This window comes from Acipenser ruthenus, chromosome 8 (assembly GCF_902713425.1).
Source record: "Acipenser ruthenus chromosome 8, fAciRut3.2 maternal haplotype, whole genome shotgun sequence".
NCBI classification, from domain to species: Eukaryota; Metazoa; Chordata; class Actinopteri; order Acipenseriformes; family Acipenseridae; genus Acipenser; species Acipenser ruthenus.
In genome coordinates, this window is record NC_081196.1 from 42,066,896 (window position 1) to 42,210,592 (window position 143,697).

The window sequence follows — 143,697 nt, forward strand, 5'->3', positions numbered from 1 at the left end:
CATCATCCTAGACCGCGAAAGCACGCTGACACAACTGTTCACGTGAAGCGCACCAGGTCTGTGACCTGAGAGCACCTGAGAGGGGAAAGAACTGTATGTGGGGTGGGGGGGCTGTGGTTGGCTGAGGGCCAATAACAAATCTGTTCATGTTTATCTGTCTAATCTATCTGTTTAACTCCATCAAACAGGGGAGTCATTAGTGTCTCTTAATTATAGTACAAAATGTGTTATTTGTATATTTTGTTTAACAGATGATTTTTGCTTAATTATCCTTCAAGCTTTCGCAGTTTTGCTGTTTATATCCTGTGAAAAGTGTAACGCTTCTTTTCAATAGCTGACTTATCTAGTTTAAAAAAACACCCACGTTCCTGATCAGACAACTGCAGTCTAACTCCAATCACATTTGAATCACGTTTAAAATAACAATCCATAATAAGAATCACACCAGTTACTCATTTAACAATTAACACAGTTCTCAATTATTTTTAATTGAGAAACCAAAACATAGGGAAGAAAAATCAGAACAAAGGAGAAAAAATGGGAGGCAAGGGGCGATAGCATTTTAAACAGTGTAATTTGTCTCTTTACCTTGGGCAATTAAATAATCAGTAATAAATATTGACAGCGGACTGCTCTAAAAACTTCTGTATTATTGATGGCAATGGTCATAAGATCAGTTCATCCAATGAAAGACTGCACGGTTTTATAAGCAGATGAGCCATCGCAGTCCTGCTGTCATGGGAAATTGGCCCTCCCCTCTAGTCCCAAACGAGTCACATGCCGATTTCGTATTGCGATTCAGAGTGAACAGAGTAAAAACAACACAATATATTTATGCATTTTTTATTTGTTGTTTATCATCTCTGGATGCTTTACATTACATTGATCTGCGTCTCCTGACTTTCATAAGTGGGGAGGTTAAACAACAAAACCTACTTTTATTGTTTATATATACTGAATATAACAAACACATTGTGGACCTACTTGATTGATGAATCCTGAGTGATGTAATTTGTAGAAAACTATTTTTATAGCCCTTTGGAAGATTTTTTAAATCGCTGTAACCCAAAGAAATCCACAGGGAAGATGAAGAGCTGGTTTGAAAAACCAAACTGTGAATACTCAGCAGTCAACCATTTTGTTTTTCCGTACCATGAGCGATTAAAAAGGCAATTTTGTTTTGTTCCTCCCTGTTGAGTAAGGTCCAATTTAGGTCCAATATAGGCTTTGGACGGCCTTTATTGTAATGTTTTATTGTTATTTTTTCATCAATTGAAAGCGAGTAAAGTAGTGTATGAATTTTAAAAAATCTACAACGTTATAAAAAATATACTACGTACTGTATACGGAAATCGGAACTGTTCTTTTGTAAAACAAGATGGCGGCCAGACCAACATTTTCTTCTTAAATTTAAAACTGCTTCAGTTGAAAAAATTGTTTATTTGATTAACTCCAAAGTTGACAAGCATCATCCCTGTGTCAATACAGTTGACTTTTTCAAAAATGGTGTTTGTGCGTAAACCAATATGGCCACCAGACTCATTTCTTTAAAAACCTTTCAAAATCTTTGGTCAAATGTAAAACTAGCTTATAACTCCTTACCAAGTGCAGATAGGTTAATGGTTACTATGGAACACAGATAGGAACCCATATATGCTCTATCCAAAAATCACCTTGCCTGTGACCTTTGACCTTTGACCTCTCTAAGGTCAAATGTAAAACTAGCTTCTAACTCCTTGCAGTGAACCTAGGGTTATGGTTACTATACAACAAATTTAGGAACCCATATATGCTCTTTAAAAAAATTACCTTGACCGTGACCTTTGACCTCTCCTTAAGGTTGAATGTAAAATTAGCTTATAACTCCTTACAGTGTGTAAATATGTATTATATTATTGTCCTCATTCATTTTGTATAACACGCACATCTGTAAAGCTGAGTAAGGGTATTTATATATATTTTTTTCAGTTACGTTTCAGTCGGACTTGCCTAGCCCCCCCACCCCCCCAAATGTCATGCTGGGTGCGCCACTGTTGTAGCTTTACACTACCCAATGTATGTTGTACATGTTTCTTATATGCTGAAGTATTTAAAGTTTTGTTCGTGAACATTTACTGGTTTGTGATTGTTTTGTCAGAGAAACAGGCATGAAATGTAAATCAGAGAATTAAATGTAGATTTTAGTACAGAAACCAGACTTGAAACCTGGGATTATCTAAAGTAGTTCAAACAATGAACTCTGAATCATTGAAACAATACATAGCTCCCAGAGCTTATCCCATTGTGTAAACTAGTGTTTAATTTTAATGAACATTTAAATGAACATCCCATAGATTTCATTGACAGTAATAATAAAACAAATTACAGAATATTAGTATGTATATACTGTAACAGTGCGTTTTCATTTTAGATAGATCTTCTGAAGGGAAGAAATGTCTGCAAATTTTACAAAACCAATAAGAAACAACAGTAATGCTTTATATTGTGCGGCATAAATTAATATTAAATAGATATGCAATTGCATATTAAATTCATGTTAAATTAATATTTAATAGATATGCAATTGATATTAAATTTAATTTCAATTATTCCTTGTTACTTTCCATTAATATTTAAGTCAGATTAACTGTATTTTCAATTAAAACATGTAAACAGTGGGAAATTATTTCATATTTTCAAGGGTAACAAAACGTAATATAAATGGACGTGATATGCAATTACATTTTCAGTCGATATTTGGTTAACATTTAGCAAGAAAGCAGCTATTGCATATTTATTAAATATTAATTTAACATCAATTTAATATGCAATTGCATATCTATTTAATATTAATTTATGCCACGCAATATAAAGCGTTACCAAAACAACTTATGTGCAGTGGCCTGCCAGGTTCTATGAAGACACTAAGCTGGTTCTTGGTTTCAAAAAGGTTGAGAGAAACTGCGATAGACCATACCAACAGCTGTTTCATTGCCCTTGTTAACTTCCTAGCACCCCTAATATAAAGCAGTCACTGGAAGAAATCCTTCAAAATACAGATTTTGCTCACACATATGACATTGTTAAAAGACCCAGTAAGACACTGCATCAGAGAATGTGTTTTCTGAGTCCATTCTCACATTGAAATTCTAAAATAAACCTGACATCTACTGCACAGGCCTCTGGTTATTTAGGATTTCACAGATGAGTCATTAGTAGGATATGTTTTTTTTTTCATGTATTGTGCTTTGCATGTCTTTCCAGCACTTTCTCTTTCTGTCATCTAATTTTAGCATCACATAGCTCTGTGGGACTTGACAGTAAATATTAAAATTGAGAGTAGATCAGGCTCATAAATATGCAGTAGAAATGTGCAATCACTGTTCCCTATAATTCCATCAGGTGGTAAGTGCTGATATTAAGTTCAATTAGAAGTGATTATTTCTGGTATCTACCTTGTGATTAAACCATTATTTCCTTAGTGTTCAGTTCAAGTTTCATCTTTAAGAGGCTTTATAATTCCCAAACCACATACAGCAAATGTCAGCAACAAATATAATCCACCAACTTCTTGGCTTTTCAGTAGTCTGGCTCCTGGGCATTCAGAACCAACATAAAAAATCTATCCAAGAAAGAGCTAATGCAAAAAAACAAACACTGGTTATTGTTAGGTGCTGCATTTATGCCCAGCAATTTTCAACAAAACCATTAAACAGATGTATAAGGTGTGTGGGATCCACTAACAAAACAGAAAAAAACAACAACAGCAAAAACACTAACATCCACGCATCTGAGAATAAGCAGTGCCAATCAGATGCCGCCATTCCTTGCATTATCACGGCTCAGGCTGGGCGCCGTCTAGCTGTTTCCTGCAGCTGACTTGAATGTGCCTGAAAAGTCAATCCTGTGACCTTCTCCCTATCACACAGATTTAAGCCCACTTTCACATGGGGTAGTGCAAACGCTATGATGATGTTGTTTGTGTAACGTACTGGATTCTAGTTTATTCTTAACAACAGAAAAAAGTTAGAGTTGTGGGAATAGGCCCATTATTTCTGTCCTCTGTTGCTTTCTGCTTGTTATCAGGGTGTTCAAAAATAATACAGGAATTCAGGCAGAATGGATTTCACATTCTTGGTACAGCATCAGGCGTCTGGCTTTACTCCTTAATTATCATAGTTTCCATTCTCTTCTGGGAAGAGCAGCTTTGGGATATATTCAAAACATTAAAAATATCACTATATGTTTGATCAGAAATGGGGTCTTCAATTATTTTGAAAATAATAATTTGGGAGATTTGTGCTGTGTGTGGGTATTATGCAGGAGTCCAGAGACAAAGTAGGAATGAAGAGACCAAAAAAGGAATAATATACTCAATGTACCCTAAACCCTCCATGTGACAGGCGTGAATAAATATCTCTATATTTACTCCAATTGGTCTGACAAACATGTTGCTGTTTTTACATAACCCGCTTTATGATGTCCAATACACCACATGTTAGCTCTGACCTGTACTGGGGTGTGGCACGTCATTTTCCCAGCTGCTGCACGTGACATCAGGGAGACAGCCACAGAACTCAACTAGGGACAAGAATGCAGTTCACTGGAAATGAACATTTTACTATTTACTTTGACCTGCAGAAGTCTTTTGCATGGATTTTTGATTTTATGGAATATAAATTTGCGAATTGCAAAATTCCAATGTAGGATTCTCACATACTTTCTTTCTTGTTACTAAATTGGAATATGACACTAAACAATTAAAACATATTTAGAGTAACATTTCATTGATGTATTTATATAGATAAAGAAAGCTTTTTAGATTTTCTACCTTTCATACAGAATGCAGTCATTCTGAAAGTTGTTCAAATATATATTTTTAAATTGACAACAGTTTAACAAATAATGCAATTGAACATGAATTGTTATGACATTAAAGAGAAGAACAATATAATTTAATAAAACAAAGAATGCTATTAAGACCCCTGCCAGGAAACAAAATAGCTTTGTTTTGTGTTTTTAATACGCACAGAGATAAAGACTGAGGCTGCAGAATCCATTATTATTTATTTCTTAGCAGACACCCTTATCCAGGGCGACTTACAATTGTTACAAGATATCACACTGTTTTTACATACAGTTACCCATTTATACAGTTGGGTTTTTACTGGAGCAATCTAGGTAAAGTATCTTGCTCAAGGGTACAGCAACAGTGTCCTCCACCTGGGATTGAACCCATGACCCTCTGGTCAAGTCCAGAGCCCTAACCACTACTCCACACTGCTGCCCATTGAATCCATCTTCCTACGGCAGTGATATGAGATGACACAGACCTTTACCACTGCTGCAATATGTGTTGAATGTTGTCAGACAGCAATAAAGGAGACTGATGCTAATATAAGTGTGCTCTTTTTTTATTTTACTGTGTCCCAGTTTCAACCTAGGTACAGTTTGGTGCAAGATGTGTTTCTCTGCATCTCACCGTAGATACACAGTAAAGTCAGAAAGCAGGATGCTTTAACAATCAGTGGTTTCAAAATCCATTACATTTCTCTCACCTTTTTAAAAATGTTTGTCACAGAATTCTTTCACCCAGGTGAGGTCAGTGTCTGTGGAACTAAGAATGCACAATCTAGTGTACAGCTGTGTATTGCAACAATGCAGAAACAAATTTCAACCCTAATACCTGTTGATGATGCTGGCTCTTACTTCTAGGATAATTTATAGAAAATGGCTGATTCAGTCTGGATTACATATCTCTGTGACAGGTTCTGTAAGTAGAAAATAAAAACAGCTCCTGGAACCTAATTTAAAAAAAAAACAATATTTGAGTCATTGCAATTAAAAAAACTCTCAAATGGTTGGAAAATGGGGGGAGGGGGGTGCAGGGGGTGCTCCCATAAAGACATTCCGACACAACCCCACATGTGAGCATTCTAATAATACAGTAATTATTGTAATAACAAAAATCAATATACAACGTCTAAATATTAAATTTACAACATTTTTATTTTATCTATGATACCGGTACTTAATAAAACAGAAACCCAATCACGGGCAATTTGGTATGTAAGAATCCGTGACAGTTCTGTTCCCATGGCGTTGTTGGTCAGTAGATGAAATGGATTGGTTTGTGGTGCGTGAACAAAGCAATTGCCGTTAGACAGTTTTATTATCCCTGTTTCTAAGTATTTCTAAAACAATCATAATAGCAATAATAGTTTGTGAGCGAAATGCAAATGTATGTATATTTCTATATATAGCAGCGTGCAAATGTATTAGATACCTCAAGATTTGTCATTTATATCCTTTATATACCAACCTGCATGAAACCCTCTGGGTGTGAGAATTTCAATTTCCTGTCAGTAATCTGTGATATAGAAACTGGTGTTGAAATGTTGGACCATTTGTGCTTTAATTAGGCATTTTAAACAACAAGGCTATTTTACCAGGACATGCTGTGGCTCATTGCAAGATCTTTAAAAATTCGGTCCTTGGTCAGAGTGAAAGCGGGAAGGGCTCCCGAATGGCTGAATAACATATTGCCAAAGGATTTTTGCTGTGGTAAGTGCAGTTTGGTTCTGGGTCGGCACAGCCCATGCAAACTAAGTAAAACGGTCGAAAACATTTAAAAATGGCTTTTCTGCCTGGCCTACAGTTAAAAAGTCCACGGCTACTAACTCCAAGGAATAAGAGGTATGTAGTGAAACTAAGGGGGCTTTGTCAGTACAGGGTGGCAATTTTCTCAAAACACATCTCTAACACTAAGTGCCAACCCCAATGTCCTGCTTTTGCATGATACAGTTCCATGCCTCCCTTGGGGCCAGCAACTGATACACCAACCTCTGTTCCTTATGATCTTGGAATGTCCTGAACAGTACTCCATTTCAAACACTTAACCTGTCCCACGAAATTCAATAACTTCTTTAGATTCTTGTGCCTACTCTGCTGCACTGGGAGTACAATTTCTCTGATGAAGAAAAATTACTTGATTAAGTACATTGTCCCGGCTCTGCATCTCGGCTCATTGAGTCAACGTTTTTCCAGGCAGTAGTTCACAACCCAAGAATTGGCCATTCTTCCACTGACCTCTGCAACAAGTGTCTTCTTCTGACACTAGATGTCCCAAATAAGTGACTTGTTTTTACAGAAAGTTACACTTCTTAAGTTTTAACTTTAGTCCATACTGCTTAAACCTGCTAAAGACAAAATCTAAGTGTTGTAAGTGAGAGGCAAAGTCGGAAGAATATACAAATTTGTCATCCAAGTAAGACAAGCAAACATTCCAAATTCTGGTCCCCCAAACAAAGTTGCATCAGGCGCTGGAATGTTGCTGGTGCATTGCATAATCCAAAGGGCATCCTGTTAACTCAAATAACCCCATTGGGGTGGTAAAGGCCATTTTCTCCAAAATCTTCAGCTACCTTGACTTGTCAGTACCCACTAGCTAAATCTAATGAAGAAAACCACTATGCTTGTTGCAAGTTAGTCAAAGACTCTTCTATCTGTAGCAATGGAAAGGCATCTTTATGCATAACCTCCATTGACCATTCATTTTCTGGGCCAGCACAATAGGAGCTGCACAAGGGCTGCTACTTTTTCAAACTACTCCAGCCTCCAGCATACCCTGTAAAAGAGACTTCACTTCTTTATATAACTTGGGTGGAATTTTCCGATGCCTCTCTCTACTCAGGGCTGCATTTGCAGTCGGGCTCTGGTGCTGAACAGCTTATGTGTACCCATAATCTTCATCATGAGTAGAAAATACACTTTGGTGCCTATCTAGCAATTCCTTCAATTGCGCACTTTGTTCCTGAGTTAGATCAACATTACTTACATCAACTGGAATGGGGAGGGTAGAGGCATCCATTGCACTCACTTCTGCTACCCCACATTGCAGATGCAGTTCAACTATCCCCTCCTCCACATGCTCCATATTCAGCCCTTGGTCAGGTGCCTCCTCTGATTAGTCCCATACCTTGAGATAAACAGGGAGAGACTACGGAAGCGTCCTAGTGGCAATTAAAAAAAAAAAGAAAAAATATCTCCTATGTAGGACTTTATATCTCCTATGTATGACTTTTAATAAAAAGTCCTACATAAGAGTTAGAAAGTCCTACATAGGAGATATAAAGTCCTATTTATATTTTTAATTGGTACTAGGACTCTTCCGTAAGAGACAAAGTGCCTATTCTCCAGCACAAACACTGCACCATTTTTAAATATCCATCATTGCAAATTTGTAGGGGGCATTTTGATTGGGAGTTTCTTGATTGCTCTCACTTGGCAATCATCTCCCAATCAGACTGTTTGTCACTAATGTCCTTGGAATTCGTAGACATTCCACACATGTATAATAAAGAAACAAAACAGTACTCAATTACAAAATATTACAAATCAAACTAAGTGAAACACAAACATTTCATAAAATATAAATAAACAGCGATATATGATTTAATCAGAAAAACAAACCATTTAGTGAAAAAACTAAAACAAAACCAAGTAACCCTGTTACATATTTTTTTGTTTTCTATTCTGTAGATGGGTAAAGCATCCAACATTTAACATTTTGAATGATAAAACTAAAGGCTTTCCTTTGCTTGAAGAACTCCAGTGGGTGTAGCAACACAAAAGCTTTCCGTCCCTAAAATGGGGTCACATACCATCTAGGCTTGTATTTCCAACTTGGACCCCCTGGGAAAGGCATTATCCTGCTTTCCCAGGCTTAATTCATTTTAAAGTGATGGTATAGGATGTTACAATTAGAAGTTTATCAGGTGAAAGACAAAATACTATATCCACTTTGAATACATACTATAACCTTATTCGTTTTGCCGCAAGAGACATGCTTACATGCTTTAACTTTTTGGGAGTTTGGTTACATTGTTATATTTAAAATCCATCTTGTGATTCGTTTAAACCCCATCACATGATATATTATAGATCAGTACTCGGCTCTGGCCCTTCAGATCCTTTCCAGTCCTGGGGCCTGTTTCTATATACACATACGAATGCGTATCTGGCAGATACAATATCGTAAGCTGCAACTACGAAAAAAGTTGCGTTTCCATATACCAACACTCACACCACTCGTTCATAAAACCATTCGTAATTTATCACCACCAAATTTGTCATCGTATAAATACGAAAGGTCAGTCTCACCTAGTTTTCTCGCGTTTCTTACGTATGGTTGCTAAACAAATGGCTTCTCTGATGCATGCTGTATATTTATAACACAGAGCGAGAGAATTACAGATTTAGAACATCAGCGCAGATAAATTACAGTAACAGGCAGGTGCGTAAAATCTTTGACAAGCTATCTGATGAGGAAATAATTGCAAAGTACTGTTTAAAGAGGGAGGACATCCAGGAACGTTTTATCTCGTTTGAGCCGCATGTAAGAAGACAAACAAAGAGACATCATGCCCTGTCTTTAGAAGTGCAAGTGTTGGTTACACTACGCTTTCTTGCCAGCGGTTCCTTCCAGAATGTATTGGGTGATACCTTAACACTGCTCTGACAAATCACGCATCCGACTACATTACTTGGCCCACTGTACGGGAATTATAGTCAATCAAGGAAGGTTTTCATTCCATCTGTGGTTTCCCCAATGTGATTGGAGCTGTGGATGGCACACACATTCAAATAAAAGCACCAAGTGTGGATGAATATCATTATGTGTCGGAAACGGTACCACTCTATGACTGTGCAGATTATATGGGACAGTGATCTCATTATAAGACATGTTGTTGCTAAATGGCTGGGCTGTACGCATGATGCATTGATATGAACAAACTGTGCTGCTAAAACCATTGGAGAGGAAGGTGGAGCCTCCACCTGTTTTGTCGCACTCACGTCTCCACTGTACGTATTTTCTTCTTGTGCGGCTGTTATAATCAGCCCATTTTTTCTTAGCCTATTCCCAGGATATGGCCCTCCCATCACTCGCTGCACTCATTTTGGCAGCAATTTCAGTCCATTGAACCCTCTTTGCAGTAGACGTTACCCGGCCACCAAGTTTTGCGAACAGTAGGTCCTTGTGGTGTTCCACTTCTTCGAGTAAAACAAATAAACTTGCTTTGCCATAGTGCTTTCTCTTAGACGACGCCTTAGCCATTGTTCACCAACAACCACTGATTCTCTTACTTCAACCCACAATGGCCCTTAATTATTGGCATCCTCATATAATGTCTTGGGGGTGTGGAAGTTGTTGCCTGTCATTGCAGTCAATTCATTGATAGTTTAATTAATAAATAGTTTTAAGTTTAGCAATCTATAATAAGAAACACTCTACTCAAGTAATCGACCTTTATTATACCTTTGGTAAAATTCTACTATGTGAATTATAAATTATTTGTATGCAAAATGCAAATCAAATGGTTCAAATAGTTCAATTATAATATAGTGCAATATATATTGCAATTATAATAATGAAAAGATAATTAAGCAATTCCCTATACAATGCTTTTTACAGTATATTCTTACCATTTTGCCCATTCATTTTCACGTATCCGAGGCTACCTTTCGTATTTCAATTTGAAAGCAAATTCGATTCGTATGGAATATAGAAACACGTGAGTGATAAGTGTTCGTAATTGGAGGTGATAACTTGTCGTAAAACCTTTCGTATTTCCACTTACACATTTGGGATATAGAAACAGGCCCCTGGTCTATTCCAACCAGGTTCTAAATTAGTTAATTGCCTCTTAGCAGCTTCAATGAACTACATTAGAACCTGCATGGAGTAAAAACCTGGACTGGACTGGATCTCAAGGGCCAGAGTTGAGTACCACTGTTATAGATTGTACTATAACCTCAGAGGTCCTTAACACCTGTATTCATAGCAACGATATCACAATGGTACGTATACATAGCAACCCTTCCTGGTCCTGGAGGGCCGGTGTCCCTCCTTTGTTTTTGTTCCAACTGTACCCTAAATTACTTAATTGGACCAATTAAGTGCTTATTAGAAGCTTAATTGGTCCAATTAATTAATTTAGGGTACAGTTGGAACAAAAACAAAGGAGGGACATCGGCCCTCCAGGACCAGGATTGGAGACCCCTGCTTTATACCCTTTAGACGGGATGTTTATTGTAATATGGATATAGTTGATTTTTTTTTTCATACAGTTTTGTATGTTATCACTCTGGATTGTTTTTTTTTATTATATGTATTTATTATGAACAATTTAGAAGCGCCAATAGCTAAAAAATGCAGGACTACTAAATGTTTCATGGATTGTACAGCATTGTGTATGATGTTCCAAACAGGTCTGTTTTTATATTTCCTTGTAATAACATCACTACTCTTTTCTCCTTAATTATACTTTTTTTTACTTAATGTTAACTTTGAATGACTATTTATATTTGGCTTTATACAGTACATATATGAGATATATAGATTTACTGCAAAGTCATTTTAAAGATACTTTTTTACAATAAAAAAACAACTACTCATTTCCTGCACCTTTCATAACCCAACCACATGACTATAGTTTAGAGCAGGGGTGGCCAAAGTGGTCCATTCCACTCCTGGTCTTTGTTCCAACCCTGTTCTAAATTGTTTAATTGAACCAATTAAACCTCCAGCCAGACCCTGAAATAGGCAATTAGATCATTGTACCTGTTAAACCTGGAGTGGAATGGCCCTCCAGGACTGTGATTGGACACCCCAGGCTTAGAGAGGTTATATATGTGTTCAGCAAGAAATAATGGGTGCTATTTAATTTAGTAAGTTCAACAAATATACTATAATTACCATTTATTTCATATTTTCTGTCTACTTTTAAATTGCGTATCCCTTGATGTTGTACCTAATGAAGGGCCATTTTCAACACAACTTAATAAGGGGAAGTGTAAAAACCAGACTAATGAGAACTTAAAATCAAGAAGCAATTGGTGCTTTATTATTATTATTGACAGAACAACTCTCATACAGTTAAAGAACACTCTAAAGCTCAAAAAATTAAGAAAATATGTACCGCTTACTTTTCCCACTTTTGCTGCCTTATGTATTATCTCTAAATGTTATGATTGTTTTTTTTTGTTTTATCAATGTGTGTTGTCTCTAAATAATATGATTGTGTTTCTTTGTTTTATCAATGTGTGTTTTATCTCTAAACAGTATGATTGTGTTGCTTTGTTTTATCAATGTGTGTTTTATGTATTATCTCTAAACAGTATGATTGTGTTGCTTTGTTTTATCAATGTGTGTTTTATGTATTATCTCTAAACGGTATGATTGTGTTGCTTTGTTTTATCAATGTCTGTTTTGTGTATTGTCTCTAAATGGTATGATTGTGTGTCTTTGTTTTATCAATGTCTGTTTTGTGTATTGTCTCTAAATGGTATGATTGTGTGTCTTTGTTTTATCAATGTCTGTTTTGTGTATTGTCTCTAAATGGTATGATTGTGTGTCTTTGTTTTATCAATGTGTGTTTTGTTCAAGCTTTTTCAAGGACTTCTAACAGCATCAGTACAAAGTGGCCGATTGATCTCCCCGGCTCTGGGTGCACATTGAAGAACAGAGCTGGCACAGCTCATATTTATTGCACACTTCTTTGGATCATTGCTTTTTGTTTTTGCCTTTAGGACCCATATGGTTTTGCTTAAAAGAGTTTATAGGTCATCTATACCAAAATGGGATTGAAATCAAAACCAATATGCCCTACCTGGGATTTACTGTGATTATACCAAGTCAGTTTGTCTTCAGGGGCCAGAATCTAAATGTGATACTTTTCACTCGTCACACGTGTGTGTGTGTGTGCATGTGTGTGTGTGTGTGAACACTGCGTTGTACACTTTTAGGGAATGGTTAGTTGTAACTAAACATTGAGGCAATCAGTAGGAGACAATGACCTTGCTTGGACCTGAAACTGCACAATTAAAATGAGAAGTCTTGTATTAAAATAATAAAAATGTCAGTAGAGTTAATATATCTGATATCCTTGTTCTCTGTCCTTTATCCTAGCTCTGCAGGCCCTTGTCCTGAGGATTAAGATAACAATTTTTTTAAAGGCTCCTCATTGATTAAACTAAGCATTATCTGGTATTGTTGGCATCCATTGTCTCAGTTAATTTGAAAGTGCTTAAAAAAAACTATCTCACTTTCTTATATTCTCACCAGTTTTCTTGTGATGATTCTTGTGATTGTGATGGCAATTTGATGATGATTTATGGGCACAGCTGAACTAGAAATATCTCTTATCAGTTGTTGTGTGATACCTGATGCTTTGTTTCTATCTGCAAGGCTGCGAAAAGCCTTGGCATGCAGAACAATGAACGAGAGTTGGTTGAAATGCTAGTGATACGTGCATGTTGTTTCCTTTTAAAAATGATAATTAAAGTGCAGAAATGATTTGGTGTGGTGGATATATATATAGAGTGCATTGCGTAAGTATTCACCCCCCTTGGACTAATAAAGGGGGGTGAATACTTTGCAATATATATATATATATATATATATATATATATATATATATATATATATATATATATATATTGCAAATTTGAATAAAATGTATAACGTGCAGTTATGCTTGTGTATACAAACACCTGTTTTGTATTTTAATAATAAAGGAAAGGGGTTTAACAATCTCTTCTTACAAATACATCAGTTGACAAGATGATCCAGTACCATGAAGTCCCAGTCCCAGGGATGAAATTCATAACAAAAAAGTGCATGTACTCATATGCATAGCCTGATGAAGCAGACCTTTTTTTCTACATGTAAACATTACAAAAAATGAGACAAGGAAGCTTTGTACCTTCTGCATGTATCACTCACTTATATGCTGTAATATAACACTTACGTTAAACCTTAAATGATACACTATGCAGTAACTGCTTTAGATTTTGTTTCCAGATATCCTAAAAAAGGGGTGATGTTATTTAAGAAAATATTGAAAAAAACAACTGTGCAAAGAAACAATTACAATTCACATTTTGAATGTAACAGGGACTACTCTTAAAAAAATTAATGTACTTGACTTGGCCATTTTAATCTCCATAGTATTCTCTGAAATCAATCCCATACTTTCCAGACCCTGGGTACTCACCTACAAGAGGACCCGGCCATGCTACATTGATACAATAATATATTCTGTGTGCTTCTGTTGTGTTTCTGTACAATAATTACTGTGAACTATTTCAGAAAAAAATGCTTCTCAAAGCTGAACAAGAGGAAATGTGATGGAATTATGTCAGTGTTACATAGACACCATTTTCAACTGATTTTTCATCATAGTGTGATTTTCTTCCCTCTCACACTATTTGGCAATCAGCTTTGAAATGTCTTTTCAGAATTTCTTAAAATAGATTTGCACGGCAAATACTTACATTATTTAGAAACCTGAAAGTTTTTTTTTATCAAGCTATTTTCAGATTTTCCCAATCTAAATGCTAGTGGAATGAGTAAGAGTTAGAAAGAAGCCTCGTCATGGCAACTAAACAATCATTAAAATATTCTCAAAATGAACCAATGGATGACCTAATGACCTTAGTTTTTGGCAGTTCATAAGGAGAAGTTATTTGACAGCTTTGGGATTACAAGGTGTACTAACTTTAGTCCAATCAAGTGGACTAAATCTGTTTAATCCAATAGTTAGACACATGAAGTACACTAAATTTGGTACGCTGCAATTGACCCACAGTGTCCAAGAAATGGGTTTCAGAAAAACATAACAGAAAAAAAGACTAGAAAACAGATATAAGCCTCTCGTTTATCTAGTTTGCAAAAAGATGTTCACCCAGTCTAAAGTATTTCATTGAGCAGTGTTTCGTTTTGGAGAAAATTTGCATTTATTTCTGACTACTTGTGGTGGGACCAGGGGAATACATGCATCCCAGGGTGCTTTACAATAAAAACAATCAAATAAAAAGGAAGCCAATGGCCTAGCAATCCAGGTCAAAAATAAGCAAACGCAAACAGATATGTTTTTAAAATTGATTTAAAAATGTGAACTGTGCCAGCATTCCTGATCTGGAATAGTTCCAAAGGAAGGGAACATAACTACTAAAGGCCGACTTGCTCCTCCAGGGTACGACTAGGGGCATAAGGTACTACCAGTTCTTGCAAATACAAAGGCCCTAGACCATGAAGTGCCATATAAGTAGTAAGAATTTTAAAATCAATCCTGAACTTAACAGGGAGCCAATGTAGTATTTTTAGAACCGGGGGTAATGTGTTGTGAGTCTTAATTAATCATTATTTTATAAAGGTTGCAACCCTTCTTTTTTAATTTCAAAAAATAATTGAGCAAGTGCTGTATGTATATGAAGATCGTGACCAGGGGTCACAGTAACATATGATCTGTGTTTGGCAGCAGCAAGGAAATGCAGAATTTCTCTTTCTTTTATTCAAACAACGCTCCATTAATTTAACACCTTTGGTGTTAAACCAACTTGACAGCACCAAAATACGCCTGATGCTGCCACTTTGACGCAATGTGCTTGGTGTGAAAATACCTGAGAGTGGATGGAATGCATGTGCGTTGGATGAAAAGCAAATAAAATAAGTATCTCATCTTTAAAATAAGCACTGTTGCTAAGTACCGGCAGAATTTCACCCCATGCCCAGTCCCTTGACTACACCTGCAATATGCCACAGCCATAACAGTAGGAATTTATAACTACAGATTGGTGTCTCCTTCTGTGGGTATTCCAGCGCTGCAGAGACCCAGCCCTCATCTTCCATCACCACATGCTGGTCCAATAACTAAGAGACCACAATTATAGGTCAAACAGAATGAAGCTAATGCACCACAGGGGATAATAAAAAACAGACTGGAGTCCCTTGGAGACATTGCTCAGAGTTTAAACTCCATGGTTTCAATCATGGAAAATAAAGATGCACAATTCAACCCTAACGGCTCATTGACACTTCTTTCCATCCTGCCAGTCAACCCTCTGGTGGATGTTCCTCTCAGTCCTATACCACTCACAGCAGGACCACTACAGGGAAGATGCAGAATTTAATGGAACAGACATTATTGCTTTTGGTACTTTTTTTTATCATACGTAAGCCTGGTGTTTGTCTGTGTGTGTGTGTGTGTGTGTGTGTGTGTGTGTGTGTGTGTGTGTGTGTGTGTGTGTGTCTGTGTGTGTGTGTGTGTGTGTGTGTGTGTGTCTGTGTGTGTGTGTGTGTGTGTGTGTGTGTGTGTGTGTGTGTGTGTTTGTCTGTGTGTGTGTGTGTGTGTGTGTGTGTGTGTGTGTGTGTGTGTGTGTGTGTCTGTGTGTGTGTGTGTGTGTGTGTGTGTCTGTGTGTGTGTGTGTGTGAGTGTGTGTGTGTGTGTGTGTGTGTGTGTGTGTGTGTGTGTGTGTGTGTTTCATGGACTGAAAGTAAATACAGTGTGCTTATTGACAGTTTTCCACTTTCTAATGCTGCTTAAAAAAAAACAAAAAAAAAACCTCTTCAGTACAGAGCAATGACACCAATTTGCGACATGCACCACGGAAGAGCTTTGCAAAGCTGATCCTTTTGCCTGAAGCAACTGTATTTGTTTTCTTGACACTTTCTGAACCTTAACAGGTTTTGTGAAATATTACCTGAATTACAAAACTGTAATTTTTTTTTTTTTTTTAAAAAGAAAAAAACTGTCATAATGATAAAATAAATGTGCACATGACTTTCTCATTTCAAATCTATATGTACTGGAGATAGAATAGAAAACCTGCTGTTTTGATCTTTAGTAGTAACGTGACTCCAGCAAGCTTGTATTTTCCAAAAAGTACAGTTTCTTCCTTTGGAGAGTTGTTAGAATATGTAATGAAACAAAGTAAGTTGATGAAAATGAATACATGAATTCAACAATCTTTGAGGTTGATAACAAGTTTCAGGAATGAAAAGGAATGGATGGCTAAGGCAAGTGATGGAAGAAGTTAACATCAATGAAAAGGAATGGTTTGCTAAGATAAGTAAACTAGGCTAGGTTGGGCGGCAGGTGGAGGGGAGTGGTGCTAGGACGTAGGCATCACTGTCAAGCCTTCCTGTGGTACCTTGGGCTGGTCAACGAAACACAGAAGATGGGAGGTGCCCACCTGACGACCCCTGCGAAATGCCCCCACCCAACCCATTCCGGACGGTTGCCATACTGAGGTGCTAGGAAGGAGGCACTGTGGTTGACCCCTAGAGCCAGCATCGTCGCCGTTGTGGACAATTCCAGCAGTAGTCTTCCCCAAAATCAGTTTTAGATGAAATAGCAAGACTTGTACAACTTAAAAGGATGGAATAGATTTCAGTAGCTTACAAAATAATTGTTGAAAGACAGCTTATCCTCCTATGAATCTATAAGTCTTAACACTAGAACTGCCGTGGTTATACTCATACCTAAAACTGCCACCGGCAGCCATTATGACATCAAACAACATCAATATTAAAATGAAAGACAAACTATCAGATACAACTCAAAAGTTGTATTCAAGCACATCATAGCAAACATCTGCACAGCTGAAACGCTGTATTTAAATGAACAATTAAACATAAAAGGGTTTATTTTCTAACTTACCACATATAAAGCACTACTTCAAAAAATGAAAAACTATAATAAAATAAACATTTCAAAAGAAACTAGTGTGTAAACCAGTGTAAACAGGTATATGTAAATACCAAACTGTAAAAATGAAAGTAGTTTTTAATTTAAAATGAAAGTAACATGTTTTCTCTTGCATGTGTCACTCACAGAATCCAGGTTGAGCTGCTGCAGCCTGCTGCTTTACAGTTTTCTGATCAAAATGATTCTGCTGAAGCGCTGTGGCTAGCTTCAAGATGAAATCTCTCCTACTGATATTTTCCCCGGTGCATTCCTTGTACAAAATGAAGGAATTGATGGCTACCAGGTCCAGTAGAGATAACAACAGGCTTGTATATAAAAATAAAATAGAATATTATAGGTTATATTCAAAATAAAAACATGTATTGTAAAAGGCAGTCAAAATTATGGTTTTGGCAGTTCTAGGTGGGCGGGATTATAACTTCCTTATTTTCGTGATGCTGCCTTTCAAACGCCGTCAGGGTATTTAATACATGTATTTAGCAAATGTCATGAATGGACAACTGCATACTTAAGTAATTTAAATCTGAAAACCTCAAACCATCAAAATGACTGTCGGCAGTTCTAGTGCTAATCAATTTTCTTAATATTACCTCGAACAACACATATAACAAAACAATTTCCCTGCTTTACATTCATTTTCATGTTGCATGTCAAATATCCATATTGAGTGTTTCCACGGATAGTCCAATGTTTAATACTTTAACCGCCGAAATTTCTGACTAGTTACAAGAGCCGCAGCAGTTCATTTGGCGTCTATATTTTAAAACAGCTTCGATGTGAAAACGAAAAACAAACAATCAGATACAACTTAATAGTTTTATTTATGAACATCATATATAACATTTGTACAGCAAAAACACCGTATATACATTGAACATTTAAACCTTTTTATTTATTTATTTATTTTTCAAAAAGAGCATAGATGAATGTAGCCTGGTGTGATTACTGTCACTTTAAATAAGACACAGAAAAAAAAAGAATGTTGGTGTGCAGCGAATCAGAACGAAGTAAAGTGTGGAGAGGTGGGGCTGAGGTCTAGCGCGAGAGTGTGAGGGGCTGAGGTGATCGTCTGAGAGAAAAAAAAAAAATAGCTAAAAAAAATAAATGGGTCTTATTCCTAGTATAGCCTACCCGGTTATACATTCTAAATTATTATTTTTATTTCCCTGTATATCGCCCTTGTTAAGAACCCCTTGTTTTAGTGTATATAGTATTTATTTTTGTTGTCACGTCGTCTGTGAAGAACCAACTGTATAGGTTAGCGCTCGGGGCGACCGGCAAGCTCCGAGTTCCTCCGATACCAACTGACTGCACCCCAGAATAAAAAGAAAACTACCGATAGCCCTCTATTCCGTCGCTGCGTCTCTTGGGCCGACTGTACCTTTGAATACACCTTAGACGTCTGGTAGTGTACTATACAGTACTAGGATTGTTTTTTTTTTAGTGGGCAGGAGGTAGTGGACAGTACTAGACTGCCTGAAGGGGATTTATTACATTTGTTTTTACCCCACTACGCACCCAAACACCGCTCGGGCCCGCAACGTTTAATTATTTATTGGTTCTTAATGTATTGTGTTTTTTAGTTATCTGTCTACCAGGGTGATAGTTAATTTATCTCCCCTATGGAGATTAATACTGGCCAGTGGTATAGTTTAAAATTGCCTGTGTTACCTTGTAGTTATTTCATTGTCTATCTTGTATATATATTCTAGCATAAGTATACTATACGTGCTACTGTTATTTTATTATACGGGTTGCCTATCAACCACGTCGTTATTTAAGTGACATATTATTATAATTGTATTATAATTATTATTATATATTCATAATATTATCCCTGCATTAGCTATGCTGTACTATTCATGATTTGCACATACGTCACCAAATCATGTGACTTAAGTGTGGTCGGCCATTTTGGACGTCAAAAAGCTTTGGACGTCCTGTTGACAACCTGCGAAGATGTAGAACTTTTTTTAAAAACACTTTTTTTTCAACTCGTGCAGTACTACATCCCTGCCACCGGCCAAGATCTCAAGGCACACAAAAGCCTTGATGCATACCTGTATTTCGTATCAGGATGGGTGACATATAATATAGCCAAAGGAAATATAGACCAGAATTACAAAGAAGAATTCGGAGGTTTTTGTTGTTGTAGTTTTGTTATGTTTTTAAGTTATACGAATTATAGGGTGATATTGTTGTGTAAAAATCCCGCCTTTGAGGGTGTGCGCTTTATTTAAAATACAAATGAAAATAATATTGGTTACTGATAGGGTTGCCACCTGGCCCCACAATCCCGGGACACTTGACAGAACAGGATTTTAAAAAGACTACTTAACTGAGAGAAAAGAACGTGTTAATTAGCTCAGATACCTTCGATTAAATTAATGATGGTGCTTAATTACCATGCACGGCAAACAGTTGTATAATTATAATAATAATTTATACAATATATTACTTTTCATGTATTTCATTATTATTAATTTTAATCATAATATTTAATTTATTTATTTGCAGTCACTAATATGTAAAAGTCGCTTACTTTCTGTTTGTTAATAATAAATCGCTAAAACGTACAATTACTCACCCAATCAGTAACATTGCCCAGCTGTTCGGAGGCAGTATGTTGAACTGATTAGAATGACTTGTTTGTTGCGCACAGCAATTCAGCAATAGGATTCATTTTAGAAAAGGTGTCGGGCTAATTAACATGTTAATTTATTTCAATTTAGCATCAAGTTTAAAATCCCGTTCTGTCTCAAAGTGTCCCGGGATTGTGGGGCCAGGTGACAACCCTACTTACTGATAGCAAGTCTGCCTATTTCCTTGCGTTAAAGTGCTTAAAGATTCAGGACCACCAGACTCAAGTGAAAGCTAATAAGTGTAATTTAGCTTGGGCAATTCATTATTTATGTATTTATTTATTTGCTCCTTAACTTGAATTAACCTTTTTGTTATTGATGTGGCTGCACAACACAACGGCCTCCAGATCACGTTTTAACAAGGTTATTTTCCACATCGACAAGGAAATTATTAAACTATTTAATTCATTTATCTGTGTAAAGCATGTTTTACATTTATACATACATACTACAACGTCTTTTTTCTATTTTAGTTTTTTAAAACTGGTAAACAGGCTGTCAATATGCCGTCTGGAGGTTTTTGATGTCCAAAATGGCTGACAAGCTGCTGGCACGTGACTTGTGACATCAGGTGCAAATCATGAATAGTCCTGCAGTTGTATGTGTCTCTACTGTTTACTGGTCCACCAAGTAACTATTTTTGTGACACGGCACTTAAAAGTATTATAATAATTAGTTACATTATTTGATTTTTATTTAAAACCCCTAAACCTATAGTAAACACGTTGGGTTTACTAAAATGTTATATGTGTGGTCTCTTGTGTTATTGAAGACAGCATTTTAGTATATGTATGTATTTTATTGTCCGTGGTTTTTGCAACACTTGACCTAATCGACACAACCATCAGGTGGAGGCAATGTGCGCTTTCTCAGGTAGTCAGTTAGCCCATGGTTTGTCGTAGATGTGTCCTGAAGATATCTATATTCAAACCCCTGTGAAAACCGAACTCAGGACTTTAAAGCCCAGGTTTTGAGAGGTAAGAAGCACCGCATTACACCTGTCCATCCAAGTGCAATACTATTAGGCTGAAAGGGTCGTTGCATACATAAATATGAAAAACTGTGATAAACATTACACAATAAACTACTGTGTAAACAGGTGTATAAAGCTGTATGCACATACAAAATTATAAAAAAATAAATAACTAGTTATAAAAATAGCATAAAACTAAAATATAACATAACATATGCAACGTAAATGCGCTTTGAGGGAAAGAGTTCAAAGGCACATCTATTACAGCTGTCTAATTAGTACAATCCACACAAAAAACACTCTGTTTAACTTTACCTGTGCATGTACCAGGGACTGCCTTTTCACAAAGGGAGCAGACATCCAAAGTTCTGTTTCTGTTGCATTTGCAAGCCAGCTTGCGCTTCTCTGATCAAAATGGTTCGGCCGTAGCTCCAGGGCTAGCTGCAAAATGAAGTCACTCCGGGAGATTGTGTTCCCGGTGCACTCCTTGTACAAAACAAAAGTCAGGTCCAAAACATTATAAAAAACATCCACAGGCCACCTGCGATAACCACCTTTGACAGAATACTGCTGTGCCATTTGATCAAGTACATCCACCCCATACTTTGTTGCGTTGTAAAATGCAAGTCTTTGGCTTTCGTTTAGCATCAGACCCGATGGTCACTGATCTGTGCAGAGAGCTTAGAATAATAATAATATATGGTGTGTAGAATGACTTTCATCAGTGTTTCAAGCACTCAGCAGGATTATAATATGTTCTTCACAATGACTTTGATTGTATTACAAAGGCCAGACTAAATTGTCTGCTGTATTTTATTGATTTCAATATGTGGTTTAAAAAGCTGCTGTGGCGTTTTAAGGAGTAAGTGCTTATAACTTATTCATTTTTACGATTCTGCTGCTGAAACACTGTATGGATATTTAATTCAAATATTTAGTAACACTTAAGAATGGACATGCGTGAGAAATTCACAAACGGAAAGAAATTTTAATTTTAATTACTAAAACGGTTCAAAAGACTGTCATGGCAGTTCTAGTGTTAAAATGATTATAATAATAGTATTAGTTAAATGATCCCTGATTTCCTTTATGATGTGATGAAGATCTTTCTGTTTTTTTCTTTCTTTTTTTTTTTTAACTAATTAGTTATATATATTTTTAAAGTACAAGTTGAAGTGCAGCAATTTTTTTGGGAAACATTTTTTTTTTGGATCAATTTTGTATTCTCTGCTTGGGCTGTACAGGCAGTAGGGGTAGCTGACTCGTAATGAAGTGACTTTTCCCCTGCATATTGATCCACTTGACCCCGTGGGAGTGCAAAGGTAATGCAGTGCTCCCCGTGGATATCCGTAAAAGATTAACCCTTGATTGCATGACTCACCCTGCACTCCACAGCTCACTCACATGGCTGCAGCCCAGATTATGGGAGTGATACTGACCTACAAGACCATCATATGTTATATGTTTACAACAGAAATAGCTTATAGAAGACTTTTCTTGCTTTTTTAAAACAAGCGCTCACAAGATGGTATCACCAACTGTAGCAAAGAGAGTAATACCTGGAAGAATAACATCTTTCTACACTATATTCATAGCTAAGACAGCAAGGTCAATTCAAATGATCTAAAAACTGTTTAAATACAGCAGCTGATTAAATACTGCAAATAAAATAGATATTTTCCTTACTCAACTGAATAAGCCCCCAGTCCAGATGCCTTGATACCAAAATACATTTTTTTGTCAGGCAGTTGTGATCCATCCATTCTAATAGAGAAATTACTCACCTTATCTGCTGTATCATTCTTGTTCCTTTGTCTAATGGAGTTATCACTGTTGTGCTGTGCTAGAGTATGTGACAGGAAATAATATCCATATTGATGTTAGCCTTAAGGTTTTTTTTCCTTTGCAGGGCCATTTTCTGAGAAACTAGAGACTTGTCAGGCATCTGCTGTGGAAAAAAAAAAAAAAACCTAAACTGTGTGATTCCTTCATCAAATAGATGCAATATACAGTACATGTAAATTAACTTTGCGATATGCAAGCACTGTAATACTGTAGTATAATGAACTCTGACCACATTTTAAAAATAACAGCTTTACAATAAAGCCCATTTTTAGAAAGGCTGACCTGGAGTCCTGAACCATTTGTGAAAATCATGGTTTTGTCCTGGTTTCAAATGTTCATCCCAGGCGCTGGCTGGGCTGATGGAACTATCTTACCGGTGGAGTAATGTTGTTTTTCGCTGCTCTTTTCTGCGATTTCAAACAAAAAATACAATTCTATAAAAATGTAACTTTAAAACTAAATAAACAAGCCTGCTGTGTAATTTAAACTTGTCTTACATTTCAACAAAATACATCCAAACAAAAGTTTTTTTTTTTATTATTATTCATAACAGCTTTTTTTAAACAATTCACAAAACAATCATTCTTTTGAGCCTTGACAAAGTCTACCATAGTCTTTTGTTTCAGTGAGACCACTAAGCCTTTCACTAAGCAACTGCCTCAGGAGAACTAATTTTACAGAATCCTTCAGCTGTTCATACCAAGACATGAATCCTCACATCTGTACCACTGCTGTCCTGGTGTCAACGCCACAGGTCAAACTCATCAGGGAGCTACGGGTAATTGAAGTTGTGGATGAACGGGGTGCGGATAAATGAGGTTCTAATATATACTGTGTGTATATATATATATATATATATATATATATATATATATATATATACAGTCACCTCCAAAATTATTGGCACCCTTGATAAAGATGAGCAAAAAAGACTAAAATAAATAATACCAGTACTGAGCTATATTGTAATTTTCCAACATGTGGAATATATTTGACTTTATTAATGATTCAATTGAATCAACCAAAATTACACATTTCTCAAATGATACATTTATTTCCCAAAAAAATTAAGTGTCACAATTATTGGCACCCTTGTTTTCAGTACTTTGTGCACCCTCCCCTTACAAGGATAACGGCACTGAATCTTTTTCTATAATGTTTAATGAGATTGGAGAACACATTGGGAGGGATCTTAGACCATTCCTCCATACAGAATCTTTCCAGATCCTTGGTATCCTTCGGTCTGCGCTTATGGACTGCCCTCTTCAATTGAGTTCATGATGCCGTTGACCTTAACAAGGGCCCCAGGACCAGTGGAAGCAAAACAGCCCCATAACATGAAAGATCCACCACCATATTTTACAGTAGGTATGAGGTTCCTTTCTGCACAAGCATCCTTCTTTCGACACCAAACCCACCGCCGGTGTGCGTGGCCAAAGAGCTCTATTTTCGTCTCATCTGACCATAGCGCCCGGTTCCAATCGAAGTGCCAATGCCGTTTAGCAAACTCCAGACGCTTACGTTTGTTGGTCGCTCTCAATAAAGGCTTTTTTCTGGCAACCCTTCCAAATAGCCTATTGGCATGGAGGTGGCGTCTAATTGTAGATTTGGAGACTTGGTGACCCCCAAGATGCAACCAAGTTCTGTAATTCTCCAACTGTGGCCCTTGGATTTCCCTTTGCCTCCCGAACCATCTGCCTCACTGTGCGTGGGGGCAAGATACTTGCATCCTCTACCAGGCAAGTTTACCACTGTTCCAGTGGTTTTGAACTTCTTAATTATTGCCCCAATAGTGGTAAGTGGTAAATTTCATTTTTTAGCTATTGTTTTGTACCCATTGCCTGATTTATAAAGGTCAACAACCATGTGTCTATTTTCATTTGTGAGTTCTTTGCCTTTCCCATGGTGATGGATGACAAATGGATTTCATATGCGTGTTACCTCATTTTTATGCCCCAGTGAAACAGGGAGCCATGGAAGGCCACAATACAGTTCCTTAAGACTGAGATGAACTTAAAGAAGTAGAATGTTAATGCAGATTTAATTTTGTTTGATTTTATTTATAAGAATCTTTAGGGGTGCCAATAATTCTGACACCTATCTTTTTGAGAATGTTTTTATTACTTGTTAAAAAACTTTTTCTCTGAGCAATTGTATTAGAATAAAAGAATATGGCTTTTCCATATATTTGAGCATAAAATATACCTCATTACCTGTGTTGTTTATTTTATACAGCCTTTTTTTCTTATCTTTATCAAGGGTGCCAATAATATATATACAAGACATTTGAATCGACTGTGTTCACCAAAACTGCATTATCATATTGAAATTTCTAGCACCTAGTAGTTAATACTATCATAGCATCTAAGGGTATGAGTACTTTTGAATGAGCATTTTTGGAGTTTTGCAAAAAAAATTGTTGAAATAAATAATTGTATACATTTATTTCTTGTAGCTTTTTTTGCTACAAAAGATTTTTCCTATAATTATTTGTTTTTGAGAAATTTCTAGAAATTATAAATTTCCATTGGGGTAAGTAAACTTTTCTTTGTTCTCTCTCTCTCTCTCTCTCTCTCTCTCTCTCTCTCTCTCTCTCTCTCTCTCTCTCTCTCTCTCTATACAGGTTATTTTACAGCAGTAATATATCTCAAGTGCTTGGAGATGAAACATGATCTGACTGGGCTTGTCACACTGATACACATTCTTAATAAATATCCCTTTTACAGCACTCATTACGTTTTGCAATCTGTATCTGTTTTTTTTTTTTTTTTTAGTCACCGATATACTGCAGCTCTCAGCCAATGTAATATGTTTGGATTTAATACATGCTCCACATGTCGACCTTTTCCTATCCAGTTTTAAATAACTTTAGCATAACAGAGGCAGAAGTGTTAAAGGGACTAGGAGCTCTTAAAATAAACAAATCCCCTGGGCCGGATGAGATCCTCCCAATAGTACTCAAAGAAATGTAAGAAGTTATTTACAAACCGCTAACCAAGGGGTTGTACCGACAGACTGGAGAATTGCAAACGTAATACCGATCCACAAAAAGGGAGACAAAACCGAACCAGGTAACTACAGACTAATAAGCCTGACTACTGTTATATGTAAACTTATGGAAACTATAATAAGATCCAAAATGGAAAATTACCTATATGGTAACAGTATCCTGGGAGACAGTCAACATGGTTTTAGGAAAGGGAGATTGCGTCTAACTAACCTGCTTGATTTTGGATAATTGCAAAGCATATGACATGGTTTATTTAGATTTCCAGAAAGCTTTTGACAAAGTCCCGCATAAAAGATTAATTCTCAAACTGAACGCAGTAGGGATTCAAAGAAATGCATTCATATGGATTAGGAAGTGGTTAGCATGTAGAAAACAGAAAGTACTGATTAGAGAAACCTCAAAATGGAGCAAGGTAACCAGTGGTGTACCACATGGATCAGTATTAGGTCCTCTGCTATTCCTAATCTACATTAAAGATTTAGATTCTGGTACAGTAAGCAAACTTGTTAAATTTGCAGATGACACAAAAATAGGAGGAGTGGCAAACACCGTTGCAGCAGCAAAGGTCATTCAAAATGATCTAGACAGCATTCAGAACTGGGCAGACACATGGCAAATGACATTTAATAGAGAAAAGTGTAAGGTACTGCACGCAGGCAATAAAAATGTGCATTATAACTATCATATGGGAGATACTGAAATTGAAGAAAAAATCTATGAAAAAGACCTAGGAGTTGCTTGGATATATTGTGAAAAGTGTTGAATTTAAATCAAGGGAAGTAATGTTAAAACTTTACAATGCATTGGTAAGCCCTCACCTAGAATATTGTGTTCAGTTCTGGTCACCTCATTACAAAAAGGATATTGCTGACCTAGAAAGAGTGCAAAGAAAAGCGACCAGAATTATCCCGGGTTTAAAAAGCATGTCGTATGCAGACAGGTTAATAGAATTGAATCTATTCAGTCTTGAACAAAGAAGACTATGCGGTGATCTGATTCAAACATTCAAAATTCTAAAAGGTATTGACAATGTCGACCCAGGGGACATTTTCAACCTGAAAAAAGAAACAAGGACCAGGGGTCACAAATGGAGATTAGATAAAGGGGCATTCAGAACAGAAAATAGGATGCACTTTTTTACACAGATGCATTTATAAATAATCTTACACTGAGTATCAAGCATTCAGTTGGGAAATCTGTAGTTAATAACAGTAAAGTAATATGTGCATATATCTAAACACTTGATTGTATAATTTGAGTACAACTGAGTGCTTCCAGTTATGGCTGAATTACACATACCATTGAATTACAGCTCAATACAATAAATAAACTGCCACGCTTTTGACAAAATGTTTTTCTACTAGGCTAAGAAGTCTTCTTATTTATACTCTAAATTGTATGTGGATGACATCCTGTCACAGATTAGAAAAGTGATTGGGAAGTCTTCTATATTATATTTGAATAATAAAGATACATTTTGATTTGCTTCTGTAGAAAGCTGCAGTTTGCAACAGCAATAATACCAATAATGACATATTTGATATGCCTTGATAAGGTCTTGTGAGGTCACTATATTTAGCTTTGTACTGTATTCAACACTTGTAATCAGATTGCAATGGTTAAAATATATCCACCTGGTATTTAGATCTACAAGCTTATACCACAATTTTTAAATCCCTTGGTCTCAAGTTCAGTGTTCACTAGGAAATGGTGAAATACATTTTGTCATGCTTTGTGTACAGGAAACGATCAGAGGACATAGTTTGAAATTAACATACATACTTAGGACAGAGGGTAGCGAACACTTCTTTACACAGTGCTTAATAAAAGCTGTTCTTATGCACATTCAACCTGTGCTGGAGCAAGCAAGTAGGACAAATAAACCAATCAAAATGCTGAACTTTGAGAGAGGAGTCAGGAACCAATTAAATGAGATTTTAGCATCCAACTTTACAAATTCAGAAAACATTTTGATGACAAGACCAGCAGCATAACCATTAGTAAAAATGGATTTATGACCAGCAATATGTTAATACAAATATAAAAACAATGTTGAAAAAGATTTGGGAAGAATACATACAACAAAGCAGGAAACTATGGAAAGTAATGTGTTGTGTTTTAAACCATTCGGTAATACTTTAATGGTACAAATGTGAGCGCAGCACAGGAAGCAGGAGCAGAGGACATAGTTGGAAATTAACTGGAGACAGGCTTAGGAGACAATGTAGGGGACACTTCCTCACACAGAACTAAATGCTCGGGATGTTTTAAGACCTAGCTTGAGAAAGTTCTGAGATCCCCAGCTACTTTTCACCACAAAAATATTCAATTTACAGTAGTTACGTGGTTGTTACACATAAGTAACTGTTTAATGTTAATGTTTTAGAATGTCCAAAAACAACTCAGATGAAGAATTTTAGGTTAACAGAAATACATTTAGAAAAAAAGGTGCTACAAATTATGCAGCAAATGCTCCAACCTCATTATACTGTAGGCACATCTGCTTTAGATGATTCAGTATTGTTCAGCGACTGCAAGCTGCAGTGAACCTCAAAATAAGCCCATATATTTAAAAGCACTGTACAACACACATAACACTTATATAACAACTACAGAAATGAGCAACCGGTGTAATATAATTTGTTGCCTTGAAACAATTTAAATCTTGACCACATAAAATAAAAAAGTATTTTGTCATGTAATTGTTTGATCGTTTTCTGAGCCCACTTTGATGACAACACGTAAATATATGTAAGCAATAAGACCTGACACAGAGGGCATTACTAGGCATTATACGACGTTTGGGTGATGTGGCTCGAGACGAAGTCGAGGACGCTACTACAACCAAACGGTCGTATAATGCCTGGTAATGCCCAACGTGGAGGGTCTCATTGCTTATATACTTCAATGTTACATCACAATTATATATATATATATATATATATATATATATATATATATATATATTTTTTTTTTTATTGATTTTAACTGAATTTATTTAGGTTTACCTTTTTTTTTTTAAACATATCTTTCCACGTAAGCACTCTAAAATTTACGTTCTATAAATATAGTCCTCCATAACAACGATCTTCTCTATAAAATGTGTATGTAGCGTGCACGGGGGAAGGCAGCAGTAGGGCTGGTAGGTGACGTAATCACACACAGAGCCCGATATACGCTCCTTGCAAAGTAGCCGGCTCTGTTGTACAGCGGTATCGGCGCTATGCTTCAGTGCGAGAAGTCCCGGGTTCGCGCCCGCTCTCCGCCTGTGTGTGGATTTCCTCGCCCTGTGTGATGCGCCTGCCTGCGGGAACCGAGAACGCTACATGTACAAAAAAGCGTTTTTAAAACTGTATACTTTTATTTGAATAAAGAGAGAACAAAAGAACAAAAGATTGTGAAAAAATCTATTATTATTATTATTATTATTATTATTATTATTATTATTATTATTATTATTATTATTATTATTATTATTAGTCTTTTCCTTGGTAATTGCTTTGAATATTTCAGCCCTCAAAGAAAGATACTCGATATACCGTACTGTTGCCTTAATATTATTGACGGTTGCATAAAATTCTCTGAAATATTCATTTAAACTCTGCAAGTGTTTTCCTCCAAATTTGTGTTTTTATTCTTTTCATTTAACCAGTCTCGAAAAACATGAATTGCCCAAGCTGTTTGTTTTCATTTCTTTCTATTTCAATTAAATCAAGTCGCTGTTGGGTAACTCTCCCATGTCCAGCACTAGTAATAGTAGTACTGACGGCAGGTTTTTCAGTTTGTCCGACAGTACTTCTCTCTGTACTACTTACAGCGACTGTAGACATCTCAGAGGTGCTCGTATTTTCCGCGATTTTTTGATTTAGCCATTCCTCAGTTTACATCTTATTAAAAAGTTTGAAATTTACTTTAAACGACATTTTGTTAATCGCTGAGGGAGTGATCTTGTTTGATTTGTTTTTGTGATGCGGTTACAAAGATTCTAAGGGATAATATCAGGGATTATATCCCTCTAGCCCAACCGTATTTAGAATGCATGGAATCTTTCCTTTGAAGTATAGTATAATCGACTGGGATTACAAAAATAAACCATAGCAAGGCAGTATTGGCAGACTGTCAATCAAAACACAAATTTGCAAATCAGAGCTCACAGATTGTCTGTCTGGAGGCGGGACGCTCTAGCAATAATTGTTGTTAAGGTCATGTAATTGCTCAGCTGGCAGATGTGATACTAACAACGGATGGTAAATGAATGTTTTTTGTTTGCTTATGAGTTGTATTGAATGAATTTGTACTATTGGCTACGTTTTGAGATGCAGACATGTGTTTCTTTTATAGAAACATTTTCATGTTCATAGTCATCACTAACGTTAGAATGTTAAGAAAAAAATACGTTTTTGACGATTCAAATTTTGATGGTCATGTATTTATTTTCAAAATGGTTTCTTGGGGTGTGGGGGTATACTTCACAGTCTTGCACTAGGGTCCAGTAAATCCTAACGCCAGCACTGTCTGAAGAAATGCACAAAGAAAGTTTTCTCCTACATGGCTGCTGTTATTTATTTATTTATTTTTTTTTTTATGAAATCAGAAACTTACCAACACATTTCTGTGTGTACATATCTTGGAACTTCTGATTTATTATACACTTCCTCATTCCACTAATTCACTCTACATGGCTACTCAGATTATGTAAGTTATTCCTGTATCTCATCTAACATTATCAATAAGACTGTAAAACATAGTGTTATGATACAGTCAGCACTCGGGTATCTATTACCCAGACACACGTCAGTCGCATTTTACCGCCCTTGTATTAAGAATAAAATCAATCCCCATTGAATACTGACTTTGGATACTGTATTAATTGTGGAAACTGTTTTTTTTTTTTTTTTTTTAGTAATCTTTTGCTAAGTTGCATTGCCTTTTATGTTTTACGCAGTTCTGTGCGGGTAACATTTTGATTTCATTTTGCTGTTGGGTCGTTAATGGGAAATTTTACATAATGCTACAATACTTACCGGATTTAAAAGTATGTGCTGTATTGCAGTTCACGTGTCCACAGTCATCTTTTTTGGCAAGTGATATTTTCACGATCATATCGTTCTGAATTAAAATACTTCTGTTGAAAATATAATACTGTACCAACAAAACCAATACAGTACATCTAAATGGAAGCCTGCTTATTTTAAAACACATTCCTTTCAGACATGTATTTTTGATATTGTATCTTTTTTGTGTTCCCTGAAAAATGGACATGGGTTGGAACTGGGTAAAATGAAATAATCAGATATCCGTCACACGCATTTAACCGTCACAGAAGTCAAGATTTTATAGGGTCGGATATGTGAGTGCTGACTGTAACGCTGATGTGTCTAAGTATTACTCAAATAAAAGGGACTGCTGTTTGAATCCTGGATCCTGACATTTTCAAGATGAGGAAGAGCAAGACAAAGTATATGTTCTGATAATTTGGAAAATGATCTAGATTTTCACATTTGTATTTAATTTGAATTTTCCTGCTCTTTGATAACAATGGGACTGTTTTTTCCATAGCTTTTCACTCCAAAGTGTAATTTTTTTCCCCAGAAAGTACCAAAACAACCTTTAAAGTTATAAAATGAGAACTAAACTGTGAGTGTGGGCAGCATTATTATTTGTGGCCAGGAGTACTGCTGGACTGTTGGCGCTAAAGTCACACACCAGGCTCCCTTAGTTCACGTGCAGCATGTAACACAGTGCACCCGGCAATGCAGGGAACTGGTTGTGGTTGGGTGGGATATGTTTAATGTAATACTTTGTATTTACTGTAAAGGGCAATGTTTTATGCTTGTGCTGTTTTACTTGTATCTTGTTATGACCTTGTATGGGAGTATAAATATGAGTGTCTGTGGTAGTGCGGGGGTTGAAAAAGTGAGAGCTATCTGTCACTACTGTAATTTGCTATAATAAACCGAGAATTTGTGAATTGCATTACGGTCTGTGGAGTCTTACTTTCACTGTTTGTTACAATAATTTAACTGCCTTGAAATACCTGTTAAATTTACTGCTAGTTTTGTAACATTTACAAGTGTTTTTCTCCTTTTGAAAACATTTTGCAATTTACCTTTTGAAGTAGAGTCTTGAAAATCAAGCCCAATATCTTTTTTTTTAGAATCTTTGTGTATATATAACCATGTTGAAATATGGGATGTACATTTTGTATTCTGTTTTTTGTTTTTTTCGTTCCTTAATTAACACGCTTTCATTTCTGGAAAACATTGGCCCAAGTAATCACAATTCTCCAAATTCCTCATGAAACAGAGATAATCAAGAACTATTAGCCCAAGTTGGATTTCAATGGAAACTATCAAATACGTTCAACTCATGATCAGTGATATAAATACATTGACATTTGAAGGACAGTTTGCAAAGTTAACACATGATGTAATTTAAGTTTCTACTTACATGCAGTTTGCAAAACTGGGCGTAAATAAAAAGCTGATCTCTGGAATGTCATGTGAATATCTATTTGTTACTACAATAATGAGAGTTTGATTCAATAAAAAACAGCAAAGCTCCATTGGACCACCAACTAATGTGATTTAAGTGCAATACATTTTCCATAAACCCCCAGCAGCAATGTTCTTCACCTGCTGTGCTTGTCGACCTCTGCTTTGCTTCATTGCATTGCAAAACTGACCTAATGTGTATCAAGGCCATACAATCGGATTGTAGGCTTCTGCACCCTCTGCAGATCCAATTCTCTATTCACACTGCCTGAATAATGCACATTCAATGCATTCAGAAAATGGGATTCTTGTGATTTTAATGTAAGTTTATCACATGTTATTTAGGTAGTGACGATAGTAGCTTACAATAAGAAGCAATTTGTGAGGTAAATCATAAATCATTACTTTGTTCCTGTAAGTTATGCATTTCCACACTCATTGGTTATTATATTGGCTACCTAAAAGGGGTTTAATCTAATTTTCATATTTCCTGTTTCAGTAAACCGCATCTCCTTCAGCTATCACAGCAACGGCACCGAAGCCTTTCCAAAAATGATGGGGGGGCCCAGGGGGGGTGGGGGGGTGGGGGGGTGGGGGGGTGGTAGCAATGGTTTTCAGGAATAAATGAAAATATTATTTTAAGAATGCACTTTTATTTCAAACAAACAACTGACATGTAAAACTGTAAAATAAATAACCAGATTACAAAATGAAGCCATAGCATAATATTACACATTCATTTCACAAAAAAGACAGAACTTACACTTATTGACACCGTAGTTCTAAACAACATCGAGGAGGTGAATGTTTTCCCCAGATAAGAGCCTTCAATCAAAATTAGTTTCCCCCCCAATATCTTTATAAGAAAAAACAGCATTGAAATGTTTTGAGAAAACAGTTCACCTTGGAGCGTTGCTTTGCTCTTAAAACAACTGACTTTGCTGTTCAGACACAAACACAATTGGTTGTTACAGACAAAGGCACAAGCTATTAGTAAGCTGCAGTTTACAGGATTTGACAATGCCACAAAAGTTACTTAAATCATTTATACGATCTATAGAATCAGTCAGATGTTTCTAAATATGGAGGAAGAGGAGGTGGTTTAAACACTGTTCAGTTAAGGATAGGTCGATATTTTTTTCCAAGACCAACAAATGTGAATTATCCAGAGGGTCTGCAAGGCTAATGGCATCATAACATCCTGGAGTTTTTAGGATAGAATAGAACTTTTGAGGCTGACATGCCATTTACACAGTGTAAATGTCTCTTATCAGGAGTAGTTAGGCTATGTCCAGACCCATTGGAGTCCAACAGGCTAATTAACCTATTTGTGTCACTCATGACACGGTCCAAATCCTGAGACCCACAGAATGTCCTCTGTGTAACCTTGAATTGGATGGTTGAATTGGATGATTCAAATGAAGACATACCTGTCCTCTGTGTAAACATTATAATGTGATGTAAGGATTTTGTTTTGCACTTAGGCAATTACTGACACTTCAAAAACTTTACACCTCTTCTTAAAAGGTGCAAAGCAAATGTTAAATTGCTATTTATTCTATTACCCTAGCTATGTGGTACTTCAATGCTTCAATGATTGTTGATATTACTGTTGTGAGCCCAAACTTTATTTTTAAAGTAATTATTGTAATAGTTACTGTTTGTATCTCTTTATTGTTAAATACTGTGTTCTCAGAATATGCGAAACACAGTAGGTTGGCAGTACAAATCTTATATTTACTGTAATTTACTTCAGTTCTGTGCCAGTCATACTTCAGAATTAGTGCATTGTTAAACAATATTTTTAAAAGCAACAGCTTTCAACTTAATCAATCAGACCATCTTGAAATGGTTTGCTGGCTATAGGTTGACAACGTGTTTTAACTCTACAGTGAGACATGAATTCACCATCATTGTGCAGGGCAACAACTATGGTCTCCATAGGCATAATTTACATGGGGGACATGTCCCGCTCACTTTTTCAATGACAGGGGACATGTCCCGCTCACTTTTTCAATGACTGGGGACATGTCCCACTCAGATTACAGCAGTACTACAACTTTTATTTCTCAATATTTATTTGCATGATCACTATTGTAGTTTCCACTAGGACCCAGCGGAAATGGCAATTAACTGAGGCAGCCTTGGCACGCAATGCGTTGTGGGTGGTCTCAGCAGAGATGAGAAAGCAGATTTTGTTTTTCTTTTTGTTATGAAATGTCTTGATCGTGATACCATTTCCAATGTCTATGGTCTGTCTCAATACTATAAAATATTTTTTTATTTGAACATTGGGGTCTTATTGCTGTAGAGTGGATGTGAAATGCCCCCTCCTGTCCACTGAAGAGGGTGTTCATGACCACAAAGGTAAACTAAGTGCTAAACTGAATGAAATGAACATTTATTTTAAATTCTATTGCTATATGTCCCAGTTACAGAAACTGTCGCCATCCACTTTTGAAACCAAAGTTATGTCACTGAAGGTCTTTCTTACAGAACTACGGTTCTGTGAAACTTGAACTATGGCACTGCACTTGAAATCCATTTCTGCTTTGATGGGTGGTGATGATGTCCTCAAAACAATTGGTCTTAGAAAGTCACAGGCTAAGACAAATTAACTATAGCATGAAGAGTTCTGGAAATAGTGTAACTCCTCTTAATCCATGATACATTAGTTGAACTGCAGTATTTGAAAACATACAACAGTTAACTATTGTAAACTGTTATACAAACAGTTTTTTTAATATATATCTAGTACTGTTTGAAAGAGCAACGTTTTTACTAAAGTTTACTGCTGTACATTTTAAAATACTACAGTAAATTACAGTAATGTGGTAAATACTACAGAATACTATAACCACCTTTTTACAGCACACAGCTTATTATTATTGTTATTATTTATTTCTTAGCAGACGACCTTATCCAGGGTGACTTACAATTGTTACAAGATATCACATTATTTTTTTACATACAATTACATAATTTTACAATTACCCATTTATACAGTTTTTTTTTTTTTTTTTAAAGGAGCAATCTAGGTAAAGTACCTTGCTCAAGGGTACAGCAGCAGTGTCCCCCACCTGGGACTGAACCCATGACCCTCCGGTCAAGTCCAGTGCCCTAACCACTACTCCACACACTGCTGCCTGTGTGCAACATTGTACTGCAGGTTACTGTGGTTTATTGCAGTTTAGTTCACTTAACTGATGTATTTGGTTAAATACAGTAGTACCTAATAACGCTCACCAACTGTGTTTTTAGTTTCAAACAACACAACAATGAACAATGGTTCATTAAAAGCAATGAACCGTGCTTTATTAAAACAAAAAACATAATCATTTCAACAGCATACATTTTCTCAACATTTAGAAGTGGAATTAGCTATACTCCTATACATGTACAAACAAGATTACAGATGGAATATTTTATCTGCCAATTGTATTGGTTCAGTCTGTCTTGTACTCTGTAAACCAGGTGAAGCTTACAGTGTCTTTTTGTTGAAGGAAAGTCATTCAATAAAGGTACAATTTTTGGGATAGAGATTATACTTTTAGGTAAATGGGCTGTCTCACACATACAATTCACACCTCATGCAAACAGCATCCTTGAAATGTAACCTACAATATACAATACCCCTTCCTCTGATTAAAAAAAAAAAAAAAAACTATTTCCATCACGGAATATAAAGGTTATCATTTGCTCTTAAACGTCATTATACCTCTTACAAAAGACTATAACCACTTGTGCATGGATCAGAATAACAAAGCACGAACTACTTAATATTTGACGTCATTTATAAAGTGGGTGGTTGTGCTTTTAGTAATAGTACAAAAATACTTCAAAATGTCGTCTACTGGTTGCTTTGAATTTTTCAGTATGTTTAGTCCAATGCCTACAACAACTAAAGTAAAATGTAAAATAAAATACGTTGGACATAATCATTTTCTATATAATATATGTGCGAAAATGGGTTTCCAAATACCACGTATGTTGGACAGGGTTCTCTTTAATGACAAACAAAATGCAGAATGATATTGGCTGTTAGGTGTAACATATCTTGCAGTTCAGTACAATATCGCAAACAAAAACATCTTTAAAAATAAAAAAAATAAAACAACACACAACCCCAGGTTATTCAAATATTCGGCGTAATTAAAATGCGCGTAATAATATAACGCACACGTCACAAACATACCTGTTTACGAAAATGCAGCGTTTTGTAGCTTCCTGCATAAAGGTGGTGGATATTGTTAATCGGTATAATAGTGATGGAGCGGAATGCAGCAATCTATTGGTTGCCGGCTTTGTAAATTTTAATTCAGTTTGGTCCAATAGCAAAGGGAGATAGAGTGGCTGGTATAGCTTGGGTCTCTCTCCCTCAATCTCTCTTTGCAGACCAGCCTCGCTGTCTCTCTATGAAGGCAGACAGAGCCCTTACAACTTGCAATTCCCCTGCAGTGAATTAATGAATTTACTACATGAATGTAGATAATTTACAAGCAAAAAGCAGCTATTCTTCTCAGAAACAGAGTCTTGGGTGTAATTGCATTCTCTTGGACTGGGAGATTGTATTGGATTTTAGAGGACAAGAGACGGAGTTTTAGATTTTCGTTGTGATATTCGCTTTTTTTGATCTGGAGTCCCGGGCTGTAAAGAGAACGAGTTTAGATGTTGCAGATACACTGAGGTGAGTTGCGAAATCTGATTTTGGCTTGCTTTCAGTGCTTTGGTTGAAGGTGCATTTGTAGAAAATTGTAACATGTTTCCTTCGCTTAATGATACAGAATTATTTATGTATCTTTATTTTTGCTTTTATCGTTGATGCAGACATTTTTCCATGGTGCCAGATGTTTATATATATATATATATATATATATATATATATATATATATATATATATATATATATATATATATATATATATAAAACGTGTGTGTGTGCTAGAATGTCAACTGATGTACCTATGTCATGTCATTTTTTTACTTGTCAGAATTTGGTATTTTAAATTAGTATCCTGTATTTTAGACATGACCTACTGCAGACGTGATATAAAATGCCATTTGTTAAGCATTCTGGTTAGTGAATAGGTAATGTACGAGGGCTGCTGGGTGAACATTCTAGTTCAAAGCTGTGTAGAATCAATTTGTAAGGTATCTGTAATGTATCTTAGTATGTTTTCTACAAGGAGATTCTGATAAAAACAACAATTCGTATGTCTGTCAATTTCTTGCCAAAACGAGAATTTGGCTATTTTTCTGTGAATACTTACTTAAGGGTATACAAAAAACATGTAAGGTGTTTGCGTTTTTCTGTAGCAACCAAGATTTCTACTGTTTTAAATTAAATAACACACATCGCAGTAATTATTTTTGGTTTTACTGTTTAACCTACTGCTTGTCCACATTTTATTATTATTATTTAATTATTATGCATTTTTTTATTGCCCTAGTAAAATGAAGGCAGGGTTGTTCTTTTTAATAATTATATATATATATATATATATATATATATATATATATATATATATATATATTTAAATATTTCCCTTCATGAAGTAGATCACATGACCACAATTAAGTAATAGATGTAGCTCTAACTGCAACATGTTCCAGGACAGTACACAATCTACAGATGCTTAAACTTGAGACAGACATCACTTGTGCCATTTGTATTCCGTTTGCATATTTCTGAGGTCAAAACAACCTGCTTCAAGACCCAGCATGCTGTAACAAATAAAACACATCCCTGCACTGTGGATATACTGTAACAGTTACATGCAGTGTTCGGCATATTAATCAAGACTTTATTGCATTTACACGCATCATCATAATCGGATATCTAGTTATAATATATCATACCGTACGTTTACTAATACTATCTTCATGTGGTATTTAGTTATTTAAGGGTCATGGAGTGGGCATACAGTAATACAGTAAAAAGATGGTTGCACTGCAATGACCAACAAAACAGGAGTGTTTCAGGTTGGCTCTGCAGCATGGTTAAATGAAATGTAGTCATGTAAAACAAAATGCAACGTATCCTAACGCTGTCTTTTTTTCACATAAGCAACATACGGATAATTTTAGAGGTTTTAAAACACTTTTATAATGTATTCAACACCAGCAAGTTCACAATAGAGCCACAAGGTGGTAGTGTGTGCACCTATTTAAGCTCCTTGTAAGTTTTGTAAACTGGTTAAATTGTTGCGTTGCAGAACATTGGACATTTTCTTCATGAAGAATGCAGTGTGAGGAATTACCCATATAACCCAACACAGAAACAGTTGTTTTAGTGGACTCGACACATTATGCATGAGTAATCCCTACCCACCCACATCACCATCCTTAAGATAATAATAATAATAATAATAGGGAAAAAGCACATTTCATCAATCTATTTAAGATGGACAACTAATATGTAACCAGTAATCCATCCTTGATGTCTTGTGAATGCATTACAGCTGATGCACAACTTTCTCTTTTTAACGACTGGTGCAAGTTACAGAATTCTACTATATCCAGATATGAATATTGGCTATTTATAGGTGTAAGGTGGTATACTTCTGTTGTAACCATATACATGCTACATTGCTACACTACTTCATTGTCCTTATATTGTTTTAAGCAAAATTGAATATCTGAATATCTAAATTGTTCTGGGCAAATACTGTATGACCTACTTAGATTAAAAAAAATAAATAAATAAAAATTCTTAAATGGAGTAGAAATCAAGATACATAAAAAAAAGACCCTCATGTTGACTGCTTATATGACTGGTGCTGAATTTTAATGAGGTCCACCTGGAAATCTTTATTTTGGAGTGCTATTACTATTAGCAAAGCCTGTTTGCAAACATAAATAATCAGCAAATTGCTTTTTTGTAAGGGGATTATTTATTCAGAGCATCCGGGAGAATTGTACCTGGTTAAATAGCGCTATCCTATTCAGAGGTGGCTCTTTAAACAGAGTATGCCTCTTCCAGAACCATGTTGTAGGTTGGTCAGCTTACCTACATAACTGGTCTACATAAAGTGGTGACTTGAGAAGCAAGATGGGAAGTAGGGCTTGTTTTTCTGAGAATTAGTCAGGGAACAGGCCAGATTTTAATTGCTTGTGATTGGGACTAACAGTCAGTTGTCTTTTAATAAACAATGGCTACATTTAGAACGAAAATAGAGGTAGCACACTATCATTGTTACACTATTGTTCTTTAAAAAAAAATCACTTGATCCTGTCCTTTTTTTATTTTGACAAGGGTTTACAACAAACTTCCAAGTGCCACACCAGTGGGTGTCATTTTATGGTAATTAAGGAGGGGCTATGCTAATATTTCATGTTACACGCATCAGAAGAATGTTCCAATTTTACTTACCTAATCCTTGCCATCAGGGTTTACAACACATGTAACTGGAGCATCTACTGGTCATCTCTGTTGTTTTTTTTTTTGATCTCCAAGGATGGTTAAATGTAATTATTTGTTAAATGTTTGGGCCAATTAAATTAAGTTTATTTTTTTAATTGCAGTAATATGACCAATCTTTAATTTGCCCCTTGAATTTGATACATTTGGAACGATGTTAATTGTATCAAACTGTCACTGGCCAAGTCCGTCCATACAGTACCCCCCCCCCCCCCCCCCCCCCCCCCCCCAACCAACCACCCACCCACCCAATCACTCAACCACCATTAGTGTGCATTACCAAAATGTAGAAAACTATAGTACAATGACGGTATGATGACTTTAAAATTCTAGAAAAATTATTTGTCAGTGGAAATGTTGATGTAGTAAACTGTACCTCTGTTTACTGATTCATCAATGGCATCTATTACAACACAGTGCTCCCTAACACCATGCTGGGGCTTAAGTTGAGCCATGCAGCAGAGAACAGTGCCCCATACTGAGCCAGCAACACACACCACTAACTGAAACACCTGATTTTCCTTGGAACCCCGCATCTAAGTACTAAGCAGGCTCAGCCATTATTATCTTTTGATATGTAATGAGAACTGTGCACTCCCTATTCCACCGTTTGCACTTTGATATCTACAGTGCTCTACAATGCCTACACGAAGGGTTGACAACCATCACATATGGACCTTTTAAGTATTTTTTTCTATCTGTTCTTTTGAGTGTTGTATCTATAGACTGGCACTGGTGGTTTTAATGCAGTTACTGTTCATATTGATTGCATACAATACACATTTTTATGCGTACATGTTTAAGTTATGACCACACTGGATAAAAAACTACAAGTCAGCCAAGAAGAGTCTCACGTGTTACTGTAGTTGTTTAATGGTAATAACATACATACACTGCACCTGGCTGGTAGAAATGCATTCCAGATCAATTTAAAAAGCAGTGCAGTTTGTCTATCCAAGTCTTGCAACTTTTACACGAATGCAGCTAAACACTATCATGGGACTGAATTCTATAGGGACCTGATGTTAGGTTCTGCACTTATTGCAGACCAGACAGGTAGTTTAAAGGATAGTAGACAGCAAAGCACAAACAAACTGGTTCTAGGCCACATGGATCAATATCATTCTCCCATTTCAGATTGCAGCTATTCTTATGTCACAGATCAGCTCAGGTGCTCTCAAGCAATGTTTGTAAAGCATTTATGCTCTGAGCCATTTCAATCCCCACATCTGACAGGGTTATGTACTCAATCCAGACACCTTATTATAGACGTTTGAATGTTTGCTTTAATTCCCCCAGACCATAATCACCCAAACTGACTGACATTCTCAATGCTGAAAATAAAAGGCGTTGTTTAGCAGTTCTGTATAATCTGTAACGTATTTACTTTTCTAAATTGATAAGTTATTGATGCATCCCATATTAATATGTAAAGAAAAAGTATGCTGTAAAATGAAAACACTTTGTATCAGTACCAGTGACGGTCTCTTAACCATAACGCATCCAACTTGAAGACCAGCGTCAGTGCAGCACCATGACATGAAATCTGATTATGTCTTTATTTAGTCTGATTAGAGTTAATTGAACTAGGCCAATGGATTGGGAATTGTATATATATATATATATATATATATATATATATATATATATATATATATATATATTTTGCCCTTCGACAGGGCGTCCCAACACTATACAGGATCATTCATAAATGGGTTCCAATCAGGAGCATTTTCACAATCATTGCTGTAAATCCAAGTCTATTCAACAATAAATGAAAGTCTGTGATATCATTATTCAAATATATACATAATTAAACTCTGCTGTCTTCACAGCAGTGAGATCATTGATTGGATTAGATGGATTACCTTTGAAAATACCAAAATTCTGGCATAAATCAAACTTTTGAGCAAACTGTTTTATTAATGAGGTATTGTGTGTGTGTGTGTGTGTGATACAGTTTCTTTATTCCAATTAATGTTCCAAAACTTTTAAAAAGAAAATTTGACCCAAAGAAGCAAGCAAAAATAATTAGAAACTGTTGGAGAGACATTTTTACATTTAAACATATTGAATACTTACAAAATAAAAAAGTCATTTTATAAGGCTTTGTCTGACTTGCCTGGCATCTGCAACCTCCACCAAGGGGGCTTCAAGTTCAGTATCTGCTTCCCTCAAACCCTGTTATCTTTTCTCTGTAAGTTCAACATCGCATCCATTACGGAGAGCTATGTTATGTAAAACACAACCAGCCAGGATGATATTGCTGAGGAGTGTACTGCAGTGTTCCCCCAGAGACATCCTGTCATCGGAATCACATTTTGAGGATTCCAAATGTTCGCTAAATTACAGTATGGCACATTTAAAGGTATGGTTATACCTCTGTTCAGCAGGAGTTGTGGGGTTGAGCAACAATGTCAGTAGCCACCGCTTCAGTGGATACCCATTGTCCCCTATCAACCAGCCTCTCAGACTGTCATCTCGCTGAAACGCAGCTGCCACCTGCAAATTAGCAAGGATAAATGAGTCATGAGCGGAGCCAGGATGGTTTGCATACACATTTGTTTTGTAGTTGTTGGCATCACACACTACTTGCATGTTGACAGAATAGGTCCCCTTACGATTTATGTAGAGGTGCCTATTCTGTGTTGGTGCGTGCAGCTGCACATGTGTGCAATCGATGGCTCCCAGGATACCAGGAAACCCATACCTCCCAAGAAAACCCTGCTATTTTGTTGCAAATCGTGAGAGACAGGGAAATGGAAGAATTATCCTGTCCGCTTTACTAAAGCTGCAGGTACATCTCGCACTGCACAGCTGACTGTCTCATCTCTGCAGTATAAATATTTGCAAGCCTTTTATTATGTGTTTTTCACGTATAAAAAATTGCAAATATTTTTGGCATGAAATCATATTTCACTAACAATACATACTTAGTATATTGCAACAGGTAGCCAACGTTTCTGGAGTAAAATAGGTTTTATCGGTGTGATTCGACAAATATTTTTGTTGCAAATATTTATGGCTTTACAGTAACCCACAGTATGTTGGAACGAGCCAGTAGCATAAAATGTTAGTGCAGCGGATACCCTCAGTGCTACAGGCAAAGTGTGCTCTCTGTCTCCTTCAAGGTCAGCCTGACACAGTTGGCAGATGTCAGTGATTGTTTGTGTAGAGGCAAAATTGCTGCATACATTCAGACAGGCTCAGAAAAGACAGATGACTTCTAAATATTTGGGGACGTCTCCTCCTCCTCCTCTCTCTCTTTGTCTGGCCACGTAGAAATTGAGTGCACACTCCATATTTATTTTATTTATCTTTTTTTCTCTCTCTTTTACCTGCTACCTTGGTAGTTTCACCAGCATTTATTGTCGACCATGTAATTTGCGCAGTTTAGGCTAACACTGTTGATGGTTCAGTTCAGCCCATGTCCAGCGCTAACACTGACTTGCAGGGTGGGCAATAAAACAAGGTTGCTAAGTCACATAAATAAGTCTGTTTGCCCACACATGTGCATGATTTTGGTACAATAACTGTCCACAAAAGTGTTTTGCGATTGCCTTAGGGGTTTATGAATGTTGCTAAATAGGGCCATATGTGAGTAAAATATATTTTAGGTGGAAAATGCAACATTACCTTGAAGTCATGAGTACTTTCAATAAATACTGTAATACTTTAGTGCTCACTTATGGGGTATGCATTAACTACAGCCTTACATTTTAACTGTAATGTTACTTTGAACAACAACTTTACAATCGTTCTACATGTAGACACTGGCTTTCCTTGTTTTACATGTGACACAAATCAAGCAATGTCTATTTCGCAGCCATTTAATCCTGCTTTAATAACATTATAGTCCATCAAATTGCTATTCTCAATGTAGTTAGCTAGTTAGTCTCCTCTCACTAGTACTAGGCTATTACACTTTTTATAGTTGCCTTTATCAGTTTCTTGCACTCCCCCTTTCCAAGTCGACAGACACGCTCCCTAAAAATAAAATAAAAATAAAAAATGTCAACAAATATTTTAAAACTATACCGATACTGCTCTAATGCAAATAAAGAAATGATAATACTGTATTCCTTATTGACTATAGCAATATAAAGCATCCAAACACAGAATATTGTATTTATTATATAAATTTACCTTCCAAAAATGTGGTTGACAGATAAGTAAATTGGTAGGTTAAGTGCCACAATCATTGTAGTGTACATTTAAAATGCTGCCATAAACTGATTTAATTCAGGCCCAGTACTTAATTATTTAATTCTACGTTATATGGAAGGAATTGATATAATGGATATACCTTTATAATGTAAACCAGACTCTACAAAATAATCACTGCAATTGGGGTCTTGATCCCTAGTTTCAGAATCCCTGCTCTAAACAAATATGAAAGACTATAAAATGTTATACATTATTATTGGTATCATTCTAGAACTAGGTGTAATGCCATCCATATAATTTATTCTGATTTTCGGTTTTAACAGATAAAAACCGATAAATCGCCCCCAATACAAAAAAAAAACCAAAAAAAAAAAAAAAAACATTTACCAGAGCAGCTTGGGCAATGTCCCTCCTTCCTGATTTGAATCTATCATTGATTCATTCTGAACACTTTAAACCCACCCCAACACAATGTTGTAATTGAGTCACACAAATTGGGACGCGATTCAAGTTGAGTCTTTTACATGCCAAGCTCGAGTCGAGTCACCTGTCTGGCTCAAGTCAATTTGAGTCATTAGTTCTGACAGTTTGAGACAGTTTGATTTAACCAGATTCATTTTACAGCAGATTAGCAATCTACAAGTAAAAAGAAAAGAACATTATATAACATATATTTTAAACAGCATCAATATTGAAATGAAAGACAAACTATTGGATACAACTCAAACGTTTTATTCAAGCACATCATATCAAACATCTGCACAGCTGAAACACTGTATTTAAATGAACAATTAAACATAAAAGGGTTTATTTTTGAACTTGCCATTTATAAAGCACTACTTTTTGAAAAACTATAATAAAATAAACATTTCAAAATAAACTAGTGTGTAAACAGGTATATGTACATACAAAACTGTAAAAATGAAAGTAGTTTTTAATTTAAAACGAAAGTAACATATGTTTTCTCTTGCGTGTGTCACTTGTGCAGCACAGAATCCAGGTTGAGCTGCTTTGCAGTTTTCTGATCAAAATGTTTCTGCCGAAGTGCAGTGGCTAGCTTCAATGCATTCCTTGTACAAAACGCCAGGTCCAGCAGAGATAGCAACAGGCTTGTATTTAAAAATAAAATAGAATATCGTAGGTTATATTCAAAACATGTATTGTAAAAGGCAGTCAAAATGACTGCTTTGATGGTTCTAGGAAGAGGGGATTATAACTTTTGTTTTGCCTTTCAAACGCCATCAGGGTATCTATACTCGGTTGGGTTGGATGTACAGTGATGGATACCACAAAACAAAAGAATGCATTTAACCATTTATTTACAATTTTACTGATGGCAGCCTGAGTGTTTTTAATTTTTTCTCAACAGTGAAACTACCTGATAGATTTTTTTCAGATACATTAACCATATGAAAGGAACTTTTGTGGCATTTAATTTGATATTTGATATAGAGAGCTTTCTAGGCCTTAAAACATAGCAGTTACAAAGGAAAACAGGCCCAAGTAATGCAACTGAGGTGAAGTCAGAGTTTTAAAACTACTGGATACTTGCACATACAGGCTCCAGTTCAAAATCAATAAATTCAACTTAATTTGAGATTAATATTAAGAGGTCAATTGTATTTTGAACAACCCTACTAACGTAAAAGACTGGTATTTGTAGCTGCTGTTTCATAAACACATGCAAAATACCCCCAGGAGCATAAACGAACACATTTTTCTGTTTCTGGTGTAATAATTGACCTATTCACCCACCATGACAAAATCCAGACCACTTCTTAAAAATTCCTTTGTAGGTCCAATCACCACGGGACAACACCCTGTGGGCTACAGCGAAAATGACGTGTCGTGTGATAAAGTGATCTAAAGGTTGCTATTGCAGAAAGTAAACTGGTTCTGGCTTGATTGGTTTATGTTTTGTATTTGTTCTTTTGTGTTCTCACACTATACCCAAACTATGCTATCTTGGTGTGTTCTTTTGTGTTTTCACACTATACCTAAACTATGCATATCGATCCCTCCAGTGCTAGGTGATTGTAGTTTCTTCAGCTGCTAAACTGCCGCTGTTGTTTTATGCACAGACTTGTGGGTTCGGCTGATTTCTGCCATCAGCACTTATTTCATGCAATCTTACACTTATCAGTTTCTTATACCTTCTCTGCCACTTTTTCTGCAAAACTAACAGAGTGCACAAAACTGTAAATACTTACATCTTATATTGCGTTAATTCTTTGTTTTCCATGTTCAACACAAACTAACTGTAAAACATCTATCCAGCATGCAAATCCTTTAATTAATCAAACACATCTAGAGCTGATTAACTCAATTCAGGAATTCTGGAAAACAAAGATGACCGTGCAACAGCTTCATTGGGCATCTGTACTGTATGCAGCCAGTGGATGTAGAAGGCTATGGGAATATAAAAAAAATAAATACAATTATTAAAGCTCCAGAGGGTTGTTTGTGTGTTCATTTCTTGTACAGGGCATTCATTATTATTATTTTTTTTTATTTTATTTTTTATTTGGAATCAGCAATTTATTTTCTCCCCAATTTTTCTCCCAATTTGGAATGCCCAATTATTCAATCCGTCTCATCACTGCAACCCCTGCACTAACGACTCCTCTGAAAAGCATCCTCTGAAACGTGTGCCGTCATCCATCTGCTTATTTTCACACTGCAAGCCCGCCGTGAAGCCATTACAGAACAACAGCATTGGAGGACCACGCAGTTCTGAGTTTCACGCAGTTCTGAGTTTCACACAGGCAGGCCAGGAGGTGCCTGGCCAGCCACAGGGGTCGCTGATGTGCGTTGAGCCAAGGACTTCCCAGCCGACCTAAACAGTCCCCACCCGGGCAGTGCTCGGCCAATTGTGCGCCACCCACTGGGAACTCCTGGCCACAGTCGGCAGTGACATAGCCTGGATTCGACCTCCAAGCTATAGGGCATATCCTTTACTGGATGCACCATTCGGGAGCCCCCTCAGTGCATTCATTATTACATTAAATTTTGTATGCAAAACTTTTATATATATATATTAACATAGTATAACTTTAGATCAATATACATTAAACCAGACAACAAACACTAAACCCCTATTTTTTCTACCACATTTAAGGTTTAAGCTTACTTAAATAAAATCTATTGATTGACCCACTAAATAAGTAATTTCTTATCTCTGTCTGTCTTGTGTTCCTCTCACTCATAAAGAGGCAGGGCTTGTATGCATCAGAAGAAGGGCTGGGGTTATTGAAACTGATCGTGTAATTTATGACTCGAGTCGAGTGGAGACTTTTGGGCCGGGAGTCGAGTCAAGTCGAGTCTTTTCTTGCAGGGACTCGAGTCAAGTCATTTGACAATGACTTGAGTTGAGTCATCAAATATTGCCCCAACTACTGAGTGGCAGCACCATAACACATTCCTACATTTCTATTGCAGACTCTGCTTGCCAGATTTAAAATGAATTGAGGTTTTTTCGTGGGATTTAAAGCTGTATTACAGTTAAGATACATAGGATTTAAAACATAATTGCAAATTGTGGTGAAATATAAAAAAAATGCCTTCACACAAAAACCCCAGAAGAATGTGCTCGTAACCATAAGGATTTCGTTGTTGAAGTCAGTAAAGGAAATAAGGTAAAACTTAAATGTGCAAGTACTGTCGAGTTACTACTACACATATTTTTACAGAAAAAAATGGCCAAGCATTTTGGAAAGTAACCGAAAACAATAATGTCATACAGTATATAAAAAGCAAAAGCCCTGGAAAAAAAACAATTTACATAAAACTCAAAAATAGCTAAAAATAAGCACAGAAAAATTAAATTAATAAAAATAGAAAAACAGAATCCCTAAACATACAGTATATTACCACACAGAGATACTATACATACTGTAGGTTGATGTTCTATAAATCAATACCAGAAGATGAGAGCCAGTTAAAAGCTCCTATCTCCAGAATAATTATGACAACTCTGTTAATGGAGGTGCATGCTAATAAATGACTGCGATCATTATTTTAATGGCTGAAATACCAAGAGGTCCAGGCGTGAGACAATGATGTCCTAGATTAAAGGAGCCCATTTTCTTTTTCTTAACATATGCTGTTAAATGTGCAGAGTCAAACCATTCAGTACATTTCTAGAATTTAATATTGAATGGTAGCACAGATAGTCGCAGTAAAGAACAATCTGATTCAAGAATAAACACAAATGCATATAATACCAGAATTTAAAAAAAAATGTATACTTTTATGTGAGCTTCTCCCATTAAATGAACATGGGAGAAGTTAATATGTTGTGTATAAACAGTAGAACCCAAGCAACTACATTAAGTGGGCATTTGTTAGGATAACAAAATGTGTGTGTTTTAGCACATTGAATCCTAGAAAGTACAAAGGATGACTACTAATCTGTTAAAAACGTGTGGCTAACCTACTTAATATCAGATCTGTATAAGCTAGTACCATCATATCGTGTCATTTTCTCAAGTAACTATTTATAAAAATGATCTTCATTTACTGTGACATTATAGGGTTAAGAAATAAATTATACTTTCAGGAAAACACAGTAATTAGGTTTGCTGAAGCAGCACCAAACTGTTTCTGAGAAACTGCATTTGATCAGATTACATGAGCAAATGGTCCCATTGGTGCAAAGCAAGCAGATATTACTGTTCAGAAGCAGTGTGTTTCATTAGATGGAAATGTAAACAACTTCAGTAAGAAACCTTGTTAATCCCTCAGTCCAAGGGTTCTCAATCTTTTTGAATCACGCTCATCGTAGCATTTTTTTTCACTTGCAATCCCTCACCCAGCCCCGCCACAATAGCGAGAATTATAAATCACACAATCACAGTGAACTGTTAACCAAAATTTCAGTACATCTTATCCTGTGTACAGATGTCATCCCTTGCATAGAATGCCACACCTGATTCCAACGTTCAAACTTCAAAACAAAACAAAAAAAAACACATACCTCATACCGTTTCTAAAATGGATTATCCTATTAAGTTCACTCTTTCTTGCAGTTGATGAATTTTCTGAAGAAAATATTACAGAAATGCCACACATTTTTAGAGACATACGTTTCTCCAGAAGTCCATTAGCTACCCAAATACCAATAGAAATGACAATATATGTTCTGAAGTAAGCTTTTTGTCATACAGTGTTTGTATAGATAACCACATTGCCTTCACTTCTATATGTCTGTCTGTTAGAAATTTACCAATGAGTACTGTTTAATTGGCTTGGTAATACAAATCAATATATCCTTTAATAATATTACCTTGTAAAAAAACAAAATCAACAGATACTGACATCACAAAGTCTCAAAGCAAAATGCTAACTGAGTATAACTTACATTGCAGGTACACTAGGACTATTCCAAATCTAGCATTTAGTTATCAAATGGTGTATCACTTGTGTTTTGGAACATTCTTAATATATTTGGTTCTTATGGACTTTGCAAATTGAATTGCCTAAAAACAAAACTCAGTTAAAGTAGGGCTTCCACATTTACAACTAAACTTTGTTTACATATATCAATTGATTCTAAAAGAAGCCACACAATCTAGGGACTGTGTCATTGAGTAAACTGTACATTTGTAAAAAAAAAAAAAAAGTAGTGCTCAGATTACAACGTACTACAATATACCAGTGATAAAGCAAATTAATAGCATACGTAAGCAATAAGGCACGACAGTGTGTGTGATATACTTTAATATCGTGGTGATATTAGAGTATATCACATACCCTGAAGTACCTTATTGCACTCATAAAATGGGCTAACTAACTCAATTGAAAAAAAAAAGTAAAAAAGATTTATAGATGTTGAATTGAACATTGCCATTGAAAGTGCAGTTTTTCTTTATTTGATTTGTTGTACTTCTTGTAGTTCTTGGCTTACTAATTACATTTTAAAGTAAAATATTACTGGCCATTTTCATTATGACACAGCATAATGAGTCTGCCTTTAAATGACGCAGACCCTTCCTCACAAGACCTGCAACAATATTAGGTGTAGTTATTTATTTATTTATTTATTTATTTTTAATTGTCCTTTGTTATCCAGGGTGACAGGAGGTATCCATACCAGATTTGTGCTACCACTGCACAGTTGCGAGAAAGATGTTATTTGAATTTATGGAATACCTGGTTACTTATCAAACTAAGTTTATGGCTGGACAACATGGAAAACTACTGGGCCAGTGTTAAGAAAAAATTTAAAACAATGCAGGGCACATCAGAAGAGATGATACCATAGTATCTGGACAAATTTATGTGGAGAGAAAGATATGGCATTAGATCATACAGCTGCGCAGGGCAGAAGACGCACCCGACCAGAGGAGAAGGGCAGAGGAAACATCCATTTAACTACCAAAGTCTCTTTTAAGAGCGATCCAAATCTTTTTTAAAAAGCTGAAAGTTTAAGATAATTTTTTAAACTATTTATTTTCAAAATGGGATAGGGAAACGCAGTAGTTCAGGGAGAAGGAGCAGAGCAATCAGAGTGGCGAGTTTTGAATTGATTTGAATAGTGTTGTTTTTTTTTTCAATACTTTAATGAATCATTGGTGTCCGATTCAGACTCATTCAATATCTCATGTACACTTCCCAAAGGCTCAACATTTACATACATCTTTTTTTTTTAAAGGCTAATGACGTATGATATCTTTTTTAAAAGAACTGCCAACCCATGGTGATATGCTGTAATATCCCCTGTGTGCTGTTTTGACCAATCGGGATAGAGTATTTAAAAAAAAAAAAAATTTTTATGGATGATATCTGAGTTCAGTGTAAACTCTTTTTTTAATGGGCTATACACTTAAGCCCCTTTCACACTGGCATGCTCTGTGTCATGTAGGTCGGCTACGAGATTTCACACTGCTTTTGATAAAGCAGGGTTGACCTGACTGACAGACGCAAGTAAACAATACGCATATCAGTGCCCCGGAAGCAGCTTGTTACGGACGCTTCCATCGTAACAAAATTAGAGCAAATGTTTCTTCGTCCATGCTGCAATATGTCTCATGTTGTGTCTCAAGCAACAAAAATATGACTAAACAAATGTTCCTTGCGGAAGTGAAACCGTAACGCAGGCGTGGCTGTTCAGTGCTCAAAGTAAGCTTTTTATTTTAGGCACCAGCAGGCTCCTATTTTTTTCTTTATGGTTGCCAGAAAAAGAAAATGGTTGCCCATAACTGCATTGAAATGTATTAAATATAAATACAACTATTGTTCAAAATAATATAATATTAATGTATACATTATTTACTTAAACAATAGTGTTAATCTCTAAGTATGTTTTATTTCCATATATATGCAATACTTTTGCAGATTTTTTTTTCTGTGCGGAAAAACGAAATATATATATATATTTTAAAAAAGCAGTCCAAAACAAACTTTAGAATAGGTAATAGTGAACAGTAAATTCGTTACTATGCTTGCTTACAATAACTGCAGTACATTACCCCAGATTCGTTATCTAATCAGTTGAACTGTTGGCACCGTGATGGCTGAAATCTCATGTGAACTTTTGGTTGAACACATTCAGAACACGAAAACTCCAAAGTCGTGGGGTTAAAATTGGTTTTTCTGCAATTTCTGACTCATTCGCTTAGTTTGTATTGTTGTTGCTTAGAGATATTGGTGCAACTTTCTTTGTCTTTGAAATGAAAGACAGTATTTTCTTGCTGTATGTTTGACAACATTTTATTAATCTTCTAATAGGTGTGCGTGGACCTCTGGGTAAGTTGGCGCGCACACACATAGCCTCGGAGCCGCTGAAAACAAACAGCTGTCAGACAGCGTTTCCATTTGTAATTGACGTGCTTTGTTTTAATTGTAACTACCGTACACTGTTTAAGTCATCTTCCCAAAATGACAAGGAGTTGTGTGGTTGTGGGATGCCACTGCCACGACTGTTTGAAAGACAAGCGGCTGTCATTTTTTTTAACTTTAAGCCTAGATAGACGAGAAAAGTAATAATAATAATAATAATAATAATAATAATAATAATAATAATAATAATAATAATAAGGCTGGGATTTTGTCACGGTAGTCACGGATACTGTTTTTTTTTAATGCCTGTGACTTGCAATATATGTGATTTTTGTTGACGTGTCTGTGATTTTTCAAGCACTCAACTTTACCAACCTCTCAATGTACAACATGCTGTATCAGAATTAATATGTAAATAAAAAACAAACAAAAAAAAACTTCTACGAGGACAGAAGAAAAAAGATGAATTGTTCTTAAACTTTGTTTTCAAAAGGTATGCAAAATCTGCATTTTTTTAAATTTATTTTTATTTTATTATCTTTCATTTTGTTTGTGCTGTCCTGTAATGCCGGGACAAAAACATGCTGAAAGTAAAGCAAACTTTTCTGATTGTACAGTAGTTGTAGCTGTGAAGCTTACCTATTTACATAATTAAATACTTGCACATTAAGTGATAAGTTTGCCACTTCCATTTAGATTGATGTAGTGAAAATCATAATACAAATATTTAGATGCATTTTTCTATTATGTGTCTAGAGATTCCGCATACAGTAACATAACAATCTGTATGGACAGATGCGCCTGTGACGTAGGCACTAAAAAGCCGTATTATGTTTAACATGGGTCTAAAGGTATTTTAATAATAATAAAAAAATACAAATTGTTATTAAGTATTAGAACATAAGAAGAACATAAGAAAGTTTACAAACGAGAGGAGGCTGTTCGGCCCATCTTGTTCGTTTGGTTGTTAGTTGATCCCAGAATCTCATCAAGCAGCTTCTTGAAGGATCCCAGGGTGTCAGCTTCAACAACATGTCAACAACATTTTACATATGAACTATTGAGAAAAGTTCATATGTAAAAAAATACAACACAAAGTAGTCGCCTGTAGGCGACTAAAATAATATTTACCGTCGCCAAAAGAAAAAAAAAAAACAGTCGCCATGGTGACTAAAATGGTCACTACTTCAAGCACTGCTGTTTGTTATTGCGTCTGCTCACGAACGGCCGTCAAGCATTTTGTCTCGCTCAACCCGGGTCAAAGCGTGTAGACCCACATCCTGAGGTGGGTTGCTGGGACCCGGGTTAACCCAGGTCCGACCCGGGTAGGTGGTTTCACACTATGCAGGATTGTGACCTGGTTAGCCAGGACCCAGGTCCGGACCCGGGTAGGAGTGCCAGTGTTAAAGGGGCTTTAGTAGTAGTAAACTAAACTAAAACAGTTACATGTTTAAACTTGACACCCCATATATCCCGTGACAACCCTTTCAATGAAATTATGTTTTGATGACTTAAATTTAAATACATAAAAATGGATGGACCATTACATTGCCTTGTTTGTTTAATTAATGTGGAGTTTAGTTTTTTAGCTTCAGGAAAAACAACAAATCATTCTTTCATCCAGTGACAGTTCAAGCAATCATGCTAAAAAAAAAATATATATATATATGGTAGAATAGGTAGAATAACTTTTTTTTTTTTCAAGCCTTACACTTCAATTACACTTCAGTAATTGCAGTGTTAGCTCTTCGAGGGTTAGAGATCATGCTAATGTTAATAATAAAGTGGGTTGTTTTTTTAGAAATTGAATTATAGGTAAAGAGGGCAAGACAAATCATTTTATAATTTCCCTGGCCACATGCTGTTCTCTAGCTTCCAAAAAAAAATACATATGCCTCCAAGACACACACTGTCTCTGTATATTTACATCAAACAAGTTGCTTGTGGGACTAAAAACATGATTATGATGCTAGAGACTCCAACTGAGATGCTTGTGATGCATCTTACTCGTGGTGATTATTGAGGTATCTGTATCTATCAGTGATGCAGTGCGAAACTTAACTATGCATCCCCAGTAAGTCATTAATTTAAATTGTGTGCTTTCTCTCACCCGCAGGCTGATCGATCTGGCTTTTAATCAATTCTGGGAAGTAATTGCACTTGTGTGACTTCTATCTTCAGTATGAAATCCATGCACTGGGATGGCTTCCACTGCTGAAGAAGCTGGTTTTATCCATGGGTGCTGTTTATGGCAATCATTAAACACTGCTAAGTTATAGCTTAAACAAGAGAATTATTTTGGCTGTGGAAGACCATAACCTACAAATGCTATTTTAGACAATGTCTAGGTCAAAGGGAATTATATGGCTACCTTTCTCTTTCACACCTTTCTGTGTGATGGTGAATGTAAACTTGATTTTTTGGATAACCACTCTGGCTGTGAGATTTACTTCTATCAACTGCCAAGCACAGTATTCAATAATAACAACACATTATGGAAAATTGCGGGGTTTAAAAACACCCTTACCCAATGAGATCCTTGGTCCAGTGGAACAATATCTTGGAGTTCCTTACGCCTCTCCACCAACTGGGGAAAGAAGGTTCCAGCCTCCTGAGCCCCCTTCTTCATGGACTGGCATCAGAAATGCCACTCAGTTTGCAGCCGTCTGTCCCCAGTACCTGGAAGACCGTTTTTTACTTAATGACATGTTGCCAGTCTGGTTTACAGCCAGTTTGGATACTGTGGTAAACTATGTGCAAGACCAAAATGAAGACTGCCTTTACTTAAACATCTATGTCCCCACTGAAGATGGTGAGTCATATTTTCGTTTTTTCCCTTGTTTTTATTTTCTCTCATTGTTAATGTTTTGGGAAAAGTTCCTGTGTTTTGGTTGTTCAGTAAACAGACATATTGCATCACCTGTGTACAGTTTAACCAATGTACAAAATAATTTTTTGAAAATGGGAAATTTTACACACACAAATATAGTGTATGATAAATGAATAAAAAAACGGAATTACATTGTGTTGAAAGTAGAGATATGACAAATATATATGGTTTTAGATAACAATCCTTTTCTGTGAGGTTGCACTGAAAGTCAACCACTAGCAGCAGTGCACCACCTCTGCATAAACCTTTGGCCACTTGATCATCAGCTGCCACCTTACCAGTCCATGAATTCCACCGTGTGTGAAAATTTACTGCAGTACAAAACAACTGCTCTAATCCAATCTTCACACTGGTCTGTTGATAAGGTAAGATGTGAGAACAAATAAATAATGACAAAAAATGGTGTCACATTAAAAAATATCTCTACATTTGTATTTTTATTTAAGAGCATTGCAGAAAGATGATCAGTGAGGAGCAGTGTAGGGTTCATATTATATACGGGATGGTATATCTGTACCATCGGCAAATTACCTCTATGTAGCATTTCTTGATCATTTGAAAAATTGTACTGAAAATACGATCTGAGAATAAGAATGGTTGATCATTCAATTATCTGTTGTGGCAGGTATTCTTATACAAACTGTGCTTACATTGCAAATAGTGCTTACATTCCATCAAGCTTTGTGACTAAAAAAGCTGCAAAGACAATGATTTAAGAATGACAACAGCCAAATTTAGTGAGTGGGATATCGGTATAAGCCCACCTGGTTTCGTAAAAAAAAAAAAAAAAAAAAAACATTTGCAAGTTAAACATTTAACACAATGCACAATCTTCATTTAGTAATATTAGCGGGCTAAAAGACACTAGAAATAAACACCAACAATATGTTCCAATATATAGCAATACTAAACCTGGTCCATCCTTTACTACTGTCCCGTACACTACAAATGTAGAAATAAAGATTTCATATTACTGTATAGCTTAATTGCAATTAATTATCATGGAATGATACAGCACTGCAAGTACGTGACTAACAGTCTTTAGTTCACAAAGCCATTTTATGCTCTATATTGAGTGATGTAGGGGCAGAATAAGAAAGTAAATGCTTATGTGATAAATTCTGAACAAGCCTGCTACAATAATTATTTCAAAGTACAGTGGCAACCTAGGCCAGCTGTTCCAGTGATGGCAAATGATGCACTATAAATGGTTTAATAGTTGAATCTACCTTTTTTTATTTATTTTTTTTTTTACCAGAAAGGCAGTTTTAGTTTAGGAGACACATACTCTCTTCTGCTTTAAAACCTGCCTACCACTATTTTACTGAGAAAAAAGACATTTGCAGGACCTTATTACATGAAATGTAGGATTTTTAAGTAGCAACCTTTTTAAATGTCTACTATTTAAACCCCTAAGGGACAGACGGCAATTTTCTTAGGTCCGTGAGGAATATATATATATATATATATATATATATATATATATATATATATATATATTGGGGTTCCTTGATAAATGCAGCTTCAATCTAAATATAGGTTTAACTGTGGAAAGAATACTAGATTAAACAGGAGAAAGAAAGATAATCTGATGAGCTAAATCCTGATGTGGCAGCTTTGCCAAATTCTGATGAAGTGTACTGCTCCCTGAGAATACCTTTGTATTTTTTTAAAATATTATTTCTGGAAAATAGAATATTAATTAGGTAGGCCATTGTATATTGTTATTTTCTTTGTGCAGTTTTATATTATTTATTTAATGTATTTTGATGTGCTGCACATCAAACTCGGATTGTCTGTGTTTTGCTTGTTTTGTTTTTACTACTCCTGGTAGAGTGTGGTTAAGATTCTTGTCATTCCCTTTTCTCTATAAAAAATATTTTTAAAACCCTAACAGTGTCAGGTACTGGTGAAACTATGTGACCTTTTCAAATCCAATGGGTTCACAATTTGATGACAACGTAAATGGTAAAGTCAGGATAGTTTTTCTTCAGGGTCTTGGAAAGGGTAACATGCTTTGGGTGGGGATAACATGCTTTTACCAAAACAGTGTCATGTTTTGTAACCCTAAAACGGAGACAGAAGTGCAAGACATTAATCACTCCTCATACAAAACTCATATAATGGAATGAAAGACTCAACCTCAATCCACCATCTTACCCTCAATTCAAATGTACTGTACATGCACATGTTCAGTATTACTTTAAAAAATCATACAAACAACAGCACACAGCTATAATAAATAAAACAATGAACACTGAGTCAGAAAAGCCAAATTACTTCACAGTATATTATAACATTGTTTATTCTTTCATAACATGGCACAATGTAATGTGAATGTGGAACGATTTATTTTTGTTTGGCCAAAGTGATCATTTTATCTAAATAGTGTAGTGTTTCCATTCCAGATTAAATTGCTATCTCCAATCACCTACATGCTGGGTTCAAGAGAACATGCTTGGAGTTGTTTACTGATTTGGTCTTTGAGGTTGATGTCAGTTTTCAGGACCATGGACAGTGCATTTGGGAAATGTACTACACCAATTTACAAGCTGAAACAGAAATCCAGCTCCCTAACAGGATTTACTGATGGACTATTTGAAAAAAAATAAAAGTTGGCATTAAAGCAACAAAGATAAATATGTTATGTGGGAAGAATATATTACTTTTATTCCACCATATTACGTGTCCAATGAACATTCTAATACGCTAAACATACAGTGGTGAAGAACTCCCCTCCATAATGAATGCGGCACTGCAGAAACAAGCAGAAACAAGCACTGCAGAAGCATTCTGCATTGGTTGTAACTGAGTCGTCTTTGGGGTACCACAGCAAAATGTATGTGTGTGTGTGTGCGTGCGTGCGTGCGTGCGTGCGTGCGTGCGTGCGTGCGTGCGTGCGTATATATATATATATATATATATATATATATATACAGTGCCTTGCAAAAGTATTCAGACCCCTGACCAATTCTCTCATATTACTGAATTACAAATGGTACATTGAAATTTCGTTCTGTTTGATATTTTATTTTAAAACACTGAAACTCAAAATCCATTATTGTAAGGTGACATTGGTTTTATGTTGAGAAATATTTTTAAGAAAAATAAAAAACTGAAATATCTTGCTTGCATAAGTATTCAACCCCTGTGCTGTGGAAGCTCCCAGTTTACACCGATGAAAGAAATTGCCTAACGAGGACTCAATTACCTTACCATTGGCCTCCACCTGTGAACCATTAAAGTTGCTGTCACATTTTCTGGATAAAAAACCCCACTGTTGAAGAATCATTGGTCAGGCTGTGAATCTAAAGGAAAATGAAGACCAAAGAGCATTCTACAGAAGTTAGAGATAAAGTAATACAAATGCATAGATTAGGGAAAGGGTACAAAATAATATCCAAGTCTTTGGATATCCCAGTGAGCACAGTTGGATCAATAATCAGGAAGTGGAAGCTGCATCACACCACCCAGGCACTGCCAAGAAAAGGCCGTCCCTCAAAACTCAGCGCTCAAACAAGAAGGAGACTTGTGAGAGAAGCCACAGAGAGGCCAACAATCACTTTGAAGGAGCTACAGAGTTCAGTGGCTGGGAGTGGAGTAATGGTGCACCAGTCAACCATATCAAGAGCTCTGCATAACACTGGCCTCTATGGGAGGGTGGCAAGAAAGAAGCCGTTACTCAAAAAGTACCATCTGAAAGCACGTCTGGAGTTTGCCAGAAAGCATGAGAGTGACCCAGCTGCGATGTGGGAAAAGGTTTTGTGGTCAGATGAGACCAGGATAGAGCTTTTTGGCCAAAACTCAAAGCGCTATGTGTGGCGCAAACCTAACACTGCCCAGGCCTCAAGACACACCATCCCTACAGTGAAGTATGGTGGTGGCAGCATCATGCTGTGGGGATGCTTCTCATCAGCAGGGACTGGGCATCTTGTTAAAATTGAAGGAAGAATGGATGGAGCAAAATACAGGGAAATACTGCAAGAGAACCTGCTTCAGTCCGCTAAAAAACTGAAGCTTGGGAGGAAATTCACCTTTCAGCAGGACAATGATCCCAAGCACAAGGCCAAAGCAATATTGGAGTGGCTCAAGAACAAAAAGGTGAATGTCCTACAGTAGCCCAGTCAAAGTCCTGATCTCAATCCCATTGAGAATCTGTGGCACTATTTGAAAATTGCGGTCCACAAGCGTCGTCCAACCAACCTGAACAACCTGGAGCAAATCTGCCAAGAAGAATGGGCCAAAATCACTCCGACACTGTGTGCAAAGCTGGTACATACTTATCCCAAAAGACTTAAAGCTGTTATTGCAGCGAAAGGTGGCTCTACCAAATATTAATGTGTGGGGGTTTAATACTTATGCAAGCAAGATATTTCAGTTTTTTTATTTTTTTTAAATATTTCCCAACATAAAACCAATGTCACCTTACAATAACTGATTTTGAGTTTCAGTGTTTTAAAATAAAATATCAAACGGAACGAAATTTCAATGTACCATTTGCAATTCAGTAATATGAGAGAATTGGTCAGGGGTCTGAATACCTTTGCAAGGCACTGTATATATATATATATATATATATATATATATATATATATATATATATATATATATATATATGTGTGTGTGTGTATATAATGTTAGTTATAAATTAGATTTTCTAGGTGTTATAGCTCAGAAAATCTTCCTAATATGTAGAAGATACACTGTTTACAATGACTGTTGGCACCCAGTGTGGGAGTTTGTTTTCTCCTTTTTTTCTAGATTTCTAAAGTCATCATCCTGTCATCATACTAAACCTTTCTAGATTTTGGAAATACCTGTTCTAAGCATTGAACACCTGGAGGGGGTTTGCCGATGCTAGTTTGATTCGATTGCCATCGTTCCATGGGTCAAAATGCATCAGATTCAAGTGACAAATTGAAGAATCATCATCTTACTGAGACAGACATACACTTTCTTATTTTCTTTAATCTTGTTGCCAATCTCTTTAAGAAAATGTTATCGCACAACTTCAGAACAAATAATGCAAGGGCCAATTAATCAGTTTGACAATGATAAATGTGTCTAACTGCCATGCCTTGCTGGTCTGGACAGGTTTCCCCAGTGCTGGTAAATTATCTATCTGCTATTACCTATCTTGCACATTTACACAACTCTGCTTGTGTTATGAATATAAAAGTCCCTTAAATTCAAAAGGGTTGTGTTAATATTGCTAATATTGCTATGCTCCAGGTACGAATACATTTTAAATTCATTTTTAAGAATATATGACTTTTTGGGTTCCTGTGGCATTATGTTATTCCACACCCATATGGTAATCACCTGGATCTGAAAGTGATTTCATTGAATGTTTCGATACAATCTAATCATATGCATCTGAATGTCAATTTATGTCTGGATCATAATTTCAAAGACTACAGGGATCAGCTTGGGAACAAGAAAAATGTGTTTATGTATCTACAACCTAAATGCTGTTGAAATGTTGTCCTCTACTACTAAGACTCTCATACTGATGTCTTTAATGGTGCTTTTAAATAGTATTTGCAAATTTGTTAAGTGAAGAAAATCACATGCAATTAAGTCATCCTCAACACTGGGATTTGCAGAAAAAAAAAAGAAAAGCATATTTTTTGAAAATCTTGTGTAGCTGGACCTGTACAGTTATTTGTATTGCTTCAAGGAAGACAAAATACTATTTTTTTCCACTGCAACTACCCTTTTGAATATCTGGTCCTTTGTTTTTTAAAAACTTGAAGTAAACAAAGTTAATTAAATCTAATTGTGTTATATCATTCACAGTTAGCTGGTAGGTCACTTGTTTTTATCCTCTTGCAACTTAAAAAAAAAATATATGAACATTCATTGTTTTTTTTAGATGCCAAGACTTCTTAACATCTTCTTTTTTCTTTTTTGATACAACTCCAATTATCAAGTTCCTTCCTTCCTTTTAAAGAAAGCCACGCAAGTTCACTAGTTTACGTTGCATCTTTGTTTTGCAGACAAAACATTTTTTTCTGAATCATATTTTTTAAATTTGAAAACTTTTTTTTTTTAACAGATGTTCTTCTTTTTTTGCGGGGGGAGAAAACCGGCTGTTTTTGAAATCTCTTTTTTTCCCTTTACTCTTCTCCTGTTGACCTTAGGAGCCAACACAAAGAAACAAGCAGATGATATAACCAGTAATGACCGTGGTGAAGATGAAGGTATTTTTTCTTTAAAAAAAAAAAATAATAAAGAAAGAAAAGCTTGATTCTGGTGCATGATAATATACCTTTTGATTTTTTGTGAATTCTTTTTTTTGCGCGTACTTACGTGCACCTCCTGATTTCTTTATTTTATTATAATTTTTCAAGCCACTTTTTTCTTGCAACAAATTAGCATATAGATGACTGCAGTTCCCTTGTGAGATAATTTAAAGGTTATGTCTAAGTGTGTGAAGTGAGCAACATAATACATTGTATTTACAATTGAATTCCCTTTGCAGCGCAAGAAAGTGAAAAAAGGGAATTTAATCTATGCATGTGTTTTAAATTGTTTTTCCCTTTAAGAAAAGAAACAGTTTAAGCCCTTTTTCTTTTTACTTACCCCAGTGAAGCATGACACGTAACCCTTGTTTTAACAATAGGGATATATGTTATTTTGTATTATAGTAATATCAAGAGCTTGCCCCTTTGCATGAGAAACTAGATGTTCCTTGTTGATTGCAATGTGATTACAACTCATGAAAGTAATTTCAGATATGATCTCATGGTAACTGAAAGGACAGTGGAATTGTGTCAAAACAAAATGGAGGAAGATTGTGAAGGAGCATTTGCCAGCACATTGGCTGACCTATTTTTCTTCATCTCATTTTATAACACTTTTTTCAGAGACAGTATTCTGTTCACAGTAGGCCGTTTCTGAATCTGTTACGAAGGAGCCCCCTTTACGCCCATTCTTTTTTTAATATTTGAAAAGCAGTTTAGTTGGTTTGCTGTTGACAAGGTGCAGAGCAATATAAACTATAAAATGCACATAGTCTATCAGGGAGTTTAGGTAGTGGTGATTAAAAGCACGCCCCCAGAGGCTTTGGGCTGGGATGAAGTTTGTTTATAATACAATATTAACTAGGATATTGCTAATTGAAACTCAAAAGTAAAATTTTTAGTAAAGTCCCAACACCATTAAAAAAAATAATGGGCTACTCTGAAGCCATACTGGTTCATGTGACAGTTTACAGAAAATTATATCTTCCTTATATTCATTTTGGAACTAGATTACTTAAACAATTTGTAAGAGTGTTAAAGAAATGAACAAACATTCACAAATTTAGATAGCTGAATTGTCACACTTGTTTATTCAGCACATCGGCATGCTTCTGTCTCTGTGTTTTGATAAAGCTGACATTTACAACAATTAGGGCAAAGGAATCCTCAGCTTACATGACTTTTGTCCAGGCATTTTCTACTACTGGGCGGTAGTTCCCATTTGCCTAAAAATTGCCAAACTGATTAGTTTTTTTTCTTTTCTTTCTTGAGAATAAAGAGAAGCATTAGCAAATAAATGCAGAAGCAGCTGAGCTAACCTGCTCCGGCATCTGACTGGAGTGGTTATGCTGTTAAATTGTCTGCTGAATCCACGTCAAAGGTTCTTCATCACAAGGAAACATAGATCAATTTATATAATTGATCAACAAAATGGGTATCTTTTTTCCTAAAGAAAAATTTCAAAGAGAAGCCTGGAAAAAATAAATAGGTTTAAGATTTGTATTAGCATTCTTACACAAATCAGGCAATTAGCCAAATTAGAAAAGCAAATTTAATTTAACAATGGAAGTTGTCAATTAGGAATAATAAATGAACAAGGAACCAAATTCAAGGGAGCTTTTAAGCAAAATGAATGAAAAGTCTTGGCGCCTCTCTCTCTCTGATATCATGTCTATCCCTAGCCCTACTGTCTGTGGAAACTATGTATAGGCTCTGGGGCACTGCTCAACAAGAACACATGTGAGTATGCACCTGAGAAAGGCACTGTTCGTCTTCGCACCATAGGGAAACTTGGGAACAAATTCACCTAACTCCAACATTAACTAAACCTATCACCAGCCTAAATCCATATGGAGTTTCAATAAATAGTTTATTTTTTTTCTAAACTCAAAAAGTAACTAATTTATAAGTGAAGTAATAATTACTGCGTTGCAAGTTCTGGACTAGTTATTTATTGTGAATGCAACAAGGAGCGTAAATGGTGGCACAGAATAAAACAGATGCACAGGTTTTGCAGGGAACGAAGACACGGTTTATTTTTCATTTACAGGAAAACTGAACCAAAAATAACAAAATAAATCAAAACAGGCCCGATGCAGTCCAGAGAGTTAATGTCTCAGGGAGAGGCCTTATTAGGGAGTTTCTCCCAAAGTCCTTGCCCCCCTTGTTTCTAGTCCTTCGTTCCTCTGTTCCCAGCTCACTGGTATCGCCAGGAATGAGCATCTGTGGTGAGATATAAAAAAGGAAACAGTCTGCTGAACTCCAGTTAAAAATAAAAGCAGTGTTGTCTTGTTGTCTTTCATTACCACAGCCAATTTTAAACCAAAAAGAGTCCCCAGTTAAGATTCTGCATAAAAGATTAAGCAGACAACAATGACAAATGATCACAAAAATACTAAAGACTATCCTGAAATAATCTCAGAATGCACTAACAAGACTGACGGGTAGCTGGTAAGCCTACTTTTCAAATTGTCCTGAATTCCAAAAGCTACTGAGGTACTTGGAAATCCCTGGATGAATCCCTGGTTTAAAAGTGCCTTCAGAAATATTGTACTGTATGACAGGATTGCAATATCTTTGATGGGCTGTCAAGGATATAGAAAAATATATATAGTTAGAGATGTAACAATAGCATTTCAAATCATGAATGTAAATGATACTTGATAAACTTGATCGACCTGAACCCTTTTTAATAAATGTAACATTCATTGTGGAAATGGCTTCTCTTCAAAAACTTGAATAACGGGACCTTGCTTTATCTTAGAAGTTTATTATTCTGCAAATTCATATGTTATATCACCTGTGCTATTCTATTTTAGAAATCGGAGCAAACACTCTGGGCTATTGGGGCTGACAGTGAGCATTTCCAGCAGCGAATTACAGTGAACAGAAGATGCATTCAGTGTATGAGGCATCATATGCTGCATGGACACTTACTGTCATCAGCATCTGAAATACTAACACATTTGTTTGTTCATGTTAGTCACAAATTGGAAACCGGATAAAATAACAGTGTTACACAATTAATAATGTCAAACAGATTAATTGTTGTTGTGTTAATTAGGTAGTAGTATAATATACAGCTTACAAAGGACCATTAAAAACAACATTTTCATTAAATCATCGACACACTTGCACATACGTTTATTTCTACAAAATACATTAAATATGTTTATGAAACACATTAACTGAAATAACAAAAAATGTTTTTTGCATTGCTGTTGAGTTAAAATTATTATTATTATTATTTTTTTCTTCTCAGATATCCATGATGAAAATGGCTTAAAGCCAGTCATGGTGTACATTCATGGGGGGTCCTACATGGAAGGCACTGGAAACATGATTGATGGAAGCATTCTTGCAAGTTATGGAAATGTCATTGTGATAACCCTGAACTACAGGCTTGGTGTTTTAGGTAAGTTGTTGTACCTATTTTTTAATGTGCTGCAATTGTAAATGTAGGCATTTTTTATGCGTGCTCCAATGCGTATTTATGGGTGTTGCAAAGATTGTTGCAGTGAAGTCAAAATTTCACCAAGCTTTAAATTCAGAGCTTCCCACAGCAAAGTAAGTTGTTAATTTAGCATAAAATAAACATAAAACACAATGGATAATACAAAACAAGTTTTAAGATTCTAGAAACTACTGTAGGAAAACGACTGCTCTGTGCAGAACCTGATTCTTCTAGCTGTTCTTTTCTATGAAAGCACATCCAAATTAAACAAATGTAGGGGTTATTCACTAATTTAACATTCGGAGTATTTTTAAGCAGGCTGTACAATGAGCTTGTACTAGTAGTTTTGCAAATAATTATTGTAAATGTTTAAACCACCTGCACTAAACTGAATGGAATGTTTAAAATGGACAGGACCTTATAAAGCAAAATGAATAAATAAACTATTATCTTTACAGTCATTATTAAAAATAATTCTTCACATTTAGTAATAAGCACTATGCTTTGACAGTAATAAACAATTCACTGGACAGGAGCTATAGCTAAGTGGTATTAGTAAACATCAGGATCCCATTGCTCAAAGAAGGAGCTGCCGTCCCGGAGGTACAGGAATGAGCGATTTGGTCTCCGAGCTGGTTAGCTCGGCTCCTTCCGGGGTAACTTGTAAACAAACGAACGAATGAATGAACGAACGAATGAACACAAACTGAGGGAGCGAAGCATACAAAAAGTGAAGGTGTTAGAAAGGAAAGGTTTTTTGGCCGGGGGTCCCCTCTGTAGAGAGCCTTCCTTCTCGGAGGATGGGGTGGCCCGGCCGACCCAAGGTTGGGAAGTGAAGCTTCACTTGCCCCCAGAGGAGACCGTTGCAGAAGTGATGCAGCATAGTGGAGGAGGTTGGGAGGAGGAGGAAAAAACTCAAAAACAGAGACAGAATGGGGAGTTTATATATGATTGGCAATTGAATTCGACGCAAACTGAGAAAGGTGGAGCCCTACCTCCTGCCCCTGAACCCCACCTAAAGGTTAACATATATTAAAAAAACCTTGGCAACACTTTAGATTAAAGCCCAGTTTACTATTATGTGCATATGAACATTTGTTCATATATTGTAGAATATACAGCTATGGCCAAAATGTTTGCATCACCTATAATTCTATGATTGAGACATGTGGAATAGTTTCTCCACAGCCCAAAAGTCTAAATGTTGACACCTGTTCATAGGTAAGTCAAATGAAAGGCTGTTGATTGTTGCAAGCACTAATATCATGTTCCACTGCAGATAGAGGTTTGTCTTTCATAATATGTTTATTTTAGTAAAATAGTACACTGTGTAGTTTTTGAGTATGATGGGGGCCTGCTGTTATCATTTTGGGGACCGCTCTTTGCATATTCAATTATTTTCCTTTACTGTTTTACTGCCACCACACTCGCTTGACATTAACGACAAATTATTGAGTCTTAGCTGATCCGTATTTGACCTGAGTCGATGTTTGATTAGCGCCAGCCTTAGTTAGCCTACTGGCAGTGTCAAAAACATTTGTAAAGCGATGTCTACATTGGGAAATGCAAACTGCACTCTTCTCGCAAAAGGTGAATCAGGTTATTTGGAGATTTGTTGTCTTCATCTCTTATAAACTCTCTAAATTAAAAAGTTAGGGCTTGCCAGTAACTCACATTGTAATCCATCAGCGTCGTCGTTTCCTCCTGTTGATTTTTCTCCAATGTACTGATTCCTCTGCATACATTTGTTGGTATTTTATTGAAATAGCTTGTCAGCTTTGGTGTTTTGTTTAACATGTCTTCTTCGCGAAGGCATTTTTAATTGTTGTGCTTTCCGTTTTTCACAACTAATAAAACTGTCACGTGACTTGATCGCAGATCAAGTCATATGATCAGGCAGTCTCTGCTTCAACTGAATACAGCTTGTTGTTCCAATCCATACAGTCACATGCTACACACATTGGATAGTTACCCTGGTAAACTATCCAATGTGTTTTAGTTTTGTTAGTTTTTGTTTCATGTGAAATAAAGATTGAAAACATATTCTGGCATGTGTTACATTTCATCTTTCTTTTCAAAAATGTTTTTATGCCTAGTTCACACCTTTTTAAATATCCAATAATACATGTAGACTGCTCCAGTGTAGTAAACACAAATACTTTGGTCATGAATCACAACATATTATCATTAATGTTAATGTTAACAACCTAGACAGAGATATGGGAGTAGCTGACAGTGATACATTTTTGAGCTCTTGAATGTATAGAATCCTCTTAAGAGATGCTATAGTGCTCTCTCAGATTTAGGTGGCCCTTCCTTCCTTCCTGTGGAAAAGTGCAAAGTCTTGTTAGAAGAAATGTATCCTGTTGGGTTGGTATCATGTGGGAATGTTAATGTGTTGCTGTCAGTGCCTTTAACAGTGGAGCTGACTCACCACACTCCATTACTGATGCTGGGTGATTCATAGCATACAGCTTTGGCCAAAAGTTTTGCATCACCAAGAATTTTAGGATTGAGACATAATTAAAAAAAAAAAAAAATGTATGAACATAATTTAGATTATTTAACATCATGTAATCAGAGAAACTACAAAATGATATTGCAAAAGTTTAGCGGAAGCCATTTAGTAGTACAGTATTTCATGTTACATTTTGAAATGGACGTGTCTGACAGAACGGTTGGACTTGGGTGCTTTAGTCCTGTGATTGTAAAGGAGTCGAGTGGATCCAAGATGATTTGGGCTTCATTTTTTTGTTCTGGACTTGTTCAGTTCTTGTTTTCAAAAAACACATTCATGTGGAATGATATTGGGACATACTGAAAAACACCAAACATTACTAATGGAGTTTTATGGAAATGGAGAAATAACAGGCGGTGTCAATGTATTGTACAGAGATCCTGACAACCTGTTCTGCAGAGTGAACATTTATACAAGACCTGTCTTTTAGTAAGCAACTGAGGCACAAACAACCCTGGCTTGTGACCATATTGCAATGAATAAGGAACACCTAGTGTTTCATGCAAAGGGAAAACTCTTGATAACATATCCCTATTGTTAAAACAAGGGTTACGTGTCGGCATATTTACCTTGATGAACAGAACAAGAACAAATCTCGAAGGACCTAAAGTAACAATATCAAGTTAAAATGTTGGCAGCTTGAAAGGTAAGATGTTCAAATATTCTGCAAGGCTTTTAGAGACCAGACAGTGATGGTTGTGCCAGTGGTTTTTTTAACTGCGACTGACAACTTGCCAGTTACAGATCGTGAAGGTCTTTGCAAGTGAGGTATAAAGGGCTAATGTCCTGAAGGAGACCATCAACAATTTTAATTCAAATTGGTGCATGTAGTCAAGAATAATAATAACTTTTCTTACAACATACATTTTGAAACATTTTTCACTTTTGAAAATTGGGCACTATATAATTAGGTAGGTACCATAATTGTTTTTCTTGGTTGTGTGTAGATCTATATTAGAGCTGTTTGTTTCCAATATCTCAAGTGTAAGGGAAAGCCCTGTAGTAATAGACATTTAATATTACTAGCTTGTAAAGTATGTTGAACATTCAGTTAAGTGTTCCTGAGGGGCAGCAAAGCTGTCTTTTTAAACATTTTGAAGCAAATTGTTCTGACAGGTTTAGCAGACCTTCTGTACTAATAATTCATTAGGACATTTTAAGACTAAATGTAGCTAAATGTTCTTGTCAAATACAGGAGATTTGTTCTTCAGTTTGTGGATCTTGATATAACATCCCAGGTTAATCACTATGTGCTTGCTACCTAAATCACTTCTTAACCTTGGCACTGCACTTAAGCATGGTTTTGCCTCAAGGCCTGTCAAGCACTCATACCCACCATTGCTTAGATTTTATCTATTGCATTTGAATGGAACAGATGAGATTACAAAACACACATCTGCTAAGTTTTCAACAGTTGTTTCAGCATAATTCCCATTTGAAAATTGAGTCAGTTCCTTTTTGCTTAAACATGGGAAAAGAAATGCTACTGTAACTTGGCATGAACATATTCCACTTTTATAACTGTCCAAGCTCTCTGTTTAGTTCATTCAGTTATGTCCTATATTCAGTACGGAGAATCTGCAATGGAATAATGAATTTGGCTGGAGACCTTGTCCGTGGTTGCTGACAGCTATCCGCAATGTTGACCGACTAGCGAAAACATGATGACATCATGTAGTCTAGTGCCACGGATAGGAAGTGACTCGTAGGGCCACCTCCCCCCAAAAGACAAAGCCACCAAACCATGACTGGAAAAAGAAGATGATAAATGGTTAACGCTACAACTGTAGTGGTGCAATACCACCTACCCCCAAAAATAGGAAAAGGATGAATGAAAAGTAAGCAGCTGAAACATTTATTTCTCTCATTTTGAGTAACATTCACTGTACAGGAGCAATGACTGAACAGCATCAGATGGGATTGTGCTTATGTAGTTAGTTAGGCTTGCGTTTTGGCTGGGGGTCACCACTGTCTTGCTGAAAGCCATTCACGAGGAAGTGAAGCCCAGCCTGGCCGAGCCTCCAAGGCAGGGTAGCCAGCTTCGCCAGATCCCCAGAGGGGGATGCAGTTGCAGGGTGGAGGGGTGAGAAGGACGCAGACAGGGGAGAGTGCTTGGACTAGCATTTAAATAGCAAGGCTAATTTAAAAGTTAGGATGTTGAGGAGCCCTCCTGCCCCATGAACCACACTTTGGTTAAAAAAATGTGCCTTGTCTTGATATTTTTTGAGGGGAGGTAAAGCAAACCACGACATGTATGAAAAGATCTAATACCTAGGATTTATTTAAATTGTATGCTCTTGATAGTATTAATACTCTCAGAAACCTAATACAGTCAGCACTCATCCGTCTATCCGTTACTCAGATACACGTTTTGCCGCAATTTTTTTTGTGCTGATTAACAATTGACATCACGAAGATGCTGCAAAATGATCTGTCGATCTTGGGCAGGTGTTATGACTCTTGGTCTCCCAGTTTGTGGCCTGTCATTGACAGAGTGTGTCTGGTTATACCGTCTCGCCAGGTTTGAAATTGCTGGCTGTGAGCACCCAAAACGGCGAGCCGCAGTATGCTGCCCTAGTCCAGCCTCCAACATGCCGATTGCACGAAGGTGCTGCTCTCTTGACAGACATGGCGTATTGTTTTTTTTTCTGTGATTTTCTTTATTGCTTTTATTCAAGCTTGCAGTTTAACAGCTGAAATCACTCCATATCCAGTGTCCAATCAACTGTCTCACTAATTAGGTGATTAAGTGCATGTGCTTCAGTCATAATCACTCAAGCATGTCATGGTCAAGGATGAATGATCGAGTGATTACAAAGAAACCAAAAACATTTAGTCAATGTCCATCATTTATATACCTTATTTTTCAAAAATAAATGTGTTATAATAGTTATAAGTTTCTTTTGATGCTCAATATATATATGTAACAAATTAATGCACCTACCCATCACTCGCAAACCTACTTATTTCAAAACACAGTCCTTTCAGCTATGTATTGTTTACATTGTATCTTTTTTGTGTTCGCTGAAAAAACAGACAAGAGTTGGAACAAGTCAAAATTGTATTGGGTAGATTATGTGAGTGCTGACTGTACTCATAAACCTGATATTTAATAGGGGGGTGTTATCCATTGCCACAGTTAAGATCATAAAAATAGAACCTTGAGCTTTATTAACTTTTTGAAATGGAGTGGAACGGTAGTTCCTCACACCATGTTATTAACGAAGTGCGAGGACTGCCAGACTCTCTATACAGTTAGGATAGTTTATGTGTTTTCAGGGTATTGGTGCAGCAAAAGTTAATCAGCCAAAAGCACCATTTCACTTTTAATTTGTAATTCCCAACACTCTTAGGTGAAATGTAGAAATAAAAGTCAATACCTACAGTAAGAGAAATAAGTCACCAAAGTAAGGTAAAAATGGCCTTCTCCTTTTTCTCCCAACGTATTTTTTTGCAGACCCCAGGCACTTTCATCCACACGTATGTATATTACAGGACATCCGAGTTTAATGACAATTAACTTGTTTTGTCAACATGGAAATATACTAGGGAATGCATTATTGTGATGTCTATAACATTTATACTAAATTATTTATTTCTATTTTAAAATGGAACAGGTCTGACATGCGTGGGATTTGATTAAATGATAACCTTCAGTTTGCTAGCGTGTTGTGTTACCATCAGTGCTACACAATTAGTTGAGACAAGCAGTAGATTGAAAGATGCATTCTCTGGACTTTGTTATATTTTGGAGATTTTTCGAGTCGTCATCATCATCATCATCATCATCATCATCATCGTTCTGAGATTCTGATCTTGAGCTTTGAAAAATGTTGGTTTCCTGTCAGTGTAACGCTCATTGTTGGTCCCTATTGGCGCAAGGAAGTACAGTTCCTCTCCATACTGGTTGATGAGAGTAACGCTATTTGTGGTCCCCACTGGACAAAAAGGAACATACATTTTTCTGAGAATTAGCTATGCTGAAGGATAGCCTATATATTTGGTAAAACTAAAACATTAATAAATATTAAAATAAATTAATACGTAGATATTTCTTTCTTTATTTATCTTGATTATATTTCTTTTTCACTATCAGATAAACACTGCCATTTAATACTGTATGAAACAAAAAATAAATACTCAACAGTACAAAAGGTCGTCATGCTTTCATATATTTTTACTTTCAAATTAAAAAAAAATATTGTAACGACCCAGACAATTGCTTTGTTGCAGGACTTGTTGTCTGTTCAGTTTGTCTCGTCGGCCTTATATGTTACATGTATTTTAAGGGCAACGGGTCATGCCGTTATTTAGCATGGGAAGGGGGAGTGAGTGAATGAGTGGGCAGAATGTGTGTTGTTTTCGGGGGTTGCAGAGCATGGATGTGACTGGCTGATGATGAGCCAGACAGCGGTGGGGAAACAATGGGAGGTTATATAATAAGGGGGTGCATGAACCTGGGGACTGGAGACAGTCCAGCGCTGAACTTGAATGAGAAACTGTGGGTGTGACTGAGCGAGCATGTGAGCTGTGACCGGAGAGAATATGCAGTGAAAGTGCCAAGATTAAAACGTAGGGTTATTATTTTGGTGCCATGAATTCCGGCCCCTGACAGGAATTCTCTGTAGTTTTAAATAAAATAAACTTTTTGCGAATTCAAAACCAGCTCCCTGAGTACTGCTTCCTAAACATGAAAACGTTACAATACACTAAATGAATGGATCAGAAACAATTGGGGCAAGCTTGGCCAACACCAAACAAATAGGCACAACTGTAAAAGCGGTAGGGGTCAAGGTTGCCCCAATTGTTGCTTCTAACTTAGCTTGTGTTTTTGATACAAGTTAGAAGAAAGAATTGGGGCAACCTTGGCCCCAGTCGGTTTTACAGTTGTGCCTGTTTGATTTGTGCTGGGCAAGGTTGCCCCAATGGTTTCTTGAAACTTGGCTTGTGTTTTTGATATCTCTACTTTAAATGGCTGGGCACTTTTTATAACTTGCCGTTTTTTTTCACCTTTCCAATGTGTTTTTGTTTCAGATAAAGAATACAAAAAAAAAAAGACTTCTGTGAAGTCAGTTGACTTTCAGCATGTACCTTTTGAAAATGAACCAATTGTTCTGCTTGTTTTGAAGAACTTTAAGCAGGCTGAATTTTAACTTTTTGCTACTTGTGCTTAAGCTCAGCAAAAAAATAATAATTCAAGCATCCAAGTTAATACCAGGCATGTTGCCTTGCTTAAAGGTCAGTGTTGTCATAAGGGCTTGAGGAGTGTACATTGCGCTGCTGAATTGCAAAGTCCCACGTGACCACTTGGGTAAAATTGTGTCAATAATTGTCTCTCATGCACCACTGTTCGTGAGTAAACTGCTCAATTTGACAATTTTGTAGGATGTCATATGTCTGTCAAACATAACAGACATTTTGACTTTTGCTTGTATTTTTCAAATAGACTTGCCGTTGGCAAGAGGTACTGACTCACGAGTAGGTGTTACCTAAACACCAGCTTTATCTGATGAACACATAGTATGGTGATGTAAGGCATTTCTTTTTATTATCTGATCTAGTCCAACTTAATAATATTTGTGAAGAACAGTATTTTCCATTAAACCATTAAAAATGCTTCTACCTTCCCACCACCCCTGCAATGATGTTCTATTTTTCCCTCAACTATTCTGACCACCAGGGTCCCTGGACCATTCAAACACCTCTACTGCATAAAGTGCACAGACAATGTCCTGTATATTATCATTATTCTCTACATACTGGAATGTCAAAATGTACAGAACTTCCCCTTTTAAACCAACCAGCAAGGCTATCCAATCTTCAAAGGGATTAGGCTTTTATTTTATTCCATTTTTCTTTTATTTTGTAATTTTAACAATGACAGTAATTCTAAGGCAAGAGCTGCCTGAGTGGATTAAACCAAATTACTGTGCTAAAAAAAAGCTATCAGAATTTTAACTGGATAACCCCCAGTGAATATTGAAAATACTTGTAAGTGCTTTTCTTCATCTTCTCTTCATTCTCTGATACACTGTTGCTTAATTACTCTGCTATACGTCCAAAGAGCTGACTCTTTCGATTTGTTTTTATAAGTGTTTATTAAGAGAATGTTCTCAACAAATGGATTATGTAACTACTCTTTAACCCCAGAACACCAGAAATATATAAACAAAAATGTAATTACCGGTATCTCTGAAACCAGGATTTCAGTGTAGACGGGCAGGGCAGAGACAATATAATGTACTGTAAATTTTAAATATATAACATATATAGTCATGGTTCAGTGCAAGTATGAAATTAATATTTGATTTACGGGGACAACAATGAAAATTGTGTTACCTTATTTTGCAAAAAATTCTGAAGCTGTACGCTCAAAAGAAAAGTGTTTGTTATAGGCTACATTTTAGGAAAGCAAGTGTACTGAGCCAACATTTTTAAATCTGTATGGAATCAAGAGTTGTTTCTGTATCATATACTAATAGCAGAGTAGGGAAAGCATCCTAACAGGTGGTAGTACACACACACACAATACAAGCTTGCCAAAAAAAACTAGAGGGTAAAAAAATGTACAAAACATAATACAGAAGGTCATAAATGCTGTGCTCTCAGGGGTGTAATTGTGGGCAAGCATGTGGTTGGAATGCTGTAATCCTACCTACCAAGAGAGCCATTTTCCTCTTACCAACCCATCTATTTAGACATCTGAGGTAAAACCTTTATTTGATCACAATTCAATTTTATAGAGGTCTTTACTGCCTTTGCAGCAAATATAATATGGGACAGTTTCATAAAACGTAAATTTAATCCATATTGGGTTGTAGCTCATTCCTGATGATTTTCAACTCTTGGCATCCATGTGACATAGACATTCACAGCTTTTATGACATGAAAAGCCTGCTGGGGATTGCCTTTGGCTCTGGCTGTTTTTTCGAGGATGGATGCTAGTTGAAACTTCAGTAAATATCTGCAGGTAATGGTTAGCAGCTGAGACAAGTCATCAATTTTCATCTTTCTCAATTTCAAATTGACGACTTCCATCAAGGGAGAGAAATGATATGTCCTGGAAGCTCACTGAACATTACTGCCACCATTTTTTTTTTTTTTTTTTTAGATTGCTTACTGTGGCCGTCATGAGATTGTGTGTCAGACTTCCTGTTATAAATTAGCTGTAATTAGATTTGTCAAATCAGTGTTGCAAATAATTAATTCTGAGTGTTTTTAACCCTTTGAGTAGTACGAACGTACCGGTACGTTCTGCAAATTTAAACTTGAATAACTGCGCCTACAAAACCCCTGATCACATAATATTGTAACACTAGGTTTTTGTAACACCTTTTATTGGTTTCTTGCGTCCTCTGCCAGATATTGACTGAATTACATATAATAAACCCAGTCACAAAAATGTCAACAGTGTTTGTAAACCGGCGAAAATCGCTCAGTGAGAAAGAAGTATTAGTAATAATAATTAATTCAGATTCCTATTTAAATTCAAATACATACAGTTCTTCCACTGAATCAGATGTAAGCGAGTGTGTCAGTTAAGACATAAGTGAAGAATATTTACCATCAACATCATGTGTCAGCAAAGAGACGGTGCTAAAGCTCTGTGCGTTGCTCCATGCTTCAAGGAGTATCATACGCTGAAGCATTAGACACTCTCACTCCCTCCGCCCCCACAACCTGTTTACCCGGATATGATTTATTCATCTCTCTCTTGCCCTTTTTTTTGTTAGGACGTGTTGTTGTGGTTGTTCCACCCCGTTGTTTATTGTTTATTGCCTACATGTTATTTTTTGTCAAAACCTTTCCCTATGGCTAAACAAAAAAAAAAAAAAGTATTTGTTTTATTTATTTACGGTAAAAATGATTTGTCTGTATTTCATCAGTATTCATTACATACAAACATATATCTTTCAGTTTGTTTGTACAAAAAAAAAAAAAAAAAACTCACTCCTGTTCAACCGGCAGTGCATTCTAGAACTCACTACTCAAAGGGTTAATTAAGCAGTTTTTTTTTTTTTTTTTTTGTGGAGGACAATATTAATGACAGTTTTTATTTAGTGCCTGACCTTTTTGAGACAAAACCTTCAAAGGTGTTAAGTGAAATCAACATGTTTTGCTTGTTTTTATATATAACATTTATGTATGCCAATACTAATTTATGTTTTTTTCATAAATTTACATTATATATATATATATATATACACACAGTTGTAGTCAAAGTTTACATACCCCAATGGAAATTTAGAATTGCTCGAAGTTTCTCGAAAACAAAGAATTTTAGGAAAAAAAATTTGTAGCAAAAGTTTTGGTTCTTCGATCTTTACTGCAAGGCCGTTTCAGGTGAGCCTATCATTCCTCCCAGCCTGCCAGTCACCTTTCAGCCTGCCTGCAGTCCCACTGTACGCAATCCTCCCACCCCTGCTCCCATTCCTGCTTCATCCCATAGAGCAGCTGCTCAGCAGACAGTTCCCATCTCACAACCAGTCACTGATATTCGCCAGGAATTTTTTGACGACATGAGAACTCTGATGCAACCGGTAGCAGACGCCATCGTCTCCATTATAAGAAAGTTTACAAACGAGAGGAGGCCATTCAGCCCATCTTGCTTGTTTGGTTGTTAGTAGCTTATTGATCCCAGAATCTCATCAAGCAGCTTCTTGAAGGATCCCAGGGTGTCAGCTTCAACAACATTACTGGGGAGTTGGTTCCAGACCCTCATAATTCTCTTTGTAAAGATGTGCCTCCTATTTTCTGTTCTGAATGCCCCTTTATCTAATCTCCATTTGTGACCCCTGGTCCTTGTTTCTTTTTTCAGGTCAAAAAAGTCCCCTGGGTCGACATTGTCAATACCTTTTAGAATTTTGAATGCTTGAATCAGAGCACCGCGTAGTCTTCTTTGTTCAAGACTGAATAGATTCAATTTTTTTAGCCTGTCTGCGTACGACATGCCTTTTAAACCCGGAATAATTCGAGTCGCTAATGCATTGTAAAGTTTTAACATTACTTCCCTTGATTTAAATTCAACACTTCTCACAATATATCCGAGCATCTTGTTGGCCTTTTTTATAGCTTCCCCACATTGTCTAGATGAAGACATTTCTGAGTCAACTTAAACTCCTAGGTCTTTTTTATAGTTCCCTTCTTCAATTTCAGTATCTCCCATATGATATTTATAATGCACATTTTTTTTGCCTGCATGCAATACTTTACACTTTTCTCTATGTCATTTGCCATTCTGAATGCTGTCTAGATCATTTTGAATGACCTTTGCTGCTGCAACAGTGTTTGCCACTCCTCCTATTTTTGTGTCGTCTACAAATTTAACAAGTTTGCTTACTATACCAGAATCTAAATCATTAATGTAGATTAGGAATAGCAGAGGACCTAATACTGATTATCTCGCTCCATTTTGAGGTTTCTCCTCTAATCAGTACTTTCTGTTTTCTACATGTTAACCACTCCCTAATCCATATGAATGCATTTCCTTGAATCTCTACTGCATTCAGTTTGAGAATTAATCTTTTATGCAGGATTTTGTCAAAAGCTTTCTGGAAATCTAAATAAACCATGTTGTATGCTTTGCAATTATCCATTGTCAATGTTGCATCCTCAAAAAAGTCAAGCAGGTTAGTTAGACACGATTTCTCTTTCCTAAAACCATGCTGACTGTCTCCCAGGATATTGTTAACATATAGGTAATTTTCCATTTTAGATCTTATTATAGTTTCCATAAGTTTACATATAATAGAAGTCAGGCTTATTGGTCTGTAGTTACCTGGTTCGGTTTTGTCTCCCTTTTTGTGGATCGGCATTACATTTGCAATTTTCCAGTCTGTCGGTACAACCCCTGTGTCAAGAGACTGTTGCATGATCTTGGTTAGCGGTTTGTAAATAACTTCTTTCATTTCTTTGAGTACTATTGGGAGGATCTCATCCGACCCAGGGGATTTGTTTATTTTAAGAGTGCCTAGTCCCTTTAACACTTCTGCCTCTGTTATGCTAAAGTTATATCAAATTGGATAGGAACAGGTCGACATGTGGGTCATGTTGTCCGTGTCCTCCTTTGTAAAAACCTGTGAAAAGTAATCATTTAATATATTTGCTATTTTTTTTCTTCATCTATGATTTTGCCATTTGTGTCTCTTAGACATTTAACCTCCTCTTTGAATGTTCTCTTGCTGTTATAATATTGGAAAAACATTTTGGAATTGGTTTTAGCCCCCTTAGCAATATTGATTTCTATCTCTCTCTTGGCCTTTCTAACTTCCTTTTTGACTTGTGTTTGCAGTTCCAAGTACTCTTTCTGTGTACTTTGTTTCTGGTCCCTTTTAAACGCTCTGTAAAGTGCCTTTTTTCGCTGAATATTTTTTTTAATTGATCTATTAAACCATTTTGGCCATTTTGTTTTAGATTTAGATTTGTCTACTTTTGGGATGTAATTGTTTTGCGCCTCTAGTACTACGTTTTTAAAAAACAGCCATCCTTTTTCTGTGGATGTTTTCTCTATTTTACTCCAATCTACTTTTGTTAGTCTCATTAATACCAGGCTTGATGATATTGATAACTGCGTACTCGTATTATCAACAGCAACCACCATTCCTTCATGTTGTACCACAGCAGCTTTAGCCCCAGCTCCTACCCCCGGGCTTCCAGCTTCAGTACCTACAGCAGACCTTCCAGTATACAACCTGACTTCTGCATTAGTATCCGGCTCTCAAGCTCCCACCTCTATCATTAGGAGGCGGTGTGGTCCAGTGGTTAAAGTGCAGCGCTTGTAACCAGAAGGTCACAGGTTCAAATCCCACCCCTGCCACTGACTGACTCACTGTGTGACCCTGAGCAAGTCACTTAACCTCCTTGAGTTCCATCCTGCGGATGAGATGTTAAATCAATGTCCTATTTGACTCTGCATATAATGCGCCGTTCACAGCCTACCTCTGTGTGCTCTTATTGTATTACTTGTATTGTAACACTTGAAATATATTTGCTTACGATTGTAAGTCGCCCTGGATAAGGGCGTCTTCTAAGAAATAAATAATAATAATAATAATAATAAAGCACTTTGTGATGGTGGTCCACTATGAAATGCGCTATGTAAAAATAAAGATATTATTATTATCCACCGTCATTCTCTTTCTACCCAGATTCGCCGCAATATTATAGAAGGTAAACATGTTAACCCTTAGCGGTCCATTTATTCAGCGTGTCTCAGGCACATCTGGTCCAATTTATTTTCACACGTGCTGTTTATTTTACACACGCTGTTTAAAAGTATTTAAAAGGTTTAAAAGGCACTGCATATTAACAGGACACTCAGTACTGCATCTCCAGCCCCACCCCACCCCTTGTTCGCTGTATTTTTCACATACTTCTTCAAAGTCATGCATACTGATAAATCATCTCCTGATCACTCGTTTTATCACCAAACTCCTCAATAATGCAATCCAAGTCATTATTTTATTACTATAACATCTCAAAAAGCTCTGCAAATGTCCGTGATATTCTTTGAGCGCTGGATGCGGAAGCAGCTATCTTGTTTGTTTATGTCCGTGTTATCTCTGTGGTGCCGGGGTTATCTGTATTGCTCAGATCCGCACCCCTTTTTTTTCGGCCTCTCTTGGCTCTTATCGGTCTCACCTGGCCATTGAATGGTTTTCTCGGCTTTTTCCGGAGAAAAAACGACTATAGAGTCCTGTGCTTTACGTCTTTTTGATGATGTCGGACAGGGTCCAACATAGGACCGCTAAGGGTTAATCTTGTCTACATTCTCCTTGCTATTTCTGAGTTCATGGATCACTGTGTTGTTGACTGTGGATACTTATCTGTCACTTTAAAATCATGTGATCCTCGTTTGCTGAGAATTTGTCACAGCATTTTCAGTAAGAAGGGATGTATTGTGCTCTGCCTACCCCACCGTCTTCACCAACTTGCTTCTCCTGAGATCGCTCTACAGCCAGGGATCGATATGGGCGTCCCATCTCCTTTTCTGGACCTAGACAAATATGCAGCAACTTCAATAACGATGCCTGCCTATTAAAAACAGCAGTTTTTGTGGCGACGCCCATTCAAAGGTCATCTGCCCTGTTTTTTTCTAAATTACATTCACTCTTTTTTTCCAGATTCAACATTGCTCACCGTGTTCGCCCCCATCAACATACCTGCGCTGGCTCAAGCCCTCAGTAATCATCCAGACCAACAGTTCGTCTCCTACTTGATTGATGGCTTGACTAATGGATTTTCTACCAGTCTTTTCACGCTCCATTGTTTACCTTTCATCTCTGATAACCTTCGTTCTGCCATCAACGAACCCTCAATCGTCAGCTCTCAAATTCAAGATGAGGTTGATAAATACTTCATGGTCGGTCCTTTTCCTGCTCATCCCCTTTACTATCTACAGAATCAATCCTATCGGCATTGCTACTCAAAAGCTTTCAGGCAAGAAGAGATTGATTATTGATCTTTCTGCACCCCGCGGCAAGTCAACAAGCAGTATTAATGCACTCATATCCCACCATTAGTTTTCTCTCCACTATATTACAATATCAGACGCCAGGCTCATGGCTAGCCAAAGCCGATATCTCAGATGGTTTTAAAGTAATGCCCATTCATCCCTCTCTCCGTCACCTTTTCAGGATCTGCTGGCAACGCAACTTCTACTTTGCAAAACAACTCACATTCGGCTGCCGCAGTAGCCCAAAGCTCTCTGCTGGTTACTTCTTAACTCTCAACGCGTTCCATTCCTTCTGCATCTCTTCGATGACTTCCTGCTTATATCTCCTCCTTCAGACCCTCCAGCTCAAGCAATGTCTAACCTAAAATCCTTATTTTCAACAATCGGTGTCCCGCTTTCCGAGGATAAAACCATCGGTCCAGTCAATGCCATCGAATTCCTCTGTATTACTCTCGACACTTTGAAATTCGAAGCTCGTCTTCCTCCATCCAAACTAGACCACATTCACCATCTAATCAACACCTTTCAAGTTTCAGCTTCCATCACAAAGCACAACCTCCTGTCCCTTCTTAGGCATTTTAACTACGCTATCCACATCATTCCACAGGGCAGGACTTTCTTATCTCGTCTTCTGCATCTATCAACCACAGCAAAACATCTCGGCTCCCACATCAATATATCAGCCGAAACATGAAAGGATATTAAGATGTGGGCTACTTTTAATTCGTCACTTACACAGGCTATCCTTATTCTATGAAGACCTGATTTCAGCTCCTCATGATTTGAATCTCTTTACTGATGCTTCATTCTTAGGATTTGGGGGTTACCTAGGGACCGAATGGTTCTCTACTGAATGGCCCCCGAAATTCAGAATCTTTCTCCCCACCTCAAAGCTACAGCTCTTCTGGAATTATATTCTATTGTCACAGCTGCTCATATCTGGGACCACCGATGGTCAATAAAATCTATCATGTTCTTCAGTGACAATAAATCTACAGTCCATATCATCAATAAAGGAAGATCTTCCTCTCCCCTTATAATGCAGTTACTACATCGCCTCATTTGGATTTCAGTGTCTTTTAATTTCCTCATTCAAGCCCGTTACATTCCCATTTCACATAATAATGCAGCTGATGCTCTTTCTCACCTACAGGTCACCAGATTTCAGCAGTTGGTTCCCGCAGCAGCTCCAGCACCTCTCCAAGTTCCGCAATACCAGCATCTAGTGTTCCTGTGAGCTCTCCTCTCTTCAACCTTCTTCAATCGGCTAGAAATTACATGTCCGCTGCCCTAGCTCCATCAACAAGATCATCCTACTCTACAGGCTGGTCTTCTTTCTCCTCTTTCTGCGCAAAAAAACAAATTCAGCTAGTTCCATTTAATCAAGACTGGATCATAGCCTTTATCGTCCATGCACGAGACATTCTACACCTCTCCGCTTCTACAAGCAAGTCTTACATCTCCAGAATCCAGTTCTATTACCGTCTTACGTCAGTATTCTCTCTGATTCTTCTGGCCATTCCAGCAATCCGTCTGATGCACCGCGGCATATCTAAGAGCTCCGCTCTTATTTCCCCATCTCGGCTTCACATATCTTCGGATATTCTACTCTTGCTTGTGTCAATCTTGCGAAAAGGCTGTTTCAACCCCTTTGACGATCTCCTCATGGAAATCAGTACTTAACTGCTTTCTTTGTATTCCTCAGATGGTCCAAATATACAGTCCCATCTCTTTCCAGCGTCACTTCCCTCCGTTCCAGCAACATCTCCGTAGTTCCAGGTTCTTATTTCCTAATTATACTCCGCATCTCCAAGACAGATCAGCTTCATCAGGGTCAATTTATACAACTGTCGAAGATCAGTTCAACATTATGTCCCTACACCTCCATGTCCAGACACATCTACAGCAAGAAGCCTTTCCTCATGACGGATCTGCTGTTCATCACTCCTCCCGTGCAGTAGTTACAAGGCATTGATTCTCAACTCACCTCGCCTTTCTCCTCTTCAAAGCAGGACTTTTTTCCTCAGTTCTACACTCCTCACTCCTTTAGAATCAGAGCAGCCACCTCAGCAGCAAACACCAACATTAACCAGCATCTAATTAAGAGCCTAAGGCACTGGTCGTCCTCAGTAGTAGAATCCTACATACGCACATCCTTTTCTGATATTGCTGCAGCTCCCCAAAAAATTGTTAGCCTGCCCCTAGTGGGGGCTACCTGATCCGCCTGGTCCACCAGAAGTTTCCCCCACTAGTGGGGGGGTCCTCTCCACTGTGCAGCAGGTAAATAGTTTCACTCTACCCATTCTTTTGTCCTGTAAGTAAAACCTTTGGGGGTAAGTGAGGCTCACTTCTGTAATCTCTATGGCTGCCGCCATCCACGACTGTGTCGAGGGGGGGTTCTCACCGTGTGAGTCAGTGGGGACCCCCGGCCACACACACACACACTCTATTCTTTAGCAGCTCCTGCTTTTTATCTTCCTCAAACTGAGACTGGGCTCTATTTCCTGCTTCCTCTTCTGTCATTACTTTTCTAGGTTCTTAAGCGCAAAGCCTAGTCCTCCTACACGACTGCCGCTCCGCAGAGCCTCCGCAGAGTTGTGAGCTCCTCCAAGCCAGTCTATCTTGAATGTTTTCTGGTTCCTGAGGTTGCTGAACAGCCAGCCTTCGAGGCTGCCCCCTCTCCTATAGCCAAGAAGGCTCCCGCCAGTCGGGAACCTCTTTCCTTTATTTTATTTTTTATGACTTACTAATATCAAAAAAGTTACATTAAATGCTTACCTGTCTAAAGGGCACAATAGGCAAATAAGGCTGCTTGTTACAGGGATGCTTGGGATGAGGGTGCTGAACAAATGCTGTGTATTAAGAATGTTAATAACCCTTTCAGTCAAGCACTTTTCTTGCACGGATTCTTGTGATCTCGTGGTGTGAATTGGGTGGAAGAATACTTTTTCTAAATACCTTTTCATTGGCCAGAAATACTTTACCTCTGCATGGAAACAAGGGACTTATCATGCAGGAGGCATCCACTGGGGAATGTTATAGAAACTGTAAAAGCCTTGTAGTTAGATGTTCACATACCACTGCATTTCAATCAAAAGAGGGAATATTTTGTTAAATAAAGTTATTAACCCATACTGTAATTTCTACTTTAATACAGAGTAAAAATGTACTCGCACAAGAAGTGCATTAGCCCCTGAAGCCATTCTAAATATGTGCTCCTCTGCAATTTAAATTAAACAGTGTAATTGGGTGATTTGCATTAATATACTGTGGTGTTATGTACCTAAGGGTAGAACATAGAATGGAATGTAATAGTAGGGTTGTATCTGTTGTTAAGTATCAAATAATAATTTATAGCATGTCTACACCAAGATGTTGCATAAATAAGCAAACACTTTTGAGAAATGAATGTCCTAAAGGGGTCTCCAAGCATCTATACATTTTACATAATGACTTTTTTCAGCATTACAATAAGCAGATGGATTGAAGAGCATAGTTGTTGCCTTTCATATTCTTTGATCACATAAGCCACAAAGGAGCATGCTACAATACCTGAAATAAAACTAAAATGTACATTCAGTACATTTTAGTATGCTTCATCACTTTATCTGATGTTTTGGACAAAACAATGATGGATAGCATGTACAGTACATTAAATTTTCAACAGCCAACCATGGTATGACAAAAAGCATAATACTGGATATTAGATACTGTAAATGAGTAAACAAATACTGCATGTTCTGATTAAATACTCACTCTTTACTGGACTTACTTTGTTGTTCAGTTACAGTCTTCTAATATAAAGACAGCACTACTTGATCTAATTGATGAATGTGCCTTTACAGGAGGCTGTGTGGTCCAGTGGTTAAAGAGACAGGCTTGTAACTAGGAGGTCCCCGGTTCAAATCCCAGCTCAGCCACTGACTCATTTTGTGACCCTGAGCAAGTCACTTAACCTCCTTGTGCTGCGTCTTTTGTGTGAGACGTTGTTGTAAGTGACACTGCAAATGATGCATAGTTCACACACGCTAGTCTCCTATCTTGTAAAGCTCTTTGTGATGGCGGTCCACTATGAAAGGCGTTATATAAAAATAAAGATTATTATTATTATTATTATTATTATTATTATTATTATTATTATATGGCTATATGACATACACAATTATATATTGGGGCATACCTAAGACTGGGACCGGCCTTTTGTGTTGAGTGGATATTCCTAGACCACACTAACAGTGTACCACTGGGTGAAATAATGTTTCCTGGACCTCTTTAGGGGTCTGCTGTGTTGAAAGATATGCTGTTTTTGTGGCATACATAAATGTTTTGATTAAATCATCTGAGGGCTCAATGATGCCCTGCCTAGAATGTTATGTAACAATTTTGATTTTCATAACAAATTGCATTTGTTCTTTTCCTGGCAAGAAGGTGATGTTAGAATAAGATTACTATAAAATTAGGTACATTTGCAGTGTTACATTTCTATCAGACCAAGAGCACATTATGAACAAAATTATATATGTACTATAAAACTTAAATCGTACTGGAGAGAAAAAACAAACAAACAGTAGTACTTCATCTGTAAGACTTTGCAGAGGAACAGAAAAGGCAGATGCAGGAGCTCACGGAAATGCAGAAGGTTGCAAAACAAAGGAACTAACTGCCTATGTCATTCACAGATGCATTCAAAGAATCGTTGAAGAAATAATTTCTTTTTTTTTTTTTTTTTTTTGCTGTATAAAAATGTTACTGGGTTGAATAATTGTTGGAAAATTAAATTGTTCTATTTTTGAACAGTTTTTAAAATTATTTTATTTTGCTGTACAACAATACTTAGAAACATCTTAATTGCAAACATAAACTCCACCTGTAAATAAAACATGCACTATGCAACAATCACAGTAATGAGGAACAATGCTCTCCGTACAGGACTCTTGCATGTGTTTGAATTCACTGCCGCTAAAGCCATGGTGGTGGCTCTCGATGCAAGTGCAATAGAGGCATTAAACAGCAGATTTTCTGCACAATCTTCCATAAATTCATCCAAAAACAACACTAGTGCTATGTTTTCCGTCACCTTAAAAGGCCTCTCTTTGTAACACACTGTGCAATAAGAGCTAACTTATGTTACATAGCACCATGGCAGTGCCTATTGAACGCAGCCCAGGTTTTGGTCTAAGTGTCGCTGAGTCACTGTCAAATATTCTTTTGAATTCTCTTTAGACAGCACAGTAATTACATCAGGGACTATCATAATCTGGTTCCTGTTAGCCGGACACTTTTTCAAGTAGAAATAGTGTACACCAAAGGGAATACTTTTTTCTGAAGGCTTTGATAAATTGCTATATTCTATAAAAGAAAATGTCCACCTAAAGCTATATTTTCTCCCATTTCAGTAAAATGGAGCCCATAACCCAATAAAACCCTTTTTTTTGCTTCAAAGCATGTACTTAAACCAGTGTAGACTCAAGACTTAAGTGCTTGCAATAACAAAAAAAAAACTGAAGGTTTCATGGATTGCCAGGGCTGTTGCTAAGGGATTATCTGATCATGTTAGGGACTATACATGTTTCAAATAGACCATTGTTGCCAAACTCAAAAGACTATTGCTACTCAACAACAAAAAAAAATGCTTTCCGATTTCATGCAAGTTCTAAATTGCGATTCACAAATATCAGCTGAACAGTTTCAGCAGAAAAAAATGTAAATAAAAATGTGAATGTGGCACACTGTACAGTCTTTTCTTTACCATCTTCCCATTTGACACAGACAGCAATGACAATCTTTATAATCATTTCAAACGTTGTTTGATCACTTCCTACCTGCTGCTGATCAACTGTTCACATTCCAACCACAGATGGTGTATCACCGTAACCCCCGGCTGTGATCTTCATATACAGTTCTTGCTGATTTATTTTTTAACCCCAAAAAAGTAATGATTACATACGCTTTATTACTTTCAACTTTTTTTCCCCCCAAGGCAGGGTACCCTGATGTATCTATCTAACAAATTAAATAAGTATATACAGGGTTAGAAACTCACGCTCGCCTGAGGCGAATGAAATCTGATGAGGACTAGTTGATGTCTGTGTATCAGTAGTCCTTTGGGCAAGTACTTAAAACAAATGTACACATATACTCTCTATACTCTCAAGTTCAGTCTTGCGTTAAAAAAATGCAGGGAAGTCAATTTTCTAACGGGGTGTAGCAATGGTGAATAAGTATTCACAAATAATGCTTAGAAAACTTGGAACTGAAACCTCCCTTCATCTCCCCAGCAATGCCAACCCCACTTAATGACATTTTATGTTTGTGTTCTCCCTCTGTGCGGGATGAATTTACAGAAACACGTTGCATTTTTTGAAGTAAGTGTAAAGTCATTTTACAAAAATGTGTTGATTTATACTGGGTTACGTCCCTGAATGAAGATGTCATTAGCAAAGGGGGCTGGTTGTATTAACAAGGTCAAACAACAGGTCACGTTTTACTAAACATTTTAAAACTAATAAACAAACAATTACCATAATGAACATTATCGTAGTATGTTGCTTAAAACGTTGTCATGATAAAGTTGAGTTCTTATCTATAAACAGTAACATGTTTAAAGCTTGGGATTCGCTCTTTGTAGCTTGGTGTTGTTTACATTATCGGCAGCATATTTTAAGTGATTGGAAGCTGAAATTACTTTTAAAACACACTTTTCTTATACCAATACTGGTGAGCGATTATCAGTTCGTTTGAAAACCAGGCTTTAATCAAGGTACTCGTTGAAGCGGTTTTCTCCCACTGCTAATTAAAAAAAAATAATAAATTGCCACAATTTCATCCCAAGTGCTACAGTGAAACGTACTGTCTTTAAATTAGTGAAGACCGCATGTGTACGTGAGTACATTAATGATTGTAGACAGTAATTCATAGCCAGCCAGAATTTTTGTAAATAGCAGCACATGTATGTACAACAAAATAAACATTTTACTTGTGTCATCGGTGTTAGTTTCAGGTGGAGCTTCATGGTCGGCAAGGTGACACGGCTGAGAGAATGTTTTCCTCTGTCATCCTGCCTGGTGCTGTCAGTGTCAGTTTCTCAGCACACAGTACAGTTAGTCGCTCAGTAACAAGATGCAAACAGGTGATTGATCGATCGAGCGTTTACAAAGGTGCGTTGTTAAAAAAAAATGTAAATCTAACAGTGTTTATTTTGTAGCAAAATAAAATGTAAGCCTATTTTTAGGGACCCAATTTATGCACTTCACTTTGATTCCAACTTAGGCACTTCACATAAGGACTAGTAAGTTTACATCAGGACAACCAAGTTTCAAAAGGTACTAGTCCTTTTGAAACTTGTGAACCAAAAGTGTTGAAGTCTGCTATGGTTCTTGGTTTATGGGATATCATTCTGAATGACTGATAACAGGTGCTACAAACACTTTGGACTTTGGACTAGTAGCACAATATTGTTAGTTTCTAACCCTTTCTATATATAAATAGATGGGCTTCAGTGAGTTACAGGAAAATGATTTCTTCTAGGGCTTCTGGGACGTCATATCTCAGAAACCTGAGATTAAGTTATTTTACTGTAACTCACTGAAGATGCCCATCTATTATTTTTTATAATACATGGATACCCTTGTGATGTTAATATTAAAGAAGACGAGGTCCAGCAGTACAGGTGTTTTTTCTTTAGACTTAGTGTTTCAGTGCTGTACAGACATTTTGTGGTGTTATCTGTTAGTGCTTCATCTTTATTTTGATGATTGCCATTACCTTGTTTTAATTTCCTGTTCCTCTGATATGAATGTACCAGCTTTACATCATTTTTTTTTAAACGTATTCTCATTTTGTTGATCATTAATGAACATTTCTGTACTGTGGGTTTTGTCGAGTGATTGAAAATGTTTTGTGTTTGAATTGAAAGTGATGATCTCGAGGAGTTGAATGGGTCAAAGTTCAAGTATATTTTCCTTTAGAGGAATTATCACTTTTTGACATCACTACTGTGGTATTATGTCTTTTTTTCAAATGGCTCAGGATGCAAATATGGCCTTCATCTATGTATTATATATATATATGCACACAAACGTATCATATTCGGTAACAGACAATGATTATCGATAATAATTTTTCCCCCATATAAAATGGGAAAACCCGGTGGGGTGCAAGACAGACAAAATTAAAATGGTAGAAATGACAAATGACTGCTTCCTAACGCAATTTGTCAAGGCACCGACTAGAGGGGAGGCATGCCTTGATTTAGTCTTTTCAAATAACGAAGACAGAATAACTAAAACCAAGGTCAGAGAACCATTGGAAAACTCAGATCACAACATGGTCTCATTTGAAGTGTTTTTTTAAAACCCCAAAAGTAACGACAATTTTAAAAAGGCAAACTATGAAGGAATGAAACAAAGACTAACAGAAGTAGACTGGGGTAAAATGGAGAAAACATCTACAGAAAAAGGATGGCTTTTTTTTCCAAAATGTAGTACTAGAGATGCGAAACAATTACATCCCAAAAGCAGACAAATCAAAATCTAAAACAAAATGGCCAAAATGGTTTAACCCTTTGTGGTCCTATGTCGGACCTGGTCCGACACTGCAATTTTCCCTTTCCAGTCCAATGTCGGACCCTGTCCGACATCATCAAAAAGACGCAAAAAACAGGTCTCTAGTTGTTTTTTCTCCTGAAAAAGCCGAGAAAACCATTCAATGGCCGAGTGAGATCGATAGGAGCCAAGAGAAGCCGAAAAAAAAGGGGCGTATCTCATGAATACAGATAGCCCCGGCATCACATAGATAACACTGACATAAACAAACAAGATAGCTGCTTCTGCATCCAGCGCTCAAAGAATATCACAGACATTTGCAGAGCTTTTTTTAGATTTTATAGTAATAAAATAATGACTTGGATCGCATTTATTGAGGAGTTTGGTGATAAAACGAGTGATCAAGAGATGATTTATCAGTATGCACTACTATCAAGAGGTATGTGAAAAAAACAGCAAACAAGGGGTGGGGTGGGACTGGAGATGCAGTACTGAGTGTCCTGTTGATATGCAGTGCCTTTTAAACCTGTTTTACTGTGAAAAAAAATACTTTTAAACAGCCCGTGCGAAAATAAATTGGACCTGACGCGCCTGAGACGCACTGAAGAAATGGACCGCAAAGGGTTAATAGATCAATTAAAAATATATATTCAGAGAAAAAAGGCACTTTACAGAGCGTTTAAAGGGGACCAAGAACAAAGTACACAGAAAGAGTACTTGGAATTACAAATGCAAGTCAAAAAGGAAGTTAAAAAGGCTAAGAGGGAGATAGAAATGAGCATTGCTAAGGGGGCTAAAACCAATTCCAAAAATATTTTCCAATATTATAACAGCAAAAGAACATTCAAGGAGTAGGTAAAATGTCTAATAGATACAAATGGCAAATATATTAAATGATTATTTTTCACAAGTTTTTACAAAGGAGCATACAGACAACATGCCCCACATGTCGACCTGTTCCTATCCAGTTTTAAATAACTTTAGCATAACAGAGGCACACGTGTTAAAGGGACTAGGAGCTCTTAAAATAAGCAAATCCCCTGGACTGGATGAGATCTTCCCAATAGTACTCAAAGAAATGAAAGAAGTTATTTACAAACCACTAACCAAGATCATGCAACAGTCTCTTGACACAGGGGTTGTACCGACAGACTGGAGAATTGCAAACATAATACCGATCCACAAAAAGGGAGATAAAACCGAACCAGGTAACTACAGAACAATAAGTCTGACTTCTATTATATGTAAACTTATGGAAAGTATAATAAAATCCAAAATTGAAAATTACCTATATGGTAATAGTATCCTGGGAGACAGCCAGCATGGTTTTAGGAAAGAGAGATCATGTCTAACTAACCTGCTTGAATTTTTCAAGGATACAACATTGACAATGGATAATTGCAAAGCATATGACATGGTTTATTTAGATTTCCAGAAATCTATTAAAAGATTAATTCTCAAACTGAATGCAGTAGAGATTCAAGGAAATGCATTCATATGGATTAGGGAGTGGTTAACATGTAGAAAACAGAAAGTACTGATTAGAGGAGAAACCTCAAAATGGAGCGAGGTAACCAGTGGAGTACCACAAGGATCAGTATTAGGTCCTCTGCTCTTCCTAATCTGCATTAATGAATTCTGGTATAGTAAGCAAACTTGTTAAATTTACAGACGACACTAAAATAGGAGGAGTGGCAAACACTGTTTCAGCAGCAAAGGTCATTCAAAATGATCTAGACAGCATTCATAACTGGGCAGACACGTGGCAAATGACATTTAATACAGAAAACTGTAAGGTACTGCACGCAGGCAATAAAAATGGGCATTATAAATACCATATGGGAGATACTGAAATTGAAGAAGGAATCTATGAAAAAGACCTAGGAGTTTATGTTGACTCGGAAATGTCTGCATCTAGACAATGTGGGGAAGCTATAAAAAAGGCCAACAAAATGCTTGGATATATAATGAAAAGTATTGAAATTAAGTCATGGGAAGTAATGTTAAAACTTTACAATACATTAGTAAGACCTCATCTAGAATATTGTGTTCAGTTCTGGTCACCTCGCTAGAAAAAGGATATTGCTGCTCTAGAAAGAGTGCAAAGAAGAGCGAACAGAATTATTCCGGGTTTAAAAGGCATGTCATATGCAGACAGGCTAAAAAAATTGAATCTATTCAGTCTTGAACAAAGAAGACTACGCGGTGCTCTGATTCAAGCATTCAAAATTCTAAAAGGTATTGATAGTGTCTACCTGAAAAAAGAAACAAGGACATGGGGTCAGAAATGGAGTTTGTAAACTTTTTGCTGGTCAAGACAAAAAAGTTGGATTCATGTTTAAGAAAAGCATTCATTGCAAACAACAACAAAGAAAATGGCTACAGAGCAGTATCAAACAAATATGGAATACCAAAATCCACAATCAGAACAATAATCAAGACGTACCACTGAACAAATTAAACTAAACTTTTTGCAAGTGGACGCCTAAAGAACATTTTACGAGTACAGCAGGTAGGAGAATTGTCCGAGCAGTTGAAATAAAATCCAAGATTAACAATCAGAATTTGAAGCTACTGTTACTTTAAATTATGTGACAAGGCTGAAACCTTGCTCGACCAATCACATTGCTTGTTTCATGTTCCATTGCCAGCCGTGGCTATATCTTGAGTGAAAAAGTCATTCGTGCACAGCCCAAGTTCACAAATCTTTCATATAGGTGCTGACCCAAAACGGCATAGAATATAAAAGAAAATAGTCTCTGTTTAGTCATCAACCATGTTGAGTAAAAGACAAACCAGTCCACTTGTTTGTTGTCCACAGAGACTGGGTGGGTCGCACACTCAGGATGGCTCAATTGTATCCTTAATTCATTTTAGACTTGATGTTCAAGAAAGTAAAAACCAAGCGGCAATGTTTTACATCTAAAAAACAATTCTTTATTATTAATAATTAAATTAATAATACATAATTCAATATGATAATGCAGAACCTAATTCTAGAAAAGTCTAGAAAATGCTGGATTGTAGGTGAGCATTCTTAGAGAGTATAAAAGGGTTATGCATAGGATGATTATTGTCATTACCAATAAGTCAAGATGGGAAAAAGTAAAGAGCTATCTGAAGACTTTAGGCAGAAAATGATTTATTGTCATAAAGTTGGAGAAGAATACAAGAAGATTTCCAAGCATTTTAGTATCCCAATTCCAAGTATTGTTTCTATTATCAAGAAGTACAAGACTCATGGTACTGTGTGGCAAAGTGGTTCGCAGTGTGCAGGTGCAGGAGTGATGTGGTGATCAATAACAATAATCCAGGTGCAAGGGGATTTTATTTATAATCCAAAGTCTGATGACAAACAGTAAATAATACTCAGTTTAACCCTGGGGTTCAGTCCCGAAACAATAAACACAGTCTTAATACACCCACAGTATACAAACACAGTCACCAGTCCAAAGTGAGTAGTGTTCGTGGTGCAAATACAATTTATCATGAAACAAATTGCAGTGCTGTCTGGGTTTTGTGCTGGCCTGTATTGACAGCTCCGGATCGTGTTAGCCGTCTAAATAACAAACAAGTACAATCAGACACGACAAAAACAAACAAAACACTAATGATTCACAAGACGGTAATCCTTCCGGTTAGCGTTAACCATAACAAAGGAACAGATCACTTTGCTACGTCCCTTTTTATACCGTCAATCATGCCCCCTTGGTTAACGATTGCAACTGCTCCTCCAGTCCACAGCTGACACATCGTTTTCCTTCCAGATCAATGATTTAGTGTCCCGTAGCTCCACCCCCTTTCTAGATGGCCACCTTCCGCCTAACACTGGGAATGAATTGTCTGGCCATCCAAGACCCGGGCACTCTGTTCCCTTTACACAGCACCCTCACAGGTCAGGAGGGAGATTTATCACCAGGAATCATTCTGTTTCTGTTAATTCAAGTTTGAAGTTCAAGAAACTGTTTTTGAAAGGGGTTTAGTCTAATTTTTAAAACACTTTTTTCAAAAAGATTCCTTAAAAGGTTATGAACAGGACCCTAGATAACTTATATTTAGCCCAGACCATGAAACTCATTGTTACTCGAAATCACTGGGGTGTCTTTTAATGCATTTATAGTCACTATACTTGATAGATTTTCCAGCAGCCCTCAGAACTCTCATTTAATTGCAGCAATCTCATGATGATGTGGATCCTGTGATTCCTCACAATCAGAGTCCTTATATGTTGCTAAAAATAGTAATACAAAATATAATTCACCTTTTCCACTAAGTTTGTTGTTCTCAATCAATAATGTGCTGCCGAGGCCCTAAATCCTACAATAATTAAATAGACGACAGTCCTCCCATTTGCATCTTTTTCTCTCATTATTCTTTCCCCATTTCAGCTGAGCCGTGCTTCTACTAGCTCTAAGACAAGACCTGTTACGCATCACTCTGCCCTATGTAATGTTTGGCTCAGTCCAGAGTCTGTGCCAGCTGTTGACTGAGGTCTTTGTCACAGTACTCTGTCCACCTGGGGACTGTTGTTACCTCACAATGGCTTTCCTTCATAAACTGCTAAACCTTGTAACTAAAGCCAGAGAAACATTCATCCACAGTAGGCATGTAGCTGGCATTTTACACATGAATTATGCACACCTTAAAATAGAATCTCGTTTTACAACTGTCACAATATTGTTATGTGAGAATTGGAAAAATGTGCTCATTTTTCTTTTTTTCCCCCGAGATTTCAAAAATTCAAATTTTAAAAAAGCTGTAACAATAATATTAATTCTAATAAATAAATAAATAAAAACGTTTGTAGCGATGCACTTTTTTTTTTTTTTTACAAATGTGAGACATTGTAGAAAACTAGAGAAGATTGTCAAATTGTTTACAGCTTTTGTAACAAATAAAACACATCCTACAGTATATATCAGGCTGTAATTCCAGCTCAGGTTTTTGGTGACACTCTTGTGATTTATGTTACCAAAAAGCCACAAACGAATGACAGCTTTATTATGTACAGATGAATGTACCTTAATCCTTATATAAAATGTAGTTTATTTAAAAATACAAAATACCCACAGTCTTCCAGGTGCATGTCCTAGTCTCTATGACTCATTTCATTTCTGTAAACAGGACATTTTTCCATCTTTTCCTAGGCCCCAAAAAAGCCACAGCTGCAGTCCTTCATTTCTATACTGCAAGGTCCTTCAGGCCACTGTGTGGGGATCAGCCAATACTCCCTCAGCGAGGCACTGTCTGGTATAATAGCTGCTTTGTTTTAGAGGACACAAGAACACATCTTTCCTACCGAGCTATAGTACAGTAGCAGCATCTGGTCAAACAGAAATGTCAGGTGCAATTGATAATGTACACGTGCCTTTAGGATCTGGGGTACGGAACGTCCCAGAGGATCTTTGCCCCCAAAAAAGAACAGCATCCATCTTGTGGAAGCTCAGCTGGGTGAAAAAAAAAATTCTCCACATTTTCCAGTGGTGGCTAGAGAATCACTTGGCTCTTACGGGAATATTCAACCCTTTTATTGCAGTGTGACTTGCTATTAATGGAGTACATCATTTACCATGACACATCTGAAAGTGATCCCAATCAATGCTAAATTTCCTTAAGTGCTACTATTTCATTAAGGCCTAAGTATGTAAACACACCATCAGAACCATACTTGTTTTTTTTTTTTTTTTTTTTTAAGTAAACCAAACAGGCAGTAATAAATTATTAAAAAGAGCAGTGATATGCAAGGTCCTGCACACAATTTCTCATTGTTTTCCAAAATTACAGTTTAATAAATGTGACTTTTTTGTAGCTGTTTGCAGCTCTTGATTCTAACAACTGGCATTGGTACAGAAGGGTTAGGTTGACACATGGGCTGTATTTTCTTTTTGCTTACATACATTTAATACTCCAGTTCAGTCCATCATATCTTAGACTGAAAATGATGCCTGTAACAATGACAAATAAATGTCAGGGATGTCAGAATCACTGGCTTGTCTATGTGCATCATAAGTCAGGTTTCAGCATATAAAGACAAAACTTCTGACAAATCCTTAAAATGTAGAATCCCTCCCCTCAAAGCAGTCATTCCTGACCTTGCTGGTCTAATGCATAATGTTCTGCTTACATGCGGGTGTGTGATAATTCACTTTTGAACCGTTAGCAATCTGTATTAAGTTCATGCCAGTGAACCAAAGGCGTGGTTGTTGTGCTTTTTTATCAGTATAAAAACTCATCTTTATATATTCACTGTTCTGTGTGGGAGAAATAAAATACTTGAATTTCCAACTCTGTTTTCAAATAGCATTTGTTTTCTGCGCAAGAGATGCTATTTTTGGCTAAAGACGAATGTGCCTTCATAATGTGTAAGTTATTTAGTAATTGTTTCACATTAAAAAGCTGTTTCAGTTAATGGCGGCTTTGAAGGCAATGCTTGGTATTGCATCAAAGGGAGCTGTAACTTATAAACACTCCTGTAATAAAAGAAAAATGCAGACTACATATATATATATATATATATATATATATATATATATATAATCACATGGTTAAAGCTGTTTGTTGTGTTGCTTAGTAATAGTAAATTGTGTAGAAATGAGTTTCTGCAAAACTGTGTAACCGAATTTTGGGAGTTATTTGCTGGCCACCTGGAGTTTACTCACAGGCCACAAGGGAACCACTGATCTATAGGCATTCTCTAAGTCCTTCTAAACCGCACTTTGTTCCTTTCACTCCCGTTAGTATTAGCATGCGAGGTCATTGATGTGGGAGGGCACATGTCTGGTGATTGGCTAAAACAGTCAAAAGGGAAGGAGAGGCATGTCAACCTTGGCTTTCTTAAACAGCTTTACTCAGCATTCCAGTTAGACCAGCTGCAGAAATGGAAGAATATGATTGGCTAATAGAGCGCATCTGCCTCCACGTACAGTGGCAACTGAGTGGTGGATTTGAATCGGACAGCTGCCTCTGCGGTAAAGCTATGTATTTATTGTGGCATGTTACGTATAAATAAATAAATAAATAAATAAGTGCATTGAGGAGGCAGTGCCTCACCTGACGAGCCGCCACCGACTTTAGCTTTATATGGGACATTGCAACTCAGTGGATCTATCCAGCACTTGTATACTGTACAGTGCCTTGCATAAGTATTCACCCCCCTTGGACTTTTCCACATTTTGTAGTGTTACAACCTGGAATTAAAATTGATTTAATTAGGATTTTTTTGTCACTGATCTACACAAAATAGTCCATAATGTCGAAGTGGGGAAAAAAATCTACATATTTTTCAAAATTATTTACAAATAAAAAATTGAAAAGTCTTGATTGCATAAGTATTCACCCCCTTTGCTGTGACACCCCTAAATAAGCTCTGGTGCAACCAATTGCCTTCAAAAGTCACATAATTAGTTGAATGGAGTCCACCTGTGTGCAATTAAAGTGACACATGATCTCAGATTAAATACACCTGTTTCTGGAAGGCCCCAGAGTTTGTTAGAGAGCATATCTAAACAAACAGCATCATGAAGACCAAGGAGCTATCAAAACAAGTCCGAGATAAAGTTCTGGAGAAGCACCAATCAGGGTTGGGTTATAAAAAAATATCCCAAACTGAACATCCCCTGGAGCACCGCTAAATCCATTATTAAAAAATGGAAAGAATATACCGCGGCTCTGTCTAGAGAAGGCCGTCCACCAAAACTCATTGACCAGGTAAGGAGGGCATTAGTCAGAGAAGCAACCAAGAGGCCAATGGTAACTCTGAAGGAGCTGGAGAGATCCACAGCTGAGATGGGAGAAACCGTCCATGGGACAACTATAACCCGGACGCTCCACAAAGCTGGGCTTTATGGAAGAGTGGCGAAAAGAAAACCATTGCAGAAAAAAACCCATATCAAATCCCGTTTGGATTTTGCCAAAAGGTATGTGGGAGACACACACCAGGTTCTCTGGGCTGATGAGACCAAAATTTAACTTTTTGGCCTTAGCGCAAAACGCTGTGTGTGGCACAAAGCCAACACTGCTCATCACCCTGAGAACACCATCCCCACGGTGAAGCATGGTGGTGGCAGCATCATGTTATGGGGATGCTTTTCATCGGCAGGGACTGGGAAACTGGTCAGGATTGAGGGCAAGATGGATGGAGCCAAATACAGGGAAATTCTAGAGGAAAACTGGTTTCAGTCTGCAAGAGATCTGGGACTGGGGTGGAGGTTCACCTTCCAACAGGACAATGACCCTAAACACAGTGGTTTAAAAACAAGAACCTGAATGTCTTAGAATGCTCCAGTCAAAGCCCAGACCTCAATCCGATTGAGAATCTGTGGCAAGACTTGAAAATTGCTGTTCACCAACGGTCCCCATCCAACTTGACAGAGCTTGAGCAATTTTGCCAAGAAGAATGGGCAATAATTGCAGGATCCAGATGTGCACAGCTGGTAGAGACTTACCCAAAAAGACTCACAGCTGTAATTGCTGCCAAAGGTGCTTCTACCAAGTATTGACTCAGGAGGATGAATACTTATGCAACCAACAAATGTCTTTTTTTTTGTTTAATTAACTTTTGTGTCACAATAAAAAATATTTTGCACCTTCAAAGTGTTAAGTATGTTGTGTAAATCAAATGGTAAAAATCCCAATTAAATCCATTTTAATTCCAGGTTTTAACACTACAAAATGTGGAAAAGTCCAAGGGGGGTGAAAACTTATGCAAGGCACTGTAATAGAGCCGAATTGACAAAACATGATGACAGTTCACAGCCAGCGTCTCATGGTATTCCTAAAGCCTCCTTACCAACAGGGTTAAAATAATGAGTGTCGCTGTATCCTCACAGCATTTGCTGTCCTTATTATAAAACAGTAGCTCCTGCTAAACAGAGAGATATCGAGTGACTAAAAGGCCAAAGGTATTTGACATACATTTTTTGAGTATGTTTAAAACCATTTTTTTTCTATTTTACAAATGTTTGCTTTCCAGTACCAGGTTTATAAACCAGTGCTTCTTCCACCTGTGAGTCTTGTCCAGAGCTCCTGTTTCTATGCACTTCATTCCACAGCCTGCAGACACAGTGCCATTTTAACAATGATAGCAGGGAGCTGAAGTCTGCAGTTAAGGCTCCTCCTCCAGTGCCTGTGTGTGCCTGCTGAGAGCAGGCTGTAATCTCCTGACCAGCTGTCTTTAGCTCTCTTCTATCCTCCATGACAAACAGGATCTATTTCCTACAAGAGCCTCGGGACTTGTTTTTTCCCCGTATGTTTTGTCTCCAGCACCTCTGCCAGTTTCCTCAGGAACTGCTCGAGGTGCCAGTGGTACGCAACCTGATCCAATGTCTGCTTGCAGCTTTGGATTAAACACAATATTCTTGTGCCATATCTGAATTGCAAATATATTCTACAAATCCTCTGATTTGTTTTAAAAAAAGCCCTAATATCAATACTCCAAAGACCAGTTTCCTAGGTTGAGTGGAGACTAAGCTAATCACCTAATTTGTGCCAACCACTAATAATCACTTCATAATAAAGTCTTTGATGTGCATTTTTGCCTTGCATGTAACCAGTGTCTCCTATTTTGGTGTTCTTATAACTGACTCTTCTTTATTGGGTAATGCCGTGAGTCAACTCTAGTGAACTTGTACTGATTAAGATAACAAATAGTATTATTATTATTATTATTATTATTATTATTATTATTATTATTATTATTATTTATTTCTTAGCAGACGCCCTTATACAGGGCGACTTACAATTGTTACAAGATATCACATTATACATTATTTCACATGATACAGATACCACATTATTTTTTTTTTACATACAATTACCCATTTATACAGTTGGGTTTTTACTGGAGCAATCTAGGTAAAGTACCTTGCTCAAGGGTACAGCAGCAGTGTCCCCCACCTGGTATTGAACCCACAACCCTCCGGTCAAGAGTCCAGAGGCCTAACCACTACTCCACACTGCTGCTGCCCAAATAGTAGCCTATATTGTCAAGGTATATAGAAATATCATCTACATAACCTGGCCTGGTCATATATGTCATCAATATTCATGTATTGGGGTTCCAGACATAGTCAGAAATGTGAAACTGAAGGTTTGACGGTCATGAGTTAGGTAAAGTTTAGAGTAATGTTACTGTAGGGTCAATATTATGAATAAGGTTGGGTTGAGTTTAATAATGTACAATTTGACTGCCTTCTGGTCTAAAACTATTTCCAATGGCTGCTGAACATATCCACAGCCTTTTGAAATTTCTCTTATGGTATCTTTTTATGAACCAATTATTCTGTGTTTTTTTTTTTAGCTCCATGATTACGTATTATGGAAACCAATCTAATATTGAAGCAAAAGAACCCAGTAGCCCAGTAGGGAAAGTTTAAAATTGAGAATTTCTGTGTGGCATCTTATGTATTAGACTTAAACCCCTTGCTAGTGTTACATAGAAGCCATTTTTTTCTACTAAGTAAAGGATCATTTACTTGAATTCCCAGAATCCAGATTGTAGGGATTTATATGTATAATGCATAATAAAATGTTCTGGTAATTTGTCAAGGAGATTAAATGAGCTCAGAAAAATCTTCAACTTGTTTGGGTTCATGTGTATACTGAGGATCAGAAGCAGCTCATGTCAAACCTTTCCCCAGGAAGGTTGAGTGTGAAAAGTTGGCATTATGTATTCTTTTAAAAAAGTCAACACAAAGATATTTTTTATATTGTACCTGTGCATGTGTACTCTATCTGTAAAACTGTAAATAGATAATTACTGAGTATTTTGCTTTGTATGTTTTCTTGCTATCATATTATGAATCCTAGCATTACATTTTAATGATGGTGCCCCTATCCTTCTAGTGGTAAATAACAAAGCAAACAACAACTGTGATAAAGATAACTGATATTGTATGCAATGTTATCATAAAGTAATTGCACACAGGAATTGTTGTTTATTTAGTCATTTTTGTATGTTTTTAAAAACAGCTATAAGGATAGCAGAAACACAATTCAAATTGCCAGTTCCATTGATTCCCCCCCCCCATAATGTATGTTGACAAATAAGATTCGTAATTGAGAGTTAGTAAAAAAGAAAAAAATTACCTTGCTATATGCTTCATTTTTTTACATTGATATTATTGCAATGGAAAATACATTCTTATTTTCATAACAGATTATTAATCTTACCTCGTGATGATATGGATTAATAGTTTTACAGGAAATATTTACAGATATGAAGAAGCTTTATGATTTCAATACTAATACACGCTGCTGTATTTGTCAAACAATATGCATTCCCTTATATTATCATGTATGACAGTTACAGGTTTGAAACTGTATAACATTAAAGCTGCCGTCAGCATTTTCATGACCCTAATATTTCTAATATGATATATAGAGTTGCGGCGGAGAATGCATGTCAGTACTTGTTTTTCTTATTTATGTTTCATTCTATTGTGTGTTTGCCTTGTCTAGGTTTTCTAAGCACAGGTGACCAAGCTGCTAAAGGAAACTATGGATTGCTTGACCAAATCCAGGCTCTGAGATGGATCAAAGAAAATATTCAAACTTTTAAAGGGGATCCCAAGAGAGTAACAATATTTGGATCGGGAGCTGGGGCGTCGTGTGTTAGTCTGCTGACACTGTCTCATTATTCAGAAGGTAAATTCAAATAATTATTTAAAGTGTAATTTTTATGGGTTCTTTAACATGTTTTTGTTGGTTTTGTTTTATCATAAAAGGTTCAACAAAGAGATCAAAGCACAACATGTGTATCAAGGTTCACTGAAAACATATTTACAGTTAATTAGTTTGGGGGGTACTGTAGTATATAGCAGCAGGCATTTTGCTTGATAATGTTACTGGTACACCATTTTACAGTGACACACCTTGCAGTTGAATTGGGTGCAAGGACTCGCAGTACAAGTACTGTAAACAACACAAGCAGAGAGGATACAAATGTCACAGGTGGTGACCATGGAAATCGATCTAAGATCAATGTTACCTCCTAAAAACTACTAATAAATTCAAGCCATGTCAATTTGAAGCATGACAGATCAGAGGGACAAGATGTTATGTCATTACTGCCTGTAGACTATGGAGAAAGTGTAATTGACAAGGTTTTTTCTTGCTTGGTAGACACCTTGAGACTTGCACATCCAGTCCCACCCCTGCTGAATTTGATAATGTGCTGTCCACGGAGCATGTGCTCTCTAGACTAAACCTTTCATAGAGTCCATTTTAATATGTTTGGTGATTTAGTTTTCTAAAAATCAGATCACTTTATTTACAACTGTGAGCCCAACATTATTTTACCGCACACACACACAGATACACACAAAAAAGCCTGCTGAATTAAATAGCAATGGCAAGAAAAACGTCATTCATGTATAATTGATAGCCTGTTCATCACTTTTATATTATTGAGTTTTGTAATTTATTATTTTTCAACCAGCTGTTTTAATACCATCTCATCCATTGCATTTTATAAAATGACTGTCATTTTTGGAGTATAATTTGCCCCCATTTACATATTATTAAGGAAGATGAAGAAGGGTACCTGGAATGCATCGAAGCATGTTATTTAATATTTGGCACGTTTCCGTGAATGTGCAAGTAACACGGGAGCGCACGTGTCGCACGTACAGTTCCGTGCCCGTGTTTATGTTGCCAGAGCACAGCTGAAATGGAAGCAGGAGGAGACGCCACTGAACTTTAATACTATTGAAATTTACAGGCTTCCAGAAAAGCGCATGAGAGTGGAACACAGTATTATTTACAATTGTTGTCCCGTGCAACACAGTTGTAACACTAGGTTTATTTTACAGAAAATAAGATATGTTAAATTAAAATGCATCAGCTAAAATATATTTCACGGTATAGAATGTGTATACAGTGGTAAGTTAGCTGTAAATAAAATGCATAATGTAACTAAACAATGTTAGACTTGCATAAAATATTAAATATTATAAAAATATATTTTTGCATTGCAGTGATCAATAAGCATTTATCAGTAAATGTTTACAAGCAAATTATCTTGTTTCCTAAGTAATTAGTCAAAAATATTTCTATAGATCAGTTAGCCTGTTTTTATGCAGTGGATTGTGGGATACTATACGACCAATGGCGGTTCTTTCTGTTTTGGTTTTTTTTAGTCACAAACTTGCTAGGACTTTCTCACTAAAAAAATTTGGATATAACACCGACCTTGGACCCTAGTCCTCTCTAATCTTCCATATTGTTACACTGACTTCTACACTGTATGCGATAATAATTGACAAAAAGGTACTGGACATTAAATATAGAAAATTGCATTCCTGTTTTTATTATGGTACAAATAAAATATCAACACGGTTTGAACATGCATATGTTTTGTTGAAAAAAACATGTCTTAAAGTTTGCAAATGTTGCAAGCTACATATTTTTTAAAAATTAACATAAAATACATCAACTATGTTTCCGATTAAGCCAAAGTTTATTTAATTTCTTTGAAGTTTGATCATATCCTTATGCACTAAGATATAAAGACATGGCTTTCTTTTCCAAACATAAATAAAAATGGTCACATGACAGTTGAATACAGTTGTTTAAATATAATGGTTTCGTGAATATTAAATAATTAGAAATAATAGTCTTTTATTTACATGACCTCATTTTAATGTAAAATCCAAATACATTGGACGATCTTGCAATGAAATATATATTTTTAAATGCATTATTTTATTATTTTATGAACAATTTCAGAAACAAGTCTTTTAAGAACAGCTATGTGATATGAAAAAGGACCATCTTAACCCATCCGCTTATTCTAATTGTGAAATTCAACAAGCATGTGCTTTGAATTCTGCAACCTATCAACATAGTACCATAGAATATATATATAGAAGTGTATATATACACATTCAACTAGAAGTAGCATTTAATGTTACCAGTACCTGAAGCCGTTCAGGGAGAGACATGAGACATAACAAACGAAGGAGGTGTCACATTGAAATTAAATCTAGCCTTACTATTCATTTCATATAAGATTAAGCTAAATATTTTTCTAACATATTTCATTGATCTAAAAATCTAAAAAAGTGCTCCATAGTGTGCTGCAAACTTCAAACTTGATATGCTTTTTCTTGCACTGAACATCGATGTAGGGCTATATCCAAAAACCACGGTATGCAGCGTTTGAGATGTTTTACTCTTGACTACCCTCCAACAAGTATAAATGTGCTTGTTTTTTATGTTTTTGGATGTATAATACCAAGTGTTTATACAATATACTTAAAAAATAAAACAAATAGACGTAGCTGGCCCATCTAAGACCCAAAGTATATACGTCCTAAGTATATCAACAATTCTTTGATCTGAGAGAGAAAAAACTATCTTTACAAGCAGCTTTTAAATCTTGAACCTGCTGTCTAAACACAGTACTGATCACCAGCATGCACATATAAAATGTACCACCATCCAAAAACAAAATCTTTTAAAACAAAGGACTTGCATTAGAATATGGACAAGCATTACTGCATAGTGAAAGAAAAATGTCATTTTGAATACACATGTTAGTGTGAGATGCTGATGGAGATAAGATACCCCCCTCAGCCTATACTGTCAAACTTAAATGATTCATCATGTAAGCAACTGCAGGTTACAGTCTGCTAAAGGGTCCTCCTACTAATGCTGACACAAAATGGGAGACAGAAAATGGGGGATGTCTCATTAAGATTAGTTTTCCCATGTTTGTTCATAATCGTATACACTCAGTTAGTATACAACAGTCCCTTGTGGGGTCAGTCTTCAGTGTGATTAGAAACCCCAGAGCATGAGTCACTATACACTGTACAAAAAATAATGTCAATCACAAAAGCATGAACAAATTCCATCCAGCAGTGTTTGTGTGTCAACCAAATGCTCACAAGACTTCTGCTGTCTCAGCATCGTTCAATATGACTGAGAGGTTTGCATATTACTTGTTACAGAACACTGTGTAATGCTTGCAACTAATCCATTAAGTTACCTTAGCAGTAACCTGTGTTGTATGGCAGTGATATATTTTTTATTCACACAGCCCAGCCATAAATCAGCTGGGGAATATAACCAAACTAGCCATTACTGAATCCTGTGGTTGTAATAGTCATAAAAACAAAGATGCTGTTTCTTGTGCCCACTATTGCCAATAAATCTGAGCATCAGCATTGTTACAAATAATGATTTTATAACTATTGCACAAAGATTTTGATCAGATTGCTGTTGTGCATGTTTTTTTAATATTTCAAAGTTATCTCAAGTGGGAAATTACTTGAACATAAAATAAGACAGTTTTTTTTGGCTTCGTGTTAACTATATTATACAAATAAAAACGAAACCAAATTATTTTAGACTAACTGTACTCCTGTGAAATGCCAAACTTCATATCCTTTTTTTTATTTATTCCATCAGATCTTTTCCAGAAAGCAATAATACAGAGTGGGACTGCATTGTCAAGCTGGGCGGTTAACTATCAGCCTGCCAAGTACACCAGGATGTTGGCAGAAAAAGTTGGCTGCAACATGCTAGATACTATTGATTTGGTTGAATGCCTCCGAAACAAGAACTACAAAGAACTCATAGAGCAATACATTACTCCAGCAAAATACCACATAGCCTTTGGGCCCGTCATCGATGGGGATGTAATACCAGATGACCCACAGATTTTAATGGAGCAGGGGGAATTTCTTAATTATGACATCATGCTTGGGGTGAACCAAGGAGAAGGATTTAAATTTGTTGATGGCATCGTGGACAGCGAGGATGGGGTGTCGGCGAATGACTTTGATTTTGCGGTGTCCGATTTTGTGGATCATTTGTACGGCTATCCAGAAGGAAAAGATACCCTTCGGGAAACCATCAAATTCATGTACACCGACTGGGCAGATAAAGAAAACCCTGAAACACGCAGGAAGACTCTGGTCGCTTTGTTCACAGATCACCAATGGGTGGCTCCTGCAGTTGCTACAGCAGATCTTCATGCTCAATATGGCTCACCAACATATTTCTATGCTTTTTATCATCATTGTCAGAGCGACATGAAGCCCAGTTGGGCTGATTCAGCTCATGGAGATGAAGTTCCTTATGTGTTTGGCATCCCCATGATTGGGCCTACAGATCTCTTCAACTGCAACTTCTCCAAGAATGATGTCATGCTGAGTGCTGTGGTTATGACCTACTGGACAAACTTTGCCAAAACTGGGTAAGTTACATGATACTTTGATAAAGTATAGCAATACTAAAATAAGCTTAGGAAACTAATTGCCAAACATTTACTGATCAGTATGTGTTAGGTGGATGGTTGTATGATGGTGGAAAGAAGAACTTGGCAATAGGCTTCATTGCTTAGGAGCCTACAGTATGTGTGCAGCAGCTCTTCAGCACTTCAAAAGATATAGACAAAATACATCTGTCAGTTGATTTAATGGTATTAGTGTTTCCCACAGATACATGAGTGTATTTTTGTGAAGTTTATGTCAAGATAAAATTATAGTATTTCATGCAGAGCCCATAATAAGGTTTTTATACATTAGAATGTTCACACTCCATTGCTCAAATAGCCAATCCGAGGTCCTTTATTGAGTGATAATGGAGCTATTTACATTGTAAAGTTAAGCCATCTTGTGAATGTCCCTTATGGAACAAACATATATTTTTAATATATGGTAGAAAAGTATGATCCATATATTTTTCATATATCGAAATTGGCCCCTTTTTTATAATTTTAATATATATGGGATATATTTAAAATATATTATAGTTTGTAATCCATATATTTATTTTATATGGATTACAGACTAATGAAAATATCTGGTGCACGATATATATTCAACATATTATTATTATTATTATTATTATTATTATTATTATTATTATTATTATTATTATTAGTAGTAGTAGTAGTATTATTTATTTCTTAGCAGACACCCTTATCCAGGGCGACTTACAATTTTTATACGATATCACATTATTTTTACATACAATTACATTATTTTTTTACACATTTTTTTTACATACAATTACCCATTTATACAGTTGTTTACAGGGTGTTTATTGGAGCAATCTAGGTAAAGTACCTTGCTCAAGGGTACAGCAGCAGTGTCCCCCACCTGGGATTGAACCCACGACCCTCCGGTCAGAGCCCATAGACTGTTCGTATAAAGCTGTATGGAGTTATTGTTGTTGAACATATTTCTGTACAATGGAAGGATTTTCCACCCGTTTGACTGCCATGGATGTAAGTAAATAAAACGTATTGTTTCTGAAGTTAGAAAAGTCTATACGCCTGGAATTATTCTATATGAAATAAGAAGTTGAACTAATATTTGAAGCACAGTAACTGGATGATGTGTCATAATGTATAAGTAGGCTTGCTACTTTTCGATTGTAATCGGTAAAGCTTATTAAACGTCAAAAATATGAGTTCGACTAAAATACATTTATATAGGAAAAAATAATAATTTAAGAAATCATGTTGTCTGTGTAGTTTTTGTCTGTCCCGTCTCCATTCTGCTCTGAATGGCTAGGGGTCGCTGTCAGTCAAATCAGTGGTTCCTTAAAAGGCTAGTGTAGTTTCACCATCAGTCATTTCATCCTGTCCTGACAGATCTCGCTGGCTGAAGCAGCGCTAGAATGCTCTCATTCGTTTAAATGACTGTCAATCAGCATACCGACTATGCACTTTCATTTGCCAGCTATAGTCTGTCATTCAAAGCGCCTACTTTGAAATTAGCGAGTTAAGGTGTAAGTAAGCATTTGCTATTATAGGTATATACGGTGACAGTTAGTAGTTTGATTTGAAAATGTGGCGCAAGAGGAAAACACTTAATGAGTATTGTGCACAATACCCTGATCGACGGCAGAAGTCTGCGGCAGGACGAAGCGGGCCAGTCTGCCTTGCCTCCAGTGGGTCCAGCTGTGCTTAAGGAGAGGGGCGGAGCTCGGAATAAGTGCAAGTTAGTTCTGTTCAACTGTTTTGTTCTGTGCATATTGTTTTTACTTGTAAATGTGTGCTGTAAAAGTCTGTGTAATACACTTTATAGGCTGCGTTTTCTACGGTTTATTTGAGACATTTTGTTTTTAAAATTTGTGTAGGATCTATATCTAGGTATAGCTTCACTGTGAACAAACGTTATTTCAATTAGAATGATGGTAACCATGGTTTTGTTGCATTTCGAATATGATAAAGGGGTTTCTCTAAATGAGACGTTTCTCAATGGCATAAAAAGCCTTTTTTAAGCATAAAGGTCGATTTCACCCATGCTCTGCTTGAATTGAAAAATAAAGATCGAAAAAAAACTGTAAATTCCTTAAAAAATAAACGTCGATATTAATCGAATAGTAGCAAGCCTATGTATAAGCAACCTAGACTACAAACTCTGAAGTGGTACATTTGTTTATTAAGAAGCCACCGCACATTCCATATTTTATTCCTTTGTCCTGGTGATGTATTTGGAGCTTGTAACACATCTTCATGTGTTGCAAGTACTGCTTATACCAAAATCTCCACTTCCATATTAATAAAATTCAGTTTTTGCTTCCAAGCATTCTCATCACCATGGCTAACACCAGGCTGAGGTCTTTGTGTGCCATTCATTTTCTTTTGGAATGTGTAGCCTACACACGCAGGGTTGACCCAAACTCTATATTTATTGTGAGAGGTGTGTCATTCTCTACCGATAATTGCAGTGAGGGGTATTTAAATTATTTGATTGCGGAATCGCCTGCATCACCTTATAAAATAGGTCGTTATTTTGACGCTGAGTGCGGCCATACTGAACATGCACATTACGTGGCTTTTTGCGGTCATTATTTTCCCTTTATAAATTTGTGCCTGAATGTTTTACTGGAAAGAAACATATATCGCTGCTATCACAGCAGTCCCTCAGTCGAAACCACACGCCACATTCTCGTCACTTCCCTGGGGCTTGTCCTACATGTCACATGACACGCAAAGATCTTTTCCTCTGATGGGAACTAGACTCAACCGTAAGATTTGACATTTGTTTGACAAATAAGGATGGTTTCCAAGTGTGGATTGCTATATGATGCTGCATTCCTCTGACTTACTAACATTATCTGGGCCATTATTTTGTAATATCATGGTAATTGATTTGACACACGATACAAATGAAAACAATTTCTGTATCACGATATAACAGTAAAACAGGTGTATCGCTGCAACCCCAGTGACCAACACCTTCCCTATTATTTTCTAATCTATGCAAATCTGCACGGTTAAAGAAAGATTATTGCTAATCATTATTAATCTTGCTTTGTGAAATCAGTTGTGGTTTATTGTCTATGTTGGCGTGGCTTTTCCTGTTGTGTTTCCAGATTTAGTTTAGCAGGGAGACCAATGCATAGTTATTTTGTGTGTTGGACTGGTTTCATGGACATCTGCAAAGAGATGATTTTGCATTTTTGCAAGAGTCTTACATTTTTATGTTGTTTAGTTAGCATTAACCAACATGATTTTGCCCTAATTTTTCTTATATTATCAGTAGTCTTTTCTACTGATCACCATTATTTAAAATAAACAAGAATAAAAATGTGTAAGTTTTTTTTTTTTTATATTAAATCAATGAATTTTATTTATAGTATTTATTTATTTGTTATTTTACCTGGTGGATCTTTACTTTCATTTTCAACAGACTGTGCTTCAACGTGGATTAATTTCAAACCCTGTTTATGGCCTCTTCACAACCGCCTGTGAACTGACTGCTTGAAAAGTAAAGGGTTCTCCTCTGTGGTTTAGGGCAGACAGTGTTCCCAGTAGCTTATCTAATAAAAGCGCTGCTGTTTGGAGTGCAGGGTGATCCTATTTGTGCCAAGTTGACGATCTTGGCAAGGACGCTGCATTGGTCTTTGCTCTCCCGCAGGGTTAGGGAGTATAATTGACCGGAGATAGTTTTCCTCTGTGAGTTTCAGCAACCCCTACTGGTCTGTTGGTCCCTTGCTTAGGTTCTACATGTGAAAAATGGTGAACATAAATCTATAAAGATTCATATTCACATTCACTATTCTTTCAGACACGATTTGTACCCATATCAACAATTTCATCAGTATTGTATTTTTTTCAGTTGCTTTTAAATCTGCAATTTTAATCATAACTTAAAAATTATTTCTACATTATTCCATGTTTTAGATTTCAGTGTCCTCTACATTATCAGAAAGCACTTTCCCAATTGTAAAATATGGCATCTTAAAAAATAATTTGAAACCTTTTTGCCAAAGAGGCATGAGTATATTGTGGCATATATATTGTGGCAGGGGAGGTAGCCCTGCGCAGGGAAAATGTGTGTTTGTGGCAGGGAGAGAGTTAAAATCTCCCTGCCAAACTAATAATGTTAATTATTTTATTGTTTAATTATCCGGCGCACCTGGTAATTATTGTAAATTAGTGCCAGGTGCAGGGTTTAAAAAGCCTGCAGCCAATTTGTTCTGGGCTGCTGTGTGTGAAGAAGCCTGCTTGGTAGTGTGCTTATTTTGTTTTTGTAAATAAAAGTGCGCAACCACACTAAAACTGCAAGTCCCTGTGTCGGGTCAGTGGTTTTTAAAGGGGCAACGAACCCGAGAGGTGCAGCTCGGTTTACTATATCAAGGTAGAGATTACAATCCAGTAAGAATTGAAATTCCAAATTTCCAATCTGAGCTTCAACTGGTACAAACAGAAAATCTCTATGTCCACAGTTTCAACTCCTACCAGTAAAGATACTAAATTGAGTTTGTATCAGTATGAACTCCAACCCTGGAAAGCATGTTTCCACATAAACACACATTGAGAAGGAAACCTTTCATACATTGGTGTGTAATAAAATCTTGTCTTGCAATTAATAGTACTACAGGACTTGGGTCTGTTGCTGTCATGTTGACCTAAGGCAGGGGAGTCAAACTCAGCTCCTGGAGGGCTGCAGTGTCTTCGGGCTTTCCTTCCACCCGAGCTCTCAGTTACTTAATTGGTCTAATTATTTGATTAACTGGACACATTTAACACTTCTCTTCAGGCCTCAAAATGTTTCATAGGTAGTGTACCTTGAATCAAGTGCATTTGTAAAACCATCAACTGTAAAAGACCTTGAAAAATATTAAATATGTCAAATTCAACAAATAATTAGATCAATTATGTTAACTGAGAGCTTAAGTTGGAATGAAAACCAGAAGACCCTGCGGCCCTCGAGGACTGGAGTTTGACATCTCTGACCTAAGACAAGGAACATTTTATCTGGCCAACAATACATTTTCAGTGAACTGTTTAGTTACATATTGTACCATTTAAGATTTTTAAAGGTAACACTTTACTTTTATGTGTCTTTAACTACAATGTAATTACACTGTAATTGAACAACTGATCACATAGTAATTGCATTATAAATACAAAACCATCTGTGTAAATAAAGTTACATTTTTATTTTTGGAACAGACATCGGTAAAAAGGTTAGTCACATACAAAACCATGTTCAGACAGTTACTCGAATGGATGGCAACTGTAAAAACATGTAAACTGCAGCGCTAATGTAAATTCATGTACACATCTGTGGCAAAGTGGTTAACAGTGTGCAGGTGATCAATAATTAAACAAACAACATTAATCCAGGTGCAATGGTGGTTTATTTTTAAATCCAATGGCCTGATGGCAAACAGCAGTAAACAATAAACAATGATAAGCAATACAGCGGCATGTATTGCTTAATTTATAAGCAGCGGGTTGGCCTCGAAATAATAACAGTCCCGTTTTAATTCACCCACACGTAACACATACACAAACACCAACACCAGACAACAGTGCGTGCTCTAGTGCTCGTAGTGAATACAGTTCTTTGTGAAACAAAGTGCAGTGATATTGATCTGGGTTTAGTGCTGGCCTTTGGCGACAGCTCTGGATCGTGTTAGCCATCTAAATAACAATACAACAGTATTTTAAATAACGACAAATAAAACAAACAAAAAACTCACGGTTCACAATACAGGTTCTCCTATTGGTCATGCAATTAAACCATTCACAAAGGAACAGATCACATCACTACATCCCCTTTAATACTGTCAACGATGACCCCTTGGTCAACGAGTGCAGCCGCTCCTCCAATCTGCGGATGCCACATCGTTTCCCTTCTGGGTCGATGATTTAGTGTACTGTAGTTCCACCCCCTTTCTAGATGGCTGACTTCTGCCTAACCCTGGGAATTAACTGTCGGGCCATCCAGTCCAGGGTACTCTGTTCCTCTTACGCAGTGCCCTCGCAGGTCGGGAGGGAGATCTAACACCAAGAATCATTCGATCTCTGTCACAACATCACAATAGTTTTTTCACTACCTGCATTAATTCAGTAGTAAGACCTGATAAGGGGATTATTGAGAACAGTTTGTGCCATACTGGATCCCAAAATCAATCCAAAATAAAAACGCACTGTACAGTGTAAGACTTGATAGAGCCTGCGGTTAAATTACCTCTAGGCCTAGCTGTAAAATGCCACCCTGATAATCAGCCCCTGAGCTATATAAATCAGCTGTAACAGTTATCATAGGCTACTTGAAAATATCAGAATTTAGTATAATAGTATGTACAAGTCCTTATCCAGACTGAAATACAGAAGCGAGTTTCTGTAATTTCTTATTTTAAATTGTTTTTCAACCTTAAGAAGACGTTGAAACCACAGTGTCTGTCCTCTACTTGCAAATGGTGCACCTAAATGCACAACAGCTTGATGCCCCAGTCTGCAGTTCTAATAATCTCTGCATCAGTTTAACTTCAAGAAAAAAGCAAGCTGAAACACTGTCTGTCTTGCCTGCTAGTAGGCTAATTCTGGAAATCACGGGTCGATATATCTGTATTTCCCTTCAAGGGAAATTCAATTCTGAATATTTTGCAAATTTCTAATAAGGTTACAGGCAAAGGACAGATATGTCAACATGGCAGGCATACTTTATAAAAGAAACATCTTTGGGTTTTTCAGTCATAACTCATGTATTGCAAGGTTGCAGTCTGACATCTCTCCTTGAGACACCCTGTGAATTCACAGCAACAGAATGTGTCAAAAGAAAGGCGTGCATAATTTGCCTTTAATGTCAAATGTGTAGCTTGATACAGAACTCTAATACTGTGAATTATAATTTCAGTTTCAAGTCTGCCAATGGCAAGTTGGTGACTGGAACCATTTGTACCTGAACACCTTAGGCTGCATGGGATGTACTGATGCAACCACTTTTTCAGGTGTTTGAACGCACTTGGCTGTCTGTCTGTATGTCAGACATTTCTACTTGTGCATTCTGGGAAAGAAGATCACAGGGATCTACTTTTACATATTAGTTCTAATACTTGAAGATAATAGCCTTAAGGAACAGAAAAAAGACAAGCGTTGAATTGACAAATGAACTGCCAGAAGGCACAGGTGTCGTTGTCCATCCATCAACAGTTCAAAACACCTTTGACCATTGTTCCATAGTCCAATTTCTGTGTTCTTGTGCATATTTTAGCCTTTTAGCCTTGTTCCCCTTTCTTAACAGAGGTATTCTTACTGCAACACACTTTAAATCCTGGTTTCAAGACTGACCTTCGCACTGTTGATTTGATGGACAACGACACCTGTGCCTTCTGCCAGTTCTGTTGTCAATGCAACGCTCTTCTTTCTAGTCTTGAAGATAATATCCTTAAGGTATTGCTCATCCTGGTTAGACAGCTTTTTGGGTCTTCCAGTCCTGGGTTTGTCAATTACAGATGATGTTTCTCTGTGGGAGGCTTGTGTACACAGGTACTAAAAAGACTCTTGTCCAATTAACTTAAGCATGCAATTAATTATTTACACACGTTTATGCCATTTCAGCAATTAAATACTAAGATATATAGATAAAATGACTGTTTATAGATGTTGTTTTAAATAACCGTATTGTCTATATGTGCCATAATGTCTACAAGCCTCCACAGGGCAAAAAACATTGATTTTAAATAACTTACACCCTATATGTATATTATATTTTAACAGGTGTTCTTAATTATAAAACCAATACAGAAAAAGAAAACATACTCCTAACAATTTAATGTAGACAACAGCATAGTTTTAGAAATTCCTTTAATAATAATAATAATACAGACACAGATAATGGCTAAAGAAATGGCTAAACTGAGTTCTTCATTAAGTCCCTTCAGCTCTACTGAATCTAATGTATGTGTCCAATAGCACATAATCAGATCCCCGCCTCTATTTGACAGACTGATTTTCTCTATACCATAAAATTTCAAAGAAGGTACTGAACCATGGTTGGCTGTAATATACTGTCGGGTAATGGCATAATCCATATTTCTGTTACGAATGGCTGCTTTATGTTCAGCTATCCGTATTTTAAGAGCTCTTTTCGTCTGTCCAATATATACAAGACCACATGGGCATTTAAGCATATAGACAACATGTGTTGTATTACAATTAATAAAACCTCTTATTTTATATTTAGTACCGGTATGGGGGTGATGGAAGGCTTTTGTGTCCATAGTATTGGCACGGGTGCACGCAATGGCCACAATGAAAATTACCATCTGGTTTGATAGGTAGCCAGTTTTTCTTTACAGGTGGAGAATATACTGTATGTACTACCCTGTCTCTGATGTTCTGTGCTCATCTAAAAGTGATCATAGGGGGCGCTGTGGTAAAGGTGTTAAGTTGTTTGTCACTTTCCAAGACGTGCCAGTGTTTAAGAATTATGTTTTTAATTGCACTCACCTGTGAGTTATATTCAGTGGAGACACAAATGTAATGAATACTGTCTGTTCTATCCTTATTTACAAATAAAGTATTTCTATTTGTGTGTCTTACTCTTAAATATGCTCTGTCAATATCATTTAATCTATAACCTCTCTGTATAAACCTCTCTCTCTCAACTGTATAGATTTATTTTCAAACTCTTATGTGCTGTAAGCGTAGAAATTGACCAACAAGTATGTTGTGTATCAAAGACTGCAGTTGATTACTGTTAGCCTGTAACAATGTATTTCATTCTTGAGGTTTACAGTATATTGTAGTTGCAAGTGTATTGTTTTCTCCTTTAAAAACTGCCAAATCTAGGAAATGTCTGTTTGTATAGCTGTGTTCCTCAGTAAATTTCAGATGAGTTAATGTAATCTATAAAAAAATTCAAGATCTCTCTCTCTCTCTCTCTCTCTCTCTCTCTCTCTCTCTCTCTCTCTCTCTCTCTCTCTCTCTCTCTCTCTCTCTCTCTCTATATATATATATATATATATATATATATATATATATATATATAGTATGCCCCTTACCTTATCTTACAATGAAGCATACATATTTCCTGTATTCATCTAACATTTTGGTAACATTAAAAAATGTTATTACAAAATACAAGTTTTAAAGAATAAAGTAAAATTAATTAGCTTCCAATTTTACAAATTATTTATAAATGACTTATATTCAAATACAAATCTTGATACCATTTATAAATATTGTTCATTTAAATGTATGGCAAGTAAAAGATAAGAGCGTAACTTGTCGAGCTATTCTACACTTGGATATTTTTAGAGCATTTTACAGATGTCACGAATCCCCCTGGTTTCCATCAACCACTTATTTTTAGTTGTAATCCTGGTATAACCATGGGTTGGTGGTTGATACAATCGTGGGGCTGTAAAATGCTCTAGAAATGGAGCTGTGGCTTATCCTGATTGAGTAAAGTTGATCAAATCGACCCCTAAGTGGTGCTGATCCACATTATGAATGAGTTTGACACTATGAATAAAGTTTGTCTTTGCACTATGTATTACATTTAGAAACCATAAAAGAGAAAAATTAACCAATCATATATTTGTTTCACATTTACAAATAAAAAAAAGCTATTACATGTATTTGTAAGGGAATTCATCTTCAAATGTGTCAAGTTAAGGACCAACAGAAACACTGACTTGGGAACTACAGTACTGGCTTTTTTAACAGGAGTCGGCATTTATATTTCTTCATTTTTATGCCTAGCAGATAATAACAAAGCTGTCTTTGCACTTCAGCTAAGGGCTTTTTCATGCATATATTACTATTAAATATGTGTTTGATTGCAGTAAGATTTTAATCTTTTCTGCTTTCCCCTTGCAACATTTTCTATGGGCACTCTATAATCTAATCACACCTTTTCAGCAATATAACTTATAATTGAAGTTTTATTACTAGAAAATATGGAAAGGGAGAAAAAACATTAACATCTCAATGGAGTCACAATCTAGCTTTGTGACCCATCAGTACAAAGTCAGTCACATTATATCAGGTCCTCTAAAGAGCTTATCTATCTATCTATCTATCTATCTATATATAATTTTTTTAAAGCCCTTGGATCGTAACCATGGTGTGGTGTGTTAATACATTCCTCCCATTCACCACTCTGCAACTGCATCTCCCTCTCAGGGACAGGTGATGCTCGGAATCCAGCTTTGGTGCTGACAACATTGTTTCTTCTTAACAAACAGCACATTCAGATGTTGGTAATCCCCTTACCTTCTAATTAACAGAAACCATTTGGGGGCCTTCTTCCTTCTATCACATTTTATGTTGTGTGCTTATAATACATTTCTTACTGAAGGATTGATTGTGTATCTTGTATTTGAGTGTTTAATGATATGCATTTAACGTATGGAATATTTAGGGGGCACATCTCTTTGAAGACCAGACCTTTGGGTTGTGAGTGTGTTTTTTATTACAACATTTCTTGGCTTCAAAATGTGATTTCATATTGTTATTTTTTTTTTTCAGCTTTCCATTTCAGTCAACATTTGCATTTTCATTTAAAATGGAATTGAGACCAAAAAATATGTGATACAAAATAAATAATGATTGAATCTAGAGGACTCAATTACACCAGACACATATTCTCATTGTCTTTCACATCAAGAAAGCAGATATTTAAAGTTTATTGTGAAAGATCATGTAGGAACTTGTATTCAGAGTGATATGTAAGCATGCATGTTTGAGCATATGAATACCTACATATATACATTTCTATGATATTTTATTTGTAAATATGTGTTCATATAAATGCACAAATAACCTACTGACGTAAACGCTGTTACAGTGGGGTCCTGTCCTGTAGGACCCCACTGTAAGGCAGCAGTGTGGAGTAGTGGTTAGGGCTCTGGACTCTTGACCGGAGGGTTGTGGGTTCAATCCCCAGTGGGAGACACTGCTGTTGTACCCTTGAGCAAGGTACTTTACCTAGATTGCTCCAGTAAAAACCCTACTGTATAAATGGGTAATTGTATGTAAAATAATGTGATGTCTGTATAAATGTAAAATAATGTATAATGTGATATCTTGTAACAATTGTAAGTCGCCCTGGATAAGGGCGTCTGCTAAGAAATAAATAATAATAATAATATGACATAATAAAAATGCTAGTGCTCAAATATGATGTATAATATAATAAATATTTATATATATAATGAAATGGCAATTCATTTTTTTTAATGGGTTAGCCACGTTTGAGGGAGTTAAGTTCATATTTAAAAAGGAATGTAAAATAAGTAAAAGTGTAATAAATGCACAAGTGGAAAGACAAATACAGAATGTAGCTCAATAGGGCCCTACTGTAAACAGAATAGACATTCATCATGGCATCATTTGCAAACATGCAATCTGCAATCAATCTATTAGCCTTTAATATTTACTGTACCGAATAAATACATTATCATTCTTTATCATTTGTTTTCTAATACTAATATACACTGCAGTTTGTGACACATAATTTAATAAACTGCAATGTTAAACTATTAAACTGGAGGTCAAAAGTGCATATTAAATCTTTGTAATGGCAGAACAAAATCTGACATGAATAATTATTTCACAACATTAATGGTAAGAAGGCTATAAACTCAAAAACTAGAATGAAAATGTTCTGCTTTTATGTGAGGCAGGTCATACTGTAAAAGTAATTGTATAAAAATATTGTTTTTGTGGAATCATGCTTCCAGATTGCAGAAGCAGTGTATTGTCTAGTTTTATTCATGTACAGCTATGGTCAAAAGGTTTGCATCACCATAGAATTTAAGATTGAGACATCATTTAAGAATATATATACATACTGTATATATATATAGGGCAGCTAGCTCTTTGAGCTAATATATATATATATATATATATATATATATATATATATATATATATATATATATATATATATATTGTAACGATTTCACCTCTTTCGGGTTCGTTGCCCCTTTAAAACCAGTGACCCAACAGACACAAATGGATTTTTCTTGCGCGGTTGCGCTATTTTAATAAAACAAAGAAATAAACAAAATACAAAACAAACGCCTAGCTCTGTACGAGCACTAACTAACACACACAGGAACTCCCTGACTAACACGGGACAGCTAAGCTGTTTCCCCGTCTTTTCAAAACACACTGATTTTTAAACAGCACTTTATCCCACGACTGCCAGGAAGCAGAGTACCCCTTTCTGCCTCCTTCTCCTCAGCAGCCCCGAGCAGACTGCCTGCTCTCCTTTTACACCCCACACCTGGGTCTAATTCCCCAATACCGCCCAGGTGCGGATGATAATTAACAATAAAACAATTAAACAAAACAATAAGCAATCAATCCAAAACAATTAACAAAAAGGTGCATTCTTCTCGCAGGGAGGTTTTAACCCCCTCCCTGCTATCTCTCACAACCTGCTTCCTTACACATCCCCCCCCCCCTTGTCTTTACAAGACACAGGCCATGAAACGGCCACCTCCTCCCCTAAAACCCAACCACCCACCCTCGAGTCCACAAATGTCCATTTTCGCCCTCTTCCACGGGCGAACTCGAGGGTGGATCGATCCACGTCCCGGCTCAGCCAAGTAGGGACCGCGCACCAGCGACGAAGGACCCCAACGGTTTGACAGGGGCGACCAGAATGGCAACCGGGGCACTGGAGGCTGCAGCAGCGGGCAGAGGTCTGCAGCTGGGACCCAGTGCAGCGACGTCCGGTCAGCAAGGGGGAGCGAAGCAGTGACCAGGGGGAGCGTAAGCGACGTCTGGGAGCAGCGCAGCGACGTCTTAGTGTCCGGGAGGAGCGGAGCAGGGGACCAGGTGCAGAACTGTGCCCGATTCCGCCGACTCCTGGGCTCCAGGTCTAGTGACGGGAGGTCCAGGCTAACCAACAGGGTGTCCAGGAGCAAGGGGTGAGGGACCGGACGCAGCGACGCCGGACTGGACCGTAGGGGTGGTGGTCGGGGCTGTGGTGGAGGTATGCTTTTCACCTCCTCCCTGGGCTCCGGAAGCAGCGGCTCCTCCCCTCTGGGCTCTGGGAGCGGCAGCTCCTCCCCTCTGGACTCCGACAGCGGCGGCTTCTCCCCTCTGGGCTCCGACAGCGGCAGCTCTTCCCCTCTGGGCTCCGGCTCTTCCCCCTCTGGCTCCGACAGCGGCGGCTCTTCCCCTCTGGGCTCCGGCTCTTCCCCCTCTGGCTTGGGAGATTGCGGGGTTACCCATACCTGCTCCCACTTCTGGAGCAGCAGGTCTATCTCTGTGGGCTCCGGGTCAGGTAGCCCCCACTCCTGTCTCCACTTCTTTACCTGCTCTTTTTGAGCAGCCGTGTTCCGATTGACCATTTCAATCAATTCTTTAAAATCCATTATTTGGGTCGTAGGGGCGCCCACACACGCTGCCACCAAATGTAATGGATTGCACCCACTCGGGTTCGTTGCCCCTTTAAAACCAGTGACCCAACACACACAAATGGATTTTTTCTTGCGCGGTTGCGCTATTTTAATAAACAAAGAAATAAGCAAAATACAAAACAAACACCTAGCTCTGTATGAGCACTAACTAACACACACCGGAACTCCCTGACTAACACGGGACAGCTAAGCTGTTTCCCCGTCTTTTCAAAAAAAAACCCGGTTTAACACAACACTTACGTTTATTCAATGGCTACTCGGAGACAGCACACCTCTCTGCCTCCTTCCACTCAGCAGCCTCGAACAGACTGCCTGCTCTTCTTTTAAACTCCCCACCTGGATCTAATTTTTAATAACGCCCAGGTGCGGATGATAATTAACAATAAAACAATTAAACAAAACAATTCAAACAATAAACCAATCAATCCAAAACAAAAGTGCATTCCACACAGGTTTCTCTCGCAGGGAGGTTTTAACCCCCTCCCTGCTATCTCTCACAACCTGCTTCCTTACAATATATATATATATATATATATATATAGCATTATCCAGAATCAGGAAGTAGGATGATAACTGTATTCCTGTTGCATAGTTCATAATCAATAATGTTACTTGCCAGATTGAACTTTAGGGGGCCTGTGATTAATGTGATTGATTTTTATATACTCTGTTTAAGACATTGTACATATTTGATAGTGCAGACATGTATGTGGTTAATAATGTATTTATCAAGTTTTCTATTTGGGGTATTTTGACCAATGGATCTTTTTTTTCATATGCCATTTATTCCTTGGAGGAATGAAATCTAATTTAAACTGGGGGAAGGTTACAGGGGTGTGTATTTCACCATGCACCATGTACGAACTACAATGGCCTCAGTCTAGCATATTTTGACATTAAAAGTGGAATGCTTTGATCTGATTTGAGTTTCCTTATGCTATTGAGGAAGATTTCTTGATTTAGGCTGTGAATGGTAGCCTTCAAACTAGACTGATGGTGTTCACCAATTTATCTTTAATACTGCAATCAGGCACTGGTTTCCATGTAAAAATACAGGTTCTGTGTATTTTTAACTCCATTAAATCACATGAGAAATCAACCAATCATTGTTCAGGATTTGTCAAAAATAATAGCTTATGTACAGATTTTATTTTGTGATTTATAATTAGGTAATACATTGTGTGCACAGTAGGTTTTCTCTTATTAAGAGAGACATCATTTCACACAGTTTGAGCAACCGGAACCTCTCTTCAAAGTCCTCTTGCCCAAACTGTGCAAGATTATATATCCTACAGAGAACATATTATATGTAAATGTAATAATAAAGTGTGCTACACTGACACACATTTCTTGTTATTATGTAAGTTTGATGATTAATTAACGGCTTTAACAGCTTAGTAGCTCAAGGGATTATTCTTATACCTATGTCTTTTTGGAATCCCATATGGCTGTGATTTTGTTATAATTATCATCAGTTGGGGTTTGTCAGTGAATTAAGGCTATTTTGTAAGGTTATAGTTTTTCTTTTAAAAATATATTTAAGGTACATATAAAAAGAAGATATTACAGCTATTTTCAGTCTGTAAGATTTGATAAACAATCACATTTTATTTTAAGAATGTACTGTTTTAGATATAGAATTAACAATGAAATAGTTACATTTTTTAAATAATCGATATATGTTTCTGTTTTTTTTTAGTGACCCGAACCAACCTGTTCCACAGGACACAAAATTCATCCATACGAAGCCAAACCGCTTTGAAGAGGTAGCATGGTCCAAATATAATCCAAAGGATCAACTGTATCTGCACATCGGTCTGAAGCCAAGAGTTAGAGACCATTACCGAGCCACAAAGGTAGCCTTCTGGTTGGAACTCGTGCCGCATCTGCACAATCTAAATGAACTTTTTCAGTATGTGTCAACCACCACAAAAGTACCTCCACAAGATACGACCCCATTTGCATATACTAAACGAATTCATGGAAAAGTGTGGCCCTCGACTACAAGGCATCCTGGCATGACCCAAGCCAACAACCCGAAACAAGCTAAGGATACTCGGAAATCAGAGGAGACCACAGTCATCATCGAGAACAAGCGTGATTACTCAACAGAATTAAGTGTCACCATAGCTGTGGGGGCATCTTTGCTATTTTTAAACATCTTGGCTTTTGCAGCTTTGTACTACAAGAAGGACAAACGGCGCCACGAGACACACAGACGTCACAGCCCTCAGAGGAACACCACAAACGACATAGCACACATTCAGAATGAAGAGATTATGTCTTTGCAGATGAAACAATTGGAGCACGAACATGAATGTGAATCTTTGCAGGCTCACGATACTCTGAGACTCACTTGCCCACCAGACTATACCCTCACACTGAGAAGATCGCCTGATGACATTCCGCTCATGACACCTAACACCATAACCATGATTCCAAACACTTTAGCTGGGATGCAGCCCTTGCACACCTTCAACACCTTCAGTGTCGGTCAAAACAGTACCAACTTACCCCACGGCCATTCCACCACTCGGGTATAGTTTAAACAAGGTACTTGCTGGCTTCCAGCCAAAACTGTAAAACTATATATATAACAAAATAACTCATCACAGAAGTTCAAATATTATTTTGTTACAGCGCCTTCTATAAACGATTAGAGATGAATTTTAAAAACCTGTGAAATGTGAATGTCACTCCTGAAACATTGCTTTTGGATTTCTGCTTTCTAACAAAGGGAATAAACTGAGCTCCAGACTCATTTGATACTGTTCAGATTACTGACAGACACAAAACTACACACAAAGTAGATTTCTGTATGTAGCAAGTGATTACAAGGTGATTAACTGCTTTGTATGTGCCATTCTCTGTATGCCAAGGACATCTAACAAGGGATTCCCTTGTGAAATAGTGAAGATCATTCACAGAGAGACGCCAATGGAATCTGATTTAAAGAAAGGCCTATGCAGTCAAATGGTTTAGTTATGTGCGAAGTGAAAAATTGCCAGCCTGAATTGTATTTAAGAAACTTTATAAAAAAAAAAAATGTAAATAGTTGTGAGTTAAAAAAGAAGAAAGAAGAAAAAAAGCTTTTATTGTTGTTTTGAGTTTAACTATGGCTTTTAGGGAGCTTGTGCTTTCAGTTGTGATGTGTGTAAATATATTGGTCATCTTTTTAGTCAAAACAATGGTTCTCTTTATTGTGTTGAAAAAAAGTCAAACTTTGAAATGTTGCTCATTTGTTTGAAGACATATATCCTACAGATCATACACATTCTTTCAGTGTTATATGACCTTTCTTGTTTTCTGGTTACACTTGTTGCATGTTTAAGTATTGCTTACAACCTGCATTTCAGGAAAGGCTTTGTTCCGTATTATAACCAAGAGGTAGATCTTGAGGGAATAAATACAGTTTGTTATTCAAGATTACGTACGATGAGTACAGCAGAAGAATTGATTTTAGGTATTTGGTTGGCTTTATACCTAAAAACCTTATGTTTTTTTTTTGTTTTTTTTCATGATCCATCATGTGCTGCTTAGTATAGTTTAAAATAGGCCTTTTTAGCAACCTAAACACTGCCTCAGCTTAAACAGTAACCAGCATCTTAATGGACATACAAAAAAGGCAGTGGTTTTTGGCAACGACATTAGTTGAATATGTTTGTACAGAAATGTATTTGTTAGATATTTCGAATTGTCATATGCTAGCAATATGTAAAGTATTGTGCCAGGCTTATCATATTTTGGGTTTAAATTAAAAACAAGCTAGTGAATAAGTTAAAGTGAGCCAGGAATCCAGATTTTGAATTATGTATCCACTTAACACAAAGTCTATTGGAAGATAATTGAAATACGTTTGTAAATTCAAACAAAGATGCCCAATTTGGCCTTAGATCCTTTACCTGAAAAGGCATGCAGGGTTTTAATGTAGGATATTAAACTATATTGTTTGTCTTATTATTGTTTGCATTGTTTGCCTTAAGTGATGATAGATGATATTTATGGCTGGACCCGTGTATACAATTTTCAGCAGCATTTTTAATAAAATATCACAATATTTTCTAATACAGTGTTTTATTTATTGGACATACAATTCATTCATTAAAAATTATTTACCCCTATTGTTCATTTTGTTTAGCTTTTGTAGATAATTTTTATCACCACCCGTACAACACCAGTTCTAATACATACAGTGCCTTGCATAAGTATTCACCCCCCTTGGGCTTTTCCACTTTGTAGTGTTACAACCTGGAATTAAAATGGATTTAATTAGGATTTTTTTGTCACTGATCTACACAAAATAGTCCATAATGTCGAAGTGGGGAAAAAAATCTACATATTTTTCAAAATTATTTACAAATAAAAAACTGAAAAGTCTTGATTGCATAAGTATTCTCCCCCTTTGCTGTGACACCCCTAAATAAGCTCTGGTGCAACCAATTGCCTTCAAAAGTCACAGAATTAGTTGAATGGAGTCCACCTGTGTGCAATTAAAGTGACACATAATCTCAGATTAAATACACCTGTTTCTGGAATGCCCCAGAGTTTGTCAGAGAGCATATCTAAACAAACAGCATCATGAAGACCAAGGAGCTATCAAAACAAGTCCGAGATAAAGTTCTGGAGAAGCACCAATCAGGGTTGGGTTACAAAAAAATATCCCAAACTTTGAACATCCCCCGGAGCACCGTTAAATCCATTATTAAAAAATGGAAAGAATATGGCACAACGCGGCTCTGCCTAGAGAAGGCCATCCACCAAAACTCATTGACCAGGTAAGGAGGGCATTAGTCAGAGAAGCAACCAAGAGGCCAATGGTAACTCTGAAGGAGCTGGAGAGATCCACAGCTGAGACGGGAGAAACCGTCCATGGGACAACTATAAACCCGGACGCTCCACAAAGCTGGGCTTTATGGAAGAGTGGCGAAAAGAAAACCATTGCAGAAAAAAACCCATATCAAATCCTGTTTGGATTTTGCCAAAAGGTATGTGGGAGACACATACCAGGTTCTCTGGGCTGATGAGACTAAAATTTAACTTTTTGGCCTTAGCGCAAAACGCTATGTGTGGCACAAAGCCAACACTGCTCATCACCCTGAGAACACCATCCCCACGGTGAAGCATGGTAGTGGCAGCATCATGTTATGGGGATGCTTTTCATCGGGAGGGACTGGGAATCTGGTCAGGATTGAGGGCAAGATGGATGGAGCCAAATACAAGGAAATTCTAGAGGAAAACCTGTTTCAAGAGACCTGGGACTGGGGCGGAGGTTCACCTTCCAGCAGGACAATGACCCTAAACACACAGCCAAAGCTACACTGGAGTGGTTTAAAAACAAGAACCTGAATGTCTTAGAATGGCCCAGTCAAAGCCCAGACCTCAATCCGATTGAGAATCTGTGGCAAGACTTGAAAATTGCTGTTCACCAACGGTCCCCATCCAACTTGACAGAGCTTGAGCAATTTTGCCAAGAATGGGCAATAATTGCAGGATCCAGATGTGCACAGCTGGTAGGGACTTACCCAAAAAGACTCACAGCTATAATTGCTGCTAAAGGTGCTTCTACCAAGTATTGACTCAGGGGGGTGAATACTTATGCAACCAACAAATGTCTTTTTTTTGTTTAATTAACTTTTGTGTCACAATAAAAAATATTTTGCACCTTCAAAGTGTTAAGTATGTTGTGTAAATCAAATGGTAAAAATCCCAATTAAATCCATTTTAATTCCAGGTTTTAACACTACAAAATGTGGAAAAGTCCAAGGGGGGTGAAAACTTATGCAAGGCACTGTATGGCTGTTGTAATTTTATACTGTGAGAAAATATTCAGCTTGTTTAATCAATTGCTCTTGACTTTATTAATGCAATACTTGAAAATGCTTACTGTTGCACATTTATTAAATTAAAAGACTACATATGTTGTTCTGCTGATATAAGCATGCATAACCCAATTGGAAATGGTCCAAGAGTATCACTATATGTAATTCTCATACGCATTCTCAAGCAGCCCATACTTACATATGTATTAGGTTTTGTTCAATGTATAGTACAAATAGACATTGTATTGTTTTTATACCAATTAATAAACATTTGTGAATACATTGGTGGATGTGGTGGTATAAATCCACTGATGTATTTCTCACTGCATTGGGCTGTGGGCAATACATTTAAATCCTCACATCTATAAATGCCAATATTGTTTTTAATTATACAGAAAGTTAATGAGCAGATCAGCCAACATCAAGTAGAGTTGTCATTAGCCCACTGGTTGAACCTAAATACATTTTAAAATTGTATTCATACACAAAAAACATTCTTCTAATTATTAGAGCACTACTTTCACATCTTCAAGTTCCATGACAGCTAAATTATATCTATTTTGTTACTACTGGTGCAAATAAATCATCCATGTCCTGTCTTGTTCTTAACTCTGGCTCCTGCACATAAAGCCTGTAAATTGGTTATATTTGCATCCCTGCTAGCTTAACTATTTGCCTTGAGACTGGTCTTCCTAAGCACTCATCTCAAAATAAGTTTATTCTCAAATAAGACTGCACTATTGAAGTATTAAACCTTGACTTCAACCAAAACGATCAGCTTAATCTTTATCACCTTGAAACATCTTTATTGCTCTAAGAAGAGATTAAAAAGGTTCCGTGTTTAACAACATGCAGTTCCTTGACCTTAAAAATACTACAATAAAGTCTAGATATCTGCTGTTGCACTGAAATAATATGTGGCTGTGACTAAGACCCTGGTTGGGGAAAAAACCTGTACAGAATAAAAGAGCACAGTAGCTAGATAGTATCTAAAGCAAGGAAGCTATTTGATACAGTTTAACTGGGCGATCAACACAGTCAGGGATGATAGTTTTCTGTGGATTATATATACATTTTTTTTACATACTAGAAGCCCAGAACTTAATGTGTTTAGGAGATTGGGGAGAACGCAAGAGATAAGGAAGCATGGGAACAAGTCAGAGAGTAGAAATAGAAAAGAGAAGCAGTACAAAAGCTATTAGGAAAACCCTAATAAAGGTATTATTGAATCGGACTGATTTATATAATTATGTTTAATCTCATCGATTAACTCATGAAGGAGAGGGAGTAAAATAATCTGTTGTTCTGTCTAATACAACTATTTAATATTAACTAAATGCGTGTATGTTATGTATGCTGTGGACCGTATATGGAAGTGTAATGTTCGTGGGTTGTCACTGAATAATAATGAGTCAGCAATGGTAGCCCTAGTGTCAGGTTAAATAAAGAAAAGAAAACAAAGCTAAAAATAAAAGTTTTAGGGCCTATTATACACCAGAAAGACTTTTTAGACACAAATTAACTAATAATTCTAATTGTTGGAGATGTGGAAGATCCCCTAGAAACTTGCTACATATGCTCTGGGATTGCCCTAAATTACATACATTTTGGCAAGGAATCGAATCTTACAATTCAGGCATTTTTTCATCTGATGTGGTTTTAACAAAGAAAATAGTTTTATTAGGTACAATAAGGGATCTAAATGTAAATACTCCTCAGGAAAGAATTATGTTAACAGCAATATTAATAGCAAAAAAACGGATTCTACAAAAATGGAAAGATGAGGAACCATCAGATATTCTCCATTACAAACATGCTGTGTTAGATGTTATTATTCCTGAAAAAATTATTTATTGTTATAGGGGAAAAGACAAATCTTACAATTTGGTTTGGAATTCAGCCACAGCATACCTTATAAATTGAAACATTATATAAATCATTATTAAACATGTTGAAGAAGGGGGGCTCCTGAATGGCGCATTCAGTAAAGGCACTCCGCGTGGAGTGCAGGATGCGCCCTAAAGACTGGAGATCGCAGGCTATGTCATTGCCGACCATGACTGGGGGTTCCTAGGGGGTGGCGCACAACTGGCCGAGCGCCACCCTGGTAGGGAGGGCTTAGGTCAGCAGGGCAATCCATGGTTCACTGCCCACCAGTGACCCCTGTGGCTGATAGGGCGTCTGTGGGTCTGCAGTGGAGCCATTCAGATCTGTGTTGTCCTCCGGCACTATAGTTCTGGTGGCTTCGCTGTGGATCCGCAGTGCGAAAAATGACAGATTGACAGGAACACGTTTCAGAGGATGCTTGCTTCAGCCTCTGTTTCCCGAGTCGCCAAGGGTGTGCAGCGGTGAACCGGGATAAAAATAATAATTGGGCATTCCAAATTGGGGAGAAAACCAGAGTAAAAACCATTGGCGACGACTAAATAAAAAAAAAAAAATGTTGAAAAAGTAATTATTCATTCTGTTTTAAATGTCTTGACCACTGACTTAGACTATTTATTCATTTATTGATTTATGTATGTTTTTATCTTTTGTCTTCATATTGCTTCCCATTGTGTGTGTGTGTATATATATATATATATATTATTTCTTAGCAGACGCCCTTATCCAGGGCGACTTACAATTGTTACAAGATATCACATTATTTTTACATACAATTACCCATTTATATAGTTTGGTTTTTACTGGAGCAATCTAGGTAAAGTACCTTGCTCAAGGGTACAGCAGCAGTGTCCCCCACCTGGGATTGAACCCACGACCCTCCGGTCATGAGTCCAGAGCCCTAACCACTACTCCACACTGCTGCCCATAATACATTTTCTGAGATATATACTACAAACATATATTGTATTTTATTTTGCATTTAAAAAAAGTAAATGACAAAAAAAAGAATGCACACTGAAACACGGCCTAACATTCAAACACCTCAAACTTTTTGCTTCCTTACCCTGGTAGAACCACTACCTTTGGGACTGGAAGGGTAGTTAACACCCAATTCCAGTTCTTTACCTCTAAATAGACTTGCATAAACCATATTCGCATACGTGACATAGGCAACAACTGCCATATTGATATGGCAACTGACCTTGGATTCTGAAGCCAGCGACCTATAGGGGAAATGCATCTAATTTCCAATTAACTGAACCAATAACCCCCTGTTTAAACTGGAATCTGACACAGCACTACATGTCCATTGTCAAAAATATTTTCCCTGTAAATATGAATACCGTATGTATTAATACCATGTTGTATTAAAATCGCCAACAAAAGACGTGACTGCCTGAGTACACAAACAGAAATGTGACTGTCCGAGAAAATACAAACAAAAATGTTACTGCCTGATCTCAAGTCATCCATGACATATAGGCAGACATTTTCAAAGAAGCGTTGTTAGCTTCCTGAGGAATTAGAAGAGAAGCTTCTACAATGTCAGTGTTTCAATATTAGGCTCTGTTCTAACAAACAGCACCATCTTGGACAGATCATGCTGATCAGACCTCCGTATGTTTCGATTATGACAAGCAATACCATTTCACAAAAAGGGAGAAAAACAGGTACAGCGATGTAATGCTCTGTGTGTCAGCAGACGGACGCAAACTGTCTCCATACATCATTTTCTTATATGCGTAACTGAGGTTATATCTTTCTGAATGCATATTTATTTGATGTTTTATTTTTTCCTCAAATTGAGGGTGGGAATTTTGGGCTGCTTCTTAAATTCGAAGGAATACGGTATATTGAGAGAATTGCACCGAGAAGTGCACCCACTACAAATATGTTATTTCCATCCTGGCTGCCTGCTCTGCTTTGGTTTTCATGTAGTCTGTTTGTGTTGATGCCTCCGTACTCATCATTATAGATTTTCTCAATGATGTTTAAATTGGGTAATATTTTGTTGATTTTAACATATTTTTTTATTTGTGTGAGAAGTAGAATGATTTCAGGATATATGGATGACCTACAACTGTGCTCGGTTGAGGTAGATGCTTGAATAATAATATTATAATAAAAATAGTCAATAATTATAACAATAACAATAAAATTGTCAGTCTTCAACTGAAAAATAGATGACATGAAAAGTAACTGAAAGTAAAGGAGATAGGGAGTAGTCTGTTGTAGGAGTGTGGTACAGAGGACCCATTTATTTGTAGTTGTTTTATTTAGTGTGCCAATCATTTGACACCCGATTTTCTCCCCAATTTGGAATGTCCAATAATTTTTCCCCCTCACCGCAGCAATTCCCTGCGCCGCTCACGAGACCTGAAGGTTCAGTGGGCATCCTCCGATCAACCAACCGAGCCAGCTTCCTGAACCTCGACAGCGGATGTCAGTGAGCTACCAAACTCTGGAGGACAAAGGCCAGCCCTGCAAGGGTTTGCTGTAGCGTGATGAGTAGAAACAGTCGAACTCACGGGAGAGCCAATGTGATTCTCCCTTTGGAATCCCCAGCAAAGACCAGCGACTTCACACAGTCAGTATGCAAACTTGCGCTGTATGACTCACCCTGCACACCACGTGACTGTGTTTTTACCAGATGAGCCACTCATGGTCCCATTTTAACATTCATACTCATCATACGGTGTACTCATAAAATGCATTTCTAGCACTCATTTTCATTTGACAAGGAATTTGATTGTGAAGACATTTTTCAGTGAAATGCTAGAATGGATTGGCTCTTATTACCTAGAGTTGAGATTCACAGCCATCACTGCACAATTTCAACCATTGATGATTAAATGCATGCATCATTCATTGTACTATCCAAGTACTCGACATACTCCTAGTCTGCTATATCAACAACTTGTTACACTGCCAATTGAGAGACATTTTCTTTGTAATAGGGAGGTTTCAAACAACCCTCCCAACACTTCATATGTCAGGAAGTTATTAGTCCTCCATAATAATTATCGGCAGGGATTCGGAACGGAACAGGAACCAGAACGATAAACGAAAAAAACAAAATTTTTCATGGAACAGAAACAAAAAACGAAACTAAATTATTTGTTACATTCTGGAACGAAAACGATATTCAAGATTTTGTTTGTCGGTTAATAACGTTTTTATTTTTTCGTTCACTTTCAGTCTGTTCTCTCTGTCTCTTTCCTTTGTTTTCAAACATACAATCATTTGAAAAAAGCACTTTTCCCATGGTCTTATACCCCAGTGGTCAATGACAAAGCATTACATCACAGACAGTTAATGAAATTCAACATTACATTTAGCTTTCTTTTTTGGAGCAGCCAGCAGCGAATCAAATCACACTACAGTCTTCATTATAACGAACCCCTCCTGGGACCTGGAGAAATGTTCGTTATATCAGGTTGTTCACTATGTGGTAAAAGTAGGTTTGCTGGTATGCAGCATGAAGTGAGGGTTGCGAGTAACGCTGCAGCAAGCCAACTGATACCACAGATCTGCCAGTATAACCGAACAGTAGTTTCTAGGTTTGGAAAACGGCCGACGGAGCCAGATAGGAGAATTGATATTTAGGACCCAGAAATGCTTGCGATGTCAGGCAGAGTGATAGCTGGGAGCGAAAATCAAATATAAACAGACTTCACAGGCTTGAGGGGGGGACATAATACATGCTGTGTTTGAGAAGCCGAGCAGACTGAAAGGATTAAAAGACAAAAAAGGCTGTGTTGAACTATAAACTTTTCAAGAAATGAATTGCAAGTTACTTTCTGTTATATCAAAAGAAAGTGTTCACCGTCGAGTGAAGTCTGAGAGTTTATGGTTTGGAATTTGTATAACCGTAATAATTAATGTTTGGTACAAGCCAGAAGGGCTCAATAGAAATACTTTGGTTGTTTTATTAACGGGTAAACGGCTTAGTTGTCCTGGGTGGTAGGCAGGGTGTTCCAGTCTATGTTAAGATAGCGCTCCTATGGAACCTTGTTTGTTTTATTTTTGTTTTACTACTCTGGCTGTTTAAAAAAGAAATACGAAGTAGACAAAGCAACGCGCAAAAGGTGTAGATATAGCAACTTAATTGTGTGCTGTGCAGGACTGATAGAAGCCTGACTAAGGCAAGAGTCAGGCCAAGTGAGATTGTGACCTGCATGTCTATCAGAGACATTTGCTAAGTAAACTGTGCACCCTGCTAGTGTATGGAAATGAGGTTTTGTGAAGAGAAAGTTTCTGAAGGAATCAGGATAAAGCACATAGAAACAGCTTGAGTGGAACCCTTCCTTTATTTTCATTATTATAATTCCAAGCAGGTTCTGTGTGGACTGTACACTGCAAATCCAGGGACAGTGTGGAGTGCTGCCTGATGTTCTCCATCCAACCTGAAAACCAAATGAATAATAAATTACAAACCAGGGCCTGGAGGTTAGAGGGTTCTATTTGCAGACCTATGAGACTGATACTTACCATACACATAGGGCCACTGACTTTTACTTACTGGTGCCTGTCTGCATAGACAGTTCTTTAGAACAGTGCTGCCTGCTGGCCCTGTGAAAGAAGTACAAAGGGATTACTTTTGGGTTTTTACACTATTTTGTGGATTATAAAAAAAGAAAGAAACAGCAAACAATATAACCGTTGTTTAAAGCGTTTACTTACCTTGAAAACCCAATTCTTGAAGGGAGTGTTTGAATTGTGGAAGAGGCTTACATCCACAGGACTATAAAATAAAACTGTTATTTTATTTTGAGCCCTGAGTGTTTCCATGTAATAAAACGTGTTGCACTTAACCCCTGGTGTCCTGCTCTATACTTACCGTCACACTTCATCACCCTTGGATAACTACAACACAGTGAACTAATCCTATAACAGGGTTTGGCAATATATATATAGTGGCTCTCAAAAGTATTCACCCCCCTTGGACTTTTCCACATTTTATTGTGTTACAACATGGAATCAAAATGGATTTAATTAGGAGTTTTTGCCACTGATCAACACAAAAAAAGTCCATAATGTCAAAGTGAAAAATAAAATCTACAAATTGTTCTAAATTAATTACAAATACAAAACAGAAAATAATTGATTGCATAAGTATCCACCCCCTTGAGTCAATATTTGGTAGAGGCACCTTTAGCAGCAATTACAGCCATGAGTATATTTGGATAAGTCTCTACCAGCTTTGCACATCTGGACACTGCAATTTTTGCCCATTCTTCTTTGCAAAATTGCTCAAGCTCCGTCAAGTTGGATGGGGACCTTTGGTGAACAGCAATTTTCAACTCTTTCCACATATTCTCAATTGGATTGAGGTCCGAGCTTTGACTGGGCCACTCCAGGACATTGACCTTTTTGTTTTTAAGCCACTCCAGTGTGGCTTTGGCTGTATGTTTGGGGTCATTGTCCTGCTGGAAGATGAATCTTCTCCCAAGTCCCAGGTCTCTTGCAGACTTCAGCAGGTTTTCCTCCAGGATTTCTTTGTACTTTGCTGCATCCATTTTGCCCTCACAAGCTTTCCAGGCCCTAATGCAGAGAAGCATCCCCATAGCATGATGCTGCCACCACCATGCTTCACGGTAGTGTTCTCAGGATGATGTGCAGTGTTAGGCTTGCGCCAAACATAGCGCTTAGTGTTGAGGCCAAAAAGCTCTATTTTGGTCTCATCAGACCATAGAATCTTCTTCTACGGTCACATGCCTTCTGGCAAACTCTAGCCGAGATTTGATGTGAGTTTTTTTCTTTTTTCTTTTTTTTAAATTTAGTCGTTGCCAATTATTTTTTATTATTTTCACCCAATTTGGAATGGCCAATTATTTTTATTATGGTCGGCTCACCCATACCACCCCTGCGCTGACTCGGGAGGGCGAAGATGAACACACGCTGTCCTCCGAAGCGTGTGCCGTCAAGCTGACCGCTTTTTTTCACACTGCAGACTCACCATGCAGCCACCCAAGAGCTACAGCGTCGGAGGACAACGCAGCTCTCGGGCAGCTTACAGGCAAGCCCGCAGGCGCCCGGCCAGACTACAGGGGTCGCTGGTGCGCGGTGAGCCAAGAACACCCTGACCGACCTAACCCTCCCTCTCACCGGGCGACGCTCGGCCAATTGTGCGCCGCCCCTTGGAAGCTCCCGTCCTCGATTGGCAAAGGAATAGCCTGGATTCGAACTCGCGACTTGCAGGCTATAGAGCGCATCCTGCACTCACGTGGAGCGCCTTTACTGGTTGCGCCACTCGGGAGCCCCCTGATGTGAGTTTATTTCAACAATGGCTTTCTTTTTGCCACTCTCCCATAAAGGCCAGTTTTGTGAAGTACCCGGGCTATTGTTGCCGTATGCACAGTGTCTCCCAGCTCAGCCGTGGAAGACTGTAACTCCTTTAGAGTTGCCATAGGCCTCTTGGTGGCCTCCCTGACTAGTGCCCTTCTCGCCCGGATACTCAGTTTTTGAGGATGGCCTGTTCTAGACAGATTCACAGTTGTGCCATATTCTCTCCATTTCTTAATAATGGACTTTACTGTGCTCTGGTGGCTATTTAATGGCTTGGAAATGGTCTTATATCCTACCCCTGATTGGTGCTTTTGAAGAACCTTATTCCGGATTTGCTTTGAAAGTTCCTTCGTCTTCATGATGTAGTTTTTGTTAGGAAATGTACTAACCAACTGTGGGACCTCCCAGAGACAGTTGTATTTAACCTGAAATCATGTGAAACACCTTAATTGCACACAAGTGGACTCCATTCAACTAATTATGTGACTTCTAAAGACAAATGGTTGCACCAGAGCTTATTTAGGTGTGTCATAGCAAAGGGGGTGAATACTTATGCAATCAATTATTTTCGGTTTTATATTTGTAATTAATTTAGAACAATTTGTAGATTTTATTTTTCACTTTGACATTATGGACTTTTTTTGTGTTGATCAGTGGCAAAAACTCCTAATTAAATCAATTTTGATTCCATGTTGTAACACAATAGTCCAAGAGGGGGGGGGGGGTGAATACTTTTGAGAGCCACTGTATATATATATATATATATATATATATATATATATATATATATATATATATATATATATATATATATATTCAACTATTCACAAATAGTTAATGAATAATCAAAAACTAAAACCTAATTATTACTCAAAATGTATAATTATGTACCAAGTCTTGCAATTACCACATGGTGGTTGAGGATAATTTCTAACGAGGAAAATGCTAAACATGTTTAATTCAATAACTTCAAAACAGGCGATTAACAGGCCGTGAAAGATATTTCATTGTTTTCAGATATTTACCCACTGAAATAAAATATTCAAATATTTCAATTGATCAAATTAAATCTAATTGAAATAGAGCAGTTTCCAACATATAATTGAGTGGTTAACAAGGACAAGGCTTAACTTGCTTAGAATGCTGGATACTAATTAGGCTGCTGTATGTTACAGTTACATATTTATGAAGAGTTTAAAGTATTTCAATGTATTGTAACTACTTTACTCTTATTTAAATATTTTCAAATAATAATTGCTTTCCACAAACTATATTTAAATATTTTCAAACAATAGTTACTTTCTGCAATCTGTATTTAATTATTTTAAAATAATAGTTTATTTCTCAAGAATTTATTCTGTACTGAAAATAAACAAATAAATTAAACATATTGTAGCAGGATAGCGTCAATAACAGGCACAAGGGTCAAAATAAAAGAAGATGGGTGCTTCCATATGACGGATTAGCTGTAAATGCTTGAAAAAGTCTCTATGACTAAGTACATGATACCATACACCAAACAAAGTCACTGCACTTTTCTTTTTACTAGTTACCTTTGCATCAGTTTATTCATATTAAGGTGAAAAAACAGATATATTTCTAAAGTGTGGTGGTCATTTTTAAAGCACTATGCAGGGTAAACCGCTGTAAGCTACCTTAAAAAAAAAAAGGGGAACAAGGTTAGAAACCTAGTCTAGTAATGTACGGTGTCTTCTTGATATTTCTACTCTTGGAGTTACTTACAGAATATAACTAGGGTTTCTGTTTTTCTGTGTTTATTCATTTTATTTTTCTGTGTTTATTTTCAGCTATTTTCGAGTTTTATGTAGACACACTGATTTTTTTTTTTTTTTGTGGCTTTCGCTTTTTATATACTGTAGAAGATGATTGTTTTTGGTTACTCCCCAAAATTGTTGGCCATTTTTTCCTGGCCCGTATAGTAATTCGATAGTACTTGAACACTAGCACCTTCTTTTGCTGTCTTCCTTAACTAAATCCTATTCTTCTGTTTTTTTGTGTGTGTCTAGGCATTTTTTTAATTGTTGTTGCAATTTATAATTCAATTTTATTTCCCATGAATATATAAATCCTCCCTATCTCACTGTAATATAAATCCTGCAAGCAAGAACAATCCGCCATATTAAATTGTGATCTCTTTTTAAATCTCGCAAGCATGTACAATTCTCTCTGTCTGACGAGTATCCAATAGAAATGCAGGAATTTGCTGCCACTCAGTAGTTGGGGTGTGTTTTAAGTATTCAGAGCGAATGAATGCTAGATACAAGTCAGGAAGGAGGAGCATTGCATAACTAACTGCACAGAACGGGGTGAAGTAATGTTAATTGAGTAACCATTTCCCATGTTTTTAGAGTGTTTATTGGATAGCTACATTTCCCTTTAAGCATTTCATTTAGTTAGCCACTGTGGCTAAAGTAACTTAACATTTTTTAGCCACACTGGAAAAACTTAAGCCACACCAAAGAATATTAAAGAAAATACAATACAATAAACATATTGACTGTAACTTTGTCCAATACCCCTCTCCCCTAAGCACCATACACCACAGGTTTCCATAAATATATATATGAACTTTTCAGCTTCTAATGCAAACCTGAATGGCATACAAACAACACACTGTCACTGGTAGAATTTCTAATATAGGTACTGTCTGCCTTTTACAACTTCGCAAATCTAAAATAATACAATTTTACTACATTATTTCTGTGGACATTTGTTTATACAAAATGTTTACACTTAACAGTAATATAAACTGGTTATAAATATGGGTATAATTAAATTGCGGTACATTTACGTATTTTTCACGGGTAGGTTGTGGAATAAAATTAGTATTACGCGGACAAGCCTAAAAATAGTGGTACTTGCTTCCTTACTAAAACAGAGTGTTGTCATTTGTTAAAGGCAAGCATGCAGATATGTCCCGGCGATTGCTGCTGACATTCTCTGTCTGGTGTGGACTTGCCCATACACTGAGACTGCACATTCCGCATCCACTGAATTGGTTGGAAGTGTAAGTAAAGCTTTGCCAAGTTATACAGATGTGGAAATCGATTAGAAACAGCCCCAAAACATATTTACCCAAGGGCATCTGGCATACTTTAATAAAGTCAATATATGCAGCATGTTCGTTGTCATGTTATTTGTCCCATCCAATAATTAATTTTATTAGTACTGAGTCAAAACGAAGAAAACATGCCTATTTGTGTCTAAAATTCCAACTGCGTTTAATAATTAAGTAGTAGGTTGTTTGAATCGAGGTGGCTGTGCTGGATCGTACCTGTAGTACTGATTTAAGCCTGCAAGTGTATGTAAATATAAATGCCTCCCTGACCAGCCGCAGCTCTAGTTACACAAACTTATAATATTAAGTAGGATTGTACAGCCACGACTGTGTTTAAAAAAACTGTTTTTTAACATGTTTTTTCACCTGGGACTACTGACACTAATATCTCACTGATTTCGACATTAACCAGAACAACAATTACACAGCACACACAGTTTACAAACTTATCAATTCTAATACCACCACCAAACAAAGGATTTCTGGCTCTTTTTATACATGTGGCCATTCCCTAATTAGCACTCAAGTACCTAGTTCATATAACTAAATACATGACAACATTTTTTTGTTGACTGTATTAGGATTTTTTTAAAACATAGTCAAGAGTTTGCCTAATATCAAAAATGTTTTAAAAAAAATACTTTTTCACAATTATGTTTTTAATTTGTAGTTGAAACAATCCAGTCTTAATATTAATAATTAACAGATATACTCTGCAATTAGGGTTACTTTAACACACTGCTAGTATGTTTTGTAGCAATGAAATACTATACTATGCAGTTGGATTATTCATGCTCATTTAAAAACATGGCACTGTACTTAATTTGACAGCCTGGCTTAGCTTTCACTGGGTTTCAATGACTGCAGATTGTTTGAAGTATAATTAACAAACAGGTCCACTGAAGCTGTGCTGCTTTACTGCCCATTAAAAAAAAAAGATTGGAAGAAAAGCTTCTACATACTCCACATAGCTTTGACACATTGTCAGACAACCTTAAATCAATGGCACACATAAAGAAAAGACTGTATTCTAATCATGAATATTGTATGTGTGTGTAACATTTGACTTTTTTATTATCTGTATTTTATTTTACTTGCACATAGTCCCCCGGGGACACAATAAAAACTACAATGGAATTTTCATTTTATATACTGTATTTGTTTTATGCTATCAGACACATAGATAGTCTGGGATACTGTATACTCAATGTATTTGCTTAATACCTTACTGTGTCATGACAAGCTGAATTGTACATGTGTGTCAAAGTTTGTAATGACGCTCAATACCACATTAAACAAACTTCCACCTCCAACAAGCCTTTGTGATATTAAAATTGTTAAAATTAAATACATTCAAATTGCAAATTAACACAATGACCTTGAAATGTAATACCGTGCAATTTAATTTTGCACTCTGATTTTTAAATCAGTACCAGAGACAGGTGCTGATATGCCATGGCATATAGTTTGCCATGAATTGCCTTTTGCTCTTGAAAACATAGGGCTCATTCTGATTAACTAAAATGAATGGACAAAAGGGTCTAATTACACACATGGAGATGACTTGACATTATGTAGGGGTTTTAATATGGGGTTTGCATTAAAAAATGACCTGTTTCAACGATTATTGTAAAAATGCGCACATTTGGCTACTGATATGTACTTCCATATTATAACATGCATGGGAAGATTTAATAGGAATCACAGGTGCAGCATATGATGAAAAAGGGATACAAGTTATTAAAAATCAAGTTGTCTGGCACAAATGATCACATTAAGAATTGAGCTATTCTACAATCAACTGCTAGGAAGTGTTGTGGCCATGTTGACAAAACCCCAGCTATGGGTGGTTTATTCCTGATGACATGCAAAAAGCATTTGAAAGAGGAATATGCTTTGTTTTCTGTTTGCATGAGAAGGCTCTTTGTTGGAAGACAAGGTCTTGAGGCCTGCATTTCTTGGCCTGAGTTTGTCCTGTCACAGGGTTAGTTGGGTGCAGCAGCCTGGGAGATGCTTTCTTCATGGTCTGGTTGAAGAAGCACCAAAGCTCTGCAGAGAGGAGGGTAACAGCATTGTCCCCGTGGAACTCAATTAGTTGTGTACTGACACATGCAAAAAACAGCCATGCTAATGAAAATATACTAATGCATTTGAATGCAATTTCTGAGCTTTTAACCTCTCTCACTGATCGTTCAAAATCCATAACGGCAGTGGATCACTCAACACTGCCCATTACATTAACACCGAAATAAAGAGAAGAAGACAGGGGAATTAAAAGTGAGACAAGACAAACCATTTTTTGGGGGTATTTCTAAACCAAGTTAACTAGCATTTGCTTTGCCATTACCATTTATTTTTAAACTATGAAGACATGACACTGGATATTACACTGGGTTACTCATTTGTGGGGGCTGAGCTGTATAAAACAATCAGTACCACCAACCAGAATCCAATCATAACCCCAGTGTCACAAAACCTCCAGTTTGGGTGGATAAACTAACATGAGGTTTGCTTTTTGCAATATAATTTTTCTTGTAACATTCTACAAAATGTGTGCATGCAAGTCAAATAATAATTAGATTTATACAAAATGTTGGACAGAGTGTACTTGATAAACTAGATTTTAAAAGGAAATAGTATGCTCCAGTAAAAACCCAACTGTATAAATGGGTAATTGTATGTAAAAATAATGTGATATCTTGTAACAATTGTAAGTCGCCCTGGATAAGGGCGTCAGCTAAGAAATAAATAATAATAATAATAATAATAATAATAATAATAATAATAATAATAATAATAATAATAATAATAATAATAATAATAATAAATAATAAATCAATGAGTGGCATCACTTTGAGGGGTAGATGTACTAAAGTGTTGCGCCTGTCGCAATAGTCGGAAACCAGTTGCAAACGAGTCAGAGTCTAGGGTGAAATGCACTAAACAAGCGCAATGCTATTAGCGACTTTTTAGGAAATGCTTTGAGGCAGTATTTTTTATTTGCAGTTCAACCTTTAGATGAAAATGTAATTATGGGCGTTCCTGCATAAATTCGCAAAAATAGGGTGGAGATAGTGCAAATCAGGGTTCTCAAATATTATAATGAGATGTACTAAAGCTGCTGGCAATTGCAAGACTTACAATTGCATCAATTTGTTACTGGCTACTAAGTAGGCCAAGTTTAAAAAAAAAAAGAGTAAAATCATTTAGTTTCAATTTAAAATAATCTTTTATTCGCATTGTATACCAATGTGTACAATGCAGCAGCAGGATTTATTTTGTGTTACTGGTAGCTAAAGTAAAAAGAAAGTGTGCTAGGTATTCATTTGATTTTACTACTGGGCTGTATGCTTAGGGTTCCACATTTTTTATTTTTATCTTTTAAAAAAAATCCCAGGAATTTTTGGGAGTTTATTTTACAAATATTAAAATAGGGATAAACTCGGTAAAAAAAAAAAAAAGTTTTTAATTTAAACATTGGAATAAATTGGGAAATTCTCAGTATACACATGATGCGCAGTAGTTCTGGTTTCTGATTAAGTTTGATCACTCTGCTGACAAAAATAGTGTCTGCAGAAGGACTGACTAACTTATTAACACAGTCATTCTGTGCTTTCTTTTTATTAAAGCCCATGTAAAAGCCGCAGAAATGGATTGCTTGTCTCTCAGTTCACTTTCTTGTTTTAGTTTAATGTGTCGCTTATTTCTCAGTATGTTTTTTTTATTCTCAGTGCGAACACGTACCTCAATGCAGCAGTATTTGCAACGCTATCCATCCTCTGTCTCATCTGGCCCACTTCCGCTATTTTGTTTTTTTGTATACTTCGTGCAAGGGTGTTTTTTTTTATTTAATTAACAGTGTCCAGAGCCTTTTACACATATGAACAAGAATCAACCAGCATCTTGAAATGTAATCATCCAGAAATAAAGTCCTAATTTATAAACTTAAAATTGGTGTTACCTTTAGTCTTACCTTTTTTACCTTTTTATTTCCTGAAAGAAGGGTCAGCAGTTGGATAGTAAAATACTATATCCAGAAATGGAAGTTAAAATTGGATTGTTTTCTTAACATTTTGTAACAATGAGTTTTATACGGGGATATGTGATTCTTGACAGACATTACAAACCAGAGGACATGGGCAGAACGGGAAGAGTTTTTTTGTATACAGAATAGAACCAGTGCACACACATAAAGAAGCATTATATATATATATATATATATATATATATATATATATATATATATATATATATATATATACTTATTCAAGGGTAGACCCAATATGTTGGTGAAGCCACCTTGTTTTCATGAGTGCCATGGCAATGAATATATAAAACTGCAACTTCAATGGAAAAGAGCTTAGAATGTATAGGTGAATAAAATTCTATGTATAAAATCAATCGTTTTTATAGTTGTATTCAGATGCAAACCTAAATGTTTTTAGGGGGCTTGGAGTTTATGTTTAAAGTTTGGAGAAGACTGATTAAAATTTAACATTGTTCTTGTGTTCACCTTGCATTTAAGTTTCCCCAGTTGAAGTAGGCAGCATGAATTTATAACCTTTCAATAGGTGGAAACTAGAATAACAGGAGCGATACATCACTGTTTTATGCTACAGTGTGCCAGTCAAGTGCAAGTTTTTCTACACAGTCATTATCTTTGGGAATTGACTGGTGCCATGACAAGGCAATGAAACAGAGTATGATGGCAGAGAAAACAATATGGGGAAAAAAACTGTCAGCTGATAAAATCTCAGGCTCAGAGCATTCACTTACAGAACTGAACAATGCACATGAGAGCAAGCTCTTCTGTTGCTGGAGAGGAACACAACATTCTATTTATAGCCCCTGAATAAGATGCAGGTAAACCCCTCACAAAATCTCAGCCAGTTGACTGCATACTCATTTTGCAATGGAACTGTATTATTTAACTTTGGAATCTTCTAAACCAATATATATGCTGAACAGTTAACTTAAGAAGAGATATTTGAAGAATCACTCATCTGCACAGGCATGTCTTAGTAATGAAAACAATCCTGAGAATATAAATCAGAAGTGCAGATGATCCTTGTCACATTATTATTATTATTATTATTATTATTATTATTATTATTATTATTATTATTATTATTATTATTATTATTTTAAACAGAAAGGTATTTTTCCTCATATGAGTATACAAAATGGAGGTGTACTCCAAGAGCCCACAAAAAACTGCACACCCACAGTTTATGAACAGGGAGAGTCAAAGCCAAAAAAAAAAAAAAAAGATATACCGGTATATATCTTTTTTTTTCCAATTACAGAATTGATCTTGTTTGCAATATTATTTAGGCAAGTGTTTATACCATTTAAATGCTTATAGGAATTTATTTTGTGCCTAAATCAAGTCAGTCTGGCCACATAAAACATTAAGGGGTAGATGTACTAAAGTGTTGCGCCTGTCACAATAGTCGCAAACGAGTCGGAAGTCTAGGGTGAAATGTACTAAACATGCGCATTGCTGTTAGCAACTTTTTAAGGAATGCTTTGTGGCAACAGTTTTTCTTTGCGATTCAACCTTAGATGACTATGTAATTATAGGCGTGTCTGCATAAATTTGCAAAAAGGGGGCGGAGACACTGCAAATCAGGGTTCTCAAATATTATATTATAATAATATAATGATGTACTAAAGCTGCTGACAATTGCGACACTTACAATTGCATCAATTTGTTAAGAACTTTTGAAAACATGTTTTAAACAGTCGCAATTGTTGCTGGTATTTCCCAGTCAACTTTTTCTTGTGCGTTGCCAGTTATGCTCAATGCATTTTTGAGGCGAACACCCAAGTACCTAATTTTCACTGGTCAGGGTGTCCTTACAAGCCTTGAAAACAAATTTCTATGACATTTCTGGTTTCCCCAATGTGTTGGGAACACATGTGCCACTAACCCCTCCAGCTCATTCTGAGCATCTTATAGGACCATGATCTATTGTGTGTTAATTGTCTAGGCTATTAAGTAGACCAAGTTAAAAATAATAATAATTAAAACAAAATAATTTAAAAAAAAAAAAATAAAATCATTTAGTTTCAATTTAAAATAATCTTTTATTCACATTGTACACCAATGTGTACAATGCAGCAGCATGATATATTTTGTGTTACCAGTAGGCTAAAGTAAAAAAAAAAAAAGTTTGCAAGGTATTCATTTGATTTTACTACTGTACTGTATACTGTATAGGCATACTGTACAGACTAATATTTATACATAATGTAATGTGTAGCCTACCCAAAACACATTAGTACATTGAGAACTGTAAATATATGTGTGTGCGATTTTATTGTATGGTTTTTAAACCCGACACCTCCTTATGTTGTTTATGGAGGTTGCTGAAGGAGTTTATGTTGACTCAGAAATGTCTTCATCTAGACAATGTGGGGAAGCTATAAAAAAGGCGAACAAGATGCTCGGATATATTGTGAGAAGTGTTGAATTTAAATCAAGGGAAGTAATGTTAAAACTCTACAATGCATTAGTAAGACCTCACCTAGAATATTGTGTTCAGTTCTGGTCACCTTGTTACAAAAAGGATATTGCTGCTCTAGAAAGAGTGCAAAGAAGAGCAACCAGAATTATCCCGGGTTTAAGGGCATGTCGTATGCAGACAGGCTAAAAGAATTGAATCTATTCAGTCTTGAACAAAGAAGACTACGTGGTGATCTGATTCAAGCATTCAAATTCCTATAAGGTATAGACAATGTCGACCCAGGGGTCACAAATGGAGATTAGATAACGGGGCATTCAGAACAGAAAATAGGAGGCACTTTTTTACACAGAGAATTGTGAGGGTCTGGAACCAACTCCCCAGTAATGTTGTTGAAGCTGACACCCTGGGATCCTTCAAGAAGCTGCTTGATGAGATTCTGGGATCAATAAGCTACTAACAACCAACCGAATGACCTCCTCTCGTTTGTAAACTTTCTTATGTTCTTATGTTCTTATGTCGGACAAACATGTCCAGTTTAGCGAGGGGCTACTGTATGATTATGGAAAGCTTTTTGGGGGTGGAGGTTGGGGCCACACTATAGAATCTGATGGGATTAAACTGCCTTTTATTTTTTATATAATTATATATCTGTAGCAGTATTAAAATAGGTAAAATGAAGACGGAACAGAATGCATTGTACAGATGACATTTACATTTAACAAAAACAATGTTATTTTGACTCTTGCACCCTTGCATGTATAGACGTTATCCTTCGGGCACCCTCTGCTGCAGCAAACCACAACTCAACTGCCGGTATTTTATTTGAAAAAATGTCGCACAACTCTCGCTAGAGATCTCGCTAAGATGACACAAATAAGATTTCAATTAGTATATTATGGCTCTCTTCATTAACACTTTGCGAATTGTCGTAACGAAAATGCAAATTGCGGTATGTTTGCGCTGCGACTGTCTCATCTTAGTACATCTACCCCTAAGTCTGTGTCACCACCTTGGCTACAAAGTTTGCTTTAAAAAAAACCCACAGGTATACTTCAGATCCACATCTTTTATTTCTTAATTTTTTATATTGCTGAATTTTAAATAAAATGTGGGGGCCATCATCCATGCCTCATAAACATTAGAAGAACAATTCAACCTGTGATTGGTATCCAGTCCTTAGTTTAATTTGGAAAACAATTTGGAAAACCAAGGAACATAAACTAGGTTGCTACAGTATATGTGAAAATATCAAGGAGGTTCCTTTACTGTATTTTTGTAGTGGAATCCAAGGATACCTACAAATTATAAGCAGTGCCAAATAATGAACCTGGTGGTGCCTGGCAGCAGCCGAGACTCCAAGGTGGTCTGGCGAGTCTCCTTCTCCCAGAACATTAATTTAAGGATTCCTGTGGTTCTCATGCAAGTCATTATTGTTTTACAGAATATGTATTATCTCATCAATTAACCTGCCTGTGTAATACGACATTAAATTACAGTAAAGCTACTATGTGTGACTTTGCTTTGGTTGACAGCCTCCTTCTGCCACATTGTTTGGCTGCACATGAATGAACTCAAAGTAGCACAAGGTTCTTTTTGTAACTTACATCCTTACAGCTGTGAAGACCAAATGAAAACTTTGATAATCTGCTAATCTCACTTAACAAAACTGTATTTAATAGTGGTTTCTTTTTTTGGTAAGTATCTTATTTCTTCTACTGAAAAAAAAGAAAACGCTATTAAATACAGTTTTGTTAAGTGCGATTAGCAGGTTGTTAAAGTTTTGCTTTGGTCTCAGCCTAAGGCTGAGGATGTAACACACTTTCTGTTGTGTTCAAAGAGCCAGGCTTTGTGTCTGTATTACTCAATTCAGACAGCTATCAGAGGTCCACTGCAATCTAACATATACAGTAAGAAGTGGACTGAAGAAAAACAAAATTAAGAATGCTGATATTAAATGCTACTATGGGAGTATGCATCCCTAAATATTATTGTAAATATTAATATAATATATTTTGAGAATAAGGAGAAAGTTACTTACGCAGGACATATGCTTTTGGTTATCAGAATGGGATCTCTTCTAAATTTGAAACACTTGGCTCTATTCTACAATAAAAACCTTGAAAAAATATGACATAATGTCTGAAATAATTCCCATTTGTATCACGAAGTTAGCTTAAAGAAAACAAAATGTAAAATTTTCAGTCATCACTTTTTTTTATGTGTTTGTGCCAAAAAAATACTTTATTTTCTTCTGTGTAGCGAGATGTTCAGTGAAATGCTGATCATGCAATCATCTTCACATTTTGATTTCACAGCCACACTTTTCCATCCCTCAAAGTCTTTAGCATTGGGATCAGTGTCATTTTTGATTTAGCATGCCAGGCTTTCTGTAAAGGTTTTGGGTGCCTTGGTGAAATAAATAACCTCTGATCTACAGGCAGGCCTCAAAAAAACTCGGCAAAAAAATACAGTAGATTAGTTTTAGCAATCTGCACTGGAAATCCCATTGTGGTATTAAATCAAAAGGTAGAAAAAACAATAAACAAAAA

The 143,697-nt window shown here is 36.8% G+C and overlaps 1 protein-coding gene across 3 annotated transcripts; it reads left to right on the plus strand.

Annotated features, from left to right (window-relative positions):
- The first annotated feature begins 36,866 nt into the window (after positions 1 to 36,866).
- LOC117407485 (neuroligin-4, X-linked) lies at positions 36,867 to 121,672 on the plus strand. Of its 3 annotated transcripts, none has more exons than XM_034012573.3 (7): positions 36,867 to 37,182; positions 53,978 to 54,673; positions 60,895 to 60,954; positions 64,259 to 64,411; positions 99,423 to 99,608; positions 103,377 to 104,166; positions 119,305 to 121,672. In XM_034012573.3, exons 2-7 carry the CDS (start codon positions 54,202 to 54,204, stop codon positions 120,146 to 120,148), a joined length of 2,505 nt encoding a protein of 834 aa, XP_033868464.1. In that variant the 5' UTR covers positions 36,867 to 37,182; positions 53,978 to 54,201; the 3' UTR covers positions 120,149 to 121,672. The 3 variants fall into 3 exon arrangements, with proteins under 3 accessions (XP_033868464.1, XP_033868465.1, XP_058885001.1); XM_059029018.1 differs by lacking the exon at positions 36,867 to 37,182 and adding an exon at positions 51,047 to 51,201; XM_034012574.3 differs by lacking the exon at positions 60,895 to 60,954.
- The last annotated feature ends 22,025 nt before the right edge of the window (positions 121,673 to 143,697 follow it).

Coding starts and splice junctions, on each gene's coding strand:
- LOC117407485 (XM_034012573.3), top strand. CDS start 54,202: ATGTCTAGGTCAAAGGGAATTATATGGCTACCTTTCTCTTTCACACCT. Junction 54,674..60,894: donor CTATGTCCCCACTGAAGATG/GTGAGTCATATT, acceptor TGTTGACCTTAG/GAGCCAACACAAAGAAACAA. Junction 60,955..64,258: donor TGACCGTGGTGAAGATGAAG/GTATTTTTTCTT, acceptor TTTTCTTCTCAG/ATATCCATGATGAAAATGGC.